At 56.6% G+C, this 123,412-nt stretch overlaps 1 protein-coding gene across 36 annotated transcripts; it reads right to left on the bottom strand.

Annotated features, from left to right (window-relative positions):
- Nucleotides 1–1,812: 1,812 nt before the first annotated feature.
- Nucleotides 1,813–106,988, bottom strand: ZMYND8 (zinc finger MYND-type containing 8). Of its 36 annotated transcripts, none has more exons than XM_070051728.1 (26): nt 106,231–106,986; nt 105,469–105,701; nt 104,294–104,367; nt 99,506–99,550; nt 98,672–98,793; nt 96,999–97,069; nt 72,201–72,349; nt 65,004–65,222; nt 61,174–61,287; nt 58,853–58,945; nt 57,687–57,774; nt 54,579–54,634; nt 50,932–51,009; nt 49,903–50,018; nt 45,118–45,599; nt 32,393–32,533; nt 28,002–28,154; nt 25,203–25,712; nt 19,812–20,189; nt 17,896–18,086; nt 13,450–13,530; nt 10,417–10,495; nt 9,592–9,831; nt 7,806–7,966; nt 7,101–7,167; nt 1,813–3,094 (listed from the first exon to the last, which is right to left on the bottom strand). In XM_070051728.1, exons 5-26 carry the CDS (start codon nt 98,713–98,715, stop codon nt 2,955–2,957), a joined length of 3,651 nt encoding a protein of 1,216 aa, XP_069907829.1. In that variant the 5' UTR covers nt 98,716–98,793; nt 99,506–99,550; nt 104,294–104,367; nt 105,469–105,701; nt 106,231–106,986; the 3' UTR covers nt 1,813–2,954. The 36 variants fall into 36 exon arrangements, with proteins under 36 accessions (XP_069907829.1, XP_069907837.1, XP_069907830.1 ...); XM_070051736.1 differs by having other exon boundaries at nt 65,004–65,147; XM_070051729.1 differs by having other exon boundaries at nt 106,566–106,986.
- Nucleotides 106,989–123,412: the final 16,424 nt, after the last annotated feature.

The raw sequence follows: 123,412 nt of genomic DNA, 5'->3' as shown, positions 1-123,412 counted from the left end.
CCCTGGGCTGGCCTGGGTGGTTTGAATCCTGGCTTAGGGAAGCCACGTCTCACCTCCAAACCTCAGTTTGCTCATCTGGGGAATGGGACCACGACGCGCGCCTGCTCGTGCGGAGGGATCATGAAGACCCGAAGATGCAGGCAGCGCACTGCGTGCAGAGCGCAGGCGCAAGGCGCTCAGCGGACCGCGGCAGCCCTCGCTCCTGATTCAAACAGCGGGCACTGAGGCAGGCGGGGCCTCCGCGCCCGCTGCGCGCTGGGAGGCACCGCTGAGGTCTCCAAAGCGCCCACCCCAGGGCAGGGGGCCGGCGCACTGGTTAAGCTGCTGCGTGGGGCGCCCACGTCCCGGGCTGGAGAACTAACTAACTCAGTGGCGAATTCTGACACATACACACCTCATCACGATGTCTCACAATTAGTAAGCAAAACAGCTCTACTGTGTGAAGTGGCCCACCTGCTGGTTCACTCCCCAGATGCCTGCAGCAGCCAGGACTGGGCCAAGCTGGAGCCGGGAGCCTGGAGCTCCATCCGCGTCCCCAGGTACTTGACCACCACCTGGGAGCCCAGCTGCCTCCCAGGGTGTGTGTGAGCAAGAAGCTGGATCTGAAGCAGAGGCTGGGGGCCTGGCGCTGTGGCGTGGGGGGCTAAGCTGCCGCCTGCAGTGTCGGCATCCCCCTGCGGGCACCAGCTTGAGCCTGGCTGGTCCCCTTCCGACCCAGCTCCCTGCTGACGCACCTGGGGAAAGCAGTGGAGGAGGCACAGGTACTGGGCTAACCCTGCGCCCATGCGGGAGACGGGGATGAAGCTCCTGGCTTCAGGCTGGCCCCGCCCTGACCCCTCTGCCCATCTGATGGCTGAACCAGCAGAAAGAAGATCTCTCCCTCTCTGTTAAGTCCTTCCAATAAATAAATCTTTAAAAAATGGAGGCAGGACTCAAACCCAGACCCTGTAACACAGGACACAGTGCAGCTTAATCTAAGGTGCCACAACCCCACCCAAATCCCACACTTTAAATGGGCAGATGCTATGGTATAATCACCCCTCAATTTTCAAAACACACACCGGCTTCCAGGCCCACCACGGTGCCGCCCCGGCCCCCCGCCCCGGAGATGCCAGGTCCCACGGCCTTTCTCCTACCTGGACAGTCTTCCAGCCAAGCGAGCCGCACTGCACCCTGGCTGCCCAGCACCTGAGAAAAGTGCTATCGCCCCCGCCCACCTCCAAGGAGCTCACGCCTCTATTGGGGGGGGTGGGGATATGGAATTTTATTGGTGCAGTTAAGTCTTTACAGGTGCTTCTGCTGGGCCAGCATTAATAAGTCACCACCTTCGAAACCTGTGCTCGACCCCACCTCCTCCAGGCTTCCACTCAAGCTGGCTCCGCAGGAGGCTGTCCCAGCCACCCCTCCTCCTGTTTACCTACAAAGCATCAATGCGGGCGACTGCGTTCTAAGCAAAGCTGGCTACCTCCCAACGAGAATGCCAGGTCGATGAGCTCAGAGGCCACACCTGTGTTGTTCACCGCCCTATCCCTAGTACGTCTCTTAAAGGACATGGAAGACAGCTGTGGTAATGAGCGGCTGTGGGATGCAGTTCTCTGTGTGGCCACCAGGTGGCGGGAGCGCCGGAGTGCGGCAAAAGGCGCCCCTGGCCACTGCTAAAAGCTGGGAATATGAGGACCACCAAGCCGTTTTGCCAAAACAGCCTTAATTTAAAAACTGGTGCAGAACCTGAAAAAATGAGGGGATGGGAGGAGAACCCAACAGGGCTTAGGGTGTGGAGTCCACTGGCTCAGTCACAAAAAAACACCATCATCAAAAAAGATATTTAAGTTTAATACAAATTTTATACAAAGAAAATGTGAAAAAATACTTCCATATGCTAAAAGCAATTAAGCTTCACAAGTAAGGCCAGCTAGGCTTCGTGTGTGTGTGTTTTCTTTTTTTGACAACTGCAATTCACAAGTCTTCTTTGTCTCCTGTTTTCCTCTAACACTCTTCTCAATGTTCTCTAGTGAGGGGAGCTAGCCGGGGACTGTACAATTCACATCCTCTTATCAACAAGGAAGAGAAAGGAAACGAGACTAAAATGTACAACCAAATGTACTGGAATGATATCGTACAGTTAATTTTCTCATATACATACATCACCTTTTGCTTTGACATACAAAGTGGGACGAACGCATACGTAGTGTAACAGACAGCATGACGGGGCCTCGCTCTCCCATCCGCCTCGGCTTCATGCTTCATATAAATAAGACAGACATGCCCGCTCCCAGCCGCCGGGGAGCTCCTGCGCCTGACCAGGGGAGTGGGGGGAACAGGTGTGTGTGGGTGTGTGTGTGGGTGTGGGAGTGGAGAGGAACCACAAAGCAGAGAGACGAGCCCGCCCCCTGCACCGGGCTGGGCGGGGTGGCCCGGTGGTGCTTCTGTAAACACGGACGCCATGGCTTCCCTTCTCAGGGTCGCCCTTCCAGTCCCACACAAACAGGCAAGCTGCTCCGTGCGTCCCGCTGGCCGGGCTTGGCGTGACGCGTCCACGACGGCGCAGTCTGGGCCCCACCTCCTGCGTGCAGGCTGCAAACGGCTCCCTTTCCCCTGGGTGACAGCGCCAGCACCGTGTGACCGACAGGTGGCCCGGCTGGCCACCCCTCCTCCAACATCAAACATTCCTCTTGTGGCTGGGGGGAGGGGGGTCACCTTTCATGATTTTTCTTCTTTATAAGTTAAAGTCAATACAAATATAAAAAGGGGCGGGTGCTCCAGCCTCGGTGCCATCGCGGATCGTCCCTTATGTACAGCTAAAGCCCGGGCCCCGGGCGGCGCACGCCGGCCCTCAATGTAGTGTAGGCGGCCCGGGGCGCCAGGTGCTCAGCCCGCACCTGTGGAATTCGCAAGTCTGAAGACGGCCGCTCTCCCGCCATGGCTGCTTCCTGTGTCCCTGGGGCCCGGGGGCCCTAGTCCCAGAAGGCGTCCAGCCGAGACTCTTTCGGGAGGAGGCTCTTGGAGCTGGAGCCGGCGCTGTGCTCGGCCCGCGCCGACGCCCGCTTCTCCTCGCCGCTGTTCCAGCAGCTGGACTTGCTGCTCCGGGAATGGTCTGGGGGAGGAGAAGGGACAGGTGAGCTCGGCTGCCCGCCCGTCCCGCAAGGCGCTCTGCACCCCCCGGGGTCGTCCCTGGCGCTGTGGCCCTGCGGAGGACACGGGTGGTACCAAGGACTGAAGAGCTGATGGGCGAAGTGGGGGCGGGGCTGGCAGGCTCACAGAGAATCGGAGTTGAGTGGCAGTGGGGCCGACCTGCCAGGGCGGGCATTTCCAGTGCCGGCCCCAGGCCTGGGCGCCCTCCTCCCAAACCCCAGCGACACCACGCACGTCCGGGTGCGACCTCAGCCCCGGAGAAGGCACCAGACTGTGGCTTGTGGTGGACTTACTTCAGTGGAGGGACCATGCACCTATCCACGGGCCGCTTTAAGCCAAGTGATGACAGAACCACACCTGGCGACCCACGGGACAGGCTCTCGAGAGACGGGACCAGAGAGGGGAAGGCCAGGTTCCGGGGTCACGGGAGGAGGCAGAGCCACAGCCAGACCCAGGACGGCTCAGGACACACGGACACGGAGCTCACGGGGGCGGAGGACAGACGAGGAAGCGGAGGGCAGAGGCAGAGCGGAGACCCAGAACTCCACCTGCAGGCTGGGCGCAGCGGCCAAGCCCGGGATCCCATACAGCAGGCACACGGCAGGGAGCCTGCTTTTTGTCTTTTAACTTCTTGGGGTGGGCTGACAGTATCTGGCTGAAAGAAGTTGAGGCTCAGAGACAGAACCAGGTGGGGACGGGCCCACGCTGCTTACCACCCGGAACAAGGCAGGCGTGGTGCCTAGGGCCGGTTCTCCTCTGAAAGGAGCAGCGGGGAGAACGTTCGTGAGGCCAGCAGTGACCACAAGGGGGCAGCACTGGGGCGGCAGCACTTCTGAACAGCCCTGAACCGCCCCCCCCACCCTTCTGCACCCTCCCTGTGGGTGACGCCCCCGCTTTAGTTCTTCCGGAAGTTCCCGGGGACCGATGCAGCTGCTCATCTTACAGTGAGGCGGGGAAGACACCCCAAGTCCTTCCAGCTCTGTGACCCCACCAAGGAGCCAGGCCGGCCAGTGGGCGCAGCTCCGGGACCTCGCTGCTCACACGGATGGGACGCGGGGCAGGGCTGACCCAGTCAATCCCGGCAGGGGGTGGGAAGAAGCAGTGTTCATCTGGGACCCCCAGCCCGGAGAACAAGGATGACCCTGTCCCCACCCAAGAAGCCGAGCCACAGGCTCTGTGTCCAGGAGCAAGGGCCCTAAGGCACGGCTAGGAGGAGGCCTGCAGAGTGCGGGAAGAGCCAAGCCCGCAGGGACACACCCACCCCCGAGAGCACCCACGCACGCACACGCGCGCACACACACACACACACACACACGTGTGAACACAGAGACCAAGCCCCGGGCATGCCAGCAAGGCTCTGGGCTGGGAGGTGGGGCACAGGCGGGCTGCATGTCGCACTGTTGCCAAGACGGCAGAGGCAGCGTGAGTGTCTGCTAAGCCCGGGTTCCGCGCACCCCGGGAACGCCCTGCTCGGCACATCCTCGGCAGCCATGGCTACTGGAGCAGGCTGCCACCTCCGGGGAGGCCGGCACAGGACGCCGAGGCATCCAACCACCAGCACGACCACCGAACACAGCACCGGCAGCGGTGCGGGGAGCAGCCAGGCACCGGCGGAGCCGGGACGGAGGGAGGACCCAGTGGCCGGCTACAGAGGCAGCAGCGAGCGCGCCAAACCCTCCGCCTCCAAGGGCAAAGGCAGCGAGCAACCGAGGTGCAAAAAATAACCAACAGCTGGGAGCCAGTGGGAAACGCGGCTGAAAGTAAGACAGAGGTGGGGGTGGGAGAGCAGCTCCAGGAAGAGTGAGGATGTCGGAGCAGGGGGTCCTGGAGGCAGGCAAAGCCCCACACTGGACAAGAGAACGCGCCTGGTCTCCGCCCTGATGACGGGCAGAACAGAGGAGGGAGGGGATGAGCTCCCAAGACAGGGGCCGGAAGTCAGGAGGCGGCTCGCTGGGCCCACCAAGCACAGCCAGCCGGGGTCCCTAACCTAGCTGGTCTGCAGGTCGAGACGAGGAGTCAGGTAGGCGGCCGTAGCTCTCCCGGTTCAACGCTGAGTGTCTAGAACCAGGGAAGAGGGTCGGGCAGCGCACGGCTCACCAACCGGAAGGTGACCGACAGGACGGAGGCAGAGCGTCCCCTGCGCTCCTCCCTCTGACTACACGGCACATGCGAAGCCTGTGGTCCTCCGGGACACGACATGGGCGCTGTCACCAGCCTGCGGGTGCTGGCTCGAGTTAGCGGAGGAAGGAGAAGGGCCTGAACACAAGGCGCCCATCACCAAGTGCTCTGCCGGGAAAGCAGCAAAGAAAAGCACGCCCGGAGGTCGCTCTGGGCAGGCGCTCCGGCTCACAGGCGGGGCACGTGGGGGCCTGAGCCAGGGCAGGGCGCCCGGGAACTGCGCAGCAGCAGGGAGGGGCACGGGCCAGAGGAGGAACCCGGTACCAGGACCAAACAGAGGGGCCCTCGGCGCCCAAGACCGCACCCGTGCACCCAGCTGAGCGCCGAGCAGGACGTCAGGACTCGGCCCAGGAGGACCTGACCCGTGGATGTGATGAGAAAACCGTCACGGGTTTGTACAGCGAGGGAACTGCAGCAGTGCCTGATCATGGAGATGGGGGAGGGGCACCGCGGCCTTGTGCCTCCTGCCCCAGCCAAATCTCCTGTCAGAGCCCTGGCTCGATCCCGGCTGCTCCACTTCCAACCCAGCTCCCTGCTAATGCGCCTGGGAAGGCAGCAGAGGATGGCCCAAGTGCTTGGGGCCCTGCGCTCACATGGGAGACCTGGAGGAAGCTCCCAGCTTCAACCTGACCCAGCAGATGGAAGCCCCCCTCTTTCTACCCACGCCCCCATCTCTGTCTCCCCCGTCTGTATGTTGCTTGCCGACCCCTGGTCTAGGTACCCCTTGCTGACCTCAGAAATGGACTACGACGCCTCTCCTGACACCTTCCTATGTGTGACCCCCAATTCCAACAGACCCCACACCTCCCAGGCATCACCCACCCCACCCCTCTGTGACCCACCTGCCCTCCCACAACTGCCTGGTGCAGGGTTAACTATTTATCACTACCACCAAAAAGGAGATGGATAAAGCTTGCCACAAACAAGGTGAACTGTACATCAACACAGACAACAGGTGCAGGATTAAGCTCCACAGAGGCCCCATGGCAGGTCTGCGCTCGGGAGACAGCATGAGACGCCGCGACTCCACAGCCTCCGAGAGGGCTGGAGGGAAGTGGGCGAGCGGCACCTCTAACGGGTGGTGCGGTGGTACCGAATGCCAGCTCCAGGGCCCCCCCACACCTGCTGACCTGACGTCCACCCTGGCACACCTCCCCCAGCCCCAGGGTTCTTCCTCTGACACCCAGGACACAGAGGACCGGGGGCTCCAGGGGTCCACCTGGAGCGCATCCTCACAGGACAAGATGCTGGAGCGGAGGCGACAGTGAGATGACCCCTGTAGGACGGACCCAAGCTGGAGAAAGCCCCGCCTGGCCGGGAAGGGAGGACGGCCCAACAGAACAAAAGGAATCCAGACGTCTCCGAAAACCGCCCTGGACAGCCCAGCCTAGGAAGTGACCCGCGAAGAGAGGCTGTTACAGCAAAGCAGCCTCTGCCCAGGCACCCAGCTGGACCCAACGCGGGTGCTGGGACCTCAGGGAAGCCCCACTGACAGCTGGGCCACGTCCCTGCGGGCAGAGGGACAGCCTGGGGCCAAGCACATGCCAGAGTGAACCCGGAGCCTTCCGCACAGACAAAGCTCCCGGTGGTCCACAGTAAATGCACCACGTGCGGCCGGCCGACGCCGATGGGCCCAGGGACCTGCCTGAAGGCTGACTCGCCCAGCTGCCCCCGACCCACCCGTGGCATCTCGCAGGACCTGGAGCAGTAGGAAAACCGCTGCCATCAACCCTGTCCCTCCGTGGCGCACAGTGCCCGGTGCCCACGGTCAGCGGCGGGGAATGACCTACCTGTGCCTTGGTTGGTGCCTAGGAGAATGGAGGAGGGTGTGTCTCTGGAGCCAGAAAGGTCGAGGGTCTGGAAACACAGAGAGAGAAGGATGGACCCAGGCCGCGGGGCCAGCGGGCCGCTGGGGGCACTCACACCACCCCGAGGCGACCCAGCGCCCGGGCCTGGCGTGGTCACGCACCTCGTGCTCTGCCCCCAGCGTGAAGGAACGGTCGAGAGCACAGACGGGGAGCACCCTGAGGGTCTCTGATCTAGAACATTCCCCACCTTCCCATTCTCCAGACCTTCCCCATTCCCAAGGAAGAAGCCGCTGACTTCCACATCACACCACAGACGTGTTCCATGATGGAGCCTCACGGGCAGGGCTAGCAAAGAAACCAAAGGGCTTTACTGACAGCCCAGTGATTCATTCATTCCTAACGCCAAGAAATAAATGCAAAAGGATAAACGTGGGAAAGATGATCAGTGCTCGCCCTGAAACAGCCTTGGCTCATGACTAAGGCTGTTGCGGCCATCTGGGGAGTGAACCAGCAGATGGAAGACCTGTCTCCTCTCCCCTCTAATAATTAAACACACACACACACACACACACACACACAACTCCATCACTGCCCCAGACGGACAAGCACGAGGCTTCCAGGGCTGGCAGGCATGGCCGGGGTGGGGGGGGAGAGCTGGGGTCACGGGCCCAAGGCCAGGGCCCTCACCGAGCTGCTGTCTTTGCTCTTCTCGGCGGACGCCTCCTTCTCTTTGGGGGTGCTGGGCGTCTCCGGGGCGGCCGCCTGGGTGCTGGCGGAGCTCCCCTGGGTTGACTTGCTGACGGTTTCCGTGTTCACCTCGGCGTCAGCTTCCTGCTGCGGGGCAGTAGCTGGGAGGAAGAAGAGAGGAGCCACACGGGGACTGAGTATGGCGGACTGGGGCCCTGCGTGGAGCCCTGCTCCAGCCCACGCGGCCCGCGGCCCAGCACCAACTCTGACCCCACCCCGTCTGCAAAGGCAGCTGCCGCCCGCCCAGCCCAGCCTGGGACTGGAGCAGGAGGGCAGGCCCGAAGTGGGGGGCTCCCCAGAGGTGTCCAGAGCTGGGGCAATTCCGAACAGTGTGCATCCCACGTTTTATTAAACCACCCGGCAATGACAGAGTGCCCCTAGCTGGAGGCAGTGTGTGACCAGAGGGGTCTCATTCTAGGTTCAGACCTGCCTTAGCCCCAGGTGGGAAAGCAATGCTTGGGAGGAGCAGAGCAGAGGCAGGACCCTGGGCAAGCACAGGGCGCCGGAGGGAGATCTGCAGAGAGCAGGTGTCCCGTGCCTCAAAAGTGGAATAACCAAGGCCATCTGGGCCAACAGGGACACAGCGAGGGGCTGCTCGGGCGCGCTGGAGAACTCAGGGACAACTGGCCACCACAGCAGGGGGGACTGCAAGTCGCTGCAGGGAAGCCAGGTCCCTAGGGAAGGTTACAGCTCACTTTGCCTTTCAAATAAACAAATCTTTAAAAAAATAAAAATAAAAGGCACACAGCAGTGCGCTCCTGTACTGCCCTTGACAAAATCCCAGAGGTCTGTCGAGAGCAAGAATCAGAGAAATCCGGAAACAGTTCTGCTGGCTGCAGCCACGCCCACCCGTGCCCAGGCTGTCGGTGGCTGCTTCTGGGCTGCCAGGGCAGGGGTGACCAGCGGTGATGGGGGCCACACAGTCCCCAAAGCCCAAAATATTCACGGGGGCCTTCCCCGAGAATGGCTGCCAATCCCTGGTCTCCAGCCTCTCAAACCCGAGTCATCCACAAATCACCTCTGCAGGGGTTGCCTGACGCGAGCTCGTATGACTGATACCACACGTCAGCTCTCGGTGCGCAGGGCCCCGTGACACGTCCCAGAGCCCACGGACGCGCAAGCCCCTTCCATGCAACGGCAAAGTATTTGCGCGGCATCTGCACATGCCTCCTGCACACCAGACCCCTGTAACATCCCAATACGATGGAAACGCTACAGAAACAGAGTCGCAGTGCATCGTTTGGCGAGTATGGACATGGGGTGTTGGGGGTGGGGTACGCTCACATCCCTACAAATGCTATTTCTTTCTTGGAACATTTTCTGTCCCAGGCTGGGACCCACAGAAACAGAGGGCCACCCGGACCGCTCACAAAGTCTTCACAACGGAGACTTTTAATTCTAAGCACACAAACCTACTATCACATGCAATGGAAAATCTGCTTTTAAAATTCCGACAAATTCTAACAGTCTCCCGCTGCAGGCCCAGGCCACCATCTAAAGCTCAGGTCCCTCCCGGCCACAACTGCAGCGTCTCTGGCCGAGATGGCTGTGCTGGGGGAGGCGACCTTGTGCACTGCCGTCGCTCAGGGGCTTCCGGGGCCCACGTGGAGACAGACAGATGCGCAAAGGTGCACCCTGGGCCCGTGGCCCCGGGCACGTCACCCCGTGTGCCGGCCCCAAGGCGCCTGTGGGCAGCAGCTGGCCGCCCGCTGTGGACGAGCCATACCTGACTGCGTGCAGGACTTCATGTGCTCGGGCCAGTGTGCCTGCTGGCACGGGTAGTCGCAGTAGCTGGTGTTCCAGCAGCAGTAGAAGATGGCCTCCTTCCGGCAGTGGGCGCACCACTGCTTCTTCTTGGTCTCATCCACCGCCTGCTGCTTCTCCAGCTCCAGCTGCTTCTTCACCTCGGCGATGAGCCGGTCCCGCTCCTGCTCCAGGCTCTGCCGCATCTCGGCCATGGTCAGCTCTGGGAGAGGAGGGCGTCGCTGGCTCGGTCAGCTGACCCAGCCCGGGGCGCAAGCGATGCACCCCCAGATTCAGACACAAGGTGCGAATCCAGACTCGGAACATAATCTCCCCCTAGACCACATGACCCTAGGCCGGCTCCCAGACTTCCTTGAGAGAGCAAGGCCATTGGCAGTAACCCAGGAGCGACGTGCACGCCACAGTAAAACAGTTCCTCGATTCCATGAGCACACTTCCAGGCGTCTGAAGCCCCGTCCTTCCCTGCCCCTCCCACGAGGGCCTGGGACGTTTTTCTCTCTGGTGAAGAGAACACACGTGGGGCCCTTCCAGTTGCTCCAATGACCCTGTAGACAAAAGCCCCACAGCCCGGGAGCTCGGGGCGGCCTCCGGGGCATCTCCGTGCAGCACCAGCGGCAGCCTGGAGAGCACACCGCTAATAACAAACTCCAGAATCCAGCCCCCCGCCAAGCCCGTTTCCACGCCCAGCTGCTTCTCCCCATGAGCAGCCCAGCCCACGGCGCCCGGCCCCGGCGGCACCGCACAGGCCCGGATCCGGAGGTGCAGGGAAGCCCCCGCCAGGCCTCACCCAGGTTGTGCTTCATCTCCGAGAGCTCCTGCTGGTGCAGCCACTGCAGCTTCTCGATCTCGATCCTCAGCCTGCGGATCTGCAGGGAGGAAGGGGAGGAGCCTTCAAGAGCCGCCCTCGGGTCGCGCCCAGGCCGGGCCCGGACACTCAGCCCCTGGCCGGCCATAAGAATCACCCAGGACACCGGCAGCCCGGGCCTGCGCAGAGCCCCCCCCCCCCCAATGCCAACAGCCCGCAGAGGCAGCGGGCACCAGCAGGTTAACCAAACCCGCGAGCCGGCTGCCGCAGAAAACCGACTTCCAGCCGGGCTTTTCCGAGAAAAAGCGCCTCCGAGTGCAGACACCCACGTGCGTAACACGGAGGAGCTCTGATTAGGGTTTGGTCTAAGGAAACGGAACTAAAACAGGACAGCTGAGCTCACCCTCACCTGCCGCCACTCGGCTCGGCTCACTCTCACCTGAAACCCCAGCACCAAGCATCTCTAAAAACCAAGAGTACGGCGGGGAGGTGCGGCCTCAGTAGGAGGCCAAACTCATCGCGCGTGGAAGCAGGAAGCCCAACCTGAATTCAGGGTACAGGGCTACTGTCACAGCGGCTCTCCGCTGCGGCCAGCTGCTCACCCCGCCCCTCTGCGGCAATGACAATGCCGGGAGTCACTTCTCGACTGTCACAGCTGGGCAGTGCTACTGCTGCAGTGGACAGAGGCCAGGGACGCTGAACACCCCCACAGGACACAGGACAGAGCTGAGGTTAAGACAATGTGAAGGGCTGGCGGTGTGGCACAGCGGGTTAATGCCCTGGCCTGCAGTGCGAGCATCCCATATGCGTGCCAGTTCAAGACCCGGCTGCTCCACTTCCAATCCAGCTCTCTGCTGTGGCCTGGGAAAGCACTAGAGGATGGCCCAAGTTCTTGGGCCCCTGTGCCCACATGGGAGACCTGGAAGAAGCTCCTGGCTTCAGACTGATGTAGTTCCAGCCATTGAGGCCATCTGGGGAGTGAACCAGAAGATAGAGAACCTCTCTCTCTCTCTTTCAAATAAATAAGTAAATCTTAAAAAAAAAAAAAAAAAGCACTGAGTCCCACAGAGTGCAGACGCCCATCAAGCAGAATCCTGCGCCAGCAAGGGGCTGCTCGCCCGCTCGCTCACTTGCTCACTCACTCTCTGAAGGCCACAGCACCAGCACCCATCTGGGCCCAAGATTTCAAGCGAGGTACCTGGGACCCTACTCTCTGCTGCAGGCCAGTTCTTACAGCGAACAAACAAGAATACAAAGTACAGGGTGGGTGCTTGGCGCAGCGGTTAAGGGGCTTGGGATGTGCCCGTCCCGTACCCGAGTCCCTGCTCGGCTCCCAGTTCCAGCTTCCGGCTGACCCACACCCTGGGAGGCGGTGGCTGACAAGGACTTAGGTCCCTGCCACCCGCGTGCAAGACCTGGATAGAGTTCCCAGTTCCTGGCTTCAGCCTGACCCGGCCCAGGCTGTTGTGGACATTCGGGGAATCGGCACTGGGTTCTGTCCCGGCTGCTCCTCTTCCAGGCCAGCTCTCTGCTGTAGCCCGGGAGTGCTGTGGAGGATGGCCCAAGTGCTTGGGCCCTGCACCCGCATGGGAGACCAGGAGAAGCACCTGGCTCCTGGCTTCGGATCTGGCCGTGGCGGCCATTTGGGGGGTGAACCATTGGAAGGAAGACCTGTCTCTCTCTGTCTAATTTTGTCAAATAAATTTTTAAAAAATTAAAAAAAGAGAAAAAGAGGCCGGCGCCGCGGCTCACTAGGCTAATCCTCCGCCTAGCAGCGCCGGCACACCGGGTTCTAGTCCCGGTCGGGGCGCCGGATTCTGTCCCGGTTGCCCCTCTTCCAGGCCAGCCCTCTGCTGTGGCCAGGGAGTGCAGTGGAGGATGGCCCAGGTGCTTGGGCCCTGCACCCCATGGGAGACCAGGAGAAGCACCTGGCTCCTGGCTCCTGCCATCGGATCAGCGCGGTGCGCCGGCCGCAGCGCGCCGGCCGCGGCGGCCATTGGAGGGTGAACCAACGGCAAAGGAAGACCTTTCTCTCTGTCTCTCTCTCTCACTGTCCACTCTGCCTGTCAAAAAAATAAAATAAAATAAAATAAAAAAAAAAAAAAAGAGAGAGAGAAAGAAAAAACAAAGTTCGGGGAGTGAACTAGTAGATGAGAGATCTCTATGGCTCTCCAAAAAAATCCTTATTTATTTTTTAAGAGAATGGACTGCAGTGGTGGCGCGGGGAGGTTCTTCTAGAGCGGCAACTACATACATTTCTTCCGCACAATCATCAAAAGGTCGTGTCCGTAAGGGTCCTCAGGAGGAGGGGCCACTCTTAACCCTTTGTGTCCCCACTGCTCGCCCTGGAGGGGGCGCCAGGTCTCCTGCCTACACACTTCCCCCTCTTGCCCTGGCTGCTGGCTACCGCGCCACGCCCTCCAGGATTCAGGCCACGGCTCTCCATCACAACCTCCAGTGACCTAGGAATGTGGCCACTGGCCATTTCCCCTGGGGACACTGTGGCCTCCACACAGACCACCCACAGGGCCCAGCCCAGGACCCTGGCTCCAGGGCCCCTTCTGTGTAAGCGGGCACTTGAACCGCTCCCTTCTCCAGGAAGCCACATAACTGGGGAGACCCAGGACAGCGACGCCTGCACGAGGACCCTGTGTACGCAGAGCCCAAACTTCCTGCTCACCAAGGACCCACCCACGGCTCCACGCAGGCTCGGGTTACAGCTGCTGCATCGGAAGGGAGTTTATCCCACGGGGCAGGGTGTGTCTCACAGCCCCAGCCTCCTGCCTACAAAAGCGACCCCCCTGTGACAGCCACAGTCAGCGCAACGGCCAGGAGCGAGGAGGGGGCCTCGTGGGGCGAGCCTGGGGCCCTGAGCCAGGAGCGAGGAGGGGGCCTCGTGGGGCGAGCCTGGGGCCCTGAGCCAGGAGCGAGCGGGGGCTTCTGGAAAGGCAGCCCCTTCGCAGCAGCCGGGAGTGAGGACTCCCCGAAACGTGGAAGCCCCGTCTGGTCTCTGACCTCGGCGATGGTGCTTCCCGTAGTGTTTTTGGAAAGATCGTTGTAGATCTCGGTCATCGTCCCTTTGATGGCGTCCATCATCTGAAAGAGAAAGACAACGCAGGTGGTCACTCCTCCAGAACCTCTGCCGGAGCCGGTGCGGACCCAGGGTCACCTCGCCCCTCCCGAGACACTGCCGTGCCTGGTGGGGGAGGCGAGAGCAGACGGTGAGCAGACGCAGGTCCGCCGCCCCACACCCCCGAGGGCACAGGACAGTCACAGCCCAGCTCACCAGGGCCGGGGTTAAGAGCCCTGGTGTAAACCAAGGCAGGTATCACCACAGGTTCCCGGTCTGCCGTCGGGGGGCAGGGTCCAGGACGGGACAGCCAGTCCCTGCCCAGGGGCTGCACCGGACAGGCCGAATCTGGCACCACGCATGCGTGTTTCTGTTTGTTGCCCGACACAGCAGAGGCACAGAAAGCACTGTTTTATGGAGATAACGTGCACACACCATACAACGGACCCATTTAAAACAGCAAGTGCAGAATCTGGCGGCTTTTCAGGGTACGTGGAGGGACACACCCACCGTCAGCACCTCCAAACACGCACAAGCACCCGGCAAGGAAAACCTGACCCCCTGCACCCTTCATCCTCCAAGCCCCTTTCCGGCTCGCGGGCCCCTCCATCGGCCGCCCGGCTCCCATCTGGCTGCTTGCTGTGCACAGGCTCGCCCGGCCTGCGGTCCCCCAGGGCAGGTGCCGTGGCTTGCGGGCTGCAGCATGTGTGAGGACGCCCCGGGCTCTGAGGGTCCTCCGTGAGGACCCGGCTGTCTGTCACTCAGGACGCCCCCTGCCCATCCACTTCTCGTCTTTCAGTGGCATCAGCAAGTCGGAAGTCAGCTGAGGCCACACAGCAGGCCTCGACAGCTGCTGGCCGAGCGTGTCTGAGCATCGCTTCTCTGTCCCACCTGCCTGCGACCCCACCCCCAGCTCAGCAGAGGAAGAGACGCCCTCCCGCGCCCCAGGCCTGGGCTGCCTGCCAGCTCTGTGCCGCGTCTCCCAGATGCTCCCAGCACGTGAGAAGTCAGCAAGCACCCCTGCCTCCGACGCCATCGTCACCTCTCAGCGTCCACATTCTCTCTGAGCCTCCGACTCCCACCTAAGGAACAAGCATAGGGGCCGGCGCTGTGGCGTAGGGGGTACAGCAGCGCCAGCATCCCATATGGGAGCTGGTTCTAGTCCCGGCTGCTCCACTTCCGATCCAGCTCCCTGCTGTGGCCTGGGAAAGCAGTAGAAGAAGGCCCAAGTGCTTGGGCCCCTGTGCCCACATGGGAGTCCCGGAAGAAGCTCCTGGCTCTTGGCTTCAGATCAGCTCAGCCATGGCCATTATGACCACCTGGAGAGTAAACCAGCAGATGGACAACCGCTCTCCCTCTGCCTCTCCTTCTCTCTCTGTGTAACCCTTAAAATGAATAAATAAATCTTAAAAAAAAAAAAAAAAACTATTTTCTGGATGATTCCAATTCTGTTTTCTTCTTTCAACATCAACATTTCCATGTAGGGAGTGAACCAGTGGATAGAAGATCTCCCTCCCTCTCTCTCTCTTTCAGTACAAAAATAAATCTTTAAAAAAGAAACTAAACAAGCAAACAGGCAGAGAGCAGGCACGGAGCCAGTCATTACCACACCAGCTTCCCCACAGGAGCACGTGGGTTCAGTCTCCGCTCCAGCCCCCCTAGGAGTCACACCTGGGAGGCAGCAGTGACGGCTCCAGCACCTGGGGTCCCGGCTCACACAGGGGAAGCCGGGCGCCAGCTCCTGCTCCATGGCTGCAGCCCCGCCCCAGCCCTGCTGGGACACCCTCTCAGGGAGTGATGAGCAGACGGGCTCTGCCTGCCTCTCTCTGACTCTGAAATAAACTTAGAAACAGGAGAAAGAGAACACCCTTGGGAGGCGTGCTCAAGGGTTAAACGAGAAAACCAGGCCACAAAGGGGGCTCAGCACCTGAACGGAGTCAGCGGGTGCTCATGGAGAAATCCTGGGGGCCGGTGCTGTGGCCTAGGGGCAAAGCCAGGGCCTGTGACGCCAGCATCTCTTACAGGCGCTAGTTCGAGTCCCAGTTGCTCCACTTCCAATCCACCTCCCTGCTAATGCACCTGGGAAAGTGGTGGAGGACGGTCCAAGTGCCTGGGCCCCTGCACCCACGTGGGAGACCTGGAAGAAGCTCCTGGCTCCTGGCTTCTGATTGACCCACCCTGACCATGTGGCCATCTGGGGAGTGAACCAGCGGACAGAAGACCTCTCTCCCTCTCCCTCTCTCTAACTCTGTCTAAATAAATAAGTAAGTCTAAAAAAAAAATACCTGTCCATCTTATTTTTACAGAAAAATAAATTCACATGAGCATGCGACGTATAACCACTGCCAGCCTCCGAACAGTGACCCCCAATTCACCCCGAGACAGGAGTAAAGCAAATGAAACATCGACCGAGAATCCCAGCGCAGCCTGCGGCCGGGTCACGGCCACCCTGAGCTCCGTGCCGCCTGCGGGTCCAAAGTTCTTATGGGGCTCCTCGCTCTCCACTACTGCAACCACATCAATTTAAAAAATTAAAATGCAACTGCTTTACAAGAAACTTTAGAAAGTGGACGGAAATCAGGGCGTTACATTCCACGGCGAAGATGTCACCGGTCTGTGCGCTGACCGTTCACTCTTGCTTCCAAATATAGCAAAGAGCGTGCATCTAAGAGGAGGGCCTCCTGCCAAGACACACAAACCTGGGCCTGCTGGCGGGGCCTTGGGAGCCAGGGACGCCCGTCGGCGACCCCCAGAATCCCACCACGCTCGTGTTGGTCGGCTGCGAGGCAAACACCTCCCACAAGGGTTGCTACATTCTGCAAAGTACAGAGGCTCCACGGATCCCGGAACTCCGATGGCTGCAGGACCTGGATTTGTGGGGACCACTGGCTGACTTCACGCCATGGGCCTCAGTTCCCCACCCTGCAAACACACAGCTTAGACCGAATCAACATAAGGCGACACAAGGGACGAGTCAGAGCAGACTGAGCGCGCGTCTGGGCTGCAGCAGGCCCTCCCTTAGATCAGTAATGACAAAGGTACCCCCTTCAACTCCCTCCTAGTCCCACAGCTGACTTGGGCCAGAAGGTCCCAACACCTTCATGTCACTCTCCCTTGTTCAGAATAAGAAGAAGGGATCTGGCCGGCGCCGCGGCTCACTAGGCTAATCCTCCGCCTGTGGCGCCGGCACACCGGGTTCTAGTCCTGGTCGGGCGCCGGATTCTGTCCCGGTTGCCCCTCTTCCAGGCCAGCCCTCTGCTGTGGCCAGGGAGTGCAGTGGAGGATGGCCCAAGTGCTTGGGCCCTGCACCCCATTGGAGACCAGGAGAAGCACCTGGCTCCTGCCTTCGGATCAGCGGTGCGGATCAGCTGGCCGCAGCGTTTTGGCTGTGGCGGCCATTGGAGGGTGAACCAATGGTAAAGGAAGACCTTTCTCTCTGTCTCTCTCTCACTGTCCACTCTGTCAAAAAAAAAAAATTAAAAAAAAAAAAAAAAAGGAAAAAGAAAAAGGGATCTGGGCTCCAAGCCTTGACAAGGAACAGTATCTGATGAGGTTAACCTTCCTATTATTTGGGTTTTTAAGCTAAGTTGATTTAAATGGAAAAAAAAAAAAAATCAGATTTACAGGCTGCTGCTGTGGTGCAGTGGGTTAAAGCCCCGGCCTGCAGTGCCGGCATCCCATATGGGAGCCGGTTCGAGTCCCGGCTGCTCCACTTCCGACGCAGCTCTCTGCTGTGGCCTGGGAAAGCAGTAGAAGATGGCCCAAGTCCTTGGATCCCTGCACCCAAGTGGGAGACCCAGAGGAAACTCATGGCTCCTGGCTTCGGATCAGCACAGCTCCAGCCATTGCAGCCATCTGGAGAGTGAACCAGCGAATGGAAGACCTCTCTCTCTCTCTCTCTCTCTCTCTCTCTCTGCCTCTCCTTCTCTCTCTGTGTAACTCTGACTTTCAAATAAATAAATACACACTGCTTGGGACACCCAGATCTCACACAGGAGTGAGTGAGTTCTGGCACCAGATCCTCTGCCGGTTCCAGCTTCCCGCAAAAGCACACCCTGGGCGGCAGCAGGGGGATGGCTCCATTGCTTGGATCGCTGGAACCCACATGGGAGACCCAACTCCTGGTTCCAGCCTGGCCCAACCCCAGCTGCTATGGGCATCTGAGGACTGGATCAGCAGATCTAAGATCTCTGTTTCTTTCTATCTGCCTTAAAATTCAGTACCCTGGTTAGGCCCTCCTGGAGTGCGTGAGAGTGTCCAAGTTTCTCTGTTGGGCACCAACTTTAGACCCAAACAAGACAATCTGCTCGTGGAGGTCCTCCGTGAAAACAGGGCCTTTGCCACTCCAGGTTCCACCCCCCAGTGCATGGCCCGCACCCCCGGCCACTCACTTTGCTGGTGTACTTGGCAATGTCCGCGGCGACATCGGCCGAGGCGGTGGCGATGGGCAGGTCAGCGCTGACCGAGGACGTGAGAGTGCTCGAGGCCCCTGAGCTGGTGACCAGAGGCGACGACTGTGTGCTGGTCACCAGGGTGATGGTGGACGTGGACGGGCTCTGCGTGACCTCCTTCTGCTGCACAGCTGTGAAGCAAAGAACCCTGGTTATCCACGGGGGAGGGAGGGGCGCCCTGCGAGCTTCCCCGCTTCCAGGCAGGCGGCAAGGACCCTCTGAGCCAGCTCCAGCCAGGCTCGCCGAGCCCTCCTCTCCCCGAGGCCCCAGTTCCGGCCTGCGACAAGGTCAAGGCTGCCTGCTCGGATGACCTCGGCCCCTTTGGAGAGCAAGCTCAAGGCTGCCCCCAAATGTGCAGGTGTCCAGCAGCACCTGAGCGCCGGGCTCCTGCCTCCCCGGCTCTGCGGAAGCACAAGAACCCTGACACCTCCGGAGGCAAACGCAGAGGGGTTTCACGTGGCCCGGCCTCCCCTGCTGCCCTGACCCAACCGCGCTGCTCCCTGGCTCTCCCTTTAAAGGGCCCCTTCACCTCTGGACAGATCACAAGCAGGTCTCAGCTTGTGCCAGCCTTTGCCGGAGGACAGCGGCATACCACCGACTGAATCGTGCCCTGGGCACCAGACGGGCTCACGGTGACAAAGACCCTCTGAAAGTTCAGAGCTGGCTGTCAACCAGCCCCTTCCTGGCGGCGCTCAAACCCCAGCCCGGGAAAGCGCCCGGGATGCTGACGGGGTGTGGAGACAGAGCACGCGGGCCGCAGTCCCAAGCTCCACTGGCTCGGGCCCAGCAACTTAGAAAGCAGCGACATCCATCCGCCCGGCCGCCACCTGTGTTTATCCAAGTGGTTACGGTCAGCCGGGCCACTCAAACCCGCGCAGGGGCGGGCGGAAGCCAAACCAGGCTCTGGCTACCTGTCCCCCTCCTTTCCCCCGCTCCTCCAGGGCTCTCCCCCAAGCGTCCCAGCTCTCCGTGCAGACTTCTGCGCGGCCTGAGATCGGGATCAGCTGACAATTGGCTCAGTAGCTCATTGGCCTTAAGATCGGCTACAGATGGGGCCTCTGCACGGCTGGGGGGGGGGGGGGCTGCGGACCCTGCACAAGGGGTTCCGGAGGCCGGCCCGCCTCCTCTGGGTCACCAACCCCTCGTGCCTAAGGTCACCTTTGCTATCAACTCGCCCCACTGCGCAAAGGAACAGCACGAGGTTCACCCACGCGTACAAGGAAACTCAGGCACTCACTGCAGCGCTGTTGGCACTAGGAAAAACCTGGAAGCAACCTACATGCCCGCTCCAGCTGGGGAATGCTTAAAGGAAACTCGGAATACTACGCAGCAGTCCAAAAAGAAATCAGGCAGAGCTGTAAGTACCGACACAGACGGACCTCCAAACATGCTGATGGGTGGGAAAAAGCAAGTAGGCTACCATTTTTATGCTTTAAAAAAGAAAAAAGGAAAAAAAGGAATTATTTCTAGAACATCATATATATATATAAAGTATATATGCACTCATGCTTGGGAATGGGTTTCAAATCCGTCCGTAGTGGCCACTCAGGAAAGGAGGGGAGGGAAATGAAAGGTGACCGGGACAGCAGACGTCGGCGTACAGTGTCCCTTTCTCAAGGAGAACATAGACGCGAGTATCCTTTACAAAGTGGAAAAAAATTTTTTTTAAATAAAAAAAAAAATTGCAAATCAGTTTTTCAAAATAACATCGGATGGAATGTGCAAGGCCTCCAGGCGTCAGGGGCCAGGAAAGAAATGGGATGGAAAAAAAAAAACGGAAACAGCAATGGTTTTTCTCCTGTCACTGTGGCCAAAAGGGAGCGGGCGCCCCGGAGCGCAGAGGGGAGGCGCGGTACCTTTCACAGCCTGTCTGGTCTGATAGCGCGTCCCCTGGGCAGATTGAGGCTGCTGCTGCTGCTGCTGCTGCTGCTGCTGCTGCTGGCGCTGTATCTTCTGCATGTGCCACTTTTGGGAGGACGTTTGAAACTTACTTGATGAGTTCCACACGACCCGCTGCACGGCCGGGGCAGTCTCCTTCGGCAAAAGCGGCCTCTGCTTTTTCACCGGGCTTCCTGCAGCGGCGGTGGCCGGGGCCGTGACCGTGACCGTGGACGTCGCGCTGGTGGCGGCTGTGACACCAGCCGCGGGAGTTTGGGAGGAGGAGCGGGTGAGCACCGGCGTTTCCGGGGGAGACTGGCTGCCCGCCGCGGCAGACGGTGGCACTTTCCCTACAACTGAGACCGACACATGGGGAGAAAGGTAAATGGCCACGGGACAGCAGCCGGCGGTGACACCGGCGAGCTCCAGGGGAAGCAAGCAAGCAGGAACACTCTCACCGCCCTCCCCCGGGGCCAAAGCGGTGGGGGAACGGAATCACTGGACGGCTGGCAAAGTCAGAGCGCGGTGTAGAGGGGGCTGGCTGGGCCCTGCTCGCGGCACCCATCCCACATCAGTATGGGCCCAGCTGCCCAGCTGCCCGGCTTCTGGTCCAACCCCCTGCTAACGCACCCGAAAAGCAGCACTGGCTCCAGTCCCTGGGCCCCTGCCACCCACGGGGGAGACCTGGATGGAGTCCCTGGCTCTTTGCTTCTGCCTGGACCAGCCCTGGCCGTTGTGGCCAATTTTGGAGCAAACCAGAGGATGGAAGATCAATCTTTCCAACTCTGCCTTTCAAATAAATTAAATAAATCTTTAAAAAGAAAAAGAAAAGAGCAATGTGTTGTAAGCACCTTGAGAAGCAGCCCGCCACATCAACTCTGCAGCAGCCCCTTTGGTGAGGGGCCTACAAACATGGACCCTGAAGGACCCATGGGGGCCGGCACTGTGGCATAGTGGGCTAAGCCTCTGCCTGCGGTGCCAGCATCCCACATGGGCACTGGTTTGAGTCCCGGCTGCTCTTCCTATCCAGCTCTCTGCTGTGGCCTGGGAAAGCAGTGGAGGATGGCCCAAGTCCTTGGGCCCCTGCACCCAAGTGGGAGACCTGGAAGAAGCTCCTGGCTCCCGGCTTTGGATTGGCACAGCTCAGGCCACTACGGCCATTTGGGGAGTGAACCAGCAGATGGAAGACCTCTTTCTATATATCTCTCTCTGTAACTCTACCTCTTAAATAAATAAATAAAATATTTTTTTTAAAAAGAAAGGTATTTAAAGCAATATTGTAGGGAATACAGCTTTTAAAAAAAAAGTGAGTTCGTTAATTTACGAAATATTATAAAAATAAGGACCCACAGCTGCCTAACAGCCAGGCACCAACCACGCTGAGCAGCCCCACATGGAAGGTGCCCCTCTGTCTCTGCTGGCTCCCTCCAGGTCAAAGTCTCCGCGTAGTGTGGACAGCCTCGACCCCCAGCCCCGAGAGGAACCCGTGGGGTTCTCGCCAGAAGTCAGGAGCACGGCTTGGGTGCTGGCTGTGGTTTTCCACAGCAGCCCGGCAAAGCTGGTTCTGCCAATGCGCAGTGGGCGCACGCTGAAGTCTAACGTGAGTCTGACTTCTGCTTCAAGGACTGCACATTGAGGTCGAGAATTATCAGGCAGGGCCTGAGAGCGGTGACCGAGAGCGACTCGGGGTGACAGGCACTGGCGGACGGAGGGCGACTCCTCGCAGGAGCTGGGGGGATTCCACAGGCAGAGTGAGGATCTGGGGGGGACGCGTCTGGGATAGGGGAGGACTTGGTGAGGACTGGCTGGGAGGCAGGGGCGAGCCAGAGCAGGTGGCCACGAGGGTGCTCCTTTACTGAGTGGTCGGTCCTCTCTGCAGAGGTCTCGGCCACATGAGGTGAACTGGCCCCCAGGCAACACACATGCGGGCCAGCACCCCGATCGCGCACGGGCCGTGACACCAGACGCCTTCGGCGAGGAATATGCCCGTCCTCTTAGAGTTACTCCACCCGGCAAGACTGGAGTTGGATTCGTCTCGGGAGGACCCGGGCAGCTGTGGGTTTCAGGAAGCCAAGGGGAGCGAGGGAAAGAGACAAGCTGACTCCTGCGCCTTGGGGGCTGCTTCCAGGGTCCACCTGCTGCCCCAGAGAGGCAGGTGCAGCCAACCTGGTGGGCAAGAGTCTGGGACAAGGGGGCCTCCTCGGGTCCTTCTGGGTGACCTGCCAGATAGTAGACACAGTCCCCACCTGCCTGCGTGTACACAAGAGGCGTTAGGCTGGGTGCCTCCAAGAGCCAGGCACCACACAGTGCCTGCCAGGGCTGCTAACCTGCAGAGACACCTTCACTGCCTCCCTTTTCAGCCATGAGACCAAAACATGCGTTGCGACTGCTGACCACAAAAAGGTCACTTCTCTCCTGACTTACACAAAGTTCCAGCTGGTTTTCTTCTTTAAAAAAAAAAAAAAAAGAGTGCAGAGGGCTCAGTGGTGAACACGCCCACATCCTACATCCAGTGACTCAGCCGAAGTCCCTGCTCCATTTCCCATCCAGCTTCCTACAAACACACACCCTGACAGGCAGCAGGTGATGGCTCAAGTATTTGGGTTCCTGCCACCCACATCGGGGACCTGGACTCAGTAACAGGCTCGTGCCTTCAGCCTGGCCCAGCCCCAGCTGTTGTGAGCTAGTGGGTAAAACTGTCGCCTGCAGCACTGGAATCCCATATGGGCGCCGGTTTGAGCCCCGGCTGCTCCACTTCCAATCCAGCTCTCTGCTAATGGCCTGGGAAAGCAGCAGAGGATGACCCAAGTCCCTGGGCCCCTGCACCCACGCGGAAGACCCAGATGAAGCCCCTGGGTCCTGGTTTTGGCCTGGCCCAACCCTGGCCAATGTGGCAACTGGAGAGTGACCCAGCAGGTGGAAGATCTCAATCTCTCCCTCTTTCTCTCTGTAGCTCTGCCTTTCAAATAAATAAATCTTTAAAAAAATGTACAATCTGAAAAGATGTCAGGCTTGAAATACCATGTGGGGTCATCACTTAGATTTTAATACATTAACTTCAATGGGAATTCTGATAGTTTACCAAGCCCCCCCCCAAAAAAAAAAACAAACAAAAACAAAACAAAAGAAAACAAAAACAAAGAGGGTACAGGAACTTTACCCTAGAAATTCAGAGCATATAAAACCAAACACTTAATGCCCCAAAAAGGGTGCATTTCTTAGGCTCTCACAATGGGTCACCATCAGATTGACCTGATCATTCCAGAATCTGTCACTGGTCTCTGGCACATGGAGGAAAGACTTTAAAAAAAAAAAAAAAAAAGAACTAGCGCCCCCTTGGGGGAAGGATGGGACTTGCTGATGTGATGGTGAGCCTGGGCAGGAAGCCTGCGGGAGGCCCTGTCCCCGCACGCTGAGACGGCCTCCCTGGCCACACACACTGCTCTCCTAGCTCCAAGGCCAGCACAGCCCCGCCCGTTAATAAGCTCCGAAGCGAGAGCTGGTGGCGGAGAGGACACTCTGTGGGGTGACCTGAAGCCAGCTCTCCAGGAGCCAAACCCTGGCGACCTGCTCAGACGGACTCGTGAATTACCATCGGCCTTGCGCAGCAGTGCAAGGAAGAACTCCAGTTCTCACCAGCGGAGACGCCTTTATGTGGGGCACCGCACGAGCTCGCTTCATGGCTAGGAGCTCAGACCCAAAACGGAAGCCCAGCCCCCCGATTCTGAAGCCGGAACAGGGCGCGCCGGCAGCATAGCTCTCGCCAGGCCCTTCTGCCCGCCTGCCCTCACCGCCCTTCCATTCTGTGTCTTCCCTCTTGTTTCAGGGCTACACCACCTGTCGATCCGTTGCAAAGCCTTTCTGGACGACGAAGGGGCGTAGCGGGAATCAATGCAGAGCCGTTCCAGACAGAAGGGCTTGGCGTGGGCGTCACGGGAGCCCTGCCCCCACCACACCCTCGGGGGACAAAGGCCAGCCCCCCGCAGTGTTCTCTGCAACCGGGGACACCGTCTCTCAACCCCAATCCTCAGCACAAGGAGCATTTTCTGCGCCCCTCTCGCCTAGGAGATGGCCCTGGGCTGCTGCCTCCTGCTTGCCCACCAATCCCTTCTCTCTCCACTCCAGGGCAGTCAGCGGCGGCTCCCTCTCTCCTGTCACCGCGGGCTCGCGGTCAGCCGCAGGACTGAGAACCACAGGCAGCTGGGAAGGGAGCTCCAGGCAGAAGGGCGGCAGCCCCAGGCCAGGCTTCTCCCGGGTCCTCAATGAACTCCTCACGACCCTCGCCCGCCTGCCAAGCCAGCTGGAAACTACGCTGACCACCTGGGCTGTGGGAAGGGCACCCTTTGAAAGCCCCTGTTCTCCTCCCAGAGGGTCTGCTCACGGGCTGGGCCCTGGGAGGCTTCAGACCACAACAGGTGCAGCGGCCCTCAGTGGGGCAAGCTGTAGCCCGCAGGGGATACTGGCACCGTCTGCCTAATGGGGAGAAGCTGGGGCAGCCGACTCCTGCCAGCACAAGACAAAGAACTACCAGGGGCAGCCGACTCCTGCCAGCACAGGACAAAGAACTACCTGGAGCTGAGCTCTACTGAACGCAAACGGGATGGGACACCAACGCGGGGCCCGGCGCCCCGGGGCCCGCCCATCCCCAGTGCTCCAAGGAGCCAACACCCACAGGGAGAACACTGGGCGGCAGGAAGGGAGGAAGAGGGAAGCTGAACTCATCCAGATCTGAGCTATTCAATGCTTATCGGCTGAGCCCTGTCAAATGTCTGAAAGCTCACAGTGTCCTTAGGGAAATGAGTCAGCGTGCTGGGAAGATGCTACTTGGGCTAAAAATGACTTGACCGGGGCCAGCGTTGTGGTGAAGCGAGTAAAGCCAGCCCGTGACACCAGCATCACATACGGGCACCAGTTCAAGGCCCGGCTGCTCCACTTCCGATCCAGCTCCCTGCTAATGCACCTGGGAAAACGGCAGAAGATGCCAAGTGCTTGGGCCCCTGCACCTGCTTCGGAGAACCAGAAGAAGCTCCTGGCTCCTGGCTCCTGGCTCCTGGCTCCGGATCGGCTCAGCTCCAGTCCTTGCGACCATTTGGGGAGTGAACCAGAGGATGGTTCACTGTCTGTAACTCCCCCTCTCAAATCAGTAGAATCTTTTTTTAAAAAAACTGAAAAGGAAAAGCAATTGTGTTCCGCCTGGAACAGGTGAGAGGCGGGCGGGGGCTGGTGTAAGCCGAGGCTCTGCTGGCCCACTACCTGAGGACCACACCAACCACAGCTGGCACCAGAGGGGCACGGCCCCTTGGATGAGACAAACGCAGGGCGGAACTAGAAACCCAACGAAGAAATGGGGACCGGCCGCGTGCACTCACCGTCCTGCTTGGGAGACGGCTCTTTGGGCTCCTTCTTGGTCTTGCGGCCCTCCCGCCCCGCGTGGTCATCGCCCAGGTCGATGACCAGCTCGCTCTCCGAGTCGGAGTCGAGCCCCAGGTGCACGGTCGGGGAGTCCGTCTCGTCCTTGCCCTTCAGCTTGTCCCTGGTGGGGTGAGGGGAGGGCTTCGCTTTCTCTGCGAAGTCCTTCTCGGGCTCGGGGCTGGCCTTGTCCTTGGCCGTCGCCGCAGGCTCTGCCTTCTCCGCGGCCGGGGGCGAGCCCTTCAGCTCCTCTTTCACCTCGGCCGGGTTGGCAGGCTTGGGCTTTTTTTTGGCAGCGGACGGCTCCTTGTCGGCCCGACCGGCGTCCTTGTCGTCCGCGGGCTCCGGCTCGGCCTTGGGCTTCTCGTCATCGCTGATGTATTCGCTGTCGCTGCTCTCCGACTTCTCGGAGTCCTCGGAGTCGCTGTGCTCCACGGCCGTGTACACGTCTTCCGAGATCTCATTGATGCCTGCAGCCAAGAAGAAAAGCCGGCGTGTGCCGCAGCCGCGCACCTGGGAGCAGGGCCCAACGCAGAGGCTCCGCACGCCGCAGCCGAGGTCTGCACACACGCTTCACATGGTGTCACGCGGGCCGGCTGGGGCCACAGAGGAAGGGACGCAGCTCCCGGCCGCAGACCAGTGCCACTCGTGTGTCTGGAGGTGGTTTCGGGACTGGTATTCAAGCAAGGTGGGGGCGCGCTGACCTAAACCTCAACATGTACAACGCTGCTAACCAGCTGAGACAGTGGGAGGGGCGGAAAGAAAGCCTAGAGATTCCTCAAATGATCCAGCTCACAGATTGGAAAACAGAGGCCCAGAGAAATCGCTGGCCGTAAAGTAAACCACGACACAGGCATGGCGAGACCCTGGGCTCCTGACTCTCGCCAGCCCTGTGCCCGAAGCGTTCAAAGCCCTAACCCTTTGTGTAGGGCTCAAAGCAGGAAGCCAGAGCCTTGGGGGACGGGATGCGAACTCTCAGGCCACCAGCCCAGCGGGTGCGGAGGGGCAGGCGTGAAGGGGTGGGAGCGAGGCCTCGCCCCACAGGGGACCCAGGCGTCTGCATCTGGTGTTCTCACTTAGACTGTGTCACCCTGTTCCAAGTCAGGGAATTCTGCACAGAAATCAAGAGCTGTGGCTAGAACAGAAAGTCTGCCCGCAGCAGGTCACAGGCTGCCTACAGCCAGCAAGCCGCTGGCCCCCTCTGGGTGGGGGGAGTGTGTGGTTTCCCCGCAGCCCGGGGGCCTGGCCCTTCCTGCACCGGTGCAGCCGGCTGCCGTGGCATTTCCACGGTGGCTCCACTTCTGGAGGCATCAAGGGGAAGGCCACGCATTTCCAGGTCTCGGGCAAACAGAGTGGAAAGCAGTAGGCATTCCACACGCTCAAACCACAAACCCCAGGAAAAGCCCGCTCTCTCCTGACAAGAGCTCCGCAGGACACCGTCACGCTTCCTGCCCCGACAACGCCAACGCCATCGCCATCGGGTGTAGGGAAGCTCCACGGAGGCCTCCAAGTTTGAAAAGAAGACAGAAAACACAGTCAGCACTGCACAGTCCTGGGTGGAGGCGCCAGCCGCCCTGAGCGGGGTCTGTCCCCACCCAAAGACACCGAGAGCGACTTGCCAAAGGTAAAAGCCGGGCTCCATCCCAGCAGAGCTCTGTGGAACCTCAGTGGCTCCGCTAGGGCTCAACAAAAACCCAAGTCAAAGTTAAACACTCCGATCTGGATGAACGTCGGGACCTACTACTGGTAGCTAATGGTCAGACAAGAAGGTTCAAGTTCAAGCAGACCTCTGAAAGGAAAAGCTTGGGTCCCGAGCCAAATCCTGCTCTGCTCCTCCCAGCTCTGTGACCCCCTGAGGCAAACAACACATGCTGTGAGCCCCAGGAGTTTCACCTGCAACCCAGGACTGGCCACGGCTTCTGCCTGCGGGAGCCGTCTGGGCGTGGGGCTCAGCACAGAGCAAGGTGCGTGGGAAGCACATGGAAGGCCCGAATGTAAAAACTGTTATTAGCAGCACTAACAAAAAAGGAGCAAGAAGAGGGGGCCGGCGCCGTGGCTCACTTGGTTAATCCTCTGCCGGCGGCGCCGGCATCCCATATGGGTGCCAATTCTAGTCCTGGCTGTTCCTCTTCCAGTCCAGCTCTCTGCTGTGGCCTGGGAAAGCAGTGGAAAATGCCCAAGTGCTTGGGCCCCTGCACCCACGTGGGAGACAGGGAGGAGGCTCCTGGCTCCTGGCTTTGGATCTGCGCAGTTCCAGTCGTTGCGGCCAATTGGGGAGTGAACCAGCGGATGGAAGACCTCTCTCTCCCTCTAACTCTTTCACCAGCAGACTTGGCCACACGAGGGTACGTGGCCCTTCTATAGTTCAAGGTTACAGTAGCCATTAAAAGCAGCCAGAAGGCGGGCGTTTGGCCTAGGACACCCTCAGACGGCGGACTGCTGGGCTCAGCACTCGCCTCGGGCTCCTGACCCCAGCTTCCCGCTTACACGGCCCCTGGAAGCCCCAGTGGTGGCTCAGCCAGCTGGGTCCCTGCCACCCACGTAGGAGACCTGGATTAAGGTCCTGGTTCCCAGCTTTGGCCTGATGTAGACCCAGCCATTGTGGGCATTTTGGAGCGAACCAGCTGATAGGAGCTCTCTCGGTCTCTCTGCCTTTCAATTAAGCAAAACGTAAAAATCTAAAGAGAAGAAAGAAATCTTAGACACAAGCAGTCCCGGCGACGTCCCTGCACGGCCGGAGAGCGAGCCGTGCGCCGTACCTAGCTGTGCCTTGCAGCTCTCGATGGTCTTGTCCAGGTTGAGCTGGAACCGGCTGCGAATCTGCCGCTTGGGCGAGGTCAGGGGCGCCGGGGCAGACTGCTGCTGCACCGCCTCGCTCAGCTCCTTCAGGTCCATCTCGGCTTTGCTGCGGTCTGCAAGACACAGGCACCCTCGTGACGCAGCGTTTGGCGACAGCGGCCACGGCCTTAACACACAAGTGCCGGCTTGCTCATCACCCCTCCGCTATCGCCTGCTCCAAGACGCGCGTGACTGAGGGCCGCTCTGCCCGTTTGCCCAGGACGGTGGCTGCGCTGCTCCCGGTGCGGACGTGGACAACGCCGCTTCCAGGATGGCCCCACCCCACCCCAAGGCCCAGGAAGGCAGCGAGACGCAGCTCTCACTTCTACCCCCAGAGGGAAGATGCTGCCCAAGTGGCCATTCCCCCGGGTCTCCAGTAACATCCCTGTAAGATGACCAACAAGCTGTCTCAGCGGTCAGCAAGTTCTCTGCAGAGGCCCAGCAGGTCGGAACCATCAGCCTGGTAGACCACAGAGGCTCCGCTGCCAGTGTGGCCACAGCAGAGGGGTGTGGCTGTGTCCCAGTGAAACTTTCTTTATAACACAGGGCGGGGCGGGATCTGGCCCACAGGCTGCAAAACTCCCCAGCCCCTGCAAGCGTCTATTTCGCCCTGTTTACACACAGCGACTGCCTGTGGAGCTTTAAAACAAAATCTAGGCCGGCGCCGCGGCTCACTAGGCTAATCCTCCGCCTTGCGGCGCCAGCACACCAGGTTCTAGTCCCAGCCGGGGCGTCGCATTCTGTCCCGGTTGCCCCTCTTCCAGGCCAGCTCTCTGCTGTGGCCAGGGAGTGCAGTGGAGGATGGCCCAAGTGCTTGGGCCCTGCACCCCATGGGAGACCAGGAGAAGCACCTGGCTCCTGCCATCGGATCAGCGCGGTGCGCTGGCCGTGGCAGTCATTGGAGGGTGAACCAACGGCAAAGGAAGACCTTTCTCTCTGTCTCTCACTGTCCACTCTGCCTGTCAAAAAATAAATAAATAAATAAATAAATAAAATCTAATGTCAGCCCCACCCGCGCGGGCTGGCCCCAGGTCTGGCTCTCAGCGTCTCATAGTTCCCCAGGTCCTAACTGCTGGCCAAGGTTAGGAACTCCTGTGTTGGATCTGATGCCTTAACTGTTGGGTTTCCCTTGTCAACCTGGCAGTTTATAGAAAGAGCTGTAGGGACCGGCGCCGTGGCACAGTGGGTTAAAGCCACGGCCTTTGTAGCACCGACATCTCACATGGGTGCAGGTTTGAGTCCTGGCTGCTCTAGTTCTAATCCAGCTCCCTGCTAATGCTCCTGGGAAGGCAGTGGAAGATGGCCCAAGTCCGTGAGCCCCTGCACCCATGTGGGAGACCTGGAGGAAGCTCCTGGCTCCTGGCTTCAGCCTGGCCCAGGTCGTTGCATCCATTTGAGGAGTGAACCAGCGGATAGAAGACCTCCATCCTGTGGAGGGGTGGAGGGGGGACCACTCGGGCTGAGCCTCAGTGATGTCCAAGGGCATGTCACAAGTTCACAGAAAATGGAATTAAAATTTAAGTGCAAAGAATGTTGGAGGGGCCCTCGTTGTGGCAAAGCAGGCTAAGCCACAGAATGCTACGCTACGCTGGCAATCCAAGTATCAGAGCACCAGTTAAAATCCCAGCGGCGCCACTTCCAACCCAGCTCCCTGCTAGTGCACTTGGGAAAGCAGTGGAAGATGGCCCAATTAACTGGACCCCTACCACCCACATGGGAGACCTGGACGGAGACCTGGGCTCCAGGGAGGCCATCTGGGGAGTGAACCAGCGGGACAAACAGGGCAAGCAAGCGCTGCCTTTCGCTCGGGCCCGGAGCAACCACAGAATGATACCGAATTCCTCTCCACTATCTGCCTTTTCCACCCACGAGGGACTCCCATCAGGCCCAGCCAGTGCCCCTCCTGCCCATACACGCCCCCATGCCCAACTCCATGCTTTCACGCTGACGACAAAGAGAAGCGTGGCCTGCAACTGACGAATTCCAGTGGAGACAGCCTCCCTCCCTGTGTCACCACAGCCACACCCACCCACCAACACCTAGGGCAGCACGAAATCCCAAGGCCCAGGGTGCACGAGGGCACCCAGTGACAGCGCGGTCTGGGGGAAGCGTGACCGGCAGAGCGGAGGTGACAGGAGGGCGTGGGACAGCAGAACACACAGCTGGGAAGGACGAGTGTTCCCAAGGCAGCAGACGCAGCCCCTCTGTGGAGCTCCGAACTGGGGTCCCCAGAGCGGCCCACCCAGCGGTCCCTTACACCTGGGCTACAGAACAGGGGGCTCCGAGTCCAGCTGAGCGGTGACCCTGAAGCCTCTGTGATCTGGGCAACTGGAGCCTCCTCTCCAACCTCAGTTTCCCCATCTGTAAAGGGCACTCGGTGCAGGGCACCAGCCACGAGAGGCAGTGAATTCGCACACAGCTAGCGCTGCCCACAGCGGCCAGCCTCCCTTCCCGAGACCCTCTGGCCCCAGGGCCACTCCCCCGGAGGCCCCGCCTCCTCCAGTGCTGCTCTCTGGGCTCTGCTGATCGCTGCAACACCCAGGGCCCTGGCTCCTTCTGGGGCACTGGACCTGATGCACAGCTCAGCCGGTCGTCGGGGCTGGAGCCCCTGTGTGGAGAACTGTCCCGTACTCGGTGCTGAGCCACGTCTCCAGCCAGCAGCCATCGAATGCCAGCAGCGCCCCACACCCCCACAAAGCTGACGGGGTCCCACTCTGCCCCAATCCCACATACAAACCAGATTCTGATAACTACACCTGCTCAGGCCTGGCCACCGTGACCCTGCTTCCTGCCTCCGGCTGTCCTCTCGGCCGCCCCACCTAGGGGTCTACTGGGAATCTCAAACTTACAGAATCCACACTGAACTCTTGACTCCTGCTTCTCCTACCAGACATGATGTGTCAGCGTAATTAAGGCATCACCTAAGAGGAGGGGGGGAGAGGGAAGGGAAGGGGGAAGAGGAGGAGGGGGAGAGGGAAGGGAAGGGGAGAGAAGGAAGAGGAGGGAGGGGAGGAGGAAAAGGGAGGGGGAGAAAGGGAGGGGAGGGAGGAGAGGAAGGAGAGGCAGGAGGAGGGAGGGGAGAAGGAAGAGGGGAGAGAGCGGGAGGAGGAGGAAGGAAGGAGGTGAAAGGAGGGGAGGGAGGGAGGAGGCAGGGGAGGGAGAGGGAGGGGGAGGCAGGGGAGGCAGGGAAGGGAGGGGAGGGACTGTCCCAGGCCCTGCAGGATGTTTTGTAGCAGCCCTGGCCTCTCCACACCAGATGGCGGTAACACCTGCTCCTCCAGGTGCGACCATCGAGAATGGCTCCAGTCCCCGCCAGGTGTGCCAGGATGGGGAGTACAAAACTGGTTAGAGCGTTCTCAAGGCAGCAGAGCTCCTTGTGAAACAAGAAATCCATACAGATTTCTCCTCCGCTCAACACCCCCCCCACGCCATGCCCACAGGCACCACTAGTGCCCCTCCCCCACTCACTGGAATGCAGCCACGGCAGCCTCCTAGCCAAGTCAGCCCTTAGCCTACAGCCTCTAAAAAAAAACACCTTGCTCCTTCTAGAATGTTCTTCCTAGACACTGGCATGGCTGGTTTATCCAGTGATGAAAATCTCAGCTCGACCCTCACCTTCTGTAAGAGGTCTGTCTGTAACCCCACACCTCCGTGAGCTGCCACCCTGCCCCTCACCTGCCCGTCTCTCCCACCGGACCAACACATCACATCATCAGGGCACCCATCCTGCAGCACCCAAGACAGAGGGTCTGACTCCACCTCCCACAGCTGGAACAGCAGTCTGCACAGAGGGGCTGTGATGGGGCATATCGATAACACAGTGACCTCAAACATGGTTGTGGCTGGTCCCACCCTGGTGCCAGCGTTTTGCTTGCTACAGCCCCTTAGCCTAACCTAGTGTTTCTGTACCAACCAACTGAAATCCAATACTTTAAAATTTAATTCCTGGGAGGAAGACAAATTAAGGCAACAGTGTATCAAAGTGCACCACCCCAGGAGAGGCGAGCTTTCAGGAAACTGCGAGCTGTGCCCGCAGTGGTGCAGTTACTGCACTCCAGGAAGCGAGCTCCTCTGCCCTGGCAGGAGGCACCTGAAGATCAAACAACCTTGCAAGTCACCAGCCCACGGAGATCTCTGACTTGTTCCTTTAACTGATCTCGCCTCGCCTCGCCCTCAGTCGCTGCAACTCTCTAATTCTTTGTACAAAGGAAAAAGGCTCAAGGTTCACAAGTCATAGCAAAGGGCACATCACAGCTTGCAAAAAAGCAGTCCCCCAAAGCTGCAAGGTTAATTCCAGAAACTTCCAACTGACCCAGGTTAAGATTCAGGATGCTCCCAGTGGTGGGTGTTTTGTCCGTCTTCGTCGTGATCGGAGTTGACGCTTGAGGGGAGAAAGGTCTCGGGCTGCCGGATAAGCTCCCTGCTTGTCCCGTCTTGGTGGAGGCGGGGGAGGCTGGAAGAGTATGGCACGGTTAGTGACAGATTCACCAATCGGGGCATGGGGGAACCTGCAGGTGGGGCATGCGGGGAGAGCGGGGGCAGCGTGGAAGTGGATGAGGCCTCACCAGCGTGGGATTATGGTGGCTGGGGGAGGGGTGAGGGCGCCAGCCACTATTGGCAGCATCAGGCTACAACGAGCCAACGTTCAACCGTGAAAGCCACAAAGAAGACGGCCTCCCCAGTTATTCTATTACACCCAAAGCTCTAAGACCAATCGGCTAAGCTGCCAATGAAATTGGTTTGGCCCGTTCACGGGTGTAAATCTCAAAGCAAATGGCGAGGAAACCAGCCCCCACATGGCCCAGCCTGGGAGGCAGGCTTCCCAGCGCATGGTGCCCACGAGCGGCTCTCACAAGGCCTCCACACCTGCTGGCCAGCGACACAGCCCCTGGGGAAGTCTCCAGCTCCCATTTCAAAGGCTTCCGAGGCTGCACAGAAGCCAGACTCACTGGCAGGTGGAGGGAGGGAGGTGCTCATCCATTTTCTTGCTCCATATTGTGTTTCCAACTTTCACAGGAAGACAGAGGACAGATGCCAGCAGCTTTCAAAAATACCTGAAAACTACCTACACCCTCCTCCTCATGAGGCCAAGGTGAGAACCAGACCGTTTGTTTCAGGAAAACAAGCAGACTGCAGAGCAGCCCCAAGAACCCGTGCAGGGACCTCCCGGTCCTGCCTGCAGGCTTGGCCCTGCCACCTGTGGGGTCTGCCCCGTTCTTGCCGATTTACAAACAGCTCCAACGAAGTGCAGCACAAATGCAAAAATGGCTGATTCTCCTCAGAGGCGCAAGGAACAGAGACGCAGACCTGGCCCACACCCACAGCAAAGAGGCAGGCACGGAGGTGGCCCCTTGGGTGGGCGCCTGCCTCCATTTCCTCCCTTGCCCAACACAGAGGCTGAGGTTGAAAGTGGAGACCAGAATGATACACCTGCGGTCATCTGAGCTTTGGTGCCGAGACCTGACTGCGTCATTCTCAACATAGACTCCTGGACTGCCAGGAGCCAGACACTGGGGGCTCAAGGCCCAGCCCAGCGGCTGCCTTCCTGTGGAACCCTGGGCAAGTGACCCCTTCCTGACAGCAGGGAGGATGGGTACTGATAAGGTAACACAAACGGACACAGTGCAAGGTGCACAGGTGACACACAGGCCTGAGCAAAGCACCTGCTTGTCCCGAGGGCTCAGTGTCTCCCTCAATCATCCACAAGGTGCCTGGCATCGAAGCAGCACGGCTGGCCCGCAGTGTCTGTGGGGATTGGCTCCAAGACCTCCCCCACACAAAAATCCACAGATGCCCAAGTCCCTTATGTAAAAGGCTGTAGTATTTGCACATAGCCCATACGATCCTCCTCAGGTGCCAGATCATCCCGATGATTTATAATAACTAACACAACACCAATGCTGTCGGTAGACCACTTCCTTTAGGGGGTGGTAACTTAAAAAAGCCCGCATGTGGAGGTGGTGCGGGGGCGCAGCGGGTAAAGCCACCGCGTGCAATGCTGGCATCCCATGTCAGAGCACTGGTTTGGGTCCCGGGTGCTCTGCTTCCGACTCAGCTCCTTGCTGAAGCTCCTGGGAAGCAGGAGCGCACGATGCCTCATGTCCTGGGACCCCTGCTATGTAGCTGAGAGACCCAGATGGAGTTCCAAGCTCCTGGCTTTGGTCTGGCCCAGCCCTGACCCCCTGTGGCCATTTGGGGAGTGAACAAGTGGATGGAGAGGCCAACGCTGTGGCATAGTGGGTAAAGCCACCACCTGTAGTACCAGCATCCCATATGGGTGCCAGTTCAAGTCCTGGCTGCTCCACTTCTGATCCAGCTCTCTGCTGTGGCCCAGGAAAGCAGTAGAAGATGACCCAAGTGCTTGGTCCCCTGAACCCACGTTGGAGACCTGGAAGAAGCTCCTGGCTCCTGGATCCAGATGGACACAGCTCCAGCCATTGTGGCCAATTGGGGAGTGAACTGGTGGATAGAAGACCTCTCTCTCTGCCTCTCCTCTCTCTGTGTAACTCTTTCAAATAAACAAATAATTCTTAAAAAAAAAAAAAAAATAGATGGAAGATCTCTCTTTTATTCTTTCACACAAATTAAAAAAAAAAAAAAACTTAGAAAAAAAAGCCACACATATTCAGCAGAGACACAATTACTTCTCCTGAATATTTCCAAACAGTGGCTGGCTGAATCCACAGAGACCCCCCACTGCCCACACTCTCACTGGGGACTGGGGACTGGGGACTGGGGACAGCGTATGGTTACCACACCCAGGGGGTGGAGCTGCTAACAGCAGGTACAGGACAGAGCGGATGGACGCTGGGAGATGTCCTGCACCCCCCAGGACAACCCACACAACCTGCGACATGGCCCCAGAGGTGGCCGGTGCTGGGACCGAGAAAGCCACACAGCAGCCGATGGTGCAGCCGTGTCTGGGCGCCTCCTCTGGAAAGGACGGGGACAGAGAGAGTGAGAGGGTGCCACCCACTGCTCCGCGCCCAGGGAGGCTCAGCAAGTGCCCGACACACACTGGAAATTATCAGGAGGGGCCGGCGCTGTGGTGTAGCTTAAGTTGCTGCCTGCAGCACCAGTGACCCACGCAGGCGCCACTTTGGATCCTGGCTGCTCCACTGCTGCTCCAGCTATCTGCTAGTGGCCGGGGACGAACAGCAGAACAGGGCCCAAGTGCCTGGGCCCCTGACATCCATGTGAGAAACCAGGGAGAAGCTCCTGGCTCCTGGCTTTGGCCTGCCCCAGCGCTGGCTGTTGCGGTCATCTGGGAGGGAACCAACGGATGGAAGATGTCTCTGTCTCTCATTCTATCTCTGCCTTTCAAGTAAATAAATAAAGCTTTTTTTAAAAAAGAAATTATTTGGAGCATGACATTTGAAACGTGTTGATGCAAATCCATCTCATTCCGAGGATGGACAGACAGCCAGGCCCAGCAGCCAGCAGGCAACAGAAGCCCTTCACTTGACAGCTAGAGTGACTGTTACCCCCCCATACTGTAACCACGAGAGCCAAAGTGCTTGTTACACACACACACACAGCATGACCAGCAACATCTTTACTGTTGGCATTTGTAAAAGCATTCACTCCTTTATGTTCTGAAAATGCATGGCCCACAAGGATTCAAGATCAAGACCAAGGCTTTTCTGTGTTCTGTTTTGGCTTTACTAGTTCAAATTTTAAAAATTTCTTTGCTTTAGAGCAGAGACAACCCACCCACTGGTTCGCTCCGGAAGGCCTGCGGCGGCCCTCCCTTGCTGGCCCATCCACTGTGCTCAGGTCTCTTTCTGACCACCTCCGTGTGCCCCCAGAGCACCAGCTAAGACAGCAGCATCCCTACCGGCGCTGCCTGAGGATCCCACGTGCATTTTCTGACAAGCAAGCATACAAAGTTAACTGAAAACTGAGGTCTCCACCCCTCCTCCGACTGGGGTCCCCCAAGCAGGAAGGAAATGGTGACAACCCAACGCGACCCTTGCTGTGCGTAAGCGCCAGTTTCAACAATCTCCTCAACATCACGGGCCCCCCAAAACAAGCTGTGCTAAGAGCAAAATGACCAACTCAACGGAGGACGCGGGCTGGGGCAGCAGGCAGGACACTGTCGGGACGCAGCAGCCCCAGGAGAGGGCGGCCTGGGCTCCCAGCTCTGCTCCTCACGCCAGCTCCTGCTGTGCATCCTGGGAGGCAGCAGGTGTTGGCCAAGCACCTGGGTTCCTGCCATCCCTCTAAGAGACCCAGATGGAGTCTGGGCTCCTGACATCAGCCTGGCCCAGCCCCAGCTGCCCCAGGCACTGGGGAGTGAACCAGCAGCTGGAAGGTCTCTGTCAGTCTCTCCGGGTTAAAAAATAAAGTGAAAATAAACAAGCAAGTAACTAGACAGATGGAGACAGACCGTTCAGTCCGATCCTATTCCAACACAAGGACGTTCTTGTCCACGCGATTCTATGCATCAGAAACCTGAAGGACCAGCCAGCAGGTGGGTTAGACCTAGCAGCTGGCCCCTCTTCCAGTGGATTTATGAGCTATTTATTGTATAATACTACATTTTGAAAGGAATATTTTATACAAAATTAAATGGAAACATGGAAGAGCTACAACGCTGGAAGGTCACGCCATCAGAATGCCGCCATCAACGGCAGAACCTGAAAGCCTGGTGCGTTCCGTCCGTGACGCGTGGCTCAGCAGTGTGCAGGCGAAGCCCAGGCCACGTCTGGAGACGCCTGTGTCTGCTGTGACGGAAGGGGAGCAAGCTGCTGGCATCTCACGGCCGGAGGCCAGAGATGTCGCGGAACTTCCTGCGGGGCACAGGATGGCCCAGGGCAGAGAATTGTCCAGCCCAGATGTCCAGGGCGCCAAGGCCAAGGCCGAGAACCACGCCTGGAAACCACTCTGGACTTCTGCAAAGCAAAGGCATTTGGAAACGTTCATTTCAATCAGGCTTTGAAACAAACGCCAATCCTTTCATAAAGCCATAAATCTCACCCAAGGAACTAATCGCCTTTGAAGTCACAGATAATTTAATCAGATTGTGGGCTTTGATGTTCAGTTCACCTTACCTACCTCTGCAAAAGCCTACCGTGGACTTCGTGCTGTTTCTGACCCTGGTATAAAATCCTAACACCGGGCCCCACCTTCCCAAACACCCCCACTCTCCGGGCGCACAGGCTGGGGCAGTTCGTGGTTTGTGCCAAGTTTCCCCAACTTTTCAGACCTCAGGAACGACCTCTGTGCTAACGGGCTGCACCTTGCACAAATCCCGGAGGGGCACGCACAGCTGAACACAGCTGAGCACAGCTGAGCACAGCTGAGCACAGCTGAGCACAGCAGCACCCGGGGGCCCGCGGGGGTTAGGAGGTGCCGGTAAATGCCGTTTTGAAGGAAACGATGGAAGAGTATCTGTAAAACAAGTTTACATTTTTCAACAATTCCAGGGTCTGCCTGTGGCATCGAGGTTAAGCCCCTGCCAGCAACCAGCACCCCGGCTGCTCCACTTCCGGATCCAGCTCCCTGCCAATGCGCCTAAGAACGCGGTGGTGGACGGCCACGTCCTTGGGCCCCTGAACGAAGCTCCTGGCTCCTGGCTCTGGTCCAGCCCTGACTGTAGCAGCCACCTAGGAAGTCAACCAGCAGATGGCAGATCCCACTCTCTTTCACTTTCTCTCTGTAACTCTGCTTTTCAAATAAGTAAGATACATCTTCAAAAAAAATTTTTTTTAATTCCTATACTATTGAAGAACCTTAAAAATCAAACCAAGATGGAGTGACCTAAGCCAATACCATTAAAAACAAGAAGTTACCTTTGCCCCAAATAAAATTAAAGTTTAAAAAGTACAGCCCTAAACTTTTTCCCCCAAAGCTAAAATTAGGTGCAGCTATAAAAATAAGGGACCCTGTGCTTAGCTAGCTGCGACACTTGTGCCTGGCTGTGCTAAGACCTAACCCAGTTTGTATGCCTCCTAATACTCAAATAACGGTGTGGGAAGCGGGACGCTGCTCTCCCATCAGGGGAACGAAGGGAGCGAGACGTCGTCCCCCTCAGGGTGAACAAGATGGCGCTGGCAGGGAAAGGAACTGCTAAAGAAGTAAACAACAAAATGGCGACGAGGTGCATGCCTCCCATGTGATCCCGTAGCTGACTGGATAGAAGACGCATGCCCTTCACATGATCAGCTCGCGGATTGGACTGCTGTGTGCATGGACTCTATAGTACTTTTGATTGGTCGCTGCGGGTATATAAACCGTGTGGCTCTGTGCTGGGGGCGCTCTCTGGACTCCCGAGTTCAGGAGGCCCGTCTGTGCAGACGCCGAATAAATCCTCTTGCTTTTGCATCAGCTGGTCTGGAGTCTGAGTCTTTGGGGTGTGCCTCTCGACGTGTTAGCATCCTCACTCCGAGGGTCTAACACTATCTACATCAACAGGTGCATCTGACGCAGGAAAGAGGAAACACCAGGGGGCCGTCTGGAACACCAGCGACCTGGCAGCGCCGAGCCCACATTCCCCCTCGGCAAGGGACCAGGGCAGAGGTCCCCGGGCCCGCACACACGGGCAGCCTCTCCTGCTGGGTGCTGTGCGACCCGCAGGCCGTGGCTCACCCTCCGTGGGCTGGGAGCAGCACATGGAGAAGGAAATTCAAGAGTGGAAACACACCATGGCTCAGAAGATCGACTGCGGCCTGGGGAAGCGTTACACACGCGTGTGCATCAACAAGCACACACAACGGCTGTGTCACAGGTCACCGCAAGGAGCCTATTTCTGTTCTCGTTCACCCCGATCCCCTCGGTTTCCCAATCCGCCTGAACCCCAGAAGTCCTGGAGCTTTCCACTGAACAGCAGACACAGGAACCAACACAGGGGAAGCCAAGAAGAACACCCAGGGCCCGCCAGGGGACCTGGCGTTATCAGCGACTTCTGTTTTGTAATTCACAATCATTTTAGGACAAAAGCGTAGGAATTTCACAATTACAGAAGTGGACACGAAAATATTTCCCTTTCTCCCTAAATGGTAACCTATAGTGCAGCCAGGCCCATTACCACCCCCCACCCCCCAGAGGTGAATCCAGGCCCAGGACTGCTAGCTAATCCACACTGACAAATTACATAGTCACTGTGCAAGCAAGTACTGGAGCAGACATCAATTTGGTACAGGGGGCCAAGATAAAGAAGGAACCAGGAAAATCGAAGAGAATACAAACCACCTTGGCCACCAAGCCAGCAGATTCCAGGGTACTGCAGACTAAAGGCTTTTGGTAAAGCCAAATGCGCCTAGTTTTTTTTGTTTGTTTGTTTTAAGATTTATTTATTTATTTGAAAGGCAGAGTTACAGAGACAGATCTTCCTCCCACTGGTTCTCTCCTCAAACAGCCACCAACAGCCGGGTCTAGACCAGGCCAAAGCCAGGAGCCTGGAACTCCATCTGGGTCACACACATGGGTGGCAGGGGCCCAGCACCTGGGCCACCGTCCACTGCATCCCCAGGTCATTAGCAGGGAGCTGGATGGGAGGCTAAGCAGCCAGGACGGTAGCTCTGACGGGAGATGTAGCCGTGGCCGGCGGTGGCCTAGCCTGCTGTGCCCCAACGCCCGCCCAGTTCCCGGTATTTCAGTCTCACGACTCCGAGCTCCACAAGCCCCAAGCAGAAGGAAGTGCTGACAGTGTGACGCAGGGGCAGCGCTGGTCCCGATGCCTGCGTCACACCCGAGTGCCAGGGTTCAAGTCCCAGCTCGGACTCCTGACCCCAGTGTCCTGCTAATACAGACACTACGAAGCAGTGGGGATGGCTCACGTGTGTGTGTGTTTTTAAAGGTTTATTTTGTGTATTTGAAAGACAGAGTTACAGAGAGAGAGAAAGAGAGAGAGGTCTTCCATCCGCTGGTTCATTCTGCAAATGGCCACCACAGCTGGAGCTGAGCTGATCTGGAGCCCGGAGCCAGGGGCTTCTTCCAGGTCTCCCACATGCGTGCAGGGGTCCAAGCACTTGGGCCATCCTCTTCTGCTTTCCCAGGCTCATTAGCAGGGAGCTGAAGTAGAACTGGAGCAGCCGGGACTCAACCAACAGCCATATGGGATGCCGGGGCTTTAACCTGCTGTGCCACAGCACTGGCCCCAAATCATGAGGTTTGATCCCTGCCAACCATGTGGGAGACCTGGATCGAATTCTGGGCTCCTGAGTTCAGCCTCAGTCCAGCCCCCCCTCACCCCCCTGCCGGTGGGCACTTGGGGCGTGAACCAGTGAATGAGAGCTCTCGGTCTCTCTCTTGGCCATTCAATTCACATTCATAAATAAAAAAAAAAAATTTTATTTTAAAGACAGCATTAAGTGCTGGTGCTGTATTGGAGTAGGTGCGCATCCCATACGGACTCCAGTTGAAGTCCCAGCTGCTCCACTTCCAATCCAGCTCTCTGCTGTGGCCTGGGAAAGCAGTGGAAGATGGCCCAAGTCCTGGGGCCCCTGCACCCACGTGGAAGACCCGGAAGAAGCTTCGGATCAGTTCAGCTCTGGCTACTGCAGTCATTTGGTGAATGAGCTAGTGGACAGAAAGCCTTTCTTGCTGTCTCTCCCTCTCTCTGTCTGTAACTCCACCTCTAAATAAATACACTAAAAAAAAAAAGGAAAGAAAAAGACAGCACTAGTTTATTATAAGGAGAGGCCAGTGCTGTGGCACAGACAGTAAAGCCACCATCTGCAGCACCAACATTCCAATGGGCACCTGTCACAGCTGCTCCACTTCCCATCCAGCTCCACGCTATGGCCTGGGAAAGCAGTGGAAGACGGTCCAAGTCCTTGGGCCCCTGCACCCGACACGGGAGACCCGGAAGAAGCTCCTGGCTCCTGGCTTCAGATCAATGCGGTTCTGGCCGCTGCGGCCATTTGGGGAGTGAACCAGTGGATGGAAGACCTCTCTCTCTGCCTCTCTCTCTTAATCTCTGGAGAAAGAGATGTGGAAATGATTCACACGATCAAAGACTTCAGAACGTCAGTGGAAGGGGACCCTCCTCGCTGCCAGTTCCATGCACAGGTCAGTCTGGGTGTTTCCCAATACTGCAATCGTCTCTAGGCACCAAAAATAAATAAATAAATAAGCCTGCTCGCCTAGAAGGAGGCCCCCTTCTCTGGGGCCTCCTCTCCCACGCTCTTGCCGGCTGAACTCCCTTCAAGCCTGACCCGGCAGCTGCTACCGCTGCTGGCAGCACTTTTCCCGGGGAATCTTCCTGGGCGCGCGACGCCCCCCTGCTCACGGTTCCACGGCTTTACCTTCAGCCAGTATCCGGCCCAGGAGTGGAAGAACCTTCTAAGATGCTTGTCCTGCCCCGGCCCCAGCGCCATGTCCTCTTGCTCTGCCAGCGCCACCAGCAGAGGCCCCAGTGAAAGCTTTATTACAATGTCTTAGGCGACAACTGATTTCAACGTGTGCTTTCACACGGCTGCTACAGAACCCCCACTGCTGAGACTGTGTGGCTGCTGCCTCCCAGGACGTGACAACCTCCCCTGATACCATGTGGATAAAGCAGGCTTGGCTCCATTCTATCACCCCTGACACCCCTGATGGCTCAGAGCACTGCAACCCACCCCCACATTCAACTTCTCCATCCTCTTAACTGCTACTCTTGCTGCTAACACCAGAGGGCAGTGTGGCGCAAAGAAAGCCCACCTGGATTCAGGATCTCAGGGTGAGGCCTTGATCGCTTCCCTTGGCAGGTGTGTGTGTATGTGTGTGTGTGTGTCTGTTTGTGAAAAAATTAACAGTTCAGGAAACATGCGACTAACACGCAATCCAGATCCCATGTCAGTCGACAAGTGTCGTAGCCTCCACCTGTCCCCGGCAACCTCGGGGCTAAAGGGTGCACAGATGTGACGAATGCCCCACGGCCTGCAGCACGGACTGCGTAGCCCCACACAGGGAAGGCGCTCCTCTTCCGCGGCTACCCAGTGGCTCTCGGCTTAGCAGAGATCCACGGACAAACCGAGCGGGGGTCACATTCTTGGAGGAGGATTTTTAAAGATTTATTTTTATTTATTGGAAAGAGTTACAGAGAGATGTAGAGATGGAGAGAGGTCTTCCATACACTGGTTCACTCCCCAGATGGCCACAACGGCAGGAGCTGCACCGATCTGAAGCCAGGAGCCAGGAGCTTCTTCCAGGTCTCCCACGTGGGTGCAGGGGCCCAAGCACTTGGACCATCCTCCACTGCTTTCCCAGGCCACAGCAGAGAGCTGGATCAGAAAGCGGAGCAGCCGGGCCTCGAACCAGTGCCCATTTGGGATGCCGGCACGGCAGGTCAGGGTGTTAACTCACTGCGCCAAAGCGCCGGCCCCAGAAGATTTTTAAATCTACTGGAACCCACTCACCTCTCACCCACAAGGCCACTCAAGCGTGCAGGAATTTTGTCCCAAGTCCGACGTCATCTCTCTCTCTCCTTTTGTTACCTCCCAAGGAAGGAGGGAAGTCAACTGAACGTCCCACGCATCCTCCTGCTCCTATAAAGCGGGGTGTGTGTGTGTGTGTGTGTGTGTGTGTGTGTTGTGCAGTGGTTTAGCCACCGCTTGGGACACCACGTCTCTGGGTTCCAGTCCTGACCGTTTCCAACCCAGCTGCCTGTTGCTGGGTACCACGGGGAGGCAGCAAGTGCTGGTTCCAGTACTTGGGTTGCTGCTACCCTGAGTGGGAGACCCGGATGGAGCTCCAGGCTCCTGGCTGCAGCCTGGCCCAGAGTAAACCAGCAGACTGAAGATCTCCACACCTCTCTCCTTTCAAAGCGGCTCACACACCAACATGTTTACTTTACTAGCTATGTATTAGTTTCATGCTTATTAGGGGGAAAAAAGCAACGCATGAGAATCACACGCTCCGCTTAGCTTAGGACAAAGCTAACTTGCAGGCTCCATATTACCTATGTCGTGAGATATCGCGAAAGGTCACACAGCAAGGTCAGGCAACGATGACCCACTAAGTTCCTCCCCACATTAAAACGCGCATTTTCCCAGTGCACAGCTCCAGGAACTTAACCAGGCTTGTGTGACTGAGTACCAGGCTTCGTGAACTTGGCTTAACCTGCACCATGTTCTCAGAAGAAAACCAGGACTTCAAGGACTCCAGTGGGAAACAAGGGGGCGGGGCCGTCACTGTGGCACAGTCGGTTAAGCGGACCAAGTGCTGGCTCCTGGCTTCAGTCTGCCTCGGCTCTGGCTACTGCACCCATTTGGGAGGTGAAACAGTGGATGGAAGAGCTCACTGTTAACGGCCCAAGTCCCTGGGCCCCTGCACCTGCATGGGAGAACTGGAACAAGCTCCTGGCTCCTGGCTTTGGATCAGCGCAGCTCTGGCCATTGCGATCATTTGAGGAGTGAACTGGAGGAAGGAAGACCTCGCTCTGTCTCTCCCCCTCACCGTCTGTAACTCTACATCTCAAATAAACACATAAAATCTTAAAAAAAAAAAAAAAGTAGATGGAAGATCTCTTTCTCTCTGTAACTTTTAAATTTATTTTAAATATTTAAAATTTACTTTAAATAAATAAATCTTTTTAAAAAAGAAAGGAGAAACAAGGGAGCAAAGGAAGATTTTTCCAGAATTCTGTCAACACAGCCCACATCAGTCTAGAATGAAGCCCAACCTGAGCAGCTAGGCTGACGGGGTTATGAAGCAGAACAGGAGAGATCACGGCCTTATTTTGCAAAACCAAAAGCCACGCGTCCCTCTGCCCCTCTGGTCACTACGCAGGCAGGGGCAGAGCACCGCCTTCAAACAGCCCAAGAAGCAGCACGGCCAGGACGGACCGCGCGGAATTCCCCGCCGAGGAGGTCCCCGCGTGTCATCACGGACGTCGTGGTCTCGGCTCCCGGAGCAGTTCTGATGGGGGGGGAGGGGCAGGCTCTCCGGGGCTCACAGGCTGGGCTGGGGGGGCACCTGGAAGCGTGCTTTACTCGTTCTAGGGTCCTCCCTAAGGTATTCTGACCTGAGACCTAAGCGCTGAAGATTTCCGATTTCAACGGAACAGCGTTCAGATCTGCAAAGCCGGGGCCCCCGCCAGCACAGCGAGCAGGGGCCAGGGCCCGGCAGCCAGGGTGGGGGGCTCCCACCGACCAACTGACCGACCGACCGACGGTCTCCCCGCCTTCCTTCCCCACACCGGGGTAGAAGCCCCACTGCCCCCAGAGAACACACTGAGATGCTGGTTTGGGAAAAATGAGGGCAAAACCATTTCTTTACGCAAGCAATGAAGCCATATCATTACCACGTGACCAAATTCCGAAGGGGAGGGGTCACTTCGAGTCACCATCACCGCGTGGATTCCCAGCCAACCTCTCACATCGGCTGCACTGCACCCTGCTCGGACCCACCCAGGGAGGCAGCGACACGACACGGAGCACAGCAGCCGGATCTCTGCCCGTCTGCCTCGGGCGCTGCTCGAAGACCTGTGTGTGCTGATTCATTCCATACGAGGACCTAGAGGAAGGCCTGTTTCCACGGTTACCTTCCAGATGGAGAAATCCAAGCACCGGTGGTTACGAGCCCGGCCCAGAGCCACACGGCCCGGAGTGGCAGGCTGGGGTGAGAGCAGCAGCCACGTCCTCACCACTCTGCCCCAGCCCGTCTCACGAACACAGGGCGACTGCCGGCCGCGGGATGAGCCTGCGGCCCATCTCTGCCTCTCACATCTCTGCAACACTTGAGCCGCCAGGCTTTCAACAGAGAAACTGACTTTCTATTAACATAAAATTCTTGGGAAAGAATGCTATCCTGGGGGGTCGATGTGATTAACCTGAGAAGCATGCCATTGGACCTGACCCCTGGAGGACATCCGGCCATCCCCACCAGTGCCGGAAATGACCTCCCGGGGAGCGCGTTCTCCTTACTGGGTCCCTCCCGGCAAGTACCCCACCTGGCCACTCAGTCAAACTCAGCTCCAGGGAGCAGAACCCCCGCAGGGCCCCTCTGGGGCTGAGGCGTGGCGCCGGCCTTGGGTCCATTGGGCACTGGGGTGCAAACCCCGGCCCCTGCCCCCGGGGCCCCCGCCACCCTCCTCCAGCAGGGGCTGACCTGTGCTCTTCTCCAGGAAGTCCATGGACTCCTCGCTGGCGCTGAAGTGGCTGGACGTGGCCTTCTTCTCGGGGTCCTGCTCCACGTCGGAGCCCGTGTGCACCGAGGACGTGGTGCTCAGCGGGGAGCGGGGCATGTCGGACAGGGAGATCCTGCGGCCCGAGCCGCCGCCCAGCACCGGCTTGCTGAGCAGGATCTTGGGGGAGGCCGTCATGTCGAAGTTGAGCTTCACCTTCTCCTGCTTGTCCACCTTGGCGGTGCCGGCGCTGGGGTTGCTGGGGTCGAGCAGCATCTGGTACTGGCTGTTGGGCGTGTAGGGCGTCCGGAACGGGGAGTAGTTGAAGACGCCGAACTTCCTGCGGATGTTGTCCACGTACACCTCCATCTCCTGCATGGCGCTGTTGAAGATGCTCTTCGTCTTCTTCACAGAGAAGGGGATCTCTTTGGACATGAGGTAGCAGTTATTGATGGGGACCCAGGCCCTGGAGGGCGAGAGAGACAGCGTCACTGACCGCCAGGCAGCCACGGCTGCTGCGTGCGGCCTTAATGCAACACCAGCGAGCCCAGCACGCCGGCCACAGTCCTTGGTGGTGGTGGTGTTAAGATTTATTATTTATGAAAAAGGCAGAGTTAGAGAGAGAGACAGCTCTCATCCACTGGTTCACCCCCCAAATGGACGCAGTGGCCAAGGCTGGGGCAGGTGGAGGCCGGGAGCCTGAAATCCCGCCCGGCTCTCCCACGCGGGTGCAGGGCCCAAGCACTTGGGCTGTCTTCCGCTGCTTTCCCAGGCCCATGAGCAAGGAGCTGGGCTGGAGTGGAGCTCACAGGGATGCTGCCAGGTTAACCTGCTGCACGGCCACGCGGGGCCCCGCCAGGATTCTGGACTATTTACTCCGTTTTCTGAAAACCACTCAGATTGATTGGTTTGTTAATGATCCACTGAGCTGACACGTCCCGTCTTCAGGACAGAATATCAACAAAAAAACTTTCCTAAAATGGGAAAAGGCTAGATACACTGTCATTTTAACCTGCTTTCAAAAATAAAAAATAATTTAAAAATTTTAAAAAAAATTTAAAAAATAGAACCCATCCTGGGATTTTGATGGCGGAGGGCAGCACACCAGCCACTGTGGCCTAGACTGCACCTCTCAAAGGAGAATTAGTGGGCCGGCGCCGTGGCTCACTAGGCTAATCCTCTGCCTTGCGGCGCGGCGCCAGCACACCAGGTTCTAGTCCCCGCCGGGGCGTCGGATTCTGTCCCAGTTGCCCCTCTTCCAGGCCAGCTCTCTGCTGTGGCCAGGGAGTGCAGTGGAGGATGGCCCAAGTGCTTGGGCCCTGCACCCCATGGGAGACCAGGAGAAGCATCTGGCTCCTGGCTCCTGCCATTGGATCAGCGCAGTGCGCCGGCCGCGGCGGCCATTGGAGGGTGAACCAACGGCAAAGGAAGACCTTTCTCTCTGTCTGTCTCTCCCACTGTCCACTCTGCCTGTCAAACAAGAAAAAAAAGAAAGAGAGAGAATCACTCCCCAGCCTCACTCGGCTCCACGTGGACAGGAAGCTTGCTTTTCTCATCACCATTCCAAAGGGGACAAGGACGGCACTCTCCAAGAGCGCATGGTACTGAACGTGTGATAACTCGCATGGCAAATCGCCAAAACCAGCCCACCTTCGGGGGTGCCCCTTCCACCACTCATGTTCCTGCCATCAGCACCCCACACCCCAGCGTACCCCATGGAATCAAGACAGCAGAAATGCCAGTGGCCACGTCATGGGTCCAGCCGGGGATTCCACAGGGCCGTGGCGGTGGCAGCAGGGGCGAAACACGGACATCAGGACACACTGGTGACCCCTCAGGATTCCCGGTGTCCACCAGTCTGCAGCTGGGACACGGTGGGAAGGAGCTTGTCCAAAGGGACCATCAGACGTCACACAAAGTCGAGGCGGACAAAGTCACGCAGCGTCGAGGCAGGGACATAGCAGTGGGGGCAGAGAGCCCAGCGGGAAGCTCCCAGGGACAAAGAGGCACCGACTCAGCGCTGCCCACAGTGAGCAGCCGGAACCTGGACTCCACTGCCGAGGCCACGAGGTTTAGGAAACACGGGCTCCTGACCTGGTAAGCTGACCATCGCCCACCGGAAGCCTCAGCTGGGGACCAGCAGTGTCCCAGGTGTCGCTCAGGTTCTGGAACATCTGCATTTACATAATGAGCACTCCTGGGGGTGAAACCCAAGTCTGAACACGACACGCATCTGCACCGTGCCCACAGAAGGTGGCCGTCAACAAGATGTAATGCACCTGCGCTCTGCCGGTGACCCGTCACACGAGGTCAGGGAGGGAGCTTTCTGCTCCTGGCACCACGCTGGCCCGTGGAAGTTTCAGACTGGGGCATTTTTGATGTTCAGATTTGAGATGCTCCAGCTGTACGCTTTGCCCCAATTCCAGTACTTGACAACTAATTCCTATTTTTAAAAGAAAACCTCCAAAGAAGAATTCATATCCACCGGGCAGGATTCAGAGCACAGGTGGTTGGTGTGCCATCTTTGGTGATACTGAACCGAAACAGAAACCAAAACCAAAACATATCAAAGAGCAAGCCACTCTCCGAGAGTGCTGGAAATCACCAGCTTCTCATTCGATGCACAGCTGTCTTTCTGCCCAGACCTGAAAAGCCACATGGCTAGCCGGAGGGAGGGAAGGAGGGCTGAGCAGAGACACGGGCTGCAAGGTGAGCCTGTGCGTGTGCACACCCAGTGGACCCGGATCCAGGTGAGACGGGGACACGTCTGAGAAGCCAGCGGACCCTACGGGCATCCCCTGGGCAAGCGACTCCTGTCCCTGAGTGAGGCTCAGCTGGGCCATCCCAGAATGCAGGATGAGCCCCTATGTGGGGGAGGAGCCCAGAGCAGCAAATGAGAACAAGGGGACTTCAAAATCACTCATGAGAAATGAAATACAAAATGAGTCTATCTTGTGCAAAAAAGAATTATGAAGTCCACGCATCTTTCTTCCTAACAAGCATTTTCCATGGGCTTTTTGTTAAAGGTTTGCTTGTCTGGAAGGCAGAGTGACAGAGAGTGAGACGGCTTCCATCCACGGGTTCACTCCCCAGACACCCACACAATAGATGGGGCTGGGACAGGCCAAAGCCAGGAGCCCGGAATTCCATCCTGCTCTCCCACTCTGCTCCCTTCCCAGGATACGTGACCAAGAAGCTGGATCGGAAGCAGAGGAGCCAGGACTCAAACCAGCACAGTGATAGGGAATACAGAATGCCTGTCCCTTCCATGAGCTTTGAGTTTGTGTGGACTTCAAAATGCTTTTGCAGGGGCCAGCGCTGTGGCGCAGCGGGTTAATACCCCGGCCTGAAGCACTGGCATCCCATATAGGCGCTAGTTCAAGACCCAGCTGCTCCACTTCCGATCCAGCTCTCTGCTGTGGCCTGGGAAAGCGGTGGAAGACGGCCCAGGTCCTTGGGCCCCTGATCCCACGTGGGAGACCTGGAAGAAGCTCCTGACTCCTGGCTTTGGATCGGTTGCAGACAATTGGGGAATGAACCATCGGATGGAGGACCTCTCTCCCTCTCTCTCTCTCTCTCTCTCTCTCTCTCTGGGTAACTGACTTTCAAATAAATAATCTTAAAAAAATAGAGAGAGAGAGATCACAGGGCTGTGTTTTGTGCCCTGCTTGGCTGCATAAGAGCTGTGCGGCCAGCAGCGAAGCATCACCCTCCCTGGGGTACAGTTTTCTTCTCAGTAAGCGGAGCTGAAAGCAGCCCCGCGGAGACTGGCGCTGTGGCGCAGCCGCCATCCCCACTCAGGGCACCAGTTCAGGTCCTGGCTGCTCTGCTTCCAACCCAGCTCCCTGGTGATACACGTGAGAAGCAGCAGAAGGTGGCCCACGTGCTTGGGCCCCTGCACCCACGTGGGAGACCCAGACGGAGTTCCTGGCTCCTAGCACAATCTGGGTTGTGAACCAGCAGATGGGCGATCTCTCTCTCTCTCTCTCTCTCTCTCTCCCTCCCTCTCCCTCTCCATGCCTTTCAAATAAACAAGTAAATCTTTATAATAAAAACTGTGAATATAAATATATATATGCTGTATGTGGGTAGGTACATCATTTTTATTCTAAGTATGTTAAATCTTCTCCCCTACACTTCCCCACTTCATGGTGGGGTTCTGCCTCCTTTAATCACAACATTACCCACTAGAAGAGAAACCGGATATTACCGGCTCCTCGTCTGTATGCACCTGCTGCGCTCAGGCACACAGGGGGCCGCGGTACCGGGAACTGCTGATGGCGGAATGATTCACCTTGCAGTGAGAGGACAGAACGGGGAGCGTGGGAAGGTGCACACCTGTGCAGACAGCACCCCCGCCCCCTTGCCACGCCGCATCACAGCTTCAGCGCAAAGGCCAGAGGAGCCGACTACTCGGCACTGTGAGACGCGAGTCGTCTGGGAAGATACTCTGACCCCTGAAAGCATTGTTCTGAACAGCAGTGTTACACACAGGCTGAATTCACCCCGGAAAACTCCGCCCAAAAGGAGCAGCAACCCACTGGCAAGGCCTACGCTGGTCTCACCCACAGGAAGCCCGAAGGCAAGATTATCTTCTAATGTCCCTGGCAGATCTGAAGCCCACACATTCCCAGGCTTGGCCCAGCGCAGGGAAATATCCCTCAACTCCAAGATCACCAGCTGGCATCACCATGACAATAAAACAGGAAATAATCGCCGTAGCCTCCACCTCTTTTCTTATCCAAGGATACAATAAAAGGGGACTCTACCTGTCGTGTTGTCCAAAGAATCGGGCGTCAACCTGCCCGTCTTTATCCCTCAGAGCTTTGGCAGGCCAGAACGGAAAGCCCTTCAGCTTTGCCCAGACCAGAGGGTGAGGGTTGCTCTAGGAAAAGAAAAGACACAGTTTGGAGGTGTTTGGCAGCAAGGTGCACCCCGAGGAGAGAGCCGGTGGAAGGGGGTTCGGGCCGGCAGATGGAAAAACCAGTTTCCATCAGGGCCAGGTCCAGACGTGGGACCAGAACTGCAAAGGGGCTTAAGTGGGGAGCCTCAGAACGAAACGCTGGCAGAACCAGCTTAGGCCCTGGCTGCGCTGTATGACCTGGCTGGCCAGGAGCCGGACAGCTCACCATCCTGTGCCACATGGGCACAGCCACCCCAGCCCCGGCACGCTGGATGAAGCGTGCATGGTGCCAGCACGCACTGAGGGGCGGCCCAAGCCCCCGATTACTCTTCATCGGGGCCCAGAGCCTCAGCTGCTCACGTGTGCACCTCCGAGGGCAGGAAGAGATGAACACAGCTCAGGATTCTCACGTTACTTGGTCCATCTCTGCACCTGACCCAGTGCCCCCCACCTCCCTCCCACGCCGACAATACATTTTTCTCTGCACAGCTCCAGCCTGCAGAAGGCAGACCCCTGGGGGACACTAAGATGACTTTCTTCACCCCCAAAAAAAAACACAGCTGGAGAGACCATGGAACTGATCCAGAGAAGAATTCACAAACATCGTAAAACAGGTGCACACGATGTGTGAACACACTGGCGGGAGGCTCGTGTCACCTCCCCCCCCCCCGCCGCCGCGTCCCACACCTCGGTGAGCTACCTCAGACTCTGCCCCACGCCGATGCCCGAGGGAATCAAGTACACCGTGATGTCATTTCCGGGGCCCAGCAGCGTGGACCACCCAGGCTCCTATCACTCCCCATTTTCAAACTTCATCCCCAAGTCCCCGGGAGACAGCTGTGCCGCGGTCACCACCGGAGCTCAGGGGTCAAACAAGGCAAGCAACCCAACTTACACAAGGCTCACAAAACCAGTTATCTCGCTTCTGGCAGGCAGCCAGGTAACATTCTGGACAGACTTCAATTTCATTCATCTGCAAAGCAAAAACACATTAGAACGTGGCACTCCACAGCAACCAATACACAGGACCCCGCTGACCAAGCAGAGCCCACAGCAGGAACTCCTCCAAGGTGAACCGACGCCCACCTTGTCACCCCCTCTGGGTCACACCCCGGCCATCCACCCCGGCCCGCCAGTCTCTACTCTCCCCTGGGTGACTGTCCATCCCCAACCCGGCAGCCAGGGTCCTCCTTAACACGCAGGGACCCCATCTTGCGCTCCCCCTGCCTAAGCCTTCCCAAGGACTCCCCAGGGGCCCGGTGGTTCTTCCTCAGAGCAGGCTAACTCCTCCCTCCCCTCACCACCTCCAGGCAGGGCTGGCAGTCAGGACTGGGGACACGGAGGGATCCGTGCAGGGTCCCCATCTGTCAACAGTGCCAGGTTGAGGAACTCACAACAGAATCTAAACCGAGGGCTGGTGCTGAAGCATAGCGAGTTAAGCCATGGCCTCTGACACCCATTATGGTTCCTACCCATCTCCCTGCTGGTGGCCTGGGAAAGCAGCAGAAGGTGGCCCAAGTGCTTGGGCCCCTGCACCCACGTGGGAGACCAGGAGGAAGCTCCTGGCTTGAGCCTGGCCCAGCCCCGGCCGTTGCAGCCATTTGGGGAATGAACCAGCAGATGGAAGATCCATCTCTCTCTCTCCCTCCCTCCCTCTCTCTCTCTCACTCACTCTGCCTTTCAAATAAAGAAAATCTTTTTAAAAAAAATCTAGCGGGCACCGCGGCTCACTAGGCTAATCCTCCGCCTAGCGGCACCGGCACACTGGGTTCTAGGCCCGGTTGGGGCGCCGGATTCTGTCCCGGTTGCCCCTCTTCCAGGCCAGCTCTCTGCTGTGGCCAGGGAGTGCAGTGGAGGATGGCCCAAGTGCTTGGGTCCTGCACCCCATGGGAGACCAGGAAAAGCACCTGGCTCCTGGCTCCTGGCTCCTGGCTCCTGCCATCGGATCAGCGCGGTGCACCGGCCGCAGCGCGCCGACCGCGGCGGCCATTGGAGGGTGAACCAACGGCAAAGGAAGACCTTTCTCTCTCTCTCTCTCACTGTCCACTCTGCCTGTCAAAAAAAAAAAAAAAATCTAAACAATCTGATTGGTTCCCCCACGGCCACGTGCAATGTGGCCTCTGCCCACCAGCCTGAGCTCACCTTGGCTTCCTGCCGGCCTCACTGGCCTCGCCTGCTTGCCCAGCTCAGTTCGTACACATCTCTAACCATGGTGTTCACCAACACCAAACCCCTCTTTCATTCCCACTGATGAACATCTGAAGGCTCGGTCACTGGTTTATGGTCCACCCCCCACGCCCCTGGGGCAACCTCCTGGCTCAGAACTGAAGCCCCTCTTGATGAGAAACAAAGCGAAAGCCCCGCCAGTGACACAGTCACCGACACACAGATTAACGTGTGCTGCAGACGCAGCGTGCGCGGACATCCTCGGTGCCCCATGAGGACGAACTCAGACCCTCCACAAACCCCAGCGGTGCACTACCGTTATTCCCACTTAGAGAGGGGGAAAATGAGGCCCAAGGAGCAGAGCAACCTGCCCCAGGGGTCAGCGGGGCCAAGCGGTGGGGCCAGGCTCCTAAGTGCAGGCACCTGCCCGCTGCACTGTAGCTGCCGTAGCCTTCCCACCACTGTCCGCCCTGTTCCGTCTCCTGTCATCAGGCGAGTACCATGCACCCAACAGGAGCTCAGGAATTACCCAGAAGACCAACTGACCTAACAGGTCAATGAACAGACGACGAACAAATGAACAAACAGCAGAATGCAGCGCCTCCTTCCACCCAATGCCGCCAGGAAAACAAACACACGGAGACTTTTTACGTCAGAACGTCCGGTATTGGGAGGGACACAGCAGGGCTCCCAGGCTCGTCCACTCCTGGCTGCTCCACAAGCTGTCTACAGCTCTTCCAGAAAACAATCAAGAGACGCCTGCCCGCAGCCGTGGCCCCGCTCATGACCTCTGCCCTGGCAACTGTATTTCTAAAACTTACACTAAGGGCTGGCGCCACAGCTCACTAGGCTAATCCTCCGCCTGCGGCGCTGGTACCCCGGGTTCTAGTCCCGGTTGGGGCACCGGTTCTGTCCACTCCAGCTCTCTGATGTGCCCCGGGAGGGCAGTGGAGGATGGCCCAGGTCCTTGGGCCCTGCACCCGCACGGGAGACCTGGAGGAGGCGCCTGGCTCCTGGCTTCGGATCAGCGCAGCGCGCCAGCCGTAGCAGCCATTTGGGGAGTGAACCAACAGGAAAAGGAAGACCTTTCTCTCTGTCTGTCTCCCTCACTGTCTAACTGCCTGTCAAAAATAAATAAATAAATAAATAAATAACACTTACACTAGGGAAGCGCAATGACATGCATCACCCTGCTGCTAAAATGCTGATAACCTGGGCACTGCCTAAATGGTGAAAGAGCAGTCCGCAGATAAATACCCAAGGGCTGCAAGGCATACTATGCAGCCAAGAAAACTTTTGTTCATCCTGGGGAAAACAGAAAATACACAAACTGAACTTGGTGACAAGCAGAATATGAAACTCTAAGTAGGAGCCTGTTGCCTGTATACGTTGTGGCAGCCTGCAGTGTCGGCATCCCATACAGGAGCCGGGTTCTAGTCCCGGCTGCTCCACTTCCAGTCTAGCTCCTTGCTAATACACCTGGGAAAGCAGCAGATGGCCCAAGTGCTGGGGCCCCTGTGCCCACATGGGAGACCCAGAAGAAGCTCCAGGCTCCTGGCTTCAGATCAGCCCAGCTCTGACTATTGCAGCCATTCGGGGAATGAACCAGCAGTTAGGAGACCCCTCTCTCTCTCTGCCTCTCTGTAACTCTGACTTCCAAATAAATAATAAGTCTTAAAAAAAAAAAAAAAAAAAAAAAAAAAAAAAAAAAAAAAAAAAAAACAACTCTACATAAACAGACAGGGAGCGATGCCACTGGTATTCAAACACAGTTTCTTCTACATGAATGAATGAATGAATGAATGATGGGGTAGTGAATGGCGGCCACAGGTTGAAGGCTGGTGCACCTCAGTGTTTCATTCTTATGATGGGACTCTGATGACGCAGGCCTCCCACCCACACTTCACCTGACAGCCAGCCCCACAACCACAGGGCCTCACAGCCCAGCAGCCCGCAGGGCCCACTCCCACCACATAAGAAGGGACGGATTCTCCAAGAGACCAGGCCACTCTGACAGACGATAGAGACCCTGCCTCCAAAAGTTAAAGCCCCAAGAGGACTCGCAGGGCTCTGAATTCAATGCCACAGACACAGGTCAGGGTCACAGCAACAATGGTGCTGTCCAGGCCACCAGGAAGACTCAGAGGTGAGCCCATTTCTTCTTCCCTTCCGTCACTGCTCCGGCAAGCGTGGCTGATAACACAGTGGGGGCCTTCTTCGTTGCGTTCCTGTTTCTTGAAGACAGAGGATACCGTCTGTACCTCCCGAATCTACAGACACCGCAGATTTCCACGGAGCGACGTCGCAAAAGGAAACCTTAGCCGCCCCGACCCTTCAGTCCAGAAACTTCTAAATGGGTCGTTGGGAAACACGTACCTCGTGCTCACAGATTTTGATGACTACTTTTGCTATCTGCGTCAATTTATGATTTCCTAAAGGAATAAGAAAATAGGGTTAATTCTAATGGAAACACGCGTGCGTCCGCTAACAACCTTTGAACCCACTTTCCCCCAGGATTAAGACGCGAGGGTTAAAAACCAGAAGCTTCTGGCTCCCAAAAATATTTCAAACTCTGTGACTTCTCCCATCCAAGTCAACCAAGCTTTGGTGGGTCAACGTCGTTTTCTGCGAAACGCACTTTGTAGGAGTTTTCCAACCGATCACCGATTCCTTTTTGAAAAGGGCTTTGGCATTCTAAAGGCTCCAGTGAGTGGGAGGGGGCCTCATTCAACCCTTCATTTCAGATTCTAACCGAGAAGGGTGTGCGGAAAAGCAGTTCCATGTTAGCGTCTCTAGGTCACTGAATTAACAGGCAGGCCAGGGGCCCCGGAGAACACTCAGCCAGTGGCGTGGGCATCCGGCCCCACTTTGAACTCTAAATCCTTCACCTCTGCACAAAACCAGAGGAAGACAAAGGTCCAACGGTCGCTTTTTTTTTTTTGATCTGGTATTTTCAGAAACTGTTGACAAGAATTCACACACACACACACACACACAACCTGTATTTGTGGCTTCCCTTGAAAACTCAGGACATCAGATAACTCTGTACCCCTCCGGCACAGGAGCCACCCACAGCGGCCTCTCCAGACCAGGTAGAAGGCCGTGACCTCCGTTAGCCAGAGCCCACCTCATGCCCGTGGTCATCCTGGCTTGTGCTAGGATTGTTTGTTCACCTGACCTCAACCACGGGTATGAGCACAGAGCCCTTTCCATACGCTTTTGTTTGTCACCTTCATATAAATCCTCACTGCCTAGTGCCTCTTCTCCCACCCCAGCACCCCTAGCTCTGCTACAGAGCTAATGATGCAAGCACCTAAAACAGACACGTACCCGCCCCTATACCTTTCTGCAAACGCCAGGGAGCAGTCTTTCCAGGCCCAAAGGAACAGGGTGCGGGAGGGGAACAAGACACGGTGGTCTGCAGTTAAGAGAGCTCACAGCCTAGCGAGCAACTCAGACACACAACAGCATCATTCAGAAACTGACAAATGCTGCCATGCCCAGCGAGCGTGGCCCGGGACACCAGCAAAGGCTTCTGGGAGGACTGAGAGGCTGAGCCGGAAAGATGAGGATGCAGGAAGGCAAAGCTAGGAAGAATGACTCAGCAGGAGTAAGCACCAGGGGACCAGGGGACCACAGAAACGGGGCAGGGGGACCCGGGAAGACAGCTCAGCAGGTAGACAGGAAGAGGGGAAGCTGGAGGAGCAGAGGACATGCCAGAACGGGAGAGGAACGAGGAAATTCACTAGGCCAGGAGGCTAAATCCTCTACATCCACCGAAACACAACAGACAGAACATCAGCCAGAAGACAAGAAAACTGTAATTCAATACCCAACTTTCAAAATGAGCCAAAGATTGGACCGTTTTACCCACAAAAAAGCTATACACATCACTATCAAACACATTAAAAGATGCTCAATACCAGTAAGCCATTAGGAAAAGGAAAATTCAAATGACCACAGCACCTCACACACTGAAGAGCTGGTAAGGACGTGGGCAGGGAGACCACACACACACACACACACACGTTGGTAGAGTGCAAAATGATACAACTGCCTGCAAAAACGGCCTGGCAGAATCCCTCATAAATATAAACCTGCTCAATGACCCAGCAACACCACTGCCAGGTATCACCCCTGAGAAATGAAAACATAAGGACCTGTACAAGGAAATTCACAGCAGCTTAAATTCTAACACCCGAAAGCTGGAACCAGCCCAAGTATTAACACCAACAAAGGAACGGATAGATTGTGTTATGTGTGTAGTGAAAAACCACTCAACAAAGAACAAACAGCCCCAACACGAGACGAATCCCAAAAACACAGGACACTGCGAAAACAGCCAGCCACTGGGAGCTCTCTCTGTAACTCCACGAACAGGATATTCCAGGAAAGAAAGCAATCCAGAGTAACGGGAAGCAGAACTGCGGCTCCCTTGAAGGACCAGGCTTGCTGGAAAGGAGCAAACAGAAATGCAGCAGGCAGCACTGTGGTGCAGGGTGGGGGAAGCCGAGAGCAGGTTCAAGTCCCGACTGTTCTGTCAACACTCCAGCCCCCTTGCTAATGCATATGGGAAAGCAGTGGGTGAGGGTCCAAGTGCTTGAGCCCCTACCACCACGTGGGAGACACTAATGGAGTTCCAGACTCCTGGCTTCAGCCCTGGCTATAGCGTGGTGGAATGAGAAGGCCACGCCAAGATGGCCGCTGGCAATGGAAACTGCCTGGCAACAGGCTGTGATTGGATGGTTTCAGAAACCACAGGACAACGGAGCCTGACTGGCAACAGGGTGTGATTGGATGGCTCTGGAAACCACAGGACAACAGAGCCTGACTGGCAACAGGGTGTGATTGGATGGCTTCGGAAACTGCCTGGCAACAGGCTGTGATTGGTTAGGGCACAGACTGCCCCTTGACTGGATTGGCTGCCTTGGCTATATAAGCTGCTGTACCAACTGAAATGAGTCTGTGGGCTGCTCGCCTCTGGCCCACTTTTACCCGACTCCTCGGGTCTGTGTGGTGACTCCACGCCTCTTGCCCCCACCACGCTCCTCCTCTCAGAACAAATCCACCTCAACACTATAGTGGGCATTTGGGGAGTGAATCAGCAGATCAAAGATCAACCCTGCCTAAATGTCCAATGACATCTGGGAACATCTGTCAAGGCAACCAAATACACATACAAAACCTGTTTTATTGTATGCAATTACAGCTTCACTAAAGAAAGGTTCTGTAAACAATAGTAAGATAAGCAGCACCCTGGGCCCACAGCCACTAGCACAGCAGCTCCCACCTTAACAGGCCGGGAATCGCTAACCTGTTCACACACACCAGCAATCCAGGAACACTGTTCTCAGTCCTCGCTCTGAGACACGCAAGCAGCAGCCTGCTTTTTCCAAAGGCGGGGAGAACGTGGAACACACGGCACAGACAACGCGCACGGCACAGACGACGCGCACACCCTCGGTCGCCGGCGCGGCCACTCACCCCCATTATAAATGATGCAATTGTGTAAGATCCACTTGGCATCCGCCAGGAAGGCTTCCGTGCAGCCGTACATTTTCTTCTTAGCATTCTGGGAAGAAAAGCCACAGAGCGTCACCCCCGGAGTCAGCACCAGCCCCGGCAAGACCCCCGCACCCCAGGCGATGTGGTTAGCAGGCCTGTGCCTACCTCGCTCATGCTCTCACCCGGGGCTCGAGAGGCCACTGTTTTGGAGGTCTCTAACCCTACCTCACTGACCCACCACACTAACGTGATCTGCTTCACCGGGGGCTGCTGCCACGTACCAGGCAGCTCCCTCTGATGGACCCTGCGTGGCTTTTCGTAGCCACGTGGTCTGCACAGGCCAAGCCGACTGTTAGCTCAGTGCAGTCCTGCTCATCAGCCCCACTCCACGGAAGGCGACACGGAGGTAAGTTAAGGAGCCCCCCTCCGTTCCAAAGCTGTCGGCTGATGAAGCGAAGGTTCCAGCCCTGCCTTTGTAGACTGCCTTCCCTCGCCCACTCCACCATGAGTAAAACCTGCTGGGATTATTCACTGCTTGGGGGCTGGCAGTGAAGGTGAATGTGAAACAATGCTGCCTCCTCATGGGTGGTTTTTATTACCTATATTGTGTTGCTACCACAGTCTGAAAATCAGCTCCGATACGCACAATCTACAATGTAAGTTGATTTTGTTCATCCTGGAATGTTGGCATGAATTTTTAAAAACACCTTCAGGCATTAAAGAAATATCCTTAACAGAAGAGTACGCCAAGCTCTAAGAAGCCACATCTTTATTGCTAATTCAGAGATTTCCCAGACACTTAATTTTCTCTTCTTCCTCCTGCTGTTCTCATTAGCACCTCCGACAGACAGAGAAGAGAGGGGAGGCACCCATCAATCACATCGCTAATTCTCGAGAACTACGACTCTTGTGGGCGAAAAGCTAGAATCACTCGCAGCAGCATCGTCAGTGAGTGTTCACACTCCACTGCCATCCGTGGGGGAAGGCTACAGTACGGAGGGGAGAAGTCAGGGGATCGAGAGTTCGGAGCGGGGAAATGCGGAGAAATAATCTAGCTTGGGTAGCAGCCTGGGAGGTGGCGGAGGCTGCCGAGTCATCTCGGGAACTGTGGGCTCTAACGCGGAGGCCCTCGGATGGACGCCAACCTTTTCCAAGGTGCAAAGGTCCATGGGATGGAAAATGTATTCCGCATAGTCAGGGTGCTGCTCCAAGGGCACGGGCTTCTGAAACGCGTCTGTCTGCAGAAGAGAAGATACACAGGCAAAACCCGTCACTGCTGTGGAAGCCCACCACGGACGCCCAGAGGGCGCAGAACTGATGACAACTCTTCAGACAAGACGGGTCTAGAAGCTTCCACAAAGGGTAACGCTGGGAGCTCCAAGTCGGGTCCACTTTCTACTGTTGACTGGTTATTGAAACTCGGGGGCCCAGCTGCATTTGGGTTTTGCATTTTATTTTCAATAGGACCCAATGTAATAGGTCCACTCCACTCCAAGACTGACAATACACGACTATACTATGAAACCTGGACCCGTCTGTACCCTGCAGATGTCGTTAACCAAAACCAGCTGGAGGGTGACACTTGGCTGCAGCTGAAGACGACACAGAAGAGACAGCTCCTTGGGTGCCAAGGGGGGATAAAGCTTAGGGAGTGGTATTCTGCTACTCCTTTGAGAAGCCAAGTTACCTTAAATAGAGAGAGACTACAAACATTTTTCATTTTGATCCATTTTCTTAAGCCCTACTAGAATCAGGTCAAAACGCAAGGCCCAGTTTGTAGAATGCTGGTTGTGTGCCCATCAATAAAAAAAATCTAAAATACTTCATTAAAATTACAGTAATACATCTGAAGGGCTTATCTGCAGTCATCCAAGCACTCTTACCAGAATGGAAGACTAGCCACTGTAAAACCAGCAAGTCTCTGCCCTCATTGATTTCACATCAAACAATGTACATGAGAAATTATTGTTCTCTTCGATTTTTCTCTTTGCTTTCTAATTCTACAGTGTTGACAAGTTACAGGACCCAGTCTTTTATACACAGTCGTTAGCAAATGAAAATTAAGCTTCAAAAAACAGAAGTATTCCTTGTCACTGAACATAAAAATCATAATAGTTGGGACCAGCGATACGGTACAGCAGGTTAAGCCACTGCTTGGGACGCCGGCAAACCGTATCAGAGCGCCAATTAAGAGTCCTGGCTACTCTGCTTCCAATCCACCCTCCTACTAACCTGCCTGAGAGTGTAGCCGATAATGGCTCAAGAACTTGAACCCCTGCCACCCATGTGGGAGACCTGGCAGAGTTCCCAGCTCCTGACTTTAGCCTGGACCAGACCTGGCTATTGGGGCCACTTGAAGAGTAAACCAGCAGACAGAAGATCTCTCTCTCTCTTTCTACCCCTCCAACTCATCACTCTGCCTTTCAAAATCATTATAGCAGAAAAAAATTTTTGGATTTTTTTAACTGTTTTGAGGCTACATATTTTCGCTTCCAATAATTGTTTGGTTAGACAAATAAGGTCCCATTTTAACAATATCCAATTGGCATCATGGCATTAAATTTCAGAACTTAATCTGAGAGGGGCCGGCACTGCGGCGTAGCAGGTAAAGCCACCGCCTGTAGTGTTGGCATCCCTTACGGGCACCAGTTTGAGTCCCAGCTGCTCCACTTCCGATCCAGCTCTCTGCTGTGGCCTGGGAAAGCAGCAGAAGATGGCCCGAGTCCTTGGGCCCCTGCACCCACATGGGAGACCTGGAAGAAGCTCCTGGCTCTTGGATTCAGACTGGCCCAGCTCCAGCCATTGCAGCCATCTGGGAAGTGAACCAGCAGATGGAAGACTTCTCTCTCTCTCTCTCTCTCTCTCTCTCTATCTCTGAGCCTTTGCCTCTGTGTAACTCTGCCTTTCAAATAAAATAAATCTTTAAAAAAAAAAACACAAGGTATTTTCCATAATAAACATACGAAACACAGTGGCCATGGTACTCAGACCTCAGGTGGGCCAGCACCGTGAGCCACACACCTGCCCATCGGAAGAGGCCACCTTGCTTTCACACGTGGCGTTCCCTTACCGGGCACAGCCTGCACCTCAAAGCCCCTCTCAGGAGTGGAGGAACTGCCTCTCGCCAGCTGTGTCTCACGTGCAGGCTCCATCAGCAGAGCTGGGGCTCTACGCAGCTGAGCCGCTGCAACCCGCCCAGAGGGATGAGGGCTCCTTTCACAACCAATCGGAATAACCCCGCCAAGCTTCCGCTGCTTGGCAAGTCCTGGGAAACTCGTTTCGTGACACAGAGAGCTCACAACCAAGACGCAGTGGCTGCCATTGCGAAGCTCGTGTTTGACTACGGGTGTCTGGACCTGGACCCACAAGAAAGCCCACGGAGGAGCTCGGAGCAGGCAAGAGGTCGACAGGACAAACCCAGCCACCGTTTTCACGGAGTTTAGAACGAGAGGAACTTTCTTCTTACCCCTGGCTGTTTCATTTTCTGAATGGCAAACTTGAGCAGGTAGGATAACTGTTCAATGGTAAGCATTGTCATGGCTTTGCTCTGGGTCTCGATGCACTCTGCTACTGTAATTTTCTACAAGTCAAAATCATAGACAAATAAGCAGTTAGGAAACGTTAGTATCCACAGCCTCACTTCCCTTGCCACCTTCTTTTTGGTTTTTGCGCCAGGAAACTCACCCATTAGCAAGCAATTCCCATCCAATGAGCGAGGACCCCAATCTACCGGCCCCAAACGGACTTGGCGGGTAAAGCTATAAAAAGCACATCAATTCAGGTACCATCATCACAGGAAGCATTTTCACTCCTGAGGGTGACAGGACCTGAGAGAGGTGTGCATCTAAGACAGGGCCCTGAATTCTGCCAGTGTTAAAACCCTGGGATTCAGGCAGGGGCTAAGACAGGCACTGACGGTGAACACTGATCGACCACTCATCTCAACCACCTAGGGCTCTGGACTATCAGAAAGGAAAGAGACAGACTACCCTGTAGAAAGAATCCAGGGAAATGCAGTGGACCGGCATGGGCTATGACCTCGTTCTCCATCGCCACTGATGTGAACTCCACTCACAACATTCTGTCTACCGGGGCCAGTGCTGTGGCACAGCAGGTTAAGCCACTGCCAGTGAGGCCGGCATTGCAAATGTGCACCAGCTGGGAGTCCCAGCGGCTCCACTTCCAATCCAGCTCCCTGCGAGTGCACCTGGGAAAGCAGCAGAGCACAGCCAAAGTGCCTGGGCCCCTTCCACCCCTGTGGGAGACCTGGATGCAGTTCTAACTTCCTGGCTTCCGTCCAGCCCAGCCCCAGCCGTGTGGCCATCTGGGGAGTGAAGCAGCGTTTGGAAGACCTAACTCTCCCTCTCTCTCTGTTGAGTCTGCCTTTCAAGCAAATAAAATAAATCATTTTTAAAAGGGAGTATGTTTATGTCATGGGCCATGAAAGTTATTTCCTAAGACAAATTCCCATCAAAGCGGATTCAGAAAAATGGCTGAAACCAGGCTGTGCTATGAAAACCTGGCTCGGAATCCCAGGGCTTCGCAAGGGCTCTCAGTAACAGCAACAACAAAACTGTTCAACCCTGGCAACGCCAGCAAGTGCTCCCTAGCCACCTGTAGAGGGAAAGCTGAGCAGAGTTTGCTCCAATGGACCTGGATCCCAGTCCCATTCCATCTCCGGAACCTCCAAAGGGAGCTCCCCGCTGTGTGTGGTCGGCTGACAGGTGCTCAGAAGCAGAAAGAGTGGGGGATGCAAGGGCCTCACAGCTGAGCTACCAGGGCCGAACCCTCTCATGGCCCGTGTTGCCGGCCTCCCCTGGAAGCAACGTGGGGCCCTGAGTCGCAGACACACAACACCTACCTGCTTGAATTGCAGTCTGTGTCCGGCTAGCTATCCAAGGCAAACCCCAGGCTGCAAGTCACAACTCTCCCTCCCCTCCCTGCTGCCTGCCAGTGCCTGCGGTTCCCACAACACTTAAAAGTGACAGGCGAGTACTCCAGAAGCCTTTTCTGCACAGGGACTGGTGCCCCAACGCTGCCCACTAAGTCCAAGGGCAAATCGACAGGAGCAGGAGGCTGGCAGGTGAAATCCACCTGCCTGGTGCCTGCATCGCTGCACAGCAGATTCAGCTGCTGTCTGTGATGCCAGCATCCCATGTGGGCATCGGTTCAAGTCCCGGCTGCTCCACTTCCAATCCAGCTCCCTGCTAATGTGCCTGGGAAAGCAGTGGAAGACGGCCCAACTACTTGGACCCCTGCACCCACAACTCCTGGCTCCTGGCTTCAGCCCAGCCCAGCCCCAGCCATTCTGCTTTTTGGGGAGTAAACCACCGGCTGGAAGATCCTTCTGTGTCCCTCCCTCCCTCTCTAACTCTGCCTTTCAAATGAATCAAAAAATCTCTTGGGGCTGTCGTGGTACAGCAGATTAAGCATCTGCCTGTGACAACAGAATCCCATATGAGCACCAGTTCAAGACCTGGCTGCTCCACTTCCAATTCAGCTCCCTGCCAATGCGCCTGAGAAAACAGCTGAAGATGGCCAAAAGGCTTGGGCCCTGTGCCCACGTGGGAGACCTGGAAGAAGTTCCAGGCTCCTGGGTTCAGCCTGGCCCAGCTCTGTCTGCTGCAGCCATTTGGGGAATGAACCAGCAGATGGAAAATCTCTCTCTCTCTCTCCTTCCTCCTCCTCCTCTTTCTCCTTCTCCTCCTTCCTCTCTCTGTAATTCTGCCTTTCAGATAAATAAATCATCTTTTAAAAATTTTTTTAAAAAGCCTCCTGCTTGATGACAGGACACGTGAGAAGCAAGACTCGGGCTCATCTACCCATGTCGCCGGAGCCCTCAGCAGCCTCTACGGCACTGGGGGACCCAGGCCCTCAACAAGGAGACGAGAGCTGGGTTCCGAACAAACGCCAGCTGGCCCCACCTCTGGTTGCCTCCGACACGTGGAGCCACTACCTTTGTTGCAACATCTTTAAACACCAGGGAAGAGACGGTCAGGGCAAAAGAAAACGGTGCAGGCTCCACCTCCCACACCAAACGCAGTAGAATGAGGTCAGGCTTTGAACCCAGAGCAAGGCACTGCTGGGCCCAGTGTTACCCTGCAAATGTCTCTGTTGAGAGTGACGCCAAGAGAACCAGCTGCCATCTCTTGCCATTTCACAGGCAAGACACCATTTCAACGTCATCATCTTCGCGAGTGACATCATAACCTCTTCTTCCCGTACAGACGGTATCACAAAGACAGCACATGGTCTTTGCACTCCACACACAGCTTCCTCATTTAAGATTGAATTTCCAAAGTGCTTTGGAATCCAGAAGACTTTTCCCATGAAACACTTTCGTAGGCGGCTTCTTGTTGTAAGCGGCTTAGAGACGCCTAATGGCTGGGAGTCGTCAAGACCTGAAGGCGCCTCGGGAGGGTAGCAGCTCTCGTCCCTGGCTTAATGGAGAGCGTTCAGGCTTGGCCGCAAACGGAGCACGTCGGCTGCCTCCAGGATGCCCAGGACACTGCTGCCGCCAGCCCCGTAGCTGCAGCTCCCGCTGCCTGCGAAGTCTCCCCAGTGGCTGCAGGGCTCACCCTGCCCTCCCCGGCGTCAGCGCTCAGCGAGGACTTCCGCGCCTTGTGTGCTGAAGGAAGGACACATCCTGCACGCCCCAACTTGCTCTTCCCATCCTCCACTCGGGGTCTCCAGGGCACTTTTCTTCAAATTCATTACACATAACTTTATTCTGTTGTTTTACTTATTCACATCCTTTTCTGCTGACACAAGCAAAATGATCCAAGCCCGTTTTTGTACACTGTCGAATTCCCAGCACCCAACAGGCACGGGAGTGATCCTTGCTCGGCAAAAGCCGCGGTCAGATGGTCACCACATGGAACTCACAACCAAAACCGGTCTTCCCAGCTGGGCTCCAGCAGAGGATGCGAATGATGCAGGAGAAAAAAGCACCCAAAAAGACGAAAACGAGCAGAGAGTTGCAAACCGTGTGAGCTGTTGCTGATCTGCTTGTTAACTCCCAGGGCATTCAATGCAGAACCAGAGACGGCTGCAGATCTCCCAGCGACCCGAAGACCCGTGAAGCACAGAATTCAATCCTGGACGCCACTGTCTCCCACGTCGAGGCCGCTGCAGATGTCTGTCCAAAAAGGAGGTGACTGGGACAGAGCGGATGGGAGGCAAAAAAAAAGTCTCTTTTCCCTGTATCTGGATTATTTGAAAAATTAAAACTCAAAGGAAAAAAAGAGAAAGAAGAGGAAATGAGGCAGGTAACGCATTCATTCATCAGGAACTAACCTCACATTCAGGACAAAACCAGTCCCCCTCTGGTTCCGATGTCAGTCTCAGACACTTAGCGTGATAAACCCGGGGGCAGAGCTCACAGCAAAGGACTTGGCCTTCCCGGTGACAAACCCAGCAGTAGAAATCATTCCGTCCGTCCTGCGGTACAACATCAACAGGGTCTGTGGTGAGTGGCTGCTTCATATAGTAAAACGGACCATGTCTTAGCTCTGACTGAAATGTAGGCAAGAAAGACAGGTGCGGTTTCAAAACAAATGTGCATTCTCAACAGGAATCTGAACAAGTACATCAGTAACAGCAAGCGCAAATTACAACGTTTCACAAACGCATTCAAACGTCAAGCGGACTGGGGGTTCCTCTACTACCCAGGCATTAACAGGTGGCTAAGTAACACAGAGCTTCTTTCTACCTTGGGAGGCCACAGACTGAAAGCTGGAATCTAAGTGACAGCCCCAGCAGGGTAACATAGTAGCTACAACCCGGGCGCCCTGGGGCTCTAATTTTCCCTCTACAGGAACCAGCTGCAGCATGGCCTTGGCCGTGTCTCCTAACCTCTCAGTATCAGTTTTCTCATCTGTAAAATGGAGACAAAAATTACCCAGCATCACGGTACTGAGCTGCGATTAAGTGGGATGAGCCCACGGATGCCTTAACACCGTACCACCATGACTAACATTGCAAACACAGTTAAAGCCCAGAAGATGGAAGTCCAAAATTGCAAAGCCGCTAGAAGTATGGCAACTGGCCTGGGAGTTTTTCAACAACAGGCATTTGGAGAACAAAGCACCTGGATCTGAGTGAGTCACCAAAAACACAGTCATCTCTCTTCCAAGCCTCCAGCGCATGAAGTGCTCATGCTTATTCAGACTCCAGAATGTGGGGGACCCTGTGCTGCCCGGCAGCCGGATCTCTCACTCAGAGCGATGTTAAGATGCACCTGGTGAGGGATCCATGGCAGCCAGCCAGACTCCCTCCTGTCCCAGCACGTCAGGGAAAACATTTCTCCAATCAAGTGCTACAGAACACAGCAAAGCCAAACTCCAAACACGTAACACCACTCAAAAGAACCTGACTCAGTAGGAAAACATCAGAAACCTGAGTGGGTGTTGGCGTTGTGGCCCAGTGGGTTGAGAGAGGCCACCCAGCACCCCATACGGGAGCAGTGGTTCAAGTCCTGGCTATCCCATTTAGGAGCCAGCACCGCTGCTGCACCTGTGGAGGCAGCAGAAGATGGTCCATGGACTCAGGCCCCTGCCACCCACAGGGAGATCCAGGTGGAGTTCTGGGCTCCTGGCTTCTGTTTTGGACCAGCCCTGGACGTTATGGCCCTTTAGGGAATGAGACAGTGCATGAAGGATCTCTCTCCCTCTCTCTGTCATTCTGCCTTTCAAATCAATAAATCTTTAAATAGCCAGTGTTGTGGCACAGCAGGTGAGGCCGCCACCTGCAACTCTGATGTCCCAGATGAGTTCTGGTTCAAGCCCTGGTTGCTCCACTTCCGATCCAGCTCCCTAATGATGGCTTGGGAAAAGCAGCAGAACATGGCCCAAGTGCTTGGGCCCCTGTCACCCACGCGAGAGATCCAGATGAAGCCCCTGGTTTCAGCCTCATCCAGTCCCAGGCGTTGCAGCCATATGAGGGGTGAACCAGCCGGTGAAGATCTGTCTCTGTAACAGTGACTTTCAAGTAAATGGAAGAGTCTTTAAGACTAGGCCTAAGATAAAGGCCATATTATTAGTAACTGCATTAAATTCTAAGTAACATCAGTTTTAGTCCTGGCTTAACACTTCTACATTTATTTAGTCATGTGAAAAGTAGAGTGACAGAGAAACAGAGACAGAGAGAGCGAGAGCGAGAGCGAGAGATCTTCCATCTGCTGATTTAGTCTCCCAATGCCCACAACAGCCAGGGCTGGACCAGGCTGAAGCCATGAGTCAGGAACTGCATCCAGGTCTCCCACATGGGTGGCAAGAGCCCAAGCATTCAAGCCATTATTTGCTGACTTCACAGGCACACTAGCAGGAAGCTAGATCAGAAACAGAGTAGCTGGGGCTCACACAACACTCTGATATGGGACGTGAGCATCCCACGCAGTGGCTTAACTTGTTGCACCACCACACTTGCCCCTGCTTTATTTCACTGGCCACCGGAGAAGGTAAGCAGTCTTTTCGCTGGAAGGGCCACATGTCTTCTTCCTACCTTTTCTGAGATTTACTTATCTATTTGAAAGGCAGAGTTATAGAGAAAAAGGAGAAAGGGAGAGACAGAGAGACCAGATCTTCTAGCTGCTTGTTCATACCCCAGGTGGCCACAACAGCCAGGGCTGGGTCAGGCGGGAGCCAGGAGCTTCATCCAGGCCTCCCACGTGGGTGCAGAGGCCCAAGCACTTGGACCATGTTCTGCTGCTTTTTCCAAGCCATCATTAGGGAGCTGGATCGGAAGTGGAGCAACCAGGGCTTGAACCAGCACCCATACAGGATGAAGGCATCGCAGGCAGTGGCTTTACCCACCGCGCCACAATGCCGCCGCCCTTCCCAGCTTTTCTTAGGAAGATTTAACATTCTCCAATGTCCACCCTCGCGGACAACAGGCCTCACGGATGCTTACTCGGCCAGCCTTGAGGACCAGTCCTTAGCAGCCCCACTGTCACGCCTCCCAAGCGAACAGCTAAGTCTGGCAAGTGCCATCACTTCCCCGTTTCAGTTCACCTTTTAAAATAGAGCAGCCGACTCGGCTTCCAGGGGAAACCCTCGCTGCTGCCTGCTCCGGCCACGTGACACGGGCAGCCTGTCCTGCTGTATCCACCCGACTCGCACCCAGGGAGGCGCCGGGGCAGACACGGCCTGCCTCCTTCCACAGACGGGAATGCTCCCATAGAGAGACTTCTGTGGCCTCCAGGCCCAGGGCAAGCTCTCCCGCCGGCCCTCTCTCTTCCCCGCACCCCGCACAGGCTGACACCTGACGCCACCAAGAGCCTCATGGTTCAGTGAGAGCCCCAGAGATCCGGTCTGTGTTCCACAGAGCTCGGCCTAAGGCAGAGCGTCAGAGGGGGAAATGAGCAAATAAACTGGAAACCCCACGGGCGGGCCAGCAGCAGGGCTCTCAACCTGAGAGACGCGCGGGCCAGCAAACAGCTGTGGGAGCAGTCGTGCGCGGGGCCCGGGCCAGAGCCACCCCCATGCACCTACAACCGCACAACAAACACGTCTGGTGATGCTGCTAGCGCCCCCTTGCGGGGGAAGCGGCCCTGAGATCTGCTCCTATGGGTTGGTTGTGTGTTCAGGAAAACTCCAGCCCAAGGTTACGGTAGGGGCAAGGAGTCCCAGAGGGACCTGGGCGTGGGAAGAAACCCCCACTGCAAGGTGGAGGGAGGTCGGGGCTTTTCTGGGGTGCTCCTGTGGTTCCTGTAAGATGGCAGGAAGTCCTACTTCCGGCACCTGCCTTTCATTAGGTCAATAACAGGACAGGCAGAGTCATTAAGACCTAAAGGCAAGTGGGAGAATCAACTGTGACAGGGAGAGCGCATCTCCCTAACCGAGCTTCTCGGGGCCTCTCTACTAGAAGCCGGCTATTGATCCTTCAGCGTTGGCTCCCCACAAGCCCATCCCTGCCTCCCCCATCCCCCGGCCCACCCCCACGCCAGGAGGCCAGGTGTGGAGGCTGGCGTTCGGGGGGGGGGGTCCCTGGTGTGGCATCCTGGGAGTGCCAGGCCACTGCAGACTCCTGGGAGGGTCCCCCCTGCGTGGGCAGCAGTACCTGTGGCTACAGACGGGCTGCCTGGCTCACCTCCTAGACAGCTACCTCCCTTGTCTGCTTATTATCAGTGTTTCGCCAGGAACGCAATCTGATAACAAATGCGGACATTTGAAAGAGGAAAAGTCAACTTCAGGAAAAATGAGTTAGGACTGTGTTCCCGGCCGGCCAGTGAGGCCAACAGGTCGCCACCTGTGCTTGCAGGGGACACACACAGGCTATGACACAGGCGTTCTCACTGCCCGGCTGCCCCCACACACAGGCAGGCTTCACAGAACAGGGAAAGGGCCTGTTTGCTTCTGGACGCCTGAAACTAAGGAGCCAGCAACCTTTTTCTTAAGGAGAGGCAACAGTCAAATAAGTGGACCTGGTAGCCACTGCAGTACAGTAACAGATCATATGCCCAGGAAGGGATGGGCCGTGTGCCAATAAAACTTTATAAAAAACCAGACTCCAAGCACATCCGGCACACAGGCTGTAGCTGCCGGCCCCGGCCTACATCAAGCAGAGAACAGGTGCTCCGGCCGCGCACACAGGGAGTCCACAAGCCCCAGCTCTACACAGGCCAGGCGGGTCACCTGCATGAGTCCATCAGCCTTCGCAGCAGCTCTCGCTCTCCTGCCAGGCGTGCAGGAAACAGCACTGAGCCCTGGGCTGAGGACTCACTGGCCATTAGCTTCGCGGAGGGCAGGCAGCAGGGAAGGGGTCATCTCCTGGGGGCAGCCCCACCCTGGCCATGTGACGGGGGCAGCCAGGCTGCCACACACCCTGTGCTGCCTCGTCTGGAGCAGCCGGCAGCCCCAGAGCTGTCCCTCTGTCTCACTCTCTGTCATTCTGCCTTTCAAGTAAATAAACTATTTTTTAAAGTTCTTTGTAAAACTCTCCTAACAGGGTCCAGCACTATGGCATAGTGGGCTAATCCTCTAGCTGCACTGCCAGCATCCCATACGGGCCCTGGTTCGAGTCTCAGCTGCTCTACTTCCGATCCAGCTCTCTGCTATGGCCTGGGAAAGCAGTAGAAGATGGCCCAAGTGCTTGGGCCCCTGCACCCGCCTGGGAGACCTGGAAGAAGCTCCTGGCTCCTGGCTTCAGGTCAGCCCAGCTCTGGCCATTGTGGCCATTTGGGGAATGAACCAGAGGATGGAAGACTTCTCTCTCTGCCTCTCCTTCTCTCTCTGTCTCTCCCTCTTTCTGAATGTGATTCTACATCTCAAATAAATAAATAAAATCTCAAAAAGAAAAAAACCTCTCTTAACAGTACTCACTTCCCAATACAGACAAAAGAGATGCAACAGAATCCAAACTTCAAGTGCATGCCCTACCTCCACTAGTAACCACAGGTCTCTACTAAACATGGGAATGCCCGGCTTCTTTGTTTTTATAAGGTCAGAACGACTTTCTTTCTGGAACACAGAGAACGCAGAGTGAAGAACAAAAGGGAAGAGGTGGACGACATGGAAACAGGGGAAGTCCGAAGAAATGAATGCCCAGAGACCCCCAGGCAAAAGCAGTGAGTAGACCAGGTGGGCTCGGTGTGAGACCACAGGGAGGGGTGGGGCATGTGGCCAATCAGAGCACAGACCTCCTGTGTCCTCAAGGGGCAGCTCTGCTCCCAGCTCTCGCTGGACTGCTCTGAATGCTACGGCCTGCATATCCAAGGTGATGGTGTGAGGAGGTGGGCCCTTGGGAAGTGACTGGGTGCTCAAGGCACAGCATTAGGAATGGGCTTGGTACCTGCATGAAAGAGACCCCAGGGAGACCCTCACCGCTTCTGCCACAGGAGGATGCAGCAAGCAGCAGCTGTCTGCAAACCAGAAGAGGGCCCTCACCAGAACCCATGACCATGGACTTCCAGAGCTGGGAGAAATCATCTCCACTGTTGATAAGCCACCCAGCTACGGTAACTTGTTACCATAGCAACCCAAACGGACCAAGATGCTGAGTCTAAGAACTTGGAGGCCGGCGTCATGGCTCACTTGGCTAATCCTCTGCCTGTGGCGCCGGCACCCCGGGTTCTAGTCCTGGTTGGGGCACCGGATTCTGTCCCAGTTGCCCCTCTTCCAGTCCAGCTCTCTGCTGTGGCCCAGGAGGGCAGTGGAGGATGGCCCAGGTCCTTGGGTCCTGCACCCGCATGAGAGACCAGGAGGAGGCACCTGGCTCCTGGCTTCGGATTGGCGCAGTACACTGGCCGTAGTGGCCATTTGGGGGGTGAACCAACAGAAGGAAGACCTTTCTCTCTGTCTCACTGTCTATAACTCTGCCTGTCAAAAAAAAAAAAGAGAGAACTTGGAAACAAGATTCTCTCAACACTCCGGTCCATGTGATCTTGGCAAGAAATCTGACGAAGTCCCTCAGACTTAGAGCCAGCCCCTGCACCCACATGGGAGACCCAGATAGAGCTGCTGGCTCCCGGCTTTGGCCTAACTCAGCCCCAGCCATTGCAGCCATAGGAGAGTGAACCAACACATGGAAGATCTGTGTGCGTGTGTGTGGTATGACTCTGCCTTTTAAATAAATACATAAAATCTTTTTTTAAAAAATCAACTTCAAAACAACCCCGTGGAACAAGCAGCACCCCTCTCCTCACTGCCAGATGAAAAGGCCGGGCACAGAGAGGTTAAATCCCCCACAGCAGCCGAACAAGCCTGAGCTGGCATCTCGCTCTATAATTTTCAGACTGAAAATAGCTTCGTGCTCAGAGCACACACCTCTCACAGGCCATGCGTTTAACCGCTGCTAGCCCTCCTCCTGCGGAAGCATCAGCCCTGCCCTGTGCCACCTCCTGTCCCTCTCGGACTCAACGGTGCTTGGGACGGATGATGGCGCCCGAGACTCCCGCCACAGACACTGCCGGGAGAGCTTCCCCGGAAGTCGGCTAACTCGCTGTGCGCGCGCTCTTCATCACAGCAGCCAGCTGCATTAGAGAATCTGAAAGCCAAGTGCCACGTGGTCTCTGACCAAGCCCTGGCTGCCCAGGTCTGGCAAAGATTCGTGCTGCCCAGGGGCTGTGCTCAACGGGCAAGAATGGAGACCACTGACCCAAGTCTACCTGGGGCACTGCCTCTCATCACAGCCCTAAGACCCATTTTACAGATGAGAAAACTGATACCAGACAGGGAGCACACTTCAGCCCCGCCACCACCTACAGGCAGAGCTGGGCATCAATGCCACAGAGGGAGAACAACCCTTAAAAAGGGAAATTATTCCAAAGAAAAGCTCCGAACTCTAAGGGACAACATCCTTATCGTATCTGGGTCACAGTTCTACCCCCCAAAACACATCCAAAAACCCACTGGTGGTTTGGTCCTAGGCCCACTGGGAGCTGCCCTATGCAAGCGACAGTAGCGCATGCAGGTGCCAAGCAAACACCCAGCGCGCCCAGGCCTCGTCCCCCCACCCCCACCCCGGTGCCGCCGCCACTCCCGGGGGCTCCGTTACCTGCTCCTTATTGTTATTATTCAGTAAGCCGGGTTTCTTTTTCTTTTTAATGGGGCTTGTGGATGTATCCTGTGGCGAGTGGCCATTGGAGGAGTGCGGAGGGCTGGGGAACTTTCTTTTCTGGGCTGTTCTTTCTGCAGAGGCAGGATCTGAAAGAGACACAGCAGCACGGGTTGTGCAGCAGTCGGGGCGGCCTCGGCCCGTCACGGAGGGTGTGCGGAGGACTGGGACAGGGACCCGCGCCCTCCCGTGCCATCCCAGTGCCCCATCCCCAGCTCCTCCTCCCCCGCCTCTCCCTTCGCTGTCTCAGGGGTCACAGTCTTTCTCCAGCCTGAGCAACATCTTTTGTAAAATCTTAATGCACTCCCAAAATGGAAAAACTGGGAGACTTCACTTAATAATCGAAGTTTTGGGCTTCTATTAAAGAAAAAAAGAGAGAGACCAGGAACTATGCCCATTTTATATGGAAATGTGCTTCCTGTCTTGCCACGGGCCCCACCCTCCCCTCCTGGGCCCCTTGTCCACAATGCCAGGACCAGGCTGATGTCACACAGGCTTCGGGATCCTTCTTATCCCCAGGAGACGTTCCTTCTCTGCTTCCATGCCCGGCAGCAAAAGCAGGAAGCCATGGAAGGTAGGCCATGGACAGACACTGCAAGGCAAGGAAGGCACGCACACTTCCTCGTGGGAGACCAGAGCCTGGCAGGCCAGAGCACACCTGTGTACAAAGGGTGTGCCCCGCCCACCAGAAGGTTCTCTCGGCCCAGCAGGTGTTTGAGATCCTCCTCCAAAAAGACAGCATTCTCACTGCCTCTACCTCAACCCCCCAGCCCCACTCTGGCCAACCCCCCCACCCCACCCCATTCATCTCATTAACGCAGGTCCACGTCCAGCACCACGCAGCCGACCTTCACCTGCAAGGACAGGAATCTGCTCCATGACCCCCGGTGCCTCGGCGGCCTAGGGATGAGAGCCCGGTGACAGCCAGCACGGTGCCCCTCGCATCCCGAGGCACCAGGAGAGCAGGCAGCTCGGCTCCACCAGGAGCACAGGGCACGGGACTGGATGTGAAACCCGGAAGTGACTATTCCCAAAGATATCCCTCCTCCCCTAGCCGCACGGCTCGGGCAGGCCCCAGCACGCAGGATGTGTGGGCCTCCCCATCCCTCCACCTGCTGATGGCAAACTCAGAGTCCAACAGGGCCACTGGCAAGGCCTCTCGGGGCCTTACCTTCAATGGAAGGTTCCAGCACCTTCTGCAGACTAACCAAGGAAGACCGTGAGCGCTGGCCCAGCACCCAGGCCCCCTGAGGGAGCTCTCCCAGGGTGCCACATGGAGCGCCCACCTGAGAGGGAATTAAATTCTAACCTCTGGCACCTTGGGAATCAACAGATCCCAGATCACCTCACAGCCACCAAGCTGGAGGGCGGGAGAGCCCAAAGCGTCGGCTCCAAAGCACACGACAGCTAGTTACTGGAAAGTTCTCTAGGACGTGCGGCCAGGGGTCCACAGGATTCCCCAGAGAAAACCTCTTCTCATTCACACAGGGGCCCTCATCCCACTCCATGTGACCCATGACCCAACAGTGTCCTCCTAGAAACACTGTACACAGTGCAGGGCAGCAGAGCAGGTGCAAGACGGCTCAGCGCAGCACTGTGTGTTGTCCCCAACATGGGGACAACCAGCATGTCCACAAATAATGGCTCACAGCCATGCAAGGGGACGTTCTGCTGCCCTCAAGAACAGAGGCATCCAACACAAAGCTTCTCCTTCAAGCTGAAAAAGCAACACATGTCCAGCGCCACGTGTGATCTGATACCAACCTCCTGAGAAAGACAGACACGCACTCATGTTTGCAGAAAAGCACGTAGGAGAGACCCCAGGGGGTGGCAGAGGGAATACCTTCCACTACGCCCCGTTGCGTCCTGGATTGACCATATGCCTCGACACTAACAAAATCAAAGTTGAAAACAAAGTATGCACACAGCTGAGAATCGCAAAAAGCAGCAGGTATAATCCGAAGCCTGCGATGAGCCAATGGAAGGGCGGGGGGTTGGGGGGGGGACACACAAAACATGTAGATAAAGGAGCCGGATAACCACGGGCTTATGACCCCCAGGGAGGAGTTTGGTGTTTGCTCTGCGCGGCCCTGGTACTCCCCAGGAACTGTGCTCAAACGGCAGAGCGTGGGTACCTGTGAAAGGCGTGAAGCTGCCCTGGGAGAGCAGGTCTGTACACGTTTGTGGGTTTTTTGTTGTTGTTGTTGTTTTTGAGAGGCAGAAAGACCCAGAGAGTAACAGACACGTTGAGGGAGTACCCACCCATTGGCTCACCCCCTAGACGCCCGAAGCCAGAAATTCAACCCTGTCACCACGAGGGCAGCAGCAACCCAAGCACGTGGCCCCTCACCTCTGCTGCCCAGGGTCTGCACTGGCAGGAAGCTGGCGCGGGCCCTCAGGGGCGGGACAAGGCCCTACCAGGAGGCTTAAGAGCAAGGCACACGGCCAGCCCAGTCAGACAACACTGCCAGCAAGTGAGGGAACGTAAGCACATGGTGTGATCCCAGGCTTCTCTGTGGAGTGGGTGGGACCCCGGCTTGGTGGTCAGCACGTGGAGGCACGCGGGACTGGGGACCAGGAGCTGCAGGCAGATGGGCCATCAGGCAGCAGCACGGGTAACCCGGACACGGCAGCGGCAGCAGCCCACAGGGTGGCTCCTCTTGCACGGGGTTACATGGCGGTGGCCATCAGCCAAGGCCTTACCAAGCAGAAAACTTAGCAGTCTTACTGGGCCCGCTGACCAGCAAAAAACATATCTATCACGGAGACCTGCCCGGTTTCCATGGAGTACAGCTTAGAATGCTTATGACATGCTTTTTTTTTTTTTTTTTTTTTTTGACAGGCAGAGTGGACAGTAAGAGAGAGACAGAGAAAAAGGTCTTCCTTTGCCGTTGGTTCACCCTCCAATGGCTGCCATGGCTGGCGCACTGAGGCCGGCGCACCGCGTTGATCCGATGGCAGGAGCCAGGTGCTTCTCCTGGTCTCCCATGGGGTGAAGGGCCCAAGCACCTGGGCCATCCTCCACTGCACTCCCTGGCCACAGCAGAGAGCTGGCCTGGAAGAGGGGCAACCAGGATAGAATCCGGCGCCCCGACTGGGACTAGAACCCGGTGTGCCGGCGCCGCAAGGGGGAGGATTAGCCTGTTGAGCCACGGCGCCTGCCTACGGCATGCTATCTTAACGTTATTAGCCAACCTGCTTTCCTGGATTTTATTTATGATTCCAAAAGAGCCCACCAGCTTTTGGAAGGGGCCCGTCCTTCCTCAGGGCCAAGGTCAGCCTCAGCTCCCGCCACTCAATCCCATTAGCCACCCTCCCCCCCACCAATACCATGACACTGAAAAGCATTCCCATAACCTTCACAAACACGGTCACACAGAAAGCCCCAAGTCGGAACCAGGGCACGGTGGATCAGCAGCCCAGCCACCGCCCCATCGACCCCAAGGGTCCCTCCTAGGGCTGAGTTCTCCTCTGCCGAGGGTCCCCCGAGGTGTGGTTCCCATGCTGGAAATGCGAATTCTCAGGCCGTACCCCAGACCTACACAATCTAAACTCTGGGTGGGAGCCAGGGGTCTGTGTTAGGAACCTTTCCAGGGGCTGAGATGTGCCCAGCCTAAGAGACTTCAGGGCAGGGCTGAGGAGCCTGGCTCCTGCCAAAGGCCATGTGGATATTAAGACCATCATTTGGGGGGCCGGCATTGTGGCGCAGCGGGTAAAGCTGACACCTGCAGTGCCGGCATCCCGTATGGGTCCTTGGGCCTCAGTTTGAGTCCTGGCTGCCTCATTTCAAATCCAGCTCCCTGCTGTGGCCTGGGATAGCAGTAAAAGATGGCCCGAATGCTTGGGCCCCTGCACCCACGTGGGAGACCCAGAAGAAGCTCCTGGCTCCTGGCTTTGGATTGGCGCAGCTCCAGCTGTTGTGGCCAAATGGGGAATGAACCAGTGGATGGAGGACCTTTCTTTCTTTCTCTCTCTCTCTGCTTCTCTGTAACTCTGCCTTTCAAATAAATAAATAAATATTTTAAAAAATCATTCATGAGCCACACAAAATGATCAACTTAAACACCAGCCTGCTATAGATTTACTCAATTTCGACTCCCACCTATGGGTGCCTTGGCAGGGCCAGACCACGCTGGAGGTTCCCCACCCCCGCTCTAGGGTGTGTCTTCCAGCGTGGAGAACCGTGTCCCACCCGCAGCAGCCCATGGCTGCTTCCCCCCACTCTCCCGGGGTCAGCTTGAGGCTCAGGGAGCAGAAGCCAAGCAAGGAAGCAAGGCCTTGAAGAGAGAAACAAGCAGCGGACGGGCTCCAGTGCCTTATCTACACAACGGGAAGAGACAGCGAGGGGGACCAGGCTGCAAGTCCTTAGGCGCCACGGGGACCCACACGCTGCTGTCTGCATGCGGAGGCGACTTCCTGGGAAGAGGGGCCACAGCCTACCGCAGCTTCTCAGACATCCCAGCAAGAACAATGCAACACCGGGCCAAAGGAGTTTAAACCACCGCTATGGAAGGCAGAGAGGCGACACCATCAGAAATCAAAATGTTTGTGAGCAATTTACAGCCAGCGACCGTTTCGCCCAAGCCCACGCCCTGGGAAACAAAGGGGGAAACCGAGCCCCTGCCCGCGAGCAGGGAGGGCAGGGTTGGCGCAAGGCTGCCCACACCGAAGAGGATTCCAAAGCTCCCAGGCTCAGCACAAGACCAAAAGCCCAATTCTGTTTGTGTTACAAACACACCGATTCCCCCCGGAGTTAATGAGAGCTCAGCAGCTGCATCCAAGGGGCAGGAATTTAATAGATTCCAAACAACAGGCAGCAGGGGCCAGCAAGGAAGGCTGGGGGGAGACTGGGCCAGGCCTGCTGGAGAGGGAGGCAGGCAGCGGGTCGGCGGTCCCACCTCCCCACCCCAGCAGGAACAAGGCCTCTGGGGAGGGGGGTGGGGGGGCAGGACCTGGTTATGGTCGCGGTAACAAAGCCACACCCGGACACTTTTCTTCTCTCCTTTAATGATTTAATCCTGACAAGGCAGACTTGCTAAGCGCCTTTCTTCGATAAACCTGGGGCAGTGCAGACTGAATCACCCCGGAAGATCTCTGCTGCGGCCCCCTCCAGGATCTGGAGCCCAGCAGCGACCCTCTGTCCCCTCCCCCACCTGGAGAAGTCCGGGGATGGAGCAGTGACTCAGGCACACAGCTGGGCAGAGCAGGGAGCTCCTTGTGACATTGCACTACAACTTTAAGGATCCAGGAAGGTCTACCGGGTAGGAAGAATGGAGCATGTGACAAGATCCTTCCCAGACCTGCGTCTTGTGAGCCACCAGAAATAACCCCTCGGCAGTCCCCGCCGTCCTCTGGCTGAAGGGGCACCCTGCTTCAAGACAACTTCCTTTTGCTGTGGGTGCTGGCTGGACCACGCGCTGGTCAGAACGCTTCTCACGGGGTCCCCTCTAAGGCCCTGGCCCAAGCAAGCTACCAAGTGGCGGGTTGGATTTGAACCCAATCCACTGCACCATGCGTCACAGTCCACTGAGCAGCAGGCAGACTGCCCAGTGCACAGTCCCGGGATTCGGAACCCCGTCCATCTTCTGCCTTTACTTCCCCTCGACCACAGACCCAGGCGTGGGGGCAGGGAATGCCCAAGAAGGAGTTCCAGGAAGCGGGAGAGGGAGGGAGTGTGTGTCACTGGCAGATGACGCCATTCTCTCCTGGCTCTCCAGGGTCACCCAGTGGCACCAGGAGCTGCCCAGGCTGGGGTGGGGGGGGTGCCATAGGTACCTCCCCGCCAGGCGCTGGGGGTGGGGGGCGCCTGAGTCAGAGCCGTTGCTGCTGGGGGGGGGGGGGGGCTAGGAAATGACACACCATCAGGGACCAGCTCGGCCCCGCGGGGCAAAGGCCACCGCTGAGAGCCGGCGGTTTCTGCAGGCTGCGTTTTCCCACATGATGTGGATGACAAGCCTCCGGGCCTGACGGGAGCGAGTCGGCCAACAGGCCCAGGCAGGCCTGGGAGCCACAGGACACGGCAACCCTCTAAGCGGCTGGCCAGGTCCTGGGCAAACCAGGACAAGGGAGGCCAGGGGCGCACGCTCCGATCTCCTGGCATCACGCCGCGTGGAGAACCCAGCTCTGCTCCTGCCGGAAGTGGGGCCTTTAGGAAGCCACCCAGCCTCCCTGTGCCTTCGTGGTTCTACCAGATGGAGGCAAAGTGGCCTCCTCATCAGACTGAATGGGTTAATTCCATGACACTCCCAGCACAGACCTGGCCAAGAGGAAGCACTCGCTCGGGGGTAGCCATTCGCGGAACCCCTCCCCGGCTCCAAAACCAGGGCTCGCTTTCTCAGGGGCACACGGCACACCCACCCCACCGGTTCAGCGTCCAAAGAAAGCACCAGCCTAGACGACATGGCCAGCAGAATCAACCCCGGAGTTTCCAGCAACTGTAAAAAGCCCGGTTCTCCCCCCAGGACTAAGAGGCGCGGCGGGCGCGGGTGTGAGCACTGAGTGGTCCAGCAGCTTCGGCTCCGGCTCACCTGCAGCCAGGCCCAACGCCTCACTCAAACAGGCCCTCCCGGAAGCAGCACAGCGGGCTCCGTAAATGGGCGTGTAAGACTCCAGAGCTGGGAAGCGGGTACCCCAGGAAGCCCAGCTCCCTCCCCCACCCCGCAATTACATCATAAAGAAACAAAAGCCCAGAATTGCCTGAAATCGGGAGCCGGGGATGGGGGATGGGGAGAGCGCAAAGGATCCCCTACATAGCAGAGCAGCTTGAGTCCCAGGGCCTCCAAAAAGCGGAACATCTGTGGGCCCAGGGTCCGAAGCCTGGGCCGGCTCCTCCGCCTGGGAACAGGAACTTCCACCCTGAGCCGGCTCGCGCGCAGGCTGGAATGAAAGGGAGACCGTGGAATGAAAGGGTGGGGCCCTCTCCTGTGGGGAAACTGCCCATGAGTCCCAGGTAGCTGGACAGAGCAAGTGGGCGAGGGGCAGGCCACGCTGGGCAGGCCACTTACCTGCCATGGAGACCGCACAGCTGCTGCGAGGGCCCAGCCGCCGTGTTTAAAAAGCGAGCAGAGGCTCACCCACGGCAGACAGGCCTGCTTCCGGCTCCCAGCGGCTCTCCCGGGGTGGGGGGAGGGAGAAGCAGAGGCTAACAGTCACCACTTACCAGGCCAGCCCCGCTCTCGGTCGCGCTGGGCCGCCTGGAGGGACAAGGGCACGGTCACCTCTGTGCCATGGGGCAGGCAGAGGCGTCCCCAGGCTTTCGCCTCTCATCTATCACCCCCGACAGAGCCTGGGCTAAGCCGCAAGTCCTCGGCGCACCGCAGCGAGGAGCCGTGTACTCCAGCAGACGAGGGAAGTCACCAGGAGGCTCCTGGCCACAGCGCCAGGGTCACGGGGATGGGGCAGGGAAGAAGAGGGGTCGCGGACTGCATTTCGGAGGTGCTTTTAATTTCCCTCCTAATTGCTTCTAATTTTCTTTTAACTCTGCTGCACCTCCCCTAAAAATGAGAACAGCGTCTCTGATCCCCTAGAGCTAATCCTCGTGCGACATCTCTCGGGGAGGAGAGAAGGACACATTCGTATGTAAAAGGTGAACTCGCAGCAGCTCCCCGGCAGGACGGAAATTGCGTCCAGCTCGGGCAAAGAGGCTGATTTACAAATGAATTCAGTGTTTGGCCCTCAACAGGCAGTAGCAATTGCAACGGAGACCCTTTCTCCGGCTCAGCTGGGACCAGGCCCTCTGGAAAAAGCGACAACATCGCAACAGGAATTTCCTGGTTCAAGAATGCCAAGCGCTTTCAGACTTCACCGAGAGGCAGGGCCTCAACCCCGGCAAGACAGCACTGCCCCCACCCCCGTCTCAGCAGGCCCAGGCCCTGCAGGCTGCGTCCAGCTCGCGTGCGTATTGGTGCTCCCGCAAATGTAGCCAGATATCACAAAGAGAATGCGGAGGAACCGGCTGCCCTTGGCCCGGCCCGCGTGGCTGGCTGCAGAGCCGTCTCTGCTGGCTGAGACCTGCTCGCGTTACTCAGGCTGCTGGGCCGGTCTGGGGGCCCCACCCCGGCGTGGCTCAGGTTCTGGGAAGTTCAGGTGCGGGTGCGGCAGCAGGGGGCAGGTTCACACCGAGAGGAAGCCCAGAACCGGGGCTCGGAGAAGAGATGGGAAATAAAGCGGCTCTGATTCGGAGGAGGAGCCGCGGCCTGGAACAGAGCCCTGTTCCCTACACGCCCTGGGCAGGCTCGGGCCTCTCTCAGCCACCAGTAAAGACCAGAAATTCTCCACTGAAGCACTGGGCAGGCAGGAGGGGACAGACCTCCTCCTGTGGCCTCGGCTCCTCCCACTGGGGAAGCAAAGATTTCAGCCCCGGGTTGCCCTGGCCCAGGGTGCTCCGACATCCTTGGGTGGGAAGGAGTGGGGAGGCAGAGGCTGGATGAGGGCAGCCCCACAGTGCAGGTCCACCGTGGGGGGTGGGGGGTGGGGAGGACCAGGGCTGCAAAGTGCTGGCACAGCCCAAGGGGCCAAAAATAGAGGCTGGGGGAAGAAGCAGGGGCTTGCAGGGGCCTGGGGGAACCACCGGACTGCTCCAAGGCTTTCTCATCACAGCCACGTAGTTAACCCCTTAGGGTTTTTCTGACAGGCAGAGTCAGTGAGGGAGAGATAGAGAGAAAGGTCTTCCTTCTGTTGGTTCACCCCCCAAATGGCCACTAAGGCCAGCGCGCTGCACCGATCCAAAGCCAGGAGCCAGGTGCTTCCTTCTGGTCTCCCATGGGGTGCAGGGCCCAAGCACTTGGGCCATCCTCCACTGCCCTCCCGGGCCACAGCAGAGAGCTGGCCTGGAAGAGGAGCAACCGGGACAGAATCCGGAGCCCCGACCGGGACTAGAACCTGGGGGTGCCAGCACCGCAGGTGGAGGATTAGCCTAGTGAGCCGCGGCGCCGGCCCACTTAGGGTATCTTAGCGGAATATAACTACACTAATACTGCAACACACTACCCAGCAGCCCCACCAGGGACCACGTCTGCATCCCCAGCACCCAGTAGGACCTGGCATCAATCACCTGCTACTCTAAGGCTCAGGTGTTCGGGAGAACAGTACAAAGCAGTGGTACTCAGCTGGGTCCCCTCAGCTGGGACAGGGGACATCTGGCAATGTCTGGGGACACTGGTCGTCACAACTAGGCAAGGAGAGCAGTTGCTGCTGGGATAGCCTCACAAAGGAGAAAGATCCGGCCCAGAGCACGACAAAACCCCACGCTGAAGAGACTTCCCGGGACCGCAGCAGGCTAAGCTACAGTCTGCGGTGCTGGCACCCCATGAGGGCACAGTCCCGACTGCTCTACTTCCAATCCAGCTCCCTGCTAATGCACCTGGGAAAGCAGCAGAGGACGGCCCAAGTGCTTGAGCCCCTGCACCCACATGGGAGACCTGCAAGAAGCTCCTGGCTTCAGCCTGGCCCAGCCCTTGGAGATGGAACCAGAGGATGGAAGATGTCTAATTCTTCCAAATAAATAAATCTTTTAAAAAAAATCTTCAGTGAGCTCCCAGGCAGGTGCAACCCTGTGTAAACCCACCACCCACACAGGCATGGGCCTCTTTAAACAGAAAGCCCACTCCTCGTGTTTCAGCTGGTGGCAAGGATGTCAGATTACAAAGAGAAGACAACAATGCACCTGTCATTCAGATACCTGGAGTACAGGGGGACTGTGGGGGAGGCCCTGCCCAGAAACACGGGGCAGCAGGAACAGCCCCCTTTCCTGGGGCACTTGGTATCTGGGAGGCCCTGTTTGGAAAACCAGCATCCGCTCATTTCCAACTCACCACAGCTGTGCCAGGAGGCAGGCCATGCGTAGCCTTGTTTTGTTGACAAGGTAACGGCAGCCCAGGGCCCCAGCAGAGCTGCAGGGAAGTGGCAGTCCATGTGCGATGGTTGAGAAACTGACTGTGGCCGAGCCAAAGGCTGAACCAGAGAGGCGCCAACAAGCACCAGCTGCAGGAGGGGAGAAGCCAGGCGCGTGGTTCTGTTTCCTCGCCAAAGGGGGCTCACAGGTGCTGTTCATGAAGACCCCTCCCAAGAACCTGAGGAGCATGGACTGGCATCCCTTTGACTGTGCAGGCTCAAAGGCGGGCCGATGGATACAGCAGGCCCTGGTGGCCAGTGCACGCCAGGTTCCACTCCAAACCCTCCTGTGGGAGCCACCTGGTAATTCTCCATCCAAGGGGAAGGGCTGGGCTTGGCTGACATCGACATACAACCATGTCAACACAACCACAGCACCAGGTCTGACTACAGGCGCTGCCACCTGGCAGCTGTGTGCCCCCAGGCGAATTACTTAGCTTCTCTGTGCCTCGGCCCACTCAGCTGTGCACATCAGACTTCCTGGTTAGGATTGGCTGGCATCGTGGCGCAGCAAGTTGAGCCACATAAATAAACAGATAAATATTTGGGGGGGGGGGGGTGAGTGGTTAGGATCCAAAGGGACAATGCATGCAGAGGGTAGGGCAAGGTGCACCAGGGACACCAGGAGTCATTTCTATGGGGAGGGGGGCACCCCTGGGGAGGGGAAGGGGACAAGGGGCCAGGAGGGCCAGGGCAGACAGGAGCAGCTAATCCGGAAATCCCAAGCCCAATTCCCCAGATCTTTTTGTATCTTCACCGTGACTTGCACCTGTTACCCCTCCCCAGCCCATGTCTGACAACGGTCCACGGGTAAGAAACAAACTCTTGGGCTGGCCAGGATTCAACCCAGGCAGGCTCCACACCGCACCAGGACTCAGGATTTCCCAGCTGAAGAAAAAGAAAAAAGAAAAAAAAAAAGGCACAACTCCCCAGGTGGCCCAAGATGCCAGCCCTGCCCTCCTGTCTGACTAGGGCACTCTCCTCCCCACCCAGAGCAGGTGAATCCTGGCTCACTCGCTGTGTGGCCTTGGGCAGGGCACTTCACCTCTCTGAGCCTTGGAGTCTGGAGCAATCTGCAGGTGCTCTGAAGGGCGCTTCCTTCCTCCTCTCTCCCTGTTCCCGTTCAGGGCAACCTCACAGCAGCCACCAGGACAACTCAAGGCTGCTCCGTTTCCACCCCTGCCCCCTGCAGCACTCAGACACCCAGAGCTCCCTGCAAGGGGCTTCCTACAGAGACACAACCTCTTACCAAGACCTACACACCCAGGGGAATCTGGTCCTGACCCCTTTGCGCCCTCACACACACTATGGCCTCCTTGCTGCTCCTCAGACAAGCCTAGCTCATTTGCATTCGGCTGGCCCCTCCTTCTAGAATGTTCCCTGGCCCATCTATCTTCTCATCTCCCCAGAGAAGGCTTCCCCTGCCTGCCCCAGCCTCCAGCCTCCTTATTAGATCATCCTCAGGTGGTATGTGTTTTCCCTTCACTGGAACCATCCCTGGCTGAGAATTAGCAAAACTTGCTGTTTGTTTTTTTCTGTTGCTGATTCACTTGTTTGTTGTATCCCCTCCAGACCGTGAGTTCCATCTCAGCCTCTGTCCTCCGTAGCCCAATGCCAGGCACACGAACTGGCTCACAGGTGTCCCACACACCTGGCCCACTCACTGAGCGACGGAACAGGAGGACTCCATGTCTCTTCCCCTAAGAATCTCTTCCAGCGAACCCAGAAGTCCGCAGGGCAGGGAAACTGCAACAGGGCGCCCGGCCTTTTCAGAGACAAGAGGGGCCCTGGCACGGGCGAGGTCCCTTCCAACAGGTCCTCAGCCTCTCTGGGTTCTTCTTGCCCACTTCCCCCAAAAGTAGGGGACTGAGTCAGGTTTTACATCCTTAGCGTGTGCGGCCAGGCGATTCTAATCAAAACCCAAGGCAGGAAACCCAGGAGGCTTTCTTTGGCCACCAATCTCCCGCGTTCCCCCCATTCTTCTCGGGTGAGAGCTACTGTTTCAGACCCACTGAACAGTTAAAAAAAAAAAAAAAAGCACACAGGAGGAAGCGATGTCTCACTACTAGCAGAGCATCACCCTCACACACTGTAATACCATTTAACAGGATTTCCAGCGCACTTCCGGGCCCTTTTTTAGACCCTCTGAAAGCTGAGGATCTCTCTGGCCACCACACTCTGGGCCCTCAGCCTTTCTAATCCACAGATCCTCCAGTTCAGCCCCTGAACCCTGATTACTGTGACGCCCGGCTCATCAAGCAGGCGGCAGGTGCACACGCAGCCATGTGGGCCCAGACTTGAAGAGGGAAAGTGGAAAAAATTACTTTTCAAGTTCATCTTCCCTGCGTCCCACTTAATGGCCATGGCAGAGAGAAATTGAATCTGTTCTTCCTGTCTCTGTCCAGGCTTCTCAGAATGGCGGCCAACCCCCATGGCGGAAAGCACTCGAGATGTTAAAGATGTGTCTGTGTACAGCAGGCCCCCCAAGCTCTCATCAGTAGCTGCTGGTACGTGGTCCCAAAGCAAGGACGAGCGACCTGGCTTGAAAAACAGTCCGGGCCAGCCGGCGCCGCGGCTCAATAACTAATCCTCCGCCTGCGGCGCCGGCACACCGGGTTCTAGTCCCGGTTGGGGCGCCGGATTCTGACCCGGTTGCTCCTCTTCCAGGCCAGCTCTCTGCTGTGGCCCGGGAAGGCAGTGGAGGATGGCCCAAGTCCTTGGGCCCTGCACCCGCATGGGAGACCAGGAGAAGCATCTGGCTCCTGGCTTCGGATCAGCGTGGTGCGCCGGCCGCGGCGGCCATTGGAGGATGAACCAACGGCAAAAGGAAGACCTTTCTGTCTCTCTCTCTCACTGTCCACTCTGCCTGTCAAAAAGGGAAGGAGGGAAGGAAGGAAGGAAGACTGTCCCAAACCGAAGTGTGGGCATGGAGTGAGTGAGTGGAGGGTCTTTAAGGAGATGGGGCTGGAACCAGGTCAGCTCTGCCACTAGAGAACCCTACTGACAGCTGGGAGATGAACCAACCATCTAGGAGGTGACCAATCGGGGGCCAGGAAAGCAGCCTGCTAACTTCAGACATGGCCTCTGCCATCGGAGCCCAACTTAAGCACCCAGTGCTGGGTGCTAGTTAAAAAAAAAAAAATTCATTTATTCATTCATTTGAAAGTCAGAATTAGAGACAGAGATCTTTCATCCCCTGGTTCACTCCCCAAATAGCCACAATGGCCAGGACTGGGCCAGGCCAAAGCCAGAGGCCAGGAGCTTCATCCCAGTCTCCCATGTGCGTGCGGGGCCCAAGCACTTGGACCATCTTTTGCTGCTTTCTCAGGCGCATCAGCAGGGAGCTGGATCAGAAGAGGAGCAGCTGGTATACAAACCAGTGCCCATATGAATGCCAGCCCTGCCGAGGGTGGCTTTACCCACTGCGCCACAGCGCCGGCCCCGGGTGCGGCTGCTAAAATTTAAGTTGGGGCAGGCATTTGAGGACCCTGTGTCCCACATAGGAGGGACTGGGTTCAAGTCTCCTTTCAAACAGCAGGTGATGATCTGAGTACTTGAGTCCTTGCCACCACATGGGAGACCAGGATGGCACTCCAGGCTCCCAGCTTTAATCTAACCAAGTCCAGGCTGTTGTGGGCATTTGAGGAGTAAGCCAGCAGACAGGAGGTCGAGGTCTCTCTCTCAAGTTTAAGAAGGTGCCAATATTTAAATACTGGCAATTCGAAAATCCAGATGTCTAACTTCTCTTAAAAAGCGAAGTAGAATCCTAAGAGCTGGCCACCCCGGGCCTCAGATCCACACACAACAGCACTGCAGGCTGCCCCTCCGGGTGGAATTTGAGACTCCCTGTTTGCCATGCTCTCCATTATTCTTAACTCTCAGATAATTAAATCTAACCTTGAAAATCCCTTGAAGGGCCTAACAGGGCAGGGGAAGCCAAGAGCAGTGAGGTCAGCAGAGGCCTTGGAGCCGAGGGATATTTTTGTTCTAGGAAGTTCAATATGCATCGTGCAGGGTTTTGCTAATTTTGTAAGCGTGGAGCAGGGAGCGATGGTGAGAACACATCAAACTCTTCACCACGCTGGTCACCTGGCAGCTTTTCCTCTGCAGACTCTGGCTTGCTGCAAGCAGAGGCACTGATGTTATAATCTGGATAAAAACCCAGTGACCCTTTCTCTTGTCCCTTCAAGTTCACGTTTACAGTTCTTGGAAGAGATCCTGGCTCTCAAGAGCATCTACAGAGCTGCTACTATGAGTCCCCAGCTCTGGGTCAGTGCAAACAGGCGAGGGACACCCGATCAATAAGCAGCCACAACAGTGAGTGGAGGCTGCAGAGCCCGGCCCAGCTCCCTGAACCACCCTCTAGAACTTGACCCCCATCGGCGCCAAGACGCCAAAGGGCCTGACAGCAAGAAGTGCCAACTTGGGAAGATGGCAAGAAAGCACATTTTTGGCAGAACTTCTCAGAGTTAACACGGGCAGGCCCAGGAGGGTCTGGTCAAGGTGAACTTGAACTCTGCCCTCTACTGCTGTGGTGGTCTCAGGCTAGATGTTTGCAGCCACTGCACCGAGCTGCAAACAAATCCATTCATCTATGAAGCCTCTTCAGCTGTGCTAGCCTGCAGACCCTTCCCCTAGTGACAGCAATGCTAACGTGGCCGCCCCAGCCACAGGCGCCCACTGGCGCCCACCGCCAGTACCGCCCAGCAAGAATTTTTTTTTCCCCTAATGTAAATTTCAATAGCCATAGACAGCGCCAGCAGCCATGCCGGGGAGCTCAGCTGCAGGAGCTGCCTGTTACAACAAGGGAGCAGCCTGGTAGGCAAGCAGGCCAGAATGGCTGCCCAGCCCCGTCAGCCCTGAGGGACTTGGCGGCCAAATTCAAGGCCTGGGGAGTTGGTGCCCGGTGTATAAGGACTTCCTTTGCTTCCTCCCACAGTGCCGCTTGGAAATTCTCAAAACTTCAGTATGCATAAGAATTCCGGGTCAAAGCTGATGACTTTTTCCTGGGCAATGTAAGGGATCTTCCAGGGTGATTTTGACCTTGGAATCTAACGGACGCCACTGCAGGAGAAGGGGGAACCCAGGCCTCAGAGGAAGTGGACAGGGTGAGGGGAAGTGGATCCTGGGGGAAACCGGCAGGGCCAGTGCCTGTGCAGCACCGTGTAGGTTCTGCAGGGCCCTGCGGAGCTGCCCCCAGGCCAGCAAAGACAGACCAAGGCCTGGAATCTCCTGTGGTCCTCGGCCCCAGAACCGGGGAGTCTCCCGTGTTGAGAAGAGCCCACCATCAGACGTGGTAATAACATGTCAGGAAGGAAAGAAACCCGGCGGAAGGGGCCCTTTCAAAGAGGGCTGCGTCCCCAGAGGGAAGAGAAAGGCCACCAATTGTTTCAGAGAGAGCAGACATTCGAGCCCGGGTAATTATTTCCAGACACTGGATTACGCTGCAAACAAAGCCATCCCCTCCGGCCCAAAGGCTGCTTTTTACTTCATTCTCCAGGATGAAAGTTCTATCTATCCGACAGACACACGCAGGCCATCATTCATTCATTCATTCATTCACAATAAAGGTTTGCTGTGAGCTGCCTGGAACGGTGAGACAGGCAGAGGGGGAACCGCTTGGACAGAAACCAAAGGCACTCGCGTCATGCGGAGGCCAGCACAGAAAGGAGAGGGGATGGTGATCTTCCAGGCACAGACAGAGAGGCCTGTGGTCACAGGCGGCTCGCCCAAGGATCCGTGGCAGTCACAGTGACTGCACCAACCAGAGAAGGGCACAGACAGAGGGGCCACGAGGTGGGCAGGAGCCAGTCCATCAGGACTGCAGGAGTCTGGGTTTCATCTTGAAAGCCAAAGCAAGAACACTGAGGGAGGTGGGCGCTGTGGCGCAGTGGGTTAATCTTCTGCCTGCGGCACCAGCATCCCATATGGGCGCCGGTTCTAGTCCTGGCTGCTCCACTTCTGATCCAGCTCTCTGTGATGGCCTACGAATGCAACAGAAGATAGCCCGAGTCCTTGGGTTCCTACACCCTGAAAGAATAAGGACATAAACCTCAGCCATTCTCCCTCACTGCCCAAAAGAGATAAACTTTGGAATGTATTCACCCTACATGGGAGACCCAGAAGAAGCTCCTGGCTCCTGGCTTGAGATCGCCCCAGCTTCAGCCTTTGTGGCCATTTGGGAGTGAACCAGCAGATGGAAGACCTTTCTCTCCGTCTCTCCCTCTCACTGTCTGTAACTCTACCTCGCAAATAAATAAAACAAAATCTTAAAGAAAAAAAAAAAAAAAAACACTGAGGTTTATAAAGCAGGAGGGGGTAGCCAAGAGAGACTCTGCTTCCCGAAAGGTAGGGGTGGGGGTGGGGAGGGGGACAGGTAACAGTGAGGGCAACTCAAAGACCAGCATACTTTCACGGGAGAAAGGTTGCAGAGGAGTGATGTTAGGACCCAGTACTGTAAGAAACTGACCAAGAGAGGCCAAAGAACAGCGGAACCGAGAACAAGTCCCAGGCCCCGGGCCTAGATGAGCCGCACAGTGTCAGGTGTGTTCACGGCAGAGGAAAAGCAGGTGTCTGGATCGGGGAGGAGGGGAGGGCTGAGAGAGTTCACTCTGCCCATGAACAACAGGGTAGGGAGGCCAGGTGGGCGGCTGGCCCTCAGCATCATGACTCAGGAGAAACTGAGGTTGGAAACAGACATGCGTGAGTCATAGAGACCTGAGTGCCATTACTCAGAGAAAGAACACAAGCTGCCAGTAACCCCAACAGCCGGTGGCCGGAGAGGGGAGGAGGAGGTACCACGGAAGTCGGGGCTGTGGTGGCCAAAAAGCCACAGGGACCGTTTCCAGAATGAGCAGCAACGTCCAGCACGGCCAAGGCCAAGGACTGAAAATCCTCCCCCAGAAAAAGCAACGGGGACCCTCCCGGAGCTCAGGGAAGTCAATCGGTGACTGCGAGGGGCAGAGCTGAGCGGACAGAGCGGACGCAGGGGATCCTTGTAGAAAGTCCAGCCCTGAGGAAGAAACAAGAAACAGGACGGAAGCTGGAAGCAAGGAGGCAGCGGCAGGGTCACGAGCGCCGGGGCAGGGTCACGAGAGCCGGCGCAGCAGCCCTGAGCGTGCTCCCAGGGCCGTGCGTTCCTCGGAAGGTTAACCACATCACAGTCATTCCCTACGACCCTGCAGCCCTGCCTGCAGGTCCAGGCCCAAGAGAAATGGAACACACGGGACCGGCGCTGTGGCACGGCGGGTTAAAGCCCTGGCCTGCAGCGCCGGCACCCGATAAGGGCACGGGTTCAAGGCCCAGCTGCTCCACTTCTGATCCAGCTCCTGCTACTGCGCCTGGGAAAGCAGCAGAGGATGCCCCAAGTGCTTGGGCCCCCGCACTCATGAGGGAGACCCAGAAGAAAGCTCCTGGCTCCTGGCTTGGGCCCGGCCCAGACCCAGCCATTACAGCCCTCTGGAGAGTGAACCAGCGACTGGAAGATCTCCCTCTCACTCTGCCTGTTTTTACAGAGAGAGAGAGAGAGAGAGATGCACCCTGTCTACATGACACATCCCCAGGCAGAGAGTGTGGGCGAGTGGCTGCTGGGGCAGGGCACGGGGCGCCTGGGAGCGACTGGTCACAAGCATGGGATTTCTTTCCAGGGCAATGAAAATGTTTGATTTTTTTAAAGACTTATTTATTTTATTTGAAAGAGTAACGGAGAGAGGAGACACAGCAAGAAACATCTTCCATCCACTGGTTCATTCCCCAAATGGCCACAGCTGCCAGAGGCTGGACCAGCCAGAAGCCAGGAGCCAGGAGCTTCACCGGGGTCTCCTCCATGGATACAGGGGCCCAAGGACTTGAGTCATCTGCTGCTGCTTTCTCAAGTGCCTTAGTAGGGCGCTGGGTCAGACACAGAGCAGCCGGGACTCAAATGGGTGCCCATATGGGATGCCAGCATTGCAGGTAGCGGCTTAACTTGCCTCGCCACAGCGCCGGCCCCAGTGAACATTTACCGAAATTCAGTGTGGTGTTAGGAGCACAGTTCTGGGACCACGGGGCTGTACCTCGATGCAGAACTGTCTGCTGGAAGCTACGTCTCAGTAAGGACGCTGTTTTTTAAACATCACTGCAATCTGCAGGTGGTTTTGCAAAGAAGGTTGACAACGGTCCCTTGCAGACACAGTCCTCCAGAATAGGAACGGTCACGCACACATACACCACGGGTTAGCCTTCAGAAAGGGCAAGCTCAAGGTTTCCACAAGGAACCACAAGGCCCAACTGCAGAGGCGGCCGACGGGAGGCCCATGGACACGCCCGGAAGGGACAGTGCTGGCTGAGCAAGGTCTGGAAAGCCAAGCTCAGACGTCGGCCTCGTCAGCAGAGGAACTATCTGGCCGGTTCTCTGACTTGCCAATAAATCCTCTGGTCTGCGCCACGCAAGGACTGTCGGAGACGTAAACGAGCCAAAAACGGTTAAAAACGCCGATGCTAGTTTTTTGAAAGAATGCTCCTTGGCATGTCTGTGTGGCCCTTTTTCCTAGTGTTTAGCGTTCTATTTGCCTGAAGAGTTTCCTTGAAAAACGACAGAAGGTCTCCATCTCACAGCCAAGTCCATAAAGAAGCCCTTCGTGAAAGTCTTAATTTACACACAACAGTGAGAACCGGGAGCCTGTACTGATTAAGGTGGGGGCTGGTGAGCAAATCGCTATAATTGTATATTCCCTCGCATCCTGTCTCCGAGAAGTAGCCACGCTCAGGCCAACCGCGGCACCAACGACACTGTTCAGGATTTTAATATCGTGAGCTTCCGCTGCATCTGTGCCTGCTTTATCCAGGGCCTCGCTCCCTTGTGCTCATGACATTACACAGACATTTTTGAAAATGCTCTCAGCCTCAGCAGCCCGGCAGCCACACGCCACAATCTACCGCAAACGCACACATGACGGGACCGAGAGATGCAGGCGGTACGGACAGGGCGGCCTTTGTTTGAGACGTGAGCTGCACTCGAGAGTCATTTCTCATTTCTCAGACCCCGAGTCCCCGGCCTTCGAGGGAGGGGCTCGTCGCCTGGCCAGAATCCTGCAAGGAACTGTGCTGTGACCAGTCCCGCGCAGAGAATGCAAACTGACAGTCCTCGGCCATGCCTGACCCAGACATGTGTTTAGCTGGGTTTGTGCATGGTCTTTGAGAAACCAACCTACATAGACCACATTTCTAAATCAGGCAAGGGAAAAAAAAATCCCATCTGGCAACACTGGGTGAGCCGTATTCCTGCTGGTAAGGCATCAGATGGAGGCCCCGCCCGCCCGAGGACAGGCACTCCCCCTCCCCCCCAGGCCCCAGCATGCCCTGGGACCAGCCACAGTCACTGCCCCAAAGACATCTGACGTGGAACCCCGAGACAGCCATAGGTGGGTGCAGGTGCGGACAAAGGGTCACAATGGGAGACAGAACCTGTGCCAAGTGCCCTTACTCTGCCCTTTGATGAATCCACAAAGCTTCAGTTTCCTTCGCTGTCAAATGGGACTAGCGATGCCCCCACATCTAGGCCTTGTGAGAAGAAAGTGGCCTGCATCCAGCCCCTGCCCCCAAGTAAGCGGTACGCGTTCACCACTCACGGGCCCCAGACACATCCGGCATCCGGGCGGAGCGTCCGGCTTACACCTGCGGATCTTGAGCAGCTCATGACCCAAGGACACAGAGGTCCAGCTGACGTCTCCTGAGAGCTGACACACTGCGCTGCGTGCCAAGGCTGCCACCACGGCAACGCCTGCGCGGAACTGACGCCGCGTCCCGGGCAGAAGGGTGTCCACGTTGAAGCTCAGCTGGAGCACCTGCGGGACTCACCGACTAAACGAGGATGAACGAATCCTGCGCCGGGTATTGTCAGAGCTTCTAAGTTCCCCACCCGGAGGACGGCTCAGGGCCCCTTTACCTACAGGTGGGGAGTGACGAGGCCGGAGCCGCAGAGGTCACTCACCCCCTCTGGAGGGACTATGTCTTCATGGGTGGGGGCAGTGTTGATGGCTCCAAGTCCAGGCCCAGCCATTCCTGCCCCACGCCCTAGGGCGGCCTGGACCTTCCCAGCGATGTCTAAAGCCAGCTGACCCCTGCAGACCTTCTCCTTCCTGCCCAAGCCACCAGAGCTGGCTTCCACCACTCACAGCCAAAGAGCCCTGCGGGAAGGGTGCCCTTTGAGGACTGAGCACTGAACCTCCCAACCACAGGGAACAGGGATCGATGCGCACTCGCTGAGCCCCGCTCATCACACTGGGGCCTGAGCTGAGATCATCACGACCCAGAGAGACAGGGAACCTTCATCCCGGTCCACCTTCACAACCCCCGCGAGCCAGGCCCTCGAACACACAATTTCTTCGGCTGACGCAGTGGCTCCATCACCAGGGTTCCACAGAAACAGCAGCCGCTGCCACCGCCCTGCCCTGAGAGATGGCAGCTCCGCCCCACACAAAGCCAGCCTCCTGGGGAAGAGAGCAAGGTCTCCCTCCAAGCTAGGGGACCCCTTCCTCCATGGACTCCCCATCGAAGCCACACTGAGCAAACACGCACACTACGGTCCTAGCGTCAGAATCCCAGATCAAGAGGCGGTTCCATCTGACCCCGAGCCTGCCTGCTGGGCAACCCTACCCGATTCACTGTACCCACCAGGCAGGGGCTCTGTCTGGGCCTGGTTTCCACATTTACTGGGGCAGAGGGGCGTGCAGCAGAACAGCGAGGAGCTGGCTCTGTGCACCTGTCAACCTACCGGTCCCTCCAAGTCACTTCTAATCAAGACGGAGGCTTCCCGGGGCTCACCTGGCCCAACACCATTCGGAGCACTCTGCCAGTGTGAGCAATTTCATCTCAACCCCAACCCTCTATCATTATCGTCATCCCCCGTCAGGGAATGAAACGGAGGCACAAACAATAACGGAGTTAGGAAGGGGCAAGCCAGAAACGGGGGTCTGGCTCTGGTAGCCCATCTTTTAAGCCTCCATGCCATCCCAGCTCCCGGCTGGAAGGGAAGGGCAAGCACCGTGGGCTCGTCTGCAGGCAAGGAGCTTGTATTCTGGCAGGACAAACTACGAAAGCACAAGGCCAGGGCAAGGGCTGTGGACGAACTCAGTGTCACTGGGAACGTTCTAGATGCTGCAATGTTCAGTGATCCTGGTCTGGGCCGTGGTCTGTCTACACAGGTTCAAGTCCATCCAGCTGGATGCCCGCCTGGTGAGTGGTGGCAGCCAGCTGTCCCACTGTTGGGGAGGGAGGTTACAGTTAAGTCAGGGGACAAGGCAGAGCGATCCATGCAAGGATGGATTAATGTTAGAGTCAAGTGTATGCGCACACACTTAGCGGATATAGACACCTAAGGGAGACGCTGCTGAACCCACACTGTCTCCAGGCTCCGCCAGCTCAGCCTGGAAGTCAAAATACTCCAGGACCACAGAGCACACCCAAGCAACCAAATTTTGGTGTCCAGGACTGGTGCTGTGGCGTAGCACGTAAAGTCGCCACCTGCAGCGTCGGCATCCCAAATGGGCACCAGTTCAAGTCCCGACTGCTCCACTTCTGATCCAGCTCTCTGCTAATGCACCTGGGAAAGCAATAGAAGATGGCCCAAGTGCTTCCGACCCTGCATCCATGTGGGAGACCTGGATGAAGCTCCTGGCTCCTGGCTTTGGTCTAGCCTGGCCCAGCCTGGCCACTGTGACCATTTGGGGAGTGAACCAGAGAATGGAAGATCTTTCTTTCACTCTCTCTAACTCTGCCTTTCAAATAAATAAAATAAATCTTTGAAACAAAAACAAATGTGGTATCTAAAACCATTCTCTAATAAAAGGCACCAGGGTCCTTGGGGAAATGGCTGTTTCTAGGCTGACAGAACACACACAGGATGATTCTAGAGCACCTTGCAGTACCAGAAAACAAGAAATACCCAAGAAATCCAGACACGCCTCACGACGGGCTGTCGAACGGCCGGACAACACGTGATGCTGGACTGAATCCCAAAACCTAAGATGGTTGTTTCCCCGGTCCCTACTGAAGAAACAAGCCAAGGACGAAAGGACAAACGTCCCACATGGAAACAAGAGGTCCTGGTAACCTGCGGACGCGGCCCTCACCCCAAGTGTGGGTCATACCTGTGCCCACCCGCCAAGGAGCAGAGCACGGGGCAGAGTGGCCACGGCCACCCCCTGATACCACGAGACGAAATGGCACCGGGCCTCTGGGCTCTCCCTCCCGAAGGCTAACTGCGAGGAACCCATCAAGCTGACAGAACACCCCACGAGCCACCTGACCAATACGCCTCCCAACTGTCGGTCTCCCCAAAAATGAAGTGGGAGAAACCGGCCCCGCCCAGAGACCTGACACCCGAGAGAGACGTGGTGAACTGGGAACAGGCGAGGAACCTTGTGGGAGATTTTAAAAACTGGAATACAAGCTGGTAATCTGCCAACTGTGACTGAGACAAATAAGCCACACGAATGCGTGACAGTAGCGACAGGGGAAGCCCACATCTCACATCAGGTACCTGGGTTCAAGTTCGGCTCCAGCGGACCCTGGGAGGCGGTGGTGATGGCCCAAGTAGCTGGGCTCCTGCCACCCATGTGGGAGATCTGGACGGGCATCTGGGGAGTGAGCCAGCATATGGAGAGCTCTACTGCTCTCTGTCTCTCTCAAGTAAATAAAAAAAGCTATAATTCTTTTTTAAAAAAGATTTATTTATTTGAAATGCAGAGTTAGAGAGAGAGAGAGAGATTCTATCTACTGGTTCACTCCCCAGATGGCTGCGATAGCCAGGGCTGGGCCAGGATAAAGCCCGAGTACTTGGGCCATCCTGTTTTTCCCGGTCACCAGCAGGGAGCTGGACAGGAAGTGCAGCAGCCGGGACTGGAACCGGCACTAATATGGGATGCTGGCCTCACAGGCGCCACTTAGCCTGCTGCACCACAACGCCGGTCCCAATATTTTTAAATTAAAAAAGTCTCAGCATTCTCTTCATGACTCCTCTGCACATTTGGGATTCGGTGTATTTTTGAAGTCTGACAGAGCGCGATGGAATGACTGCCTCAGACGAATCCCGAGATGAATCTGAGCAGCGAGACAGGCAGGCAGGCTGCAGGGTGGCTCGGACACAACAGGGCAAAGGGCCCGAGGCTCCAGGAGGGCCCAGGAGGACTACGTCACTTGAGTGGACAGAGAGACAGGGCCCGAGGTGACCGGGAGGCCACAGGGGAGCAGAGGCGAAGCGGCTGGCCCAGGCAGGCAGGTCACAGCCACAGCAGACGGGGCCTACGGGAGCTGGGAGCGCGTCGGAGGGAGGGGAAGGGGGCTTCTTTTGTCCTGGATGCTGGCAGGGGTCAAGCGGATGCAGAAAAGGAACAATGGTCACTCCAGGGTGGCCACGCCCCGGACAGCGGGAAAGGCCAGCCCGGCGGGGTGCGCGGGGGAAGGAAGATGAGACATCTCCACACTCACACCTGCCCTGGTAGGCGACCACGGGACACCACGGGCGGGTCCAGGCGGACTCAGCCTCGGAGCAGCCCCCACGGCCGCTTCCCACCCAGGAGAAGCCTGGATCTCATCAACAAAATGGGAGCGGCATCCCCTACCATCCCCCACCTCACCAAGGGATCGGAGGAATCCAGCCAGAGGGGGCTACTGTCATGAGAAAAGCCTGGATCCAAATCCAATACCCATTCCATGAGCAGAGGGACAGACAAGTGTCCAGGCCTCCACAGGAGAGCAGAAAGACCCACCCACACCCGGGCTCCTCTCCAGGGCCCGACCCGCTCCACCCTGGGTCCCCCGGGCCACAAGGCAGCTAGGCAGTGGCACCTGCTCATCCACCTCAGTGAAGAGGCTTTCTCCGCCCGATGAAGACCCAGCCCACTCTCCCAGGAGCCCCAGCACATACCACCCAGCAAGGCAACATGCCCTCCCTCCTCTCTAAATCCCGCCCTGTCCAAGAGCAGCCAGCCCCCCTTCTCGGGCACGGACCCCCCAGCTTCGGCCCAAATGCCACGCTGCCTTACACAAACCTTCAAAGCGCATTTTTGTTTCGGCCTTTAGAGATTCTCCTTTTGTGAATCTCTCCAGCCAGGCCAAGTGTCCTGCAAGAGCCTCACCACCCCTCCAGCTGTCCCCTCTCCCTGCCGCACCCCCCCCTTTCCCCAGAAGCCACCGCGGCTCAGGGCTGCAAGCTTGGAGCAGGTGCTCGGTGACTCGTGAAAAAATGAAAACACCTTGATCCGACGTTGCAAGATTCCCATCACCCAAACATGCAACGCCAGGCTCCGCCGCTCCTCTGGAAAAGGGGGCAAGCAAGCAGCTGCCTCCTTCGGGGGACCTCACAGAATCACACGCAGCCCAGACGCAAAGAACCCAGCCCTTGATCAGAAGCCACTCAGGGACCAGCTACAGACCACTCAGGTTAAAATGCACAATCCGTCTCGGCCCTCATGTGCTGCGGTTTGGTCCCAAAGGCGGACACTCGAGGGGTCCACAAGGCCCCACCAGCTTCCCACGAAGCGGGCCAGCTTCACCCCACTTCTGAGCGTCCAGGGATCAGAGAGCCCGCAGCGGCTGGGGCTCGCGGGGCTTCCAGAACCTGCTTTCTGTATACTCTGCCTCCTGCCAAGGGTCACCCTGCGGAGAGGCAGCACCAGCTAACACGGGCGGTCAGGACAACTCCGGACAAGTCCACACACCTACACAGACGGCAGCGGCGGCGGGGAGAGAAGGCAAACCATGGCCGTCCATCAGAGGGCCAGGGAGAGCCGCCCTGCCCTGCTCAGTAACAGCACAGAGAATGCAGCTTCCTCCTTGGCCCTGCATCGGGTAATACAGGAGTCTTACCTTTGGAGCGAGTAGAGATGTCCATGCCCTCTACCACCTCCTGTTCTGTTTTTATTTCCTCTTCAGCCAAGCTGAAACAGAGCAAATTACGTGCATGTTTAGATGAGCTGGGGACAGCCCGTGGGGATGGCTAGTCACAAGTCCCTGCGGACAACCCCACCTTTAAGACAATCCCCCACCCTGATGGGGGAGAGGGAGGGAGTCCACCCCTGATTTCAGCAAAGTAGTAAGACTCCTAAAGGAGTTTTCCTTACACACACACACACACACACACACACACACAAGGTTGTTCTTTGTTTCGTTCCAGTGGTCAGGCTCCTGGGGGAGGGGAGCTCCAAGGAGCACTGTTCCGCAGGCACGCCATCACAATCCGCCCCGGTGGGCCAGGGAGGCCACGGCCTCGGTCGAGCAAGCTCCTCGTGGCTAACACCGGGTTCAAGGGCAGGCGTTCCCAGGGTGCCCAGGGTTCCCACCTCTGAATCCCGCCAGGTGAGGGCTCCCCAGACCTCCCCGCTAAATCTTACGGTTTCCTGATGAGGCAGGGACAGGAAAAAAAGATAAATTACAAAGCAGAAAAATATGTCCCTGCCAGAAGCAAGAGAGCTGGTCTCAACACATTCAGACAAGCAGCATCCACCCCAGGAGTCAGGCCTGGGGTCTCCGCACGCCCACCCCCTGGCTGCTCTCTGCAGAGCAGGCCTGCCTGCTTACTTCTGAGCTGTGACTAATTAGCCCTCGCCACAAAAGCAGAAGACACAGACCTAGAGTGGGGGGAAGGCAGGCCCTGTGCTGGCAAGGTCTGCCTCCAGAACTTTCTCTGCCTCCCTGCTGAAGCAGTCCCTTCACCTCTCCTCGCACCCGCTCCCCACCCCCCTGCACACACACACCCCACAAGCCAACCCCAAGGACAAGATGCGGCTCTGCTGTCAGAGGTATAAACAGCTCCAGGGACCAGAACTCTCCCAACACGCAGGCTGACCCTGACCCGGTGGGAACCTGAGCAAGCGATCTAGGTGAGACGCCATCGGACTGTGGCTCAGCCAGAAGACATGGGTGCAGCACCAGCCGAGTGGCCGGAATTTTCCGTCCGGCAGGCAGACTCAAAGCCGGGGCAAGGAGGAAGCTGGAGGGAAGGTGCTGTGTGTTCCGTGCGACAGAGATGGATTAGGAGAGCGCCGTGTTGGTGGGGAGGAGAGCGGCAGAAATTACAGCTCACAAGTAAATTACAGGAACATGGAGGCCTCCGACTAAGCAGTCCCAACAGGGGAGAAAGAACAGTCCTGTGGCCTTACATCAGAATATTAACACACTGAGCATTCGAGACCGGGCTCCCTCACAACTTCACTTCCACAGATCTCGCCAGAACGCCTGCGACACACGGCACCCGAGAAAACAACTGATGTGTTGTCACACACGCTTTTCCGGGAGGAGGGCAGCCTGCTCAGTCCCAACACAGCACAAACGAGCAATAATACAACGGTGATCTTAGCACTAAGACTCTGCTCCAGCACTCTCAACCCAGAAACAGTGTGCCTGGAACACACACAGGCTGTCCAGCTGAAAGCTGGGGTGGGTTCAAGCTTGAGGTAATTAGCAATAAATTTTAACCCAAAAGCCCCTTACAGGCAGCGGGAGATGGGTAGATGGTTAACTTCAAAAGAACAAATAGCTACCTTGATCTTTCTAGCAACCAGAATTCTGCTTCCCTCCTTAGCATGAAGTATGTGAAATTCTAAACTTCTTGAAGCCAATCCCATATTTTGAGTGATGAAGAAAACACTAATCTCTGATGCAGCTGAAACGTACAGTGGTGAAAGCAACAATTATGCAGAGCCCAAAAGGGTTTCTACAGCCACGAAAACGTTCAGAGGTGTATCGATCACCCAGGAGGGCTGCTTTGGAGAGAACAATTATTTGGCTTGTACTTCAGGCAGGAATGCTGCTGAGAGACCAAGAAAATGCAAACTAGTTACTCCATGACTATTTGCTGCTGAGTTTACGATAATCAATTCTGCAGCAGAAGAGAGTCCGAGAGAAAAAAAGTTCGGCTGTTTTATCTGCCCAAGTATAACAAGTGGGCAACATAGCCACCTAACTTTAGCAATAGCACCGCCAGCTTTAGCCCAGGCTCCCAAGCTCAAGGATGTAAGAAAACCATCTTTTTTTTTTCTTTTTCACAGAGCAGCAAGTCATCCTCTCAAAAACAACCCCTGCGTGCACATGCAAACACATACATGCACCCTGCACACACGCACGCACGCACACACCACACACACACACACACACACTCGAATTTGACTAAAGGAAATTACAGTGTCTCAGCATTAGAAGGGGAAATTTCATTTATAAAAGCAAAGACCAGAATGCAAAATTAGTCATTTTCAATAGCCACATCTAAAGGGACTTCCGCTTTTTGGTTTAGTGTTAAGCACTCATATGTTATTAGGGGAGGGGAAAAAAAAACTATGAATATTACATCAAAAGTGATGGGGAGAAAAGATTTGTACCTGTCTCAATGATCCAGTGATCTTGGTCAATTTAGGTGAACAACCCTTCAGTCATTTAGGGGAAAAAACAGTCAAATCACAATTTCTTTAAGAGAAAAGGCAGCTGCATCTGAAGAAGAATACTTTGAACTTCTGCCATTAACACATTAAAGTCTCAAAAACTGTACAGCTTCCTCCTTCCATACCTGCCAGCCCCCTGCAACCCAGACCATTGAAATCAAAACCAATGAACAAGCCCTTGGTTCAAACTGACATTACTTTTTCTTTTTTTTTTTTTTTTAAGGTCTTTGGGAGAGGGAAGCTGCCCCCACCCCCACCACCCCTGCCTCCCAGGAAAAAAATGTAGTTGAAACCTGATCAACAGCTCTCTCCCCTACAGGAAAATATACCATCAACTAGTTGTACACATTGTATCCACCACCATCACCTCTTAAAATTAACCCAAGTCACTTGCCTGTGGATTTCACAAACTGATACATTTCAGGCCAATAAAGGAAGAAACAGCACCTGCAAACACAACCCAAACCACTCCACCCCCTTCAGCCCCTAAAGAATAAAAGGATTTCTCGCCCAAGGTCTGAGCAAGAATGCCTAGGCTCGCCCCTTCCCCTGCATGCGCTGAGAAGAGCAATTAAAAGTTGCCAGTGTACCACTGCACCTCTAAAGATGCTTTCAGCCTCCTGATTATTAATTCTGAGGACTCGGGCTGCTCCGAAAACTCCCAGGCTTCTCAACCTCTCATCACTTGCAAGAGAGAGAAAAGGAAAGCATCCAGTTTTGCCAGAAACTGCCTGGATGCACAATGCTCAGATCTTTCTGTTCCCCAAGTGTCCCTAGCATCTGACTTCTCACCAAGAATATCTAACCCACCTAAGACTCTATCCCCAGCATGCAGAGACTGGTTCTAGAGATGAGGACCACCACACAGCAATTCAGGAGTCATGCATCAGTCGGAAGGGCTTTTCCCATTTTCCTGGTTTGTACTTTCATTGAAAATACCAAAGGGTCCAGGCTGTAAGAAATATTTAATCCCCAAAGCTAACATCTTCCTCTTCTACATCAGAAAACAGTGAACATCAGAATAAAGACAAACATGCTTTCCGAGATCTGCAATTAATTTTTTAAATGGGGGGGGGGAGGGAGGGAGGGAGGGGATGGTTAGCAGGCGGCTTTATATAGGCACTCACCTAAAACAGGCAGTCATCGGTAGCTAAGCTATTTATGCAGGATTCTTAAAATGGCGTCTGGCAACACTGCCTCACTCCTGTATTGAAGCTAAAATGGTAGCAGTTTGTTCAGTAGCTGTGGCTTCTGTGTGAGCAGCCCTGCCAGTCTCAAAGCCACCTTCCTCAAGATCAGAACTAGGAAAAAGCTCAACCAAAGGACACCAACAACCCAACGTTTGCAAGCTTTGAAAAAAAAAAAAAAAGGAAAAAAAAAAAAACCCTGCAATGACAGGGAGAGTTTGTGAAGTCACAGGTTCCTAAAGAAAAGCCTTCTCTTTTAGATCCTGAGCAGGCAACACGAGGTGCAGTGCGGAGGCCCCCTGGCCCTCGAATTAGGTGGGTGGGAGGTTAGGAATCCTGCGGCCCCGTGGCATAAAGCTGCAGACAGACAGGTGTCTGCAGGCACAAAACCAGTCCCAGGGAGCAGGCTGGGAGGAAGCCCTTTCCCCCTGCCCAGTGGATTGGAACCCAGCCTGCATGCGAACGCAACAGGGGCCAGCAGGTAAAAATCGACCTGTTCCAAGGACAGCAGGCTTCAGAAAAACCCAGCTAAAGGGCTCACCTGGATCTGAGGCCAAGGTAGAATGAAAGGACTGTGTGTGAGGCTGCGAAGGGCCGGCCCATAGCCCCCTCCGAAGTCATCAAGGAAAGACATCGGGGTCTGCAGGAGACAGCCAGGCGCAAGGCCCCCTTCTCCAAGGCCCGGGGTACTCACAAACTAGCTTTCTGTCCCCCCTCAGCAGAGCCCTGGGAGTTCACAATGGGAGTCTGCAGAGGCCGAGCTAATGGCCTCAGAGTGGGTCTGGTCATTTACTGCTGCAGGTCTCAGGACTGGCCTCCCAACTCCCCTGGGGCTGGGAGTGGGCTATTTCCAGGTGACTGCTCTCTAGCTCCAAGGGAGAAAGGAGGGCACCGTGCCCGAGGCCCAGGCAGGGCGAGGACGGGCCGCTGGCTCGGGGCCGGCCGGTGGGTAGGTGATCGGGCAGGGAGAGGCCAGCGTGGCAGCGGGCTGGCTGCAGAGCTGGCATGGCCACCGCCTGCTTGTTTGTCTGTAAGGAGAGTGGGGTGGGGGAAGGGCAACCTGAAGCCAAGGTGAATCCTTGCTTGTTTTTGCATTTTAACAGCCAGCCTGGGGCTTCAGAACACATTCCCGGGTTGACTCCAGGCTGCACTCCAGGCTGCGGGGCGCCAAGGCCCCCTGGAATGTACCTTTCCTTTCAGGGTCAACCAGGGGCAGAGGGAGACCTAGGGCTGCAAGCTGACAAACGTAGGAGGCAGGCACACAGAACAAAGGGATCGCACGTCTGACGTGGCTGCACCCTGCCAAGCCTAGCTTCACCTCCAGGGGTTCTGGGTTCCTGTCCCCCCACTTTCTACAGAGTCACTCCCTCCCTCCCCTGCCCCCAGCCCCCACTCAGGACCCGTCCACCACGGCCCTCCCAGGGAAGGAAAAGGGGGCTGTTTTGCTTAAAAGGGAAAAGGGTAACAAGAAAGACAACGGGGGAAGCTGTTGTTTTCATCCCTAATTTACAATGCAAGAGGCCTCACTGTTTCCTTCTCTGACTCAAATCTTTGAGCTGTTAATTATAAAAGTAACCGGACTCGGCTCCAACAGGCTAACTATGTTCATCTTGGGCAATTAGAAAAACTGTAGAAAGTTTACTGAGTGATTATATATAATTAATTCCTAGTTACAGACTGAACACTGACCATTTTCTGGAGCTAATAAAAGCAGTTCCTCCCCCTCCCCCATGTGAACAGCACTTAATTTCCCAAAGCAGAAAGTGAATCCATCCTGGAGGGTCTGGGGGTGGGGGGGAGGAGCCGAGGAAGGGGAGGAATCAAAAGCCCCAGTGTGTCCTGTTTGTTCCCTGCAGCTGTGCATCCTCTTTGGGGACCCAGGAGGCAGAAGGAAAAAGGAAAACAGCCCTCCGCTCTGTTCCTCCCTCTGCAATTTACAAATGTGGCACAGAACATTCTACCTTGCTGAGGAGGGGGAGGGGAGGACAAGGCCCAGGAATGGAACGCAGGAGACGCTGCTGCTTTTCCTACAAGGGACAAAGACGGCAGAAATTTCCAGAAGGCCCGCTCTGAGTCCTGCCACTGCAGTTGTCAATCTTTAACCTTGCCTCCAAATCTATTGGTTCAAAAGCTAGAGAGAGGAACCCCATTGGGCTGCCCCGGGAGCCGGCACCGCGGCCCCTACCTAGTCCTGCTGCAATGCAGACATTTATCTTGTTCCCCCTTTAGGGACTGGAAAACAATGCCACCTGGAAAGGAATTCACTTTCTCCAGACCCACCCGTGCTGGTGGCCAACAGGCCACAGCCAAAGCGGCCAGCCTGGTCCAGGGCCGGGAACTTGGTGGGGCTGCACTTCTGCCAACAGCTCCAGGCTTTCCAGGCCTGTGGGAGCCATTTTAGTGTGAGCGTTTAGAGGACAAATGCCTTGCCCTGAAGTCTCCTCCCAGCCCAGCACACAGCATCATGCCAACGTGGAGGGCACCAGACCAGGAGTCTGGCGGTCAGATACTCCTTCCAGGGAGGCCACGAGAGCCTCACTATGTCATCTCCATTTACAGCAAGGAGATAACAAAGAAAACGGCGAAGTGTCCGACCTGTGGGTAAGGACACAGTTCAGCGTCAAGGAGCTAACATCTTTCATGTTTGACTCTGGGAAGCTGGCCTGCCTCACACAGCCTGTTCTCAAGTGAGCATTTGCTACGTGTCTCCTTATTAAAGGAGCCTTTTCCCAGCTGGTGTCAAAAGGTGGGCTGCTGGGCATTAATTCACAAGAAAAGAGATGGCTGACTTCATAAAGTTGGCATAACACAGCAGCAGAATCCGTCTGTAGCATTTCCAGACTGGCTGGAAATGTAGACAGTGAACTTCCAGGGAAATTCTGAAGCTAACGCTCAAAGAGGAGCTGACTTTTGTTCACTTTTAAATTCTAGTTGGAGCATTAAGAAATCCAGGGACACGTACAAAGTGAGAAATGAATCATGAGAGAGGCCTGCCGTGTGGGCCGGGCTTGGAAAGGGGCCGAGATCTGCTGGTGGGCCCTGAAGCAAACCAAGTTTGGTGGTGGATGAGATTTTGCACGGTATATAAGTATCCTGCAAGCCAGGAGCTGACGGCGCCACCGCCACCACCCCCACACCCGCAGCAAAAGCAGCTCCTGGGCCAACGCTTCCAGGCCCCTGTGCCTCTAAGAAGCAGCAGTTTCATTCTGTTTCACAAGCAGTTCACCTCCCCGGCGTCCCAACATCCAAACAAACCCCATTCGAGGTCTAGAGTAAGGCCACACCAGACTGAACATTTCTCCCCTGGCCCAGGGTAAACAGGAAGTACCACCTTCAAGCCTAGGTCCAGGTTATCCGGCAAAAACAGTGGATTCAAACAGTCCCCCTACAACCAAGAGACTCTTGGACAGCCCTTATACTCCGTTCCTGGGAATGAAGCCCCCAGCTGCTGTAGCCAAGAATCCCCCCCATTACAAACAGACCCCAAATGTTCGCAAAACTCTTTATACAGGGTCACGGAGGAAATGGCCGGTTTACTTACCCAACAAATGTTCAAGCAACCGTCTCATTTTTCCACAGTTAGGAAGAAGAGAGAACAGGCTGGCAGATTTGGGACTTGATCAAAAAGGAAATTTTTTCAAACAGTTACATGGTATTATTAAAAACACACACACCACCACAACAACACAACCCAACAACTGAATCTGGAATGCTGTCACAAGCCACAGACGTGGTTTTCTGCCCTCTGCAGCCCATCGCTCAGGAGGGACCCAGGGTGGCACAATGTGGCACAGGGCAAAGCAAAATGACAACAAGGAGAAGAGACACATTGAGTTCACTGAAAACCATGCACGAGTAGAAAAGCTAAGGGATCCACAGCCCTCACAGATTTGGGCCTTTTTTTTTTTTTTTTTTTTTGCAGGATGCTGTCCAAGATCTACACCCCCATCCCGCCCCACCCCCACCCCCCATCCCTACTCCAAAAACTTCCTCCAAGGCCTCGAAAACACTTTCAGAAACATCTGCTGGCTGCAGGCTAGTTTGCACAAGAGCCCGGTATCAACCCAAGGCAGGAAGAAAGGCTGCACAATGTAGTTAAGCCCATGTACAGACAGCACCACCCACCTAGGCCCCAGGAGCCAGACCCTGGCCCCTCAGCCCTGCGCTGCTGAGGCCGGGGGCCACGCTGGGGAGCCCTCAGCCCAGCCTGGCCAGCTCCCCTCTGGAGAGGCAAACCTGCCTACAGTGCTGTGTGCCAGGAGCACTCCCTGGAAAACAGCCTACTCCTTACCTTCCATTTTCTTCCCCCAGCACGCATGTGACACGAGAGAAGACAATAGTGCAGGGAGGGAAACTGCTCAGAGAGGGAGAGAGAGAGAGGGGGAAGGGGGAAAAGGAGAGGGAGGGGAGCTTCTTTTTTGGTTATACCAGGCTCTAGCTTCAAACTACTCCACAAACACCAGGGCCCTGGTGGCAGGAGAGAAGTCCCAGGCCCTGGCCAGTTTGCAGAATGAAGCTATGGCTAATGGCTACTTAGCCATGTGACCCAAGAAAGCAAAAAAAAAAAAAAAAAAAAACACCTCTCTAAACAGTTGCAAGTTAACCTAAGTGCTCTGGGGGTCAGAGTGGCAGCCAGCCACACGGAAACCACGCTGCTCGCCCCAAGGCGGGTGTCTCAGAGGGAGGGGAGAAAAGATGTTAAAAAGTCGAGCTTACCTCTGTGGATGCATTGTTAACACTGTGTAATGTCAATACTTATAAAACATGGAGGACAGGCTCCTAGTTCTCACAGAAAAAGGGTTTGGCACTTCGGCTGATGATCTGGCCGCCTCATAAAAGCTCATCCCCGATTGGCTGCCCCGGCAAATCGGAGTGTAAGGCCGCCCCGGATTGGCTGAAACACTTCCTGAGCGATTATCTTTGTGAGGCTAGGGTGAGCAAGAGCTATCCTGTGCATAGAAAAAGACAGGCTCAGCTAGGCCTTTTGCAGCGAGAACAGCTTGGAAAGGGGGCCCCCACGCGCGCTTCTCCCGCCCCCCGGCCGGTCCGGCCAGCCTGACCTGCTCCAGCCGAGCCTGGGGCCCGCACGCCCCCCGGGAAGACAGCATCTGGGTGGGCAAGGGCGAGCCCTCACCTGCCCCCGCAGCAGCGGCCCTTCCGTGAGCAGGAAGGCCAGCCCGGCTTCCAGGGCCATCCCGCAGGGTGGTTTTCCGAGGGGAGGGAAACAGCCCGGGGAGCGGGAGGAAGGGGCCTGGGGCGGCCTCCGGGGGCGGAGGGGAGCCCCAGGAAGCCAGGCGGGAGCGGCCAGGCTTCCCCGAGGCCGGCTGCTGCCAGGCGAGGCGCGAGGCGGAGACCGCGGGGGTCACTGTCCAGGCGCCTCCAGCCGAAGCAGGCCAGGCCGGCGTCTGCCGGCCGGGAAACCAAGCCCTCGCCCCCTCGGCCCGTCCAGGATGCCAGGGGGGCCCTGGCGGCGCTTACCCTAAGAAAAGCCCCACGCGCTCCTAGCAGGCCACATGCCTCCACCTACGGACTTCCCTTCCCTGCGCCCCCTCCCCCACGGCCGAGGCCTGCTGAACCTGTCAGTTAAACAAAAATCTGACTTCCGTATGAGCCTGCAATGCCTTCAGCTTCCTGCCTGTTAACCCTCTCTCGGACTCCGGGCCTGGCTGGGAAAAGTAGGCCCTGGGAGCGCAGAAAAGGCCTGTGGAAAAATACCAGCTGTAACTCTGCCGGCAGATGCAGAGAGAGAGAGAGAGGGAGCGAGCGCCAGCCAGCCGCTGTCTCTCGCCTTCGCTTCCCGGGGAGGCGGGTACCTTCCGAATCCAGGGCACAGGCAGTGCCTCCCGGGCTGAAAAGCCATTTAAATCCAGGGGGAGAGAGAAAGATGTGAGAGTCAGCTAGGAGCCAGGCCCACACCCACAAGGTCAGCCCTGCCTGCTCCAGGCGGCCCCGCGTGTGCGCCCGCGGGCAGACAGATCCCGGGAGCTGCGGGAGGGGTCCTGCTCCAGCCCGGCCCTCCCCCACACACCCGAGGCAGATGGCCGGGGCACACGCAGCCGCGCTCTCTGCCCCCCAGGAAAAGATTAACTGGCTGCGCAGAGCTGCTTAAACCGGCACCCACTTCCCTAGGACACCCCTGCCTGCGCCCTCCCTTTGTAATTCAGTCTGCACGGGAGAAGCCTCGGAAAAGTCCACGCTCGCTTGCTTCTGGCCTTCTACTTTAAAGAAACAACCGCAAGGACAAGGTGCCTAACGAGCACGATTTTTTTTTTTTTTTTTTTTTTTGCAACAGAAGCTAAATAAACAGCAGAGGCCGAGGCAAGCCAGGGGGTAAAACTCCGGACAGAAACGTCTCCCTTTTCCTCCTGAAGGCTGCTCCGTCCCACACGCCGGCCCCACCGAGACCAAGAGGGCCCTCCCCCACCCCACCCCCACCCCCACCCCCGGACAACACATGCCCGCCGCCTGCACAGAAATTCCTGCCCCCGCCTGGGAGCCTTGCGCTCCAGGAGCCAGGACCCACACACATTCAACTGCAGGGCAGGGCTCCGGCTTTATAAAAAGGGGCCGGATGTTGTTGTTGTCCCCGAGGTGGGCCCCCAGAGGGCCGCCCAGCCAGATAAGGGTCCTACGCTCCGGACAACAGGCCTGGGCCTACTCGAAGGGAGGGGCCGGCTGCTGGAGGGGGGGAGGGTGGCAGCCACGAGGCGGGGGCTGGAGCCAATCAGCCCGGCCTTTCCTGGCCCTCCACCGCCGCCCCTTATGGAATTCTGTTTGTTCCCGTAGCCGCGGCTTCTGGGGGAACTAGCAGGAGCGTGCGGCTGGGGGTGGATCTAATGGCACCGACTCCACGGCCCAGTGCGGCAATGCTGTGCTGCTAGCCGGCGTGGTGGGTTTTACCCCGGGATTAACGTCGGTTGCATAAGCAGCTGCCTCATCCTCCCCCGCCCGTCCGCCCTCCCTCCGATCACTTGTTCGCTGGAAATGTTTTCTGGGGCAAAGAGCAGGAAGCTGCCGGCTCATTCTGGCTGCCCTGCCAGGTGTCAGGAATGCGATGGGCATTGGGGCAGGGCAGGTCTGGGGTTATCTGGACCACGGCGACTCCGCTGGGGACAGACAAAGGTCCGGTGGCAGATGGAATCCTGGGAGAGGCTCAGATTGAAAAGGATGCCCTGGGGCGGGCCTGCACGGCTGGAATGTGTGCGGAGCAGCAAACAGAAAACCCCTCAGACAGCCCCACCGCGGCCGCTGCTGCCTCATCAGGAACCGAGGCAGGGAGCGTTCATTTTCAGAGACCTGGAACCGGGCCCAGAGAGGTGAAGCGAGCTGCCCAAGGTCACACAGCTGGCAAAGCCCAGAGACCGGCGAGGACTCCAGGTCCCCCAGCCCTGGACCTGAGCCTGCCTCTGAAGAAAGCAGAAAAGGCCGAGCGGAACCAGGCACAGCAGAGCTCTCCGAGGGCAGCTGTGTGCTGTTTCCCTTGGGAGGTCAGCCCCTAGAGCTGGGTTTGAAGTACTGCCCGTTACAGACAGAGAACCCCAGAAAGCGCCCCCTCGCCCCAGCCACCCCAGCAGCAGGGCCTTGAAATGAGTGGTTCTTATACCAGGAGCGGCTTTGCTCCCCAGGGAACACCCTATAGTGCGCAGGACGGCCCCCAGACGGCCACGGTGCCCACAGGGAGGACTCCCCGGCTTAAATGAAACGGGGGAAGAGCTCCTACCATGGTGCTCGGATTAGAAAAGCCAGCACAGGCCTAAACACGCAGGCTCCTCGGTGATATTAATAAGCTGTGAGCTAATAAAAATAGACTGAAAACCTGTCTCTTAATATTCTCGGGGGACAGAGAGAACTGGTGGGGGTGGCCATGTCCCAGTACCAACGGCTGGTCTCAGAGGAGAGGCAGGGCTGGCCCAGGCTCCCTTCCTCAGCTTCTCGCTAGCACAGGCCAGGCCTTGCCGACATGGCTCCCCGGGCCCGCTGGCCTGCGGCCCAGCCCGGCCCGGCCCTGCAAGCTGCATCCCCAGATAGCCCGTGTGGCCGGCCCTGAACGCAGACGCCCTTGGAGTTATCTGGCCGCAGCTAGCAGTGGGGCCCGCGGCCGTTACACAAAGGGGCTGCAGCACGGAGGCAGGGCCGTGTTTGAAATATCTTGTTTTGTTTCTTTTCGGCCATGAGAACCAAGGCCAAGGGGAAGCACGCAGTGGCAGAGGGCTCACTTTCAGAGCAGGGAAGCCGACTGCCTGGTGCCACAGCCCCACAGGGCAGGGGAGCCTGGGGCTCCCCCAGGAGCAGGGGCGCGGCTAGGGTTTTACAGGGGTTTGTTTTTTGTTTGTTTCTTTGTTTTCTACTTCTAGGAGGGACTGGTATGATAGAGCAAATGGAGAGAAGACACAAAGGCTGGTGGGAAGGCAGGGGTGGCCAGCCGGTGCCCCCCAGGCAGATGGCCACAGCACGGCGGGGGGAGGGGGCAGGGCTGGCGGCACAGGCACAGACTTGAGGACGCAGGGACAAAGTAAGCCGCGAGGGGGGAGGGACGTGCAGGAGCCGCTGGGCTGCTGTTTGTTTGCTGTTCTCTGCTTCCTGGCACTCAGGCTATGGAGGGAAGAGCCCTGTCCCTGGGGCCCACTTGGCCAGGCTTCTACCAGGCTTCTCGCTGTGGGAGATTTTGCCCCCAGGGCTCATCTGGAGATGTGGCATTTGGGGCAGGGAGGGGTGAGTAAGTGAGCAGAGGCCGGAGATGCCACTTAACACCCCACCTGCTCAGCCACCCCCTGCCCCAGAGAAGCGGCCTGCCCCAAGTGTCAGAGCCCAGGTTCGGAGCCCCACCCTGCCCGGGAGATCTTCCAGAAGGCAAGGGTCCTGTCTGAGCGTTTCACCATGGAGCCCACGCGGCAGGACACCCTGCGCAGCAGGGATTTGAGCTCAATACAGCCTCATCTCCCACCAGGACCGTGGCAGCCCGCAGTCCTCTGCTCCTGCCCTTGCAAATGTCTGGGCATGGCGCGCGAGTTTGCACACGGACACTCACTCACACACACACACACACACACGCACGCACGCACACGGGCTGCCAAGGACCTTTTTAAAATGCAAGTCGGATCCTGCCTGTCCTGTGACTCCTGCCTCCCTCAGCGCCAAAGCCCAAGCTCTAAACACAGCTCCCCGGGCTCCCCGGCCCCGGCACTGGCCTGGGCTTGGCCTTTGCGCTCTCCCACTGCCCCAGGCCACCTGACAGCAGGGTATTTCTTCCTCCAGCCCCGGTGGGCCCCTTCCTTCCTGCCCCAGCCCCACAAGGCGCCTTCCCATCTGAGCCCTGCTGAGGGCCACCCCATCTCTCCTATACCTTTAACCTTTTTCCTTTCTTTTCCACATCAAGAGGCAGAAGTCTGCTGTGGTTGAGGGTTCGGATGCGGGCACCAGGCTGGGTGTGAATCCCAGGTGCTCTGCTTGCCAGCTGCGTGGCCTGGTTTTGCTTACGGTGCTGAATTTGCTGTGCCTTGATTTCTTCATCCGAACAATGGAGCAATGACGCCGACTAGAAGCACCGATGAACCATCCCCCTCAAGTCCCAGTGTCAGCTGTCATTTTCCTCTGCTCACCTTTCTTTTCCTTTATAAGATTTATTTACAGATGCATTTATTTGAAAGCAAGATGGGAGAGAAATCTCCCATCCACTTGTTCACTCCCTAAATGACTACAACAGCCAGGGCGGGGCCAGGCTGAAGCCAGGAGATGGGAACTCCATCCGGGTCTCCCGCATGGGTGACGAGAACTCAAGCACTTAGGCCGTCGTCCACTGCTTCTTGGGGGCGTTAGCAGGTAGGTGGAAGCAGAGCCGATTCTGATACGGGATGAGGGCACCCCAAATGGTTGGCATAACCTGCTATGCCATGATACTCATACCCCTCTGCTCACTATTTTTTTAAAGGTTTATTTTTTATTTGAGAGGCAGAGAGAGAGAGAGAGAGAGAGAGAGAGGACTTCCATCTGCTGGTTCACTCCCCCAGATGGCTGCAATGGCCGTAACTGGGCCAATCTGAAGCCAGGAGCCAGAAGCTTCTTCTGGGTCTCCCACGCGGGTGCAGGGCCCAAGGACTTGGGCCATCTGCTACTGCTTTCCCAGGCCATAGCAGGGAGCTGGATTGGAAGTGGAGCAGCCAGGACTCAAACTGGCACCCATATGGGATGCCGGCACTGCAGGAGGTGGCTTTAACGGCTACGCCACAGCTGTTTACTCTTAAAGGAATTTTTCTGGGGCCTTTTCTAGTAGTTAAAGCTCCTGTGTCTCCCCTCATAGTGCCTCGTTTGAGTCCAGCTCTCCCTGACTCCAGCTTCCTGCCAGTGCTGACCCCAGGAGGCAGGGATGAGGACTCTGGCCCTCACCTGGGAGACCTGGACTGAGCTCCAGCCCAGGCATTTGGCATTTGTGAATGAACTAATGAATGGGAGCTCTCTATCTATCTCTTTTGTTCTCAATGTTTTTTTTAAAAAAGGCTATTTTGGGGGGCCCGGCGCTGTGGCTCAGTGGGTAAAACATCCCACATGGGTACCAGTTCAAATCTCAGCTGCTTCACTTCCAATCCAGCTCTCTGCTATGGCCTGGGAAAGCAGTGGAAGATGACCCAAGTCCTTGAGCCTCTGCACCCACATGGGAGACCTGGAAGAAGCTCCTGGCTCCTGGCTTCAGATCGGCACAGCTACGGCCATTGTGGCCATCTAGGGAGTGAACCAGCAGATGGAAGACCTCTCTCTCTCTCTGCCTCTCCTTCTCTCTCTGAGTAACCCTTTCAAATAAACAAATCTTAAAAAAAAAAAATAATAAGGCTGTTTTCTAGATGATTCCAATTCATTTTCTTCCCTCTTTCACCATCAACATTTCCAAAGGAGAATGATAAATACCAACAGGTTACAAACAGGGACCGTGGGCCAGGGACTGTTTATAGAATGTCCGTGACCTCACAGCTCTGTGAAGCAGGCATCGACACAATCACCTCCATCCGAGAGGAAGAAACCGAGGCAGGAACTACGAACAACCTCGTTCTACCAAGAAAGCCTGGCTTCCTCTCTCCTCTGCCTCAATGCCTGTCCACTTCCCAGTGCCCTTCAGTGCGGCAGGTGAATGCATTCTGCAGGGCTGCCCCTCTGCAGAGAGCCATGCAGCTGTGCAAGGAAGCTGGGATTTCTTATCCTGATGGAAACAATCAGACACATTCTTGAGTTGAGGAGAAAGACGGGGAGTGGATGTGGAATGCTGGCAGGCCTAACGTGTGTGTGTGTGTGTGTGTGTGTGTGAGAGAGAGAGAGAGAGAGAGAGAGAGAGTGTGTGTATGTGTGTGGGTGTGAGAGAGAGAGTGTGTGTGTGTGTGAGAGAGAGAGAGTGTGTGTGAGAGAGAGTGTGTGTGTGTGAGAGAGTGAGTGTGTGTGTGTGTGTGAGAGAGAGTGTGTGTGTGTGTGAGACAGAGTGTGTGTATGTGAGAGAGTGAGTGTGTGTGTGTGAGAGAGAGAGAGTGAGTGTGTGTGTGTGAGAGAGTGTGTGTGTGTGAGAGTGTGTGTGTGTGTGTGTGTGTGTGAGAGTGTGTGTGTGTGTGTGTGTGTGAGAGAGAGTGTGTGTGTGAGAGAGACAAGTTTGCTTATCATGCATAGACTCTCTTAGAAGCACACTTAAGAAACAGCTAAGGACGAATGCATCCAAGCAGTATTGGTGGCAGGGGCCAGGGACCGAAAGGAGACTTTTCACCTTTATGCCCTTTTATGCCTTTGGATTTGAACCATGCATCTCTTACTACTACTTGAAAAATAAAACAAGGGCAGGCGTTTGGCACAGCCATTAAGAGGTGTCTCGGGCACCTGCATAGAACTGCCCGGTGCCTGCTCGGATGCAGCTTCCTGCACGCCCTGGGAGGCAGCAGCTGGTGGCTTAAGTGCTTGTGTCCTGCCACCTACTGAGGACCCAAGTTCAGTTTGACTCCACTCTGGCCCAGCTCTGTCTGTTGCAGGCATTTGGGGAGTGAACCAGCAAATGGGAGATCTCTGTCTCTCCCTCTGCCTTTCAAACAAATTAAATAAATAATTTTTAATGAATTATAGATATAACATCGGGGAAAATTGTGAATTGAGTACAGAAAAGGTTACTGTTTATCCCACCTTGCTTGCCAGTGGGTGACCTGCACTTTTCGCTGTTTTTTGAGCTACTTGACAACTCAGAATTGTAGAAAACTAAGACTAATGCAAATTTCATTGTCTGGAATATCATTGATTATTTCAGATTTTGCATCTACTTCTCAATTCATTTCAACATCCTTATATGTGTGTAGTACTTTGGGGGTTTTGTGCATTTTTTAAAGTTTGTGTATCTATTTTTATTTGAAAGACAGAGTGACAGAGACATAGAATTTTCCATCCACTGGTTCACTCCCCAAATGCCCTCAACAGCTGGTGTTGGGCCAGGCCAAAGCCAAGAGCCCAAAACTCCGTCTGTCTCTCCCACATGGGTAGAAGGGGACCAAGCTTGTTGCCTCCCGGGAGGCACTCACAGGGAGCTGGATTGGAAGTGGAAGTGGAGCAGCCGGGACTCAAACCAGCACTTTAATATGGGGTACAGTACATCAGGCAGCGACCCAGCCCACTGCACCACGGAGCCGGGGCCCTGTGATGCTCTTAATGCCACCGGCTTGAACATTGAAATGCTAAATGTTATGCTGTTTGTAAACTGGCATGATTTTTTTAATGTTTACTTTATATTTATTTTCATCTACTTAAAAGGCAGAGTGACGGGTGCGGGGGGTGGTGCCTGGGAATCTTCCATCCACAGATTCATTCCTCAAATGCTGGTAACAGTCAGGGTGGGACCAGGCCAAAGCCAGAGTGAGGAACTCCAGCTGGGTCTCCCACGTGGGTGGCAGGGGCCCAAGCACTTGAACCTCATTTGCTGCCCCCAGGATGTGTTAGCAGGAAGCTGGTTTGGAAGTGAAGGTGCCGGGACTCAAACCAGCCCTCTGATGGGGACGCTGGCATCCCACACAGTGACTTCATCCTCGACCACAGCACCCACCCCGGCACATTTTGTCTGCAGTGTCCACAGTCACCTCATCCCACTGAGGATAAAAATCCCAGTTCCTCCGCAGGCCCACCCTCGGAGCTACCACGCAGCCTGGGCCATCTTCCCAGTTCCCTGGCCTGGTCCTCCCCAAACACCTCTGCCAGCTTCCCAGTTCCCTGGCCTGGTCCTCCCCAAACACCTGTACCAGCTTCCCAGTTCCCCTGGCCTGGTCCTCCCCAAACACCTCTGCCAGCTTTCTTTGTATCTTTCTTTGCTTTGCTTGTTTATTCACTTACTTGCTTGTTTTTCCTGAAAGGCAGTCAGGGAGACAGAGCTCCTACCTGCTGGTTCACTCCCCAGAGGCCGGCAAGGGCCAGGCCTGAGAGCTCCATCCAGGTCTCCCACGTGGCTGGGTGGCAGGGCCCGTTACCTGAGCCATAACCACTGCCCTCCAGAGTCTGCAGCAGCAGGGAGCTGAAGCCAGGGCGGAACCCAGGGGTTCCCATATGGGGTGCAAGCATCTTACCTGCTAGGCTAAACGTCCAAGATCAGAGGTGTTTGCGTCTCCCTCTCCAATGTCCCCAGGGTAAAGTCCAAGTGTAGACCGAGTCCTGAGTCCCCTCCAATCTCCCCAGGGTAAAGTCGGAGTGTAGACTGAGTCCCTCTCCAGGTGTCCCCAGCATAAAGTCCGAGTGTGGACCGAGTCCTGAGTCCTCTCCAATGTCCCCAGCGTAAAGTCTGAGTGTGGACCGAGACCCTCTCCAATCTCCCCAGCGTAAAGTCCGAGTGTGGACCAAGACCCTCTCCAACGTCCCCAGCGTAAAGTCCGAGTGTGGACCGAGACCCTCTCCGGTGTCCCCAGCGTAAAGTCCGAGTGTGGACCGAGTCCTCTCCGGCAGCACCATGTGTTTTACAGGAATTCTATGTTTGTCGAGTAAACGAAACGATTGTCCAAGCGTCCATGGGTACGTCCCGGTCCCCACACTTTCCCATCGCCAGCCACATCCCATCATTCCCCTGCTCAAAGCCCTTGAACGGCTTCCCTGACCTTAGCACAGGGAGCTGGGGCCCTGGGCTGGCTGCCTGCGAGGCAGTGAAGCCAAACGCATTTTTCAAATATTCACTTATTTATTTTCATCTGCTTGAAAGACAGAGTGACAGAGAGATCTTCCGTCTGCTGGTTCACTCCTAGACTGCCCACAATGGTCAGGGCTAGACCAGGCCAAAACCAGGAACCCAAAACTCCACCCAGGTTTCCCACGCGCGTGGGAGGGGCCCGGGCACTTGGGCCGTCACCTGCTGTCTCTCACGATGCATTAGCAGGGAGCTGGATGGGAAGCAGGGCCTCAAATGGGCATAGGGGACGCAGCGTCCTGCGGAGTGGCCCAACCTGCTCCGTCGCGACGCCCACCCCCTAAACATGCTTTTATTTTTTTTCCACTTTTTAAAATGGTTTGAAAAAACTCAAAAATAATTTGTGGCCCCCACGAACCGCATGACACTCAAAGTTCAGCATCTACAAGGACTGCTTCTGTGCGGAAGGCATGGAGCCCACAGGCAGAGCAGTCACTGTCAGAAAAAAAGTCCTGGGGCCTGCGCTGTAGCACAGGGCGTAACCTGCCACCTGCAGCGCCGGCATCCCACATGGGCACTGGTTCAAGTTCCAGCTGCTCCACTTCTGATCCAGCTCCCTGCTAATGGCCTGGGAAAGCAGCAGAGGATGGCCTTAGTGCTTGGGCCCCTGCCACCCATGTGGGAGACCCACAAAAAGCTCCTGGTTTCGGCCTGGCCCAGCCCTAGCCTAAGTGGCCATCTGGGGAATGAGCCAGTGGATGGAAGATGTCCCTCTCGCTCTCTATAACTCTGCCTTTCAAATAAATAAATAAAATCCCCAAAAGCACAAAAAAAAAGGAAAGGAAAGAAAAGTCCACTCGGCCTCTCGAGGCTTGGTCCCCACGCGTGTCCTGGCCCCCGAGGTCTCTCCCCACCCCCACCCTGTGGCCCAACACAGACATCAGGAGTCCTTCCCCGGCCGGCTCCTTTCTGAGCGGCACCGCCGGTCTTACTTGTTCGTTCACTAGGACTTTGTGGGCCCCGCGGAGCCGTGCGCCCCGGGCAGCACATGACGTAACCAGTGACCAGGGACACCTCCTTACCTACCTCGGATTCTCTACAAGCTCTCCAGTAAATCGTCCGCACCCCCTTCACGGTCCACTGTGTTGAACCACACAAAGTCATCACTTGTACACGAATTTCCAAAAGCCAGAGTCCCTTTACCTGCTGACTGCCCTGCGGCTCCACAGACCTTCCGTGGGGTCCCCAAACTGCCAGCTGTGACTGGCCACACTCCTTCCCACCCCCTATGGGCCTGTGCACTTGCTCTCTCTGACCGACCGTCACCTCCTCCAGGGGGCCCTCTCGGATCACATCGTGTCTCACGTCGGCCATCAGCACCTTCTCCCAGAAGTGCTTCTCAGGGCAGAGCCCTCTCATTCTCAAACACGGAGGGAGCCCCACCGCGCAGAGGAGGCCCCACCCTCGGCAATCTCTCTCTGTCTGTGCATCCGACCGGATGTGAATTCCTGGCGCTCTGCTATGTAGCTTCTTACAGTGTTTGCTTATCTCTGGATACAGTAAGCGTCCCAAGGACTTGCTCAGTAACCACAGCCACTCCTATAGGCTTCCGGGCTCCTTCTGCCTCCATCGCTGTCCTGGTTGTCATGACAACATCAGCATCGCCATCACCACCACCTTCACCTTGCCAGAGCCGGCTTGCCAGGGGCCAGGCCCCGTGCTCAGCTCATTCTCCATGCAGATTAACCGACTCTCCCAACAACCCGATGAGGCGGGGGCTATTATCACCCGCATTTTACAGGTGGGAAAACCAAGGCACGGAATGGTTCAAGAAGCCGCCCGTCTGCGAAAGGAAGACATTCCTAAGAAAAGCGAAGCCTCGGCCCCCGTGGCCTCTGAAATTGCAAGAAGCGAATACTGCGGAGAAAGAGAACCCAGGTAGCCAGGAAACGGGACAAGTTAGCGACTGCAGCAGAAAACACACCGCGCCCCAAAGACAGGGCGGACACCCCCCACACACACACTGGCAGGGCAAGTGATGCAAGCTAGGCTGGCCCGTGCTCTCAGCCGCCAGCCCCACTCTCTCCGACGGTGCCCGTCCAGCAGCCCTGCGAGCCCACAGCTGGACGCTGCCTTGGCCTCCCCCTCCCCCAGCGCCCGTGGGATTTACCTGAGCGCCTTCCACGGCCGACTCCGGCGACGGAGCTCCATGCTGTGCAGCGGTGCCCGGCACCACGGCCGCCATCCACTGCTCTCCGGGCTGCGAGGGAGCGGCCCCCAGGCCCCAACCCCGCTCCCATCCCCCACCCTCGGCAGCCAGAGGGATCTTTTGAAATTTCAATTTGGACCAGGTCACTTCCCCACCCCCACCTCTCAAACCCTTCAAAGGTTTCCCATTGTTCTCTGGCCAAAGTCTCAAATTCTTAACCGAGCCGGAGGGGGTCAGCAGAATTCCCTTCTCTGGCTTCAGCTCCGGGGTCTGAGCTGCAGCCGGCATGGAGGGCTCTGAGGCTGGACTGCCCGAGTTCAAGTCCTGCCTCTGCCACTCACTCTCCACGCCTCCTGGCCTACAAATTGAGGATGCGGCACCTCCTAGAGCGCTGTCGCGATGGGGTTAACTCCTCCTGCCGTGAAAATGTCTGCTTAGCACGGTGTCTGGCACCCATCAGCCACTGCTGCCGTAGCTGTGATCCAGTAACTCCTATTCATCCTTCAAAACCCAACACAAAATTCCTTTCTTCCTGGCAGCTCTCCGGACCAGCTTCCCAATACATCAGATCTGCTGATCATATCACGATTTAATAGTGCACACGTGTTTAATCACAGTATAAATTCATGGGACTGACTTCCAGTCTGGTGCCTGTTTTGTTCAATTCTCTCCTCGGCACATAACAGGAACGCAGAAGCAGTTTGGTGGTTGGGGTGAGTGTTTCACCTAGAAACTGAGCCACTTGTGCCCCCCACATCGGGGTACTGGGCTCTATCCCGGTCCAGTCCTTGACTCCAGCTTCCTGCTAACGCAGGTCCTGGGAGGCAGCCAGGATGGTGGCTCAAAGAATCGGATTTCTGCCTCCCACGTGGGAGACTTGGGTGGAGTTTCTAGCTCTGGGCTTTGGCCAGGCCCAGCCTCAACTGGGGAGTGAACCAACAGATAAGAGCATGCTCTCTTTCTCTCTTTCCATCTCTCAAATCCATTTTTTTTTAATTTTTAAGAGAAGAGTTTGTTGACTGTTGACCAGGGAATGACTGAAGGCGTCACATTGGAGGATGCCCAAATCCCGAATGTTCGAGTAGGAAAGTTGAGTCTGAATGAGGATGGAGGAAAAGGAGCGCCCGCGGGCGACCAGAGCTGGCCAGGACCGACCAGCAGCCAGGAAGGGGCAGGGAGGCACTGTCCCCTGCAGGTCTCAGAGGCTAGGCCTGAGGTCTGGGACCAGCGAGAAAACACTGCTGCCATCTGAAACCCCAGGGCTTTGTGGTGGAGGCAGAGCCTCTCCCTGGCTCCCTGGTCCCCAGCCGCCATTGTGTGTATCTGTTTGTTTGCTCCCAGGACCCACAGCCAGAGCACACATGTCTGGAGGCCAAGGTCTCCCATCCAGGCATCTGTTCCACACCGCATTTATCTGTTCCGTCAAGCACTGTTTACTGAGTGCCTGCTCCGCCAGCCCAGTGCAGCAGGCAAAACTCCTCCTCGGCTTCTTGAAGTCCACATCCTGGCAAGAAGAGGCAGGCAAGAAATCCAACAAGAAAGGTGGTGTGTTAAAGGGCGCTGAGTGCCATGGAGGAACTATAGCGGGAGGAGGGGGAGCGTGGGGCAGGCAGCAGCGAAATGGGGGGGTGGGGAGGCCTCCGAGGAGGCGACGTTGGGCAGACACCTGAGTGAGAAGAGGGAGGCGGCGCGGGGCCTTCTGGGCCCACAGTGCAGGTCGGGCCATGCTTTCGGCACAGGCGACTTTGACGTCCATTAGGCAAAGTCTGGAGAGGCTGGCGACACGCGGGCACCTACAGGGCACTGGACAGGTGCTGATGGTGCACCCACACCGGGAATGGCGTGGGCCAGGACATCCACAGTGCTAGACAAGGCCAGGGGAGCTTAGGAGGGGCGCGTAAGGGCCATGGCTTTGACTCTGGATGAGATGGGAAACCCTCAGACTTTGCAGCAGGCAGGGGGACAGACAGACGCGTCCTAAGAGGTGAACTCTGGCCAGGGAGTGGGAAGAACCCTGAAGGGATGGGGGGGTGGAGGGCTCACCGAGGGAAGCAGCAGGGGCTCCGTGGGCACGTGCCAGGCTGAGAGAAAGGCAGCTCAGACCAGGGTGCAGGCTGCAGGTAGACAGCAGGGGTAAGGTTTGGGATCTGCTTGGAAAACTCCAGGTGACAGGGTTAGCGTGGGGTGGGAGACAGAGGAGGTGTGGATGAAGCTGAAACACTGTCTTCCGTCCTGAGCAGCTGGGAGGCTGGAGCAGGTGCCAGAGACCTGGGGAGGAGCGGGTGGGAGGAGCGGGTGGGAGGGCCCTGGGGGGAATGGGATCATCCCGGGGCGGGGTGGGGGGGGGAGTCACCGAGGCCCTGGGACCCTGGGCACAAGGGGCGGTTTGGGATGCAGGCATACATTGAGAGCAGCATTGCATCTGGAAGCTGTTCCGACAATTTTGTGTTTTTTTGTTGTTGTTTTTGTTTTTGTTTTTGTTTTTGACAGGCAGAGTAGACAGTGAGGGAGAGAGACAGAGAGAAAGGTCTTCCTTTGCCGTTGGTTCACCCTCCAATGGCCGCCACAGCCGGCACGCTGCAGCCGGCGCATCGCACTAATCCGATGGCAGGAGCCAGGTGCTTCTCCTGGTCTCCCATGGGGTGTAGGGCCCAAGCACTTGGGTCATCCTCCACTGCACTCCCTGGCCACAGCAGAGAGCTGGCCTGGAAGAGGGGCAACCAGGACAGAATCCGGTGCCCCGACCGGGACTAGAACCCGGTGTGCCGGCGCCGCAAGGCGGAGGATTAGCCTAGTGAGCCGCGGCGCCGGCCCGACAATTTTATTTTATTTATTTTCATCTGACTTGAAAGGCAGGGAGACAGAAGAGATAGCTTCCATCCACCGGTTCCTTCCCCAGATGCCCCCAAACAGGGGCTGGGCCAGCAGAAGCCAGGAGCAGGGCACTCCATCTGGGTCTCCCACACGGGTAGCAGGGGCCCAGAATTGGAGTCTTGCCCTGCTGCCTCCCACAGCGCCTTAGCAGGAAGCTGGATTGGAGACAGGAGCAGGGGACTCCAACATGGGATGCTGGCTTCACAAGTGTTGACTTAAATACTGTGTCAGCTGCCTACCCCTCAATGCTACTTAAAACCACAATTCAGGACAAGCGCAGGTAGCCTCGCCTTAAAGGGAATGGGCAAGGACCAAGTCAAGGGCCCATCCCTGAGGTTGTGGCCAACAGCAGACCAACAGAAATGGCAAGGCGTTTCTGGTGACAAGTGAACCTGGTGGCACAGTGGGTTAAATCTCTGCTGGAGATGCCCACATCCCATATCTGAGCACTGGTTGGATCCCAGCTACTCTGCGTTGGGACCAGCTCCCTGCTAATGCACCTGGAAAAACAGCAGACAAGCCAAGGACTTGGGTCCCTGCCACCCACATGAGAGACCCAGATGGAGTTCTTGGCTCCTGGCTTCGGCCTGGCTCAGCCCTGGCTGTTGGGGAGTGAACCAGTGGATGGAAGAGCTCTCTCTCTCTCTCTCTCTCTGCCTTTCAAATAAAAGAAGAAACAGAACAGAGCCCCCAGTCCTCCAGGAGTTGTTGTACCCCCGTTAGTAGGTGCTTTTGACAAAGATAGAAGGCGATATCAGATTGACTTGAAAAACAAAAAATACCTTGAACAGCAAAGGCATGCCCGTGGCAAAGCATTAATGCGGTCTAGAAGTTTACGCAGGGAAAAAGCAAGTCTCCCTCCCAGCCCCAGCCTGCTGATGCCCTCCCCCGCCAGGCGATGGCTAGTCCCGGCCAGACCGATGCCTGTGCACCGCCGGCACAGCCCTGTCCATTTCCCCTGCTCCTTCTGTAGGCACCAACACTGGCAGGCCCCAGCCACCACCCCGCTCCCTACCTGCTGGCACGCCCCATCAATACACACAGACCTGTTTTATTCTTGAATGACTGGAGGCATCTCCATTGTACAGCTGCATCGTAATTGATTGAACTGTCTCTTACTGATGGACATTTGGGTAGTTTCCAGTCTGGCTATTATGAACAATGCAAATATAAATATCCTTATTCATCCATTTTGGGCAAGGATTATCCAAACGAAAAACTTCTAGCAGCAGGATTGCTGGGTCAATGGGTCTTTGTATTTAAGTATTTAAGCATTTAAGCTTTGGTGTCAACACAAGCAAGGGTGTGTGTGTATTTACATTTTTTTAAAGATGTATTTATTTATTTGAAAGCAAGAGTTACAGAGAGACAGAGCCAGAGAGAGAGAGAAGTCTTCCATCCGATGGTTCACGCCCCAAATGGCTGCTATGACCAGAGCTGTGCTGATCTGAAGCCAGGAGCCAGGAGTTTCCTCCAGGTCTCCCAAGCAGATGCAGGGGCCCAAGGCGTTGGGCCATCTTCTACTGCTTTCCCAGGCCATAGCAGAGAACTGGGTTGGAAGTAGAGCAGCCAAGACTCGAACCAGTGCCCACATGGGATGCTGACACTGCAGGCGGCAGCTTTACCCACTGCACCATGGCACTGGCCCCAGTGCATTTACTTTTTTTTTTTTTTTTTTTTTTTTTTGACAGGCAGAGTGGACAGAGAGAGAAGAGAGAGACAGAGAGAAAGGTCTTCCTTCCGTTGGTTCACTCCCCAGTGGCTGCTGTGGCCAATGTACCGCGCTGATCCAAAGTCAGGAGCCAGGTGCTTCTCCTGGTCTCCCATGGGGTGCAGGGCCCAAGGACCTGGGCCATCCTCCACTGCACTCCCGGGCCACAGCAGAGAGCTGGACTGGAAGAGGAGCAACCGGGACAGAACCAGTGCCCCAACTGGGACTAGAACGCGGGGTGCCGGTGCCGCAGGCAGAGGATTAGCCTAGTGAGCCGCAGCGCCGACCCATTTACATTTTTAAAAAGATTTATTTATTTATTTGAAAGTCAGAATTACACACAGAGCGAAGAGGCAAGAGAGAGAGAGGTCTTCCATCTGCTGGTTCACTCCCCAATTGGCTGCAATGGCTGGAGCTGGGCTGTTCTGAAGCCAGGAGCCAGGAGCTTCTTCTGGGTCTCCCATGTGGGTGCAGGGGCCCAAGGACTTGGGCCATCTTCCACTGCTTTCCCAGGCCATAACAGAGAGCTGGACCGGAAGTGGAGCAGCCAGGACTTGCACCAGTGCCCATATGGGATGCTGGCACTGCAGGCCGCAGCCTTACCTGCTACGCCACAGCACCGGCCCCCAGTGCATGTACATTTGACGTTAGTGCTACGGTACTGACATCAGCGCTCCTTCACCGGGTAGCAGAGAAGGAACACGAAGCTGATTTTTCAGAAGCTTCTCTACATGTGTGTCGAGGGAGACAGGATCTGGGTGACAACCCCGAGACGAGATCTCTGAGGGCTCCCCGGAAGCAGCTTCCAGCCTGGTTCTGGTTATTTGAGACACAGGTGCTGGTCCCTTCGCTGGAGCTGGGGCTGCCCACCAGGAAGGCCAGGATTTGCCTGTCTGCACGAAGAATGACATGACCAAACACACACTGGATCAGCTCGGGCCCCGAGGCCATGCAGAGAAAACCCTCAGAACACCCAGGCCCAGGGCGCTGTGGTGTAGTAGACTAAGCCTCCGCCTGAAACCCCAGCATCCCATACGGGTACTGGTTCAAAGCCCGGTTCTTCCTCTTTCGATCCAGCTCTGTCTATGGCCTGGGAAAGCAGAGGAAGATGGCCCAAGTGCTTGGGCCCCTACATCTGCGTGGGAGACCTAGAGGAAGCTCCTAGTTCTTGGCTTCAGATTGGCCCTGCTGTTTGGGGTGAACCAGCAGATGGAAGCCCTCTCTATGTCTCTCCCTGCCTTTGTGATGCTACTCTGGCAGGGACCTGTGTCCTTTAATTAAGCTTGCTTCCAACTGACAACATTAAAGTCCGCTGAGGCCTTCCAAGGTCAAAGAAAAGGGCGGCGTCTGTCCTGGGGCTGAAATGCGGTTGTCGATGTCTGCTCGCCTGTGAATGCTTCCGCTGCAGCCCCTACCTGCTTGCAGGCAGCCGTTTCCGGTTCTGCATGTTAGAACAGAGCAATGGTGTGAACCCTTGACAGACAGCTGACAGCTCAGCATGTGTGTGAGAAGAAACAACGTCTCCAGTAACTACGTTCATACTCGTTCATACTCGTTCATACTCGGGCAGTATTGCATCAGTTCTGTGGCTGCCACGTATCCTTAGCATATCCAGTCCAGTGTATGCAGGTAACCATTCAAGGGAGACAGAGAGGCTAAAACCATGTAGAAGGGAAAGCCCATCTTTGTGCGGGGCTCAGGATTTTGGATAAAAAATTCCACCTGGGCCTTATGCCGATGTAATAAAAGACCC

Source organism: Oryctolagus cuniculus, chromosome 11 (genome assembly GCF_964237555.1).
Source record: "Oryctolagus cuniculus chromosome 11, mOryCun1.1, whole genome shotgun sequence".
Classification (NCBI taxonomy): domain Eukaryota; kingdom Metazoa; phylum Chordata; class Mammalia; order Lagomorpha; family Leporidae; genus Oryctolagus; species Oryctolagus cuniculus.
This window is presented reverse-complemented; position numbering and strand designations above follow the sequence as displayed.

Bases quoted from the DNA above. Each gene is read 5' to 3' on its own strand.
- ZMYND8 (XM_070051728.1), bottom strand. From the start codon at position 98,715: ATGCTAAGGAGGGAAGCAGAATTCTGGTTGCTAGAAAGATCAAG. The intron at 57,775-58,852 runs GTTGGCGTCCAT...TTTTCTTCCCAG, and splicing joins ACCTTTGCACCTTGGAAAAG to AATGCTAAGAAGAAAATGTA. The intron at 32,534-45,117 runs GTCAGCCCCTGC...ATACTCTTCCAG, and splicing joins CTTCCTGGAGAAGAGCACAG to CCTCCCCCGCCTCCACCAAG.